At 51.5% G+C, this 136,673-nt stretch overlaps 2 long non-coding RNA genes and 4 other non-coding genes across 18 annotated transcripts; 2 read left to right on the top strand and 4 right to left on the bottom strand.

Annotated features, from left to right (window-relative positions):
* The first annotated feature begins 18,199 nt into the window (after window positions 1–18,199).
* Gm35007 lies at window positions 18,200–21,131 on the top strand. Its single transcript, XR_385497.4, has 2 exons — window positions 18,200–20,378; window positions 20,914–21,131. It is a non-coding gene; the product is annotated as a predicted gene, 35007 (long non-coding RNA).
* Window positions 21,132–59,995: 38,864 nt separating this feature from the next.
* On the bottom strand, window positions 59,996–60,054 carry Mir7218 (microRNA 7218). Its single transcript, NR_106077.1, has one exon. It is a non-coding gene; the product is annotated as a microRNA 7218 (primary transcript).
* A 2,297-nt stretch (window positions 60,055–62,351) lies between these two features.
* Window positions 62,352–62,413, bottom strand: Mir7217 (microRNA 7217). Its single transcript, NR_106076.1, has one exon. It is a non-coding gene; the product is annotated as a microRNA 7217 (primary transcript).
* Window positions 62,414–73,318: 10,905 nt separating this feature from the next.
* Gm10505 (predicted gene 10505) lies at window positions 73,319–92,955 on the bottom strand. Of its 13 annotated transcripts, none has more exons than NR_168743.1 (4): window positions 92,930–92,955; window positions 79,240–79,408; window positions 76,501–76,695; window positions 73,319–74,367 (listed from the first exon to the last, which is right to left on the bottom strand). It is a non-coding gene; the product is annotated as a predicted gene 10505 (long non-coding RNA). The 13 variants fall into 13 exon arrangements; NR_168740.1 differs by having other exon boundaries at window positions 76,595–76,695; NR_168744.1 differs by lacking the exon at window positions 76,501–76,695 and adding an exon at window positions 74,569–74,850.
* Mir7216 (microRNA 7216) lies at window positions 89,691–89,766 on the bottom strand. The gene has a single exon (NR_106075.1). It is a non-coding gene; the product is annotated as a microRNA 7216 (primary transcript).
* An 8,100-nt stretch (window positions 92,956–101,055) lies between the features above and the next one.
* Window positions 101,056–101,116, top strand: Mir7214 (microRNA 7214). The gene has a single exon (NR_106073.1). It is a non-coding gene; the product is annotated as a microRNA 7214 (primary transcript).
* Window positions 101,117–136,673: the final 35,557 nt, after the last annotated feature.

Here is a 136,673-nt window from a genome sequence, read left to right as displayed (position 1 = left end):
GGGAGAAGTGGCAGAAGTGTTGCCTCACCCCACTCTCATCTTTTCTGTCTGTATTTATTCAGACCCCGACCCATGGGGTGGTGCTGCGCACATTCACAGGGGGTCTTCTCAGTTAACCGTCTCCAGAAGTGCTGTCACAGATAAACTCAGAGATGGGTCTCCTAGGTAATTCCAAATTCCACCCAGTTGGATCAAGGTAAATTATCACGCTAGACAAATCTGAAAAGGAACCAAGAGACTCAGAAACAAATATGATAACGTTGAAACTGAAAGCCCAGCCAAAGAGTTAAACTGCATATTAGATACAGCCAAAGAGACAGCTGGTGGACTGGAAAATAGATCTGAAGAAGTCATTAGCTGTAACAGAGCATACGCAGAGAGCTAGAGGCTAGGGAGAAGCATGGGGTCAGAGAATGAGGAGTGCCAAGGAGACACCAAGAGAACCACGATGTTTAATGATGGAGAGTGACAAGGAATTTTTCAGTGATGATGATGATGACGACGACGACGATGATGATGATGATATGAACACTGAGGAGGCAGAGAGATTCTTACAGTAAATAAAAGAAACCCAGAGCAAAAATTATCACTGTGAACTACAGACTCCCAAGAAGATGATTGCCTCTCTCTCCCTCCTTCCTTCTCCTTCTCCCCCTCCTCCCCTCTCTCTCACAGTTCACATGTACACACATGCCCTACAGTGTGTATGTAGAGGTCAGAGGACAACTAGCGGAGTCGATTCTCTTCCTTCACTGTGAATCCCAGGGATTGAACTCAGATTGTTAGACTTAGCAGCAAACACCTCTTACCCATTGAGCCATCCCACAGGTCCCCAAGAAGAGTATCTTAAAAGCATGTAGTGGTGGGGTGGGGGAAGGGGACTGGCGGGGAGTCAGACAAACCAGGCAGCAGGTCACACCTCAAAGGCATATCAGGGGTTTAAGTTCATCCTTGGCTAATAGTTCTCAAGTCAGTGCACAGAGGACACAGTCCCCATGTGCAGAGAAGAAACTGCTGTGCCGCTCTGGGTACCAGAGTAGGCTTTGGAGGACAAAGGAAGCCTGAGTTCAAGTTCCAGGACCTTAGGTCTCTTGGAGCCTGTGCTGTCCAGGGACTCTGAAGGATGGTGGGGCTGCCTGCCTGATCCTCAAAGGCTCCTAGGAGAGGATAAGGGAGAAAGCTGTAGGGATTGGAAGGGAGTGGGGCATGGGGCAGGGGCAGGGGCAGGGGGTGGGGAGGTGGAGAAGGGAACAGAGAAACAGAAAACCCAAGGCAATCCTTTACTTCTGGGTATGGACAGCATCTCTTGTCCCCAACACACACACACACTCCCATGAGCACCCACACACATTCACACAAACACACACACAATCCCACACTCCCACGAGCACCCACACACATTTATATAGACACATACACACTCACACTTACACACTCCCAGGAGCACACACTCACATTCAGCTTCTCTCTCTTTCTCTCTCTTTCTGTGTGTGTGTCTCCTCTCTGTCTGTCTGTCTGTCTGTCTGTCTGTCTCTCACACACACACTCCCATAAGCACCCACACACATACACACACTCCTACACCCCTTGAGCACCCATACACATTCACATAGTCACACACACACTCACACACATACACACTCCTTAGTGACAATTTTGGAATTTTGGTTTCTTTCAGAACCACAGAAGTATTATAAGAATGTGCTTTCATTTTAACCCCAGGTGTGGGGTATGGGGCAGCTCCGGACTGTCCGAGGCAGATGACAGTGATTTGCCTCGTGCTCTAACAGAGGCGTGGTTTTGCCAGCTGCAGATAGTTTCTGTGATTGTGTGACGTTCAGAATTCTGGGAACTTTTCAGAGGGTAGATAAATGCTGGAGCCCCAAGAGGCAGGGTAGGTGGTGTTCAGGGTGTGTGTGTGTGAGGGAATGGAAGGTTGGTTGTGGTTTGTTAGTAGTCATGGTCAAAGAAGAAACAAGAGAAAATAAATTAGATTCCAGGCTCTCTCTCTCCCCCCATCCCTTCTCTCCTATCTAGTGATGGGGGGTGGGGTGTGAAACTGGGGGAGAAAGGTGGGAGAAAGAACCCACAAAAATAGCTAAGACCAGCCACACACACACACCGCACGGCCCTGTTCTCCATTTTTGCTATGAGTTTCTCACCAAACAAGCTCCATTAATCGTCTAATAACCGGATTAATTAAGGACGTTGAAAGTAAACAGCAAGAAGGTAATTTGCTCCTGATTACTGTGTAATTGCGGGAGGATGAGCTCATTTGCATATGCAAAGAAGGCTGCAGACAGAGACAATGGAGGGAAGGCTGTCATCTGACCTTACCCCTGTAGAGGCTAGGCTAGCCTCAGCCTCCCTGGACAGCTGCAGAGGCCGCCTTCTCCTCAAGGCCGACAGTCAGCTCCTCCAGAAGAAGGGGATCTCAAAATATAGACTGGAGTCTGGCCTTTGCCGCATCTGGTTGGCCCCGGGGCAACAGGTGCCCCAAACACGGGGTGATGCGTCACCAGGCCTGACTGCACTCCACGGACTAAACTCTTCTGCATCTCCACTTTGGAGCGGAGATGGGGGTTATTTCCCAAAGGTGTTCAGGCATTGCCAACTCCGGGACTCCTTCCAGAATTGTCCTGTCCCAGGAGCCCGCTTTCTTCTGGGTGGGAAATTTGCACATTTCTGTAGCAGAGCCATCCACAACTCCGCAGTGTGGCCTATTGACCCTCCTAGACCCTGCCCAAGGTGCACTCAGGCTTGCGGTGGGCGTGTTACCCAAGCTGGACGCCCTGGCCCACTGGGCCTTTTGACGGACGCCAAATTGTTTTCTGATGGCGGCGTCTGTCTTTTCTTGAACTCAATTTGCGTTTTCAAAGCAGCTAATAGACGCATTAAAAAATCCATTTTCGCTCGCGATTGAATCTGACTGAGCCGGATCAATCCGCAGATGCTCCCACCGCCCTTGCACGTAGCTATGGAGACTGCGATGCCGCTTGCCCAAGCCCACAGCAGACCCCACTGGGCATGGTTCAAATCTGGAAGGACCCCACTCCCTGCTCACAGAGTGCCTCTCGTCCACAGCGTGGCTTGGTTCATCTACAGTTCACGTGAATACTCTTCCAAGCGCCCATGAACCTCAAGGCTCCCAAGGTAGGTGTGTCGTTCGTTGTGTGGCTTAAGATCTATCTTCGACTCTATGCAGCTCCGTGCATGCTCAGCAGGTGCATATACTTGGCAATTGTATTGAGAGGGGCAGTAGGGTCAGGGTTCGAATCCTCAGGGCAACATCTTTGTGACTGTGCAACTATAACCAAAATGCTGACACCTCCTTGCAGGTGAGGTTGGGAGGCCCCGTTTGGATAGGCAGAGATCCATACTTGAGCCTTGGCTTCTCTGGGAGCTTTGCCTGAACCTCCTCCGTGCAAGCCAGTGGCTTCCCTACATCTCAGTATTGGGAGCCCCCTACTCTAAGTGCTGGGAGACAGGTTTGCCTGGTGTCTGCAGATTCCCAACGTGGGGGTTCCAGCAGCTGCTCCCTTGTGAGAAGAGAGGCCACTGCAGGACTCCAGACCCTGCTCTATACAACTTGTTACTGTGGTCCCAGGGTGAGCATCCTCAGCCACTGCAGCTGACAGATGTACCTGGGATCGTCAATCATGGGAGTGCCGGCCTGTGGCATAGAGTCGGAAAGAAGCTGGGGTGAGAGGGGCTGGACAATAGGGTGTTAAAGGGTCGGGGCTATCCTAGAAACAGGACATGAATACATGCTGAGGGATCTGTTGGTTTGTTGACAGGCTCTCAGGTATCCCAGGCTGGCCCTAAACTATTTCTGCATTAGCTAAGGATGATTTAGAACTTCTGATTTTTTTTTCTTTTTGGTGCCCACACCTCTGTGCGGGTTTCTGTGGTATGCAGGGGATAGAACCCAGGGCTCTGCTGACCCAGCCATCTTGCTGGCCTTTCTGTGGTTGTCTCGACTTCCTGTGGCCTTTTCCACATTCAGGTGAGTTTGATTGTGCAGCCTGGCCCTGGTCTCCATGCTAAGCAGTTTCCCACACAGCTCCTGATGTCAAACAGGCTGCCCTGTAGACACTGGGTCCTACTGCTGGAAACTCTCCAGACGTTTTATTCTTCTGGTTAAGTTTTTTTGTTTTTTTGGTTTTTTTTTTTTTTTTTTTTTTGGTTTTTCGAGGCAGGGTTTCTCTGTATAGCCCTGGCTGTCCTGGACCTCACTTTGTAGACCAGGCTAGCCTCGAACTCAGAAATCTGCCTGCCTCTGCCTCCCCAAGTGCTGGGATTAAAGGCGTGCGCCACCACCCCCGGCCCCTGGTTAAGTTTTTGTGGCATGGGTCTTATTACTTAGTCTTGGCTGCCCTGGAACTTGCAGCCATCCACCTGCTTCAGCTCCCAGAGTCCTGGGGTCACAGGAGTGCATCCCTCACCAGGCTACAGATCATTTTGGTGAGAACTGACGTCTTATCAATACTGACTCTTCCAGTCTGGGAGGACAGTAGAGCCCTCTCTCCTCTTTCCTTCCTTCTTTCCTTCCCTCTTTCCTGTTTGAGACTGAATCTCCCTCTGTTGCGTTGCCGAAGCCTGACTGATGGAAATTTAGATATGCACTACCATAACTAACATTTAAAACATTTAAATCCTTTTTATTTATTTTGTGGTTGTGGTGGGTGGGCCTGCTCAAGCAGTAACCCAGATGTGGGGGTCAGAGGGTAGCATGCAGGACCTGGCTCCTTCCTTCCACTGTGGGGGACATGGGGGTGGAAATCACAAACATTATCAGGCTGATCTTTACTGAGCCATGTCACTGTGCCCCGCCCTACCTCCAATCCTTTCTTTTCCTTTTGGATTTTTTTGGGGGGGGGGGACAGCATCTTGCCAAATAGCCCAAGCTAGTCTAGAGTTCATTATGCAGCCCTCACCTCAAACTCCCATGATTCTCTTGCCTGCCCCTCCTGAACCGGGGGATGACAGTGTGAGCCACCATACCTGCTGACTTTAAACTGTCCCTGCTATCACTCACCTGTCCTTTCTTCCAGTGGCCTGGTATTTTTCTCTACCCCTTTTTGCTTTCTGACCTTGGTCACTTGTGCGCTAAACCATGTTGGGTCAGATGCCAACAGGCCAAGACTGAGACTCTTGTCACCCTTCCCCCCCAATTTTCTCAGCTTGGGAGGGCCGGCCTGGGGTAGTGGAGCTGGGAGAGTCCAAGTGGTGTCCCCAATTAGGGCCACCTACTCAGGCTTCTTGGCTGAGCTAATTAAATCCTTGGCCACTTCGGCTCTGTCTCCCAATCTTGGCTTTGTGCTGACAGAGGCAGTTTCTTCTCAGTCATTCTTTAAGGGAGCAGGCCCTTTCCCAGGGAACATTTTAAATACAATTACAGGGGCGACAGTGATTCTAAAATACACTTTGCTAAGCACTTTCCCTTTTATTTAAAAACACTCAGATGGGGCTTGTCAGGGCCTAAGCACCTTGCAGATGTCATTTCATCTCGTTCAGGCACTAACCAGGTCGCCATGCCCACCGGGGGCCATGGCAGCACATGGTGGCAGGCTCTCAGGAATGATAGAGCTGGCTGGTGGGCCTTGAGCCAGCCTGGCTATACTGGGGGCTTCCCTGGAATTTGAACCCTCTGCAAGGCCCTCATTTGGCCAGCTTCGGGACAGAGCTGGAACATCCGCAGACGGGTGGGCAAGGCCCTCCCCTACCACGACTGAGGGCAACCCTAACCTCTGGTCCAAGCTCAGCCAAGTCTGGCATTGTTTGTTTTTTGAGTCCTCACTTTGGGGACTTGGTTATGGAATGCAATGATGTTCAGGCCTCCCGGTTACCTGCTAAGTAGAAAGGTGCCAGGCCTGGCATGGGATGTGTGCACGTGCATGAGAATGTGTGTGTGTGTGTGTGTGTGTGTGTGACTGCAATTGGGGGCCTTCAAGAGGAGGTCCCAGGTACAGCTCCTTGAACCTGATCCAACATAGTACTTTTTCTGTGGTGACGGGTGGGAGTTAGAGAGAGAGGTGGTGGGGGAAGAGGGGACCCCTCTGGCTCACTCTGTCTCTCCCTGCCAGCCTAAGACTTGCCATGTCCTCTTTGCTGGTCCCTTTAAGACAGCACACACTCCTGAGCTCCTGAACGTGCTCACCTGTCTGTTGCTCTGTCTCCCCCAGCAGTCTGTCTCCTTCACAGTCCATAAGGGGGGACTTTGACGTCACTGTGCCCTGAGCGCTGCGCCTTCCCACACAGCAGGTGGGTGTTGAGCGCTTGACTGATGGAGGAGTGTCTCCAGGCCTGTGTGCTGCTCTGTCTCCAAGGCTCTCATGGCCATCTCTGTTGTGGTTCTCAAGAGCCTGAGCCTCTAACCACTCTCCTGAGGGGCCCTCAACTCAGAAAACCCAGGATTCTTGCTTTTGAGGTAGAAAAGAATTCCAGGTTTCTCCAGTTCCAAGCAGAGTTGGAGGTTTCATTAAAAGGTAATAGACATGGGTGCACATCTTCCTTGCTTGCCTGCTCCTCCCACTTCTAGCTGCTACCCAGCCTCCAACGCTGGTTCCACCCCCAGTTTGCAGGATCCAGTTCATCTTTCAAGACATCACCAGGTCCCCAGCAGAGCCTCAGCCCCCTCTTCTGTGAAGAGTGTGTCACCGCAAGGGACACCCAGAAAGGTGGCCTGGGACGTCCTGAGGCAGGGACAGAGACTTCAGAGGGAACAAAGATGGGGATCAGTGCTCTGTGGCAGTTCTTCTTCATGGCCAACATGGCTGGATTTAGTCACTAGATAATTGGTGAGTGTACCTCAGAGGGGTGTGTCTGTGAGAGTGCTCCCGTAGGACGTGTGTGTCTGTGTGGGTGATCCCAAAGGAGCTGAGTGGAAACACCCATCCTGAAGGCAGGCAGAAGCATCCCTGAGACCACGGTAAAGGAGTGCTAACAGTTTGGAAGGTGTCAATTCAGAGACTGCTGGTCCATCTGTGGTGGGGCAGCTGAGCATGCTGGGAGCTTGTGAAGAGGAAGCTGCTCCCTCTGTGACTGGCAGGAAGCAGAGCAAAGGAGGAAGGACCATGGGTCCCAATCTCCTCCTCAAGGATGTCTGCCCTCTCTTAAGTTCTTCCATCGCTTCCCTGCCAGCAGTGCTGGGGTCTGGGAATCACACCAATCCAATCCTGTTTGTGGGCGGCTGAGTGCAGGGGACAGGAGGGCAGAGGAACACCATCCACTCAAAGATTGAGTTAGCTCCTCCACTGTGGCATCCTGGAGGCTACGATCAAGAGCTCGCTCAGTGGAGGGACAGAAGTACAGGAGGCATGTTGGTCACATGGCTCCTGGAAGACAAAGTTGGCCTGTGCACTTTTTTTTGTTGTTTGTTTTTGTTTTTCGAGACAGGGTTTCTCTGTGTATCTTTGGCTGCCCTGGAACTCACTGTGCACTGTTTTTAACACCTTGATGCCTGCCAATGTCATCAGCCAATGTCATCAGCCAAGGATATCAGCCAAGGACTTCAGAGGCTGGGAGGAGAATGGAGAGGAGACAGGAAGACAGTTCTTTGCCCCAAACCCACTTTACCATCGTAATTTCAAATGAGCAGGTTAGAGAAGCCATCCTCTGGCCCACGAGGCTTTCCCACTTGGGTTCACACCGAGCCCCCGACCTTACCACCAGCTTTGGTAGCCAGGGCTCTCAGTATTTGCTTCTGGTTCTCTGTGTGTTTGTTTTGAGATGTGTTTGTACAAAGTGAAATTCACAGAACTTGTGTGGAGTGTTTTGGGAGCTCTGAGGAATGGAGCATCTGGATAGTCTAGCCTCAATCAAAATGCAGATCATTACCCACACTCTAGAAATCTCTTCCATGCCACTTGTTAAGGAACTGTTGCTGTGCAGCTTGTGTGTTCATGCATGTGTGTATCCATGCATGTACACATAGGCCACGGGACACTTACAGGGGCAAGAGGACAACTTGTAGGAGGCAGCTCTCCCCTTTCACCGCATGGGTGCTGGGGATTGAACTCAGGGATGTCAGACTTGGCAGCAAGCGCCTTTACCCACTGAGCCATCTCATAGCTCTACATTGCCTTTGGTGTCAGCATCTCTCACTGAACCCGGAGCTTGCTCATTAGGCAAGACTTGGCTACGTCAAGCCTGAGGACGGGAGTTCAGTCCCACAGACTCACGTGGACAGAAGAGAGAACCCACTTCCACAGATTCTCCTCTAATTTCCACATTCTCACTGCAGCATGTGAGTCCCTGAGCATACGTGCGCACACACACACACACACACACACACACACACACACACACACACACAAAATAAAAAATTTAAAAGAATCAACAAAAAATATTATGTCTTGGTGGGGACTCGGGCTTGTTGCCACCATCCAGGGGCTGGTAGCATCATGGCATGAACTGCTGGCTAGCATAGTGTACTGGCTAGTTTTGTGTGTCAACTTGACACAGGCTGGAGTTATCACAAAGAAAGGAGCTTCAGTTGGAGAAATGCTTCCATGATGAGGTCCAGCTGTAAGGCATTTTCTCAATGAGTGATCAAGGCGGGAGGGCCCCTTGTAGGTGGTGCCATCTCTGGGCTGGTAGTCTTGGTTCTATAAGAGAGCAGGCTGAGCAAGCCAGGGGAAGCAAGCCAGTGAAGAACATCCCTCCATGGCCTCTGCATCAGCTCCTGCTTCCTGACCTGCTTGAGTTCCAGTCCTGACTTCCTTTGGTGATGAACAGCAATGTGGAAGAGTAAGCCAAATAAACCCTTTCCTCCCCAAATGCTTCTTGGTCATGATTTTTGTGCAGGAATAGAAACCCTGACTAAGACACATAGGGTCTGTGCCACATGGCAGGGACCCACATTAACAGTGACTGAAATATCCGTGGGAGCCAGGCCAGTCACACCACAAATTAGCCACTCGGTTCCCAGCTCCCCTGGAGGCTGTCCAATGAACGCAGTTTCTGAACATGATCCAGGACCTGGGTCTCACTTAAGGCTGGTCAGGGGCAGTGACAACCTCTGGTCATCACTGTGGCACTGAGCTGTGGACACTTAAGGGTTTTCTCTAGCCCAAAACAAGAGCTGTCCACATATAGTGGCTGCTAGTACAGGAGCTTGCGGGGTTGGCCCTGGCCCCCGACTTATGTTCATGCCCTGGCTCCAGGTTGTCATCTCTAGCCCTCGGTTCCCCTTCCTGGGGCCTGGGGATTTGGAGACAAGGTCTTATCTGGGTCTGCAGCAGGAGACACATGGTCTTTTACTCTCTAGGTGAAATCACAACTTGACACTCCATGTCTTAATCCTCTTAGGCTGGGCTCGCTTTGGGCCTTTGCCACCGTGACTCTGATCCCAGCTGTCACATTTCTAGTCTGGTCCTTGTTCCCCAGTCAAGTCACAAGAGTCTGAGCCTCTGCTCACATCCCGGGGTCCAGGGGTGTTTGGATTTGGGTTGGGCATCGGCCATTACCACACTGGCAGCAGTGTGGCAACCATTGTCGTGTGGAACTTCTGCCTCCTGGCACCTGCTGGGTGACAGCTGTCCTTACAGTTTGCTGCATCTGCTGATGCAGAAAACTAGCTCTCAGCTCAAGGGGAGTAAATACCAGTTTATTCTGGAAATGCAAGTGAACATGCCCAGGGGCACACGGTTATGCTACCTTAAAACCATGTTCCAGAGCCAGGAGAAATAGAACAGGATTAGGCTCTGGACCTGCAACATTCCAACTCTCTACAATCACACCTTTAGAATCTTAACACAGGTGTGAGCCCCACCCCGCCCCACTTTATAGACAAAGCATAATAGTCTTTTCAGAGGGTTTGCCTCTGCTACTACATAACTACAGGGTGTTTCTATGCCCTAGTTAGCCTATTTTAGCTCTTGAATAAAGACACAGAGACCTTATAGTTTTATGAATACGCTGATGGTACTACGCAGGGCTGGTTCTAAGCTGTTCTAACCCGCTAAGGCTGCCGATTTCTCAACCATGTGGTCCTTTATCTTCAGTACAAGCCTTGCCCTGGCTTGTTCTGCTCCATGTGTATCCTCATGGCTGCTCTCTCATCGCGGCCTTATGGCAAATCCTCCTGGTCCATCCATATGGTCCCTCCACACCTCTTCCTTCTCTCCTCCTGGTCCTCTATCTCTCTCCCCCTGGGAACCCTGGCTGGGATGTGAAGTCCATCCTTCCTATCTCCTCTTCTAGTCATGTGCTGAATCAGGTCTTTATTGACCAATGAGAGGTAACAGAAAATAATTTTTATATAACACGGAGACTGGAGATGCTTGGCCACGCCATCATCTGGACTGTAGAATGATGCTTAGGCACGGAAAACAGATCTCGGGGCACAGATTTCTGCATCTGAATACACAATGCACAAGATCACCCCCCAACGATGCAGAAACTGAGGCTCACAGTTGTTAGCCTGTCCTGAGACCACACAGCCCAGTTGAGGCCTGACTCCTTCAGTCCTCTGCAGCTCTGTCTCCCACAGCCCTTCAAAGATCTGGAGCTCAGTGGTCCAGCGAGCCATTGCATCAGCCTTCATGGGGGAACCCTGGAGTCCTTTCCCACAGTGCTATGACCTGTGTATTTACTGCATCCTGAGCTCTAGAGAAAGTGCTTGGGTCCTGGCCTTGCCCCAGGGCCCCCAGGTCCCTGAATAGCACCAATCAAGTTAGTTCAAGGAGGTGGTGGTGTGGCTGGCATGCGAGCGTGTGGAGTGGGCAGAGTCAAAGAGGTTGAGGTAGAGTCGGCAGCAGAGAGGGGGCCTGCAAGGCACGGGGTGCAGTAAGAAGACAAAACCCAGGGTGTCAGCAAGATTTGGCACCTGTTGGAATGCCTCCTGGCAGAAGGTCCCCAGTACCGGCGGCTGGCATTAGTCACATCTGTCCCCATTGTATACCTCAAGGCCTCCATGCTCTTTTGGGCACTGGTCCCACTCTCTTCAGGCCTCGGGAAGCTTCTGGCTCTGTGTCAGGAGTCTGGCTGGAGCCTCTTCTCATACCCTGGGCCCATAGGCTTCCCTGCCTGCTCTAGGGCATGGCAGCTGGTACCGGGTGGGAACCAGGGAGTTGGAAAGGAATCTGCTGTCCTCAGCTGCTGCCTAGGGGTGGGACCATAGCAAGTTCAGGGCAAATTCTGTGCTGTTTACCCATGGGGCTTCCCTCCCAAGTGTTGTTTTTTTGCAAAGATGGGAGGGGAAAGGAGCAGAGGCCTAGCGAGACCTCAGCTCATGGAGAGGAATCACCAGTGTTGACTGATTCTGTGGAGTCGCATCCCTGAGGCCATCGGCATGCATGGCGGGTGTGCAGGAGACTTGGTTACAACACGAGGGTGGGGCTCTCTAGCACAGCAAAGAGAAGCCATGCCACGACTTGCCACTCAGTGTCCAGCCCAGGTGAGGCCCTTTTGCAAGGCTCAAGGGCTGGTACCAGGAGAAAAAACGTGAGGGAAGGGGTGACTAGCCCCTCAGGGCCAGCTGAGCCCTGCTGCTAGGGTTACAGGCTACTCTTCAATGATCTGGGACTTCTGGGGTTCAAGACTCAGTGGACCCCGGCTCTGCCCCTACTGAGCTCTTAACCTTTTGAGATTCTGCCTCTCTGACCACAGTGCAAGTGTCTGTCTGTCTTTTCTATTGCTGTTGATACACACCACAACTAAGGCAGACTAAAGCAACGTATAGAAGAAAGAGTTTATTTGATGCTTCTGATGAGCTGACCCAAAACACAGACTTGATTAAATATCTTTCTCCTTTGATATCTGGGTCTTTTAAATTCTAAAAATCGCAAGGCCATGGGGAGGCCTTCACTGAGCAGGAGGGAGATGGATCTACCCTCCTTGTGGACACCACTTTCACAGGGTGAGGGATGCACTGGGGTCTGCAAACTGGCTCTGCATGTAAGGGCACCTGTGGCCAGGCTGGATAACCATAGCTCAAGCCCTGGAACCCATGTGGTGAAAGGAGAGAAACAACTTTAGCAAGCTGCCCTCTGACCTTTACACACAGGCTGCGGCATACGTGTGTGAGTACGTGTGCGCACGCGCGCGCGCGCGCACACACACACACACACACACACACACATACACACACACTGCACAGACAAAACAGAGTCACTCCATCTTGGGTGTTTGACACCTCTGTTCCTGACAGAAACGAATGAGTATGCTTCTTTGAGCAAAAAATACGCTAGGATTTTCTGCCAGTGATAAAGTTTGAGTTTTCAAGCCTTAATTTGAATTCAGGAAACAGCTGGGCCTTTTGGCTTCCCCACCCTTGAAAGCCTTTCTCACAAGTGGCTGGGCATGCACGGTTACCACAGGAAGCGATGGCGCACACGAGCTGCATGAGGACATTAATATTATGCAGTGTGGAGCCTGTGGCTGCAGTCGTAAGGTTTCAGGCTGTAAGCACCCTCCAGGATCTACCATATGTTAAGGTTTAGCGTTGAATGCCCCAGCCACCGATGGGCTCCCGATGCGGCGGGAGAGGTTAGAGTTTCTTAATTTCCTTCAACCAAAACAACATATTGTGGGAGACCTAGTGCAGAAGCAGATAAGAACCCAGCCATCTGCTCTTAAGCCAGACACTCGACCACCACAAAAACTGTAAAACTTGAAGCGATGTGGCACACACTGGTTGGTTACTTCCTGGAGGAAGCAGCTTGAGGGAGGAGGGTTTGCTAGTTTGGCTCACAGTAGGAGGGGACACAGTCTGCTGCGCTGGGAAGGCGTGGCGGCGGGAGTGTGAGGCGGCTCATGTCCACAGTTATGAAGAGGAGATGCTCACTGAAGTTCTGCTCATTCCTGTCTTATTCAGTCCAGGATCCCCGACACAGGATGACGTCACCCACGTTTAGGGTGAGCCTCCCCTCCTCGGACAAACCTTTTTTGGAAACACCCTCTAGATAAACCCAGAAGTGAGAGATGTTTCCAAGGTGACTCAAAATTCATGCATGGTGATCATGGAGGTTTAATTATCACTCTTCTTGCTTCTTGCCTTTACAATAGTTACCTTTCACAAAAACACATTACTTTGTTAATATGAACTTGGGTGATTATTTTTATCTTAAATGAGTTAATTCATTGGATATTTTAAACATTTATTTATTGATTTTATGGCTCTGTCTGCCCATATGTCTGGATACCATGTGCATTCAGTGCTTACAGAGGCCAGAAGAGGGCGCTGGACCCCTGGGACCTGAGCTACAGATGGTTGTGAGCCACTGTATGGGCTCTGGGAATCAAACCTGGGTCCTCTGAAAGGGCAACCAGTATTCTTAACTGCTGAGCCATCCTTGAATCAAATATTTAAGAGTTCTCTGTTTTAAGTATTTGACATAACAAATATTTCTGAAGCCATACCAATCAACACTGGGAGGTGTCAATACTTTTCAATTTTGAGGCAGGGTCTCACTATGTAGCTCTATTTGACATAGAACTTGTTATGTCAACCAGGCTGACATCCAACTCACTGAGATCCACCTGCCTCTGCCTCCCAAGTTCTTCAGTCAAAGGCATGTTCTACTATGCCCACTGCAGTAAGTTTTGTTTTGTTTTTGGACAAGATCTCAAACTTTGTTTTTATTAAAGACCTTGACTTTCTGACCCTGCTGTGATAGCACATATGTGACATCACTTCCCGTTTCATGGGGCGCTGAGGAAGGTGCTGGGCTTTGTGTATGTTATACAAGCACATTACCGACCAGTTACATCCCCAGCCCAGTTTTTAAGATCACAAAGGGCCCTGGCAGTCTGGAGTCTGAGAACTGGCAAGCTAGGTATGTAGAGTAGGAAGAACACAGGTGTATTGTAACATGGTAGAGGCAGATGAGGGTCTCTGGCCAATCAGAGGCCCTGAGGAGGTGTCCTGGTAACATGGAGAAACATGATTATGGTCCCTATCACTGGGACCCCTAACAGCAAGGAGATCCCTCTACCCAGGGAGACCCCCTCATACACAGGGAGACCCCCATACAGCATGGAGATTCCTATACAGCATGCAGAACCCCCTACAGCATGCAGACCTCCATATAACAGGGAGACTCCCAGGGACTCCAGGAGAGGCAGACCATGGGCACCTGTACAACAGATAGACAAAATCCTGTGTTCCAGAAGCCATATCCAATGTCCCATGTGTCAGGTCCATTATAGAATGGGTGGTGGGTAGGCAACATCTTTTGTAGAACTCTGCCCTGCGATCCCCTCCAGTGCTGACTTCTCTGACACTGGTTCGAGCCACCATGTTGGGGTTGGAAATGACATTCCATGGCCTGGTCCAGTCTCACCTTCCCTGCAAGCCCCAGCTCAACCCTAGCTTCATTTCCAAGCCAATGTCCCTGCAGTGTCTCAGCTGCCTGAGGTCCTCACACCACCCCGTGCCTCTGTTGTAGCTCTAGGTCTGCCTCAGTCTCCTGTTCTATTGAAGCCTCCTCCCCTCAGCCTCTCCTCATGCTGGGCCCCATCCGTCCAAGATTCACATTTATTGGATTCAAGTTTGTAGATAGTCCAGGCTCCGTGCTTTGCCTTGGCCTCTTAGCAACCAGATACGCTGATCCTCTAGTCTCCAAACCTCCAAAGGGGCCTGGGGCCCATCCCACCCACCTGCTCTGCCCTACTCCAAGTGGGCCAGTCTAACTCCATCCTGGGTTCTGCTGTCCCCACTCAGAGTCCCTTACCACTCAGGTCACTAGTGACTGACAGGTATCTGCCCAGCCTCCATTACCACGACCAAGGGCATAAGGTATCTTTGCTACACTTGCTTCCAAAGGGGCTGGGACAGGCTGGGGGTCAGGGGCCTGCTCTTCCAATAATCTTTACAATGGTCCTGACTCTCAAAGACCCCGCTCTCTTGAGAGCCACTTCAAGTACTCCTAGGAAACACCACGGGCTACCTCTACCCTCCAGAGGCCAGGAGGCCACAGCTTGGGTCTCACTATACACACATCAGGATACCTTGCTGCGGCCTGTTTTTGGCATCTGCACAGCCTGTGGGTCACCAATATGCTGCTCGAGGTGAAACACAGGGATACTACTAGGCCGTGTTTCTCCCTTGCCTCTGGGGTGCTGGCTGCGGATACATGCTCAGGGGAGGCAAAATTTTGTCTGAGATAGGCATCCCATCCCCTGCTTCTCTGGTGAGAAATGGCAGGGGCTGGGACAGAGGCTGTGGTTCTCAAACTCCTGTGTGCCCAGATGCTGTTGGGAACCATGGAGAGTTGAGAACAGGGACTCCCATCCTTCTGTGTGACCAGATGCCACTGGAGACTGCAAGGAGTTAGGAATGGGGCCCAAGGTCCTGTGATGAGCCTGGGGTTGGGGAACGAGGCTTAGCTCAGAGTGAGTTTCAAGAGTGTGGAAGGACTAGAAGAGGGATCCTCTATGGGAGACTTAGGCCCAGCTCTATATAGCCCCTTACCCCCATGGCCATCTATGATGAAGGAGACAGTTCTTGCTTGTCCGTACGACTTTTATTCATGGTAGATGAGGATGTATACAACTTACTCAGACTAGAGATTAACTACCTTTTGCAGGAAGGGAGGCTCACTGGCTAAACACTCAGGGACTATCTAGATACCTCATTAGCATGGAGAACTCTAGGTTCTATGCTATGTGACCGGTTGTCACAGTCACCTGCTCCAGGACAGGACCCTGGTCGGGAGCTAGTTGGAACTCCTGCCATTTATCGGTTACAAGTTTTAATGGGGTTCTGCACTTTGATACTACCTTACCAGTTCTTCTGTCTGTGGCATGGTCTACTGCCCCACCCAGCCCACCTTCATTGTAACGTGATGGTGCAAGGGATGTAGAGGATGTTGGTGGCTGTGTGACATCATCTGCCCGCACCCTAGTATGAGTAACATCACTCTCTCAGGGAGCAGCCCCAGCCCTCCTGCTGGGTAGCTTCTCACTGGTGATAGTTTGGAGTCCCCTGGACCAGAGCCTGAGTTGGGAAAGGATTTGTTCTTACTGAGGTGAACCCCAGGGGCAAGGGTGGGGCAGACTGAGCAGGAAGAGGGAAAAGCCAGCCAGTGCAGAGCTAAGCTAGCTGCCGTGGGCACGGTGGCTCCTTCTCCTGGGAGCCTGAGGAGACCACACCTCAGAACTGTCCACTGAAAGTAGGAAATTGGGGCCATGGCCTACCAGCTTTGTCCTCTACTGGCTGTGAGCAGCCAGGGCCTGGCCTGGCCGGGGACCCCCTGGCTGCCCAGCAAAGGGCTGATGGGACTGAAGTCCGGAGGTAGGAAGTGGAACACAGAGATGCATACTCACCTCTGACTCCTGCAGCTTCAGCTGCCAATAGCAGCCATTCAGGAGTGGTTGTATCTTTTGGGGGGAGAGGCCCTGCAGAGTCAAGGGGCTCCTCCAAGCTTGTATCTCTTCAGCATTCACCACAGCCCCTATGTAGCAACCACATACACATACACACCTTAATTTCTTTCAGAGGACTCTGAGGCCGTGCAGCCACAGCCAAGGCCCCACAGCTGTGCACGTCAGACCAGCATCGCCTGCCATTGCTCCCCTACCCCACCCCCACCCCCAACTCAGGGATTCAGATCTTGTCTTCTGCCTTAAGAGCGAGGCCTTTAGAGCCGGTTCTGGGTTGCGCTGTCCAGGCCCCTTCCCCTTTTGCAGCCAGCTCAGGACAGAATCCAGTAAATAACATGCTATCCATTGATCGGGAGGTCACTGGGGCCAGGGCCAATCGATGGCTGCAGACAGCTGGGCAGGCCTGTAATGAAGTCCCAGCTCCTCGGCGGGGGTGCGGGCCAGCCTGGACTTAATCCCCTTACCACCTCCGCTAGGCTTTGTGACAGGAGAGAAGGAGGGAAGATGGATGGACGAGGCTCCGAGGCGTGGGAGGGAGAGGAATGCAGAGTGGGGGAGCCCACTGGGTCCCACTGTGTCGGCCTGTGGGACTTTGGTCCATTTCTGCCTCCTCAGCAAGCTCTCTGAGGTGCCCAAGGACACAAGCGTCCCTTAGCTCTGTCCACAAAGGCACAGTGCATCCTCACTTCAGCTTCAATTCTGTGGGCATGAAACTTTCTAAAACCTGTGACAGGATAGAGCATGGGACAGGAACAGGGCACAGGGAGAGGGGACAGGGCTGGGGACAGGAACAGGGCACAGGGCTGGGGACAGGGTCTGAACATTGTTGAACTGCATCTGAGCATCTTTTTATGTGAATGAATGTTTTATCTGCATGCCATCTGTGCACTGCATGCATGTCTGGTACCCATGAAGCCAGAAGATGGCAGTAGGTGCCCTGGTACTAGAGCTACTGATGATTCTGACCTGCCATGTGGGTGCTGGGAACCAAATCTGGGTCCCCGTGCAAGAGCATCCATGTCTCTAACTGCTGAGCTAATTCTCCAGCCCCTTCTTTGAACTCTTCCGAATCAGCAGAGGGTAGCCTTGAACTCTTGATCCTCTATTGTTATTGATTATTCAATAACTCTATCTAATAGAGTTATTTATTGTTATCTATTTAATAACCCTATTAGCTGACCAGCCCCACCCCCCATAATTGAGACAGAGTCCTATCGGTTAATTTAATCTGCTTCAGCACAGGAGGACCTGGGCGATTACCTGAAACTATTTTTTCTGCACTAGACTGGCTGTTTCCCAGCTAGGCTCCCCAAATTACTCACCAATCATTGTCCTGTCTCTGCTGGATTTGCTCCATCATGCCATTTTCTGGTTCTCCATCTTTTCCCCTTGCCCCCTTTTCTGTACCTCCTCGTGGTCCCTACCTGAGAACCCCAACCCAGTAACTGAAGCTTTGCCTACCTCTATTTTCCCCACTAATTGGGACTACAGGTTTGCCCCTAGAGCTAAGGCCTGGCTTGTGGCTCTTGGGATCAAACCCAGGGCTTCATGCATGGTAGGAAGCCCTCTGGGCTCCACAGCTTGGCCCAGTCAGCCTTATCAAGCCATCCCACAGACAAGGTTAGATACCAAGAGAAGAAATGTCTGGGAGTCACCCAACAATGGACCAGGCTGGGTGGCCTCCTATGGTGGTGAGATTCCCATCACCCTAGGTATTCAAGCAGCGCCAAGGGGCTCGCTGTTGGATGGGAATGGAAGAGTTGCTGAGAAGGTGGGCTTCAAGTTGCAGGGCCACAGGCATTCCCTGTGTCTGTTGTAGTCTCCAGGGAGGCAGAAATAAGCCCCAGGAGATGTGACAGGACCCAGTCCTTGGGGTGGGAGGTGGGGGACCACGGAGTGAGATGTGGCTTCCCAGGACCCTTCTGGGTATAGCTCGGAGTTCACAGGCTTGGCCCCAAGTTTACTGTTAACACTCATGTGTGAGACAAGCACAGCCCGAGGACTGTACAGCACTCAGCACACTGGAAAACACTAGGAGGGGCAGCGGGAGGGTCCCAGGCTAAGATTATCTCATTGTGGCTGATTTTTCTTTGTTCTCTTTGCATTGCTGGGGATGAGCCAGGAGCCTCAGGGATACTAAGGCTGGCTCCCAGTCCCTCCCTGGGGGGACACTAGGCAGGTGCTCTACCTCTGAGCCGTGCTCCCAACCCTTCCTTGGTAGATTCTAGGCAGGCCCACTACTACTGATCCGCACCCCCAGCCCTCTTGCATCCGTATTTGGTTGAAAAGCATCGTAAGAAGGGATAGATAGAAGAAACGAGAAGCCTCCCCACCCCCCTTTAGTTTGCAAGTAGTTATCTATACCAGTGAGGACAGACTCAGCACAGATGTAGAGTACAAGAGTCTGAGGGAGGCTGCAGCGAACATGGGAGGGATCTGTCTCTGCTAATCCCGTTTTTTCTGTTTTATATTCCCCGAAGCAGCCCTGTTCCCATCTTATCTGATGTGTTCGTAATTGCTCTCTCCCATTATAAGGAGGACGTGGCACACGCATGAACATGCCAAGGGCATCTGTCCTCGAGGAGCGTGGCTCTGATTTGTGGTGCGCACTGCACAAGTCTCTCTTTGGATTTTATTATTTGCGAGGGAGCTCAAGTTGAGTGTGCCAGGCACCACCATGGTGGGTGATCCAAGTTGCCACCCCTAGGCTTCTTCTAAGTAAGTGGGGTGGAGGGGAGACAACAGGGGAAGATGGTGGGTTCACAGCGTTCTGTCTTCACACTCAGACCCAGCTTGTGGTTCATGGCTGGAGAGGCCCAACACTTCCAGTGGAGGAACAGGAGCCACAAGCTCTTGGCTACTCCTCCTCTGTGAGGGTAGGGGTGGGTGAGCAACAGCAGTGTTCATGGGGACAGCCAGTGGTCCATCAAGGCCAGCTATAGCCCCAGACCCAGGAGATCACGCATGCATCAGAATAAAGACAGAGGCCTTGAAGGGTTCATTTGGCCAATGGTGGGATTAAAGGGCAGATGGGCCAGTCTCCAGAATGGGACTGAAACCTTGTTGTGTGTCCTGACACAGTGGCCCAGAGGCTACCTCCCCTATTGCCAGGGTGTGGGTCAGCTGAGGCAATTTCTGGGTTGTGAAGGTATTCATTAGCTTGACACTGAAAGAACCTGTCAGCCTCTCCCCCCAACCCCCAGCTCCCTGTAAACTCAAGAGCCTTCCTCCATCAGGCCTGGGGTTGACCCTGCCTGGGCCAAAGGGTTAAGAATGCCAGCCGTCTCTTCTGTTACTCAGTCATCTCTCACAGTCCTTCTGCAAGCCTCTCCAGCTAGCCAGGTATGTCCTGCATTTACACTCGGTGATAAGATCTTCACTTGAACGTTCCTTCTGGTACAGCCACAGGTGTCCCTTCCTTGGCCAGTGACCCTCCTCCTCCGGGATTCTCTTCACTGCCCACAACCACACTGTCTGCCTCTTGTTTGTTTCTTCACATCCAGAAAAACAGCTCCAGGAAAAGGGCCTGGTCCTCTTTGCTGTGTCCGCTATTTCTACCTAGCGTCATACCTGCACATAGCAGGGCCCAGCAGACCTTAGTGGGATCTGGGGGTTCGTTTCGAAAGGCGTAGGCCTTTCTAGGGTGTTTGGCCGAGAAATGAGCTGTCAGAACCCAGTCCAAGAGTGGGTGGGGATGTGAGGGGAATTCTGAGTGTGTGTGAGGAAACAAGAGCTTTGTGACCTCAATTTCTTCAAAACCACAGAACTGTCTTTGGGATGAGTTTCTGTGCCCTCCCGGGGGTAGCGGATAGGAGTGAGTTTACCTCAGCTTATTCATCACAGCCAGCTATTATTTGCTTATATGCCTACAGAGAAACAGGATTTTGCCACGTGCTGTTTGCCCGCCCCGTGCACCTTAACGTCGTGAGTGGACACGTGGCTCACAGGAGCCCTAGCCCTCAGGGTACAGGTCATCTGACCTCTGGCTAAAGTTGGCTGCTCGTGAGACGGTCATCAACCTCATTCTTTTTAAGGCTCCACGCTCCCAGGTTCATACCGCCAACTAGAGCGGCAAGTGATGGGCACCCTTAGTTTTAAGTGCAGCCGCTGGGCTTGAACAGGAACACAGAGCGAGGGTGGGAGGAGAAGGAAGGAGGCAGAGGGGCTGAAGCATGGCGGTGGGATGTCTGAAGCACATGGAGACTCACCCTGGGTTTTTTGGGAAGCCAGACTGAAGGGCGTGGGGCTCAGAAGTGAGCACCAGAGGAGGGGAGAAGGCCAGCCTGGCTCTGCCCCTCTCTGCAGACAGTGGCTCCTTGTTGAACTGGGACTAATTATTTTGTCAGGAAGGGAAAAATCTATAAGTGATCTCTTCTGACTGCAAAAGGTTTTGGGGGTCCAGTAGCATATACCCACAATCCCAGCATTTGGAGACAGGAGAGTGGCTGGAAGTGGAAGGCTAGCTAGGGCTGCCCAAGACTCAAAACAGTACGGAGAAGCAACCTCAGAGTTGTACTCAGGTGTGCTTTTGTCTGATCTTCTGTTCCTGGGGCCTCATCTGAAGTCGGCATGTTGTACCCCCAGGTCTGCGGAGGCCGGGCTGGGGTAGGGAGGAGTTGCAGGTGAGAGGTACAGAGGCATCTGGGGACCTGGCATGATGGGGACAGCTCAGGCTGTTTCATTCTCTACATCTTCCATGGCTCAATGACAGTCGTCGCCCCTCAGTCTCTCCTCTCCCAGTTCCACCTGCCCCACCTCCCCACTGTAATCTTGTTTGGCAGCAATTAAATTTTAAAGTCCCATCATCGTGCATGCCGGCTTTTTCCCAGACAGCATTATTTAATACACTGGACTGAGACTCCGGGGCCCTGCTTGGGGCTGCAGACACACATTGGTAGGATATTAATAAACGCTACCGCCCTCCGGCTGCCTTTGCTGGGTTTCCCATGGGGTCCATGGTGGTGGCCCACAGTAAGGCTGAAAAAATCTGGGGACCTTGGCAGTGACCTGATGACCCCAGGTCTGCTGCTATGATTAAACGAATGAGAAGGGACGTTTTTGTAGCCTCTGTCCTCTGTCCAGCACAATGGGGTCAGGTGAGGGTCCCAGAGGTGAGCCGTAGGGGACCCTGGGGCTGAGGCTCAGTATGAATCATTCCCTCCTCTTCCCCACAAATTATATTGCTTGTGTGTAGGTACGCACGACCCCAGGGGCGACCAGGGTCCATGGTTGGGTGGGCTCCTGGGATTAGGTGTGGGGCATCAGCAAGAGTCCCCAGGGCCCACACACAGCCCTGGGTGAGGATGCTATCCCCCACACTCTAGAGCATGCCACTTAGCTTCTCAGCCCATTTCTGAAGCCTCCTAGGCCCGTTCCCCACACTCCTCCCTGGCAACCGCAAATCCGTTGCCAAAAGTCGTTCTCAGAATGCAACGGGAAGGAAACGGTGAAGTTGAAAACATCTTGAGATTGGCTCTCATCACTCAGGGTGCCTTTGAGAGTCGTGAAGGCCCAAGTGTCAGTGCTCCCTCTTCGAGGCTAAGCAGTATTCCACAGCGAGTGCTTCCTGCTGGTTTCCCCGAGTGTGGCCGATAGTGGGTAGAGCTGTTGTCGCCATCTCTGTCTGTAGTATTTTTTTTTCAAGGGCACAGAACACACACTCTCTTTTCTCCGGGGTGAACACATGTGGACAGGAGTTGCAGATGCATCCATTCCACTTTACAGGAAACCAGAGCTGGGCCTGGTGGCATATTCCTGTAGTACCAGCACCCAGGGAGCAGAGGCAGGTGGATCTCTGTGAGTTCCCAGTCAGCCTGGTCTATATAAGTTCCAGGCCAGCATGGGCTACAGTTAGACTCAACTAAAGAACTAACTAATTAACTATTAAAAGCAAATAAATAGGGAAAGAAAGAAAGGAGTGGAGCCCAGGAGACTATCCCCAGAGGGTCTGAGCAGTTTGCTTCCTACCAGTCATGTGTGAGCGGTTCACTTCTGAGCCAGCTTCAGCACTGGGAATTTACATTATTAAGAATGACATTATTTATCTACTTGTATGTGTGCCTCAGGGAGAGTGCGGGAGGTCAGAGGATAACCTGAGGGCGTTGGCTCTCTCATTCCACCACATAGCCCCAGGGATTGAACGCAGGTTGACAGCCTGGTGGCAGCAAGGGCCTCTACCAGCTGAGCCGCTTTTCCGGCCTGAGTTTTACAGTGTTACACCCACAGATGTCCCATGAGCCAGTCTGTGCACGGTGTGGGATACGGTCTGAGGTTAACCTTTCCTTACAACACCATTTTTCGGGAAGATGACCGTTTCTCCGTCAGCCCCTGCTGTACTTTGTTAAAGGACAATAGGCAGTGTGTGTTCAAGAGAGTCTATTTCTGGCCATCATTCTGCCCATGGACCTGATGTTTATCTCTTTGCTGGTCTGAGTCCTCTTTACCAGGGGGCTAATTCCATCGTAGAATTGGGTACTGTGAATCCTTCAAATTTAACTTGTTTTTGAGACAGGATGTCATTCTTCAGTTGACCTGGAACTCACAATGATCCTCCTGACTCCGAATTCTGGGTGCTAGATGGACAGGCCTGTGCTACCATGCTCGGGCAACCTCTCCTTTTAAAGAAGTGTTCTTGATGATCTTCTCCTGTCTTTCCTCCACACAGATTCTAGAATCGCTTTTCGTCTACACAGGGCCTGCTGGGACTTAGGCTGGTAATGGATTGAATCTGCACTCACCTGTGAGTCTCCCACACTTTGCCTGTGCTGTGCCTCTCTGTATGTTTGGGTCTTTCCAATCTAGGAGCATGTTCTGTGTCTATTTGAGTCTTTGATTTCTTACTCCAGCGGTTCATTTTATTTTATTGAAATTCGGTCTCTGTGGGTAGCTCTGGATAGCTTGGAACTTACTGTGTAAAGCAGGCTTTGAACTCACAGAGATCTGCCTGCCTCTGCCCCCTGAGTGCTGGAACTGAAGACACGCACCATGATCTGATATTGCTTTAGACATCGTCCTCTCTAGGCACATACCTGTCTGTAGCCAGGGGTGGATTTCTGTGTGCTGACCTGTGTTCTGTGACCGACTTTGCTAACCCCTTACAGCAGTGCAGGGCTCTTAGAGAAAGGTTGTACACACAGGACCTACATAATCGTGTAAGCAGACCGTTCTCCTGTGTTAGTGCCCAGGAAACCAGTCCCTGTTGTGCGTTGCGACAGGAAGGAGTGTGAACAGCCCCGCCCTAATGTTCTTACAGGGAAACATTCCGCCTGCTTTTCTTCCTGCACAAAGTGGCTACAGAAAACTTCTACCTGATCCGTTCAGAGTAAGTTATCAGCATAAACAGTTCCTTCATCTTCCAGACAGCATGGTTGTTCCTCCCACAGCTCCCTTCAAGGTGAGCTCAGCACAGGTGGGCCTGCATCCTCCCCCCCACGTAGGAAGCCTGGTTCTCCTCGGATGTCTGGGGACCAACCATCATCCAGGCTTCTGTCCTGGCCAGCCAGGCCTGTGTTCCTTACCCCCAGTGCTGTGCTGTCCCCACCACAGATTCTGACTCTTCAAGGGAAGTGTTTGCTCGTCAGCACTGCTCTGCAGTGTGGCTTTATTGTGCTGTTTTATTGAAGGCCATTTTAAATTGCAGTCATGGCCTTGGGCCACTTCTGACTGGTGACTGCCAGGGACTAGGCAGCTCCAATTCCCAGAGGTCCCAGTGGAAGAGCGACAGACTTTCCCTAGCATCTGCAAAGCAGCACGGGCTAGCGGGGTCTGTCTCTCTGTGTCCCACACCCCCACTCCATCTGCACCCCACCCTTGCTGACCCTGCTGGGTTACCTACCATTCCATTTACTTGGAACCCCTCCCTCTGGCACCAGATCTCCTCTCCTCGGGACTGACAGGCAGCGGTAGCTACTTCACCCCGTTCCTCCATGCAAGAGACTCTCCTGAGGACCAACCAGTCCCTTGCCGACACTGTCTCAAGCCTGCTTCAGCCTGTCTCCTTTCTCTGCCTAAGATTTACTTTTTATTTTATTTTAATTTTCTAGTATGTATGTATGTATGTATGTATGTATGTATGTATGTGAGTACTGGTGTCTTGCCTGCATGTGTATCTGTGCACCATGTGTACGCACTGCCCGCGGAGGCCAGAAGAGGGCGTTAGAACCCTAAGGACTGCAGTTATAGATGGTTGTGAGCATCCTTGTGGCTGCTGGGCACCTTGAGTTCTCTGGGAGAGCAGACAGTGCTCTTAACTGCTGAGTCATCTCTCCAGAAGTAGAGATGGCTATGCACACATGGTTTAACCATAAGGCTGAGGTCTAAAGAGGGGACATGATTTTGGTGTCCCCTAGGGTTCAACATATCCCTGGTACCCTGGAATCACAGTGTCACATGCCGAGACACCAAGAGACAGGCATGGAGGCTGTCTGGTTGGGGGCCCATTGGCGGGCTTGGGGAAGGGCCCTGGGGAGTTATTGCTCAAAGTCTAGCAGGACCCAGGTGTGAGGATGTGGAGGCAGAAGCTGCGGAGACCCACTAAGGATCTTGGCTCTTTCCAGGGACACAGTGGCGGGGGGATTAGCTGTGCAGGAAAGCCCTTGTAGATGCTATCAGCCACAGGGAGGTCTGGCTTGGAAAGCAGTTTATGCTTGGGGCAACAGGGGCCGGGACTTGTGACTTACGCCACAGGGAGCCCCTGAAGTGTTGCGCGCAGACATGATCTGATTTGTAATTGAGAAAGATCTCAGCAGCTGGTGTGCAGGAGGAGAGCCCAAAGGGAGCCTGAGACTAGCCAGAGCTGATGTCACCGTCAGCAGCAGCAGGCTGGGGGAGGGACAGGCGGGATAGAGATGGGGGAGGGAGGGGTGGCACTGTGAATGGATCACCAAGGGAGTATGAGGAGGAATGGGGGGATATTCTGCTAGCATGTGGGGTGGGGAGATGCTGCCTGAGCAGGCGAGGGGTCCGGGAGTTTGGGTCTGAGAAGCTTTGGGAGAGGAACGGGCTGGGTGATGTCACATAGGAGCACTGAAATTTCTCGATACACTTATTTGTTTATTGCAAGCACCACGGCATACATGTGTACAAGTGCAGCTCAGAGGACAACTTGGAGGACTTGGCTCTCTCCTATCATATGAATCCCAGGGATCAAACTCAAGTCATCAGGATTGGTTGCGAGCATGTTTCCCTGCTGGGCCGCCTTACTGACCCCTTCTAGAACCTTGTGAAGGGTTGCAAGGTGCCTGCAGCAGAGCTCAGCGCCACACATCAAATCACGAGGGAGGGGCTTTGGTTTCCCGATTCACAGTTGGCAGAGGAATCTAGGCCAGGAAGTTCAGGCCCTTTCTCAGACCTCTCAGCAGCCCGACCTATAGAGCTGAGATGCTCCCAGGACTTAGTGTCTCACCGTGGGTCCAGCTCCACTTCAGCCCCTGCCGCCAAGCAGCCTTGGGTAAGGCTGGATTAGGACAGAGTCATAAGGAGAGGGGGTATGTTAGAGTATGGGGAGGAGCAGGGGAGGGGTCTCAGTGGCTCTAGGATGGCAAGTAGAACCTGGCTAGTTCTACTGGATCCAGTGGGCCCGAGAGCTCTAGTCAGTGTCAGTAAGTGGGGTCGTGGTAAGTGTTCTATGCCAATCTGAGAATACAGGGTTTGACTTGTTACCTAAGTTCTTTTCTATTGAAAAGCATTAATTTCAGGGGGACTCTACAGAGACCCATGGGACTTCAGAGAGCACCCCTCCCTGCCCCTTGGGGGAGGGTTAGCTGGGTCTGTGCTATCCAGATTTGATTCAAGATGCCTGTGACCATTCACGGAAGGGTGGAGGCTCAGGGATTTCTCAGCGCTTGCTCTGGGGTTCCTAAACCATACCCTAACCTCTAATCTTAACTTTCAACCCTAACCCTAACCTCCAGCATTAGCTGTGACTTCTAGCCTTGCAGTGGTTTTAATTGTGAACCTAAGACAATCTAGAATCACCTGGCAGAGGTGGTTCTTCTCCCCGCCCCCCAGGAATTATCCAAATCACACGTCTGGGGGTGGTCGTGGTCTTGATTATGTTGTTAATTAAGGTGAGAGGATCCACCCAGTGTGGGCGGCGCCATTCCCTAGAGAAGGATATCTTGGACTATAGATACAGTGGAGACAACTAGCTGAACACAGGCTTGCTTGCATTTATTGCTCTCTGGACTGTGGGTGTATGCAATGTGGCTGGCTGCTTCAAGTTTCTGCCCCTCTGACCTCCCCACGATGACCGTGGAAGCAAATGTGCTCTTTTCTTCTTCAGCTGCTTTTTTCAGGTTATCCCAGTCACAGGAAGCAGAATGAAGATGCCTTGCCCAGAGCCAAAAACTCTAACCCTAATCCAAACCACACCTTACCCTCACAACTTACCCTGAATGCTAACTTGGACCCTAGATCCTAACTCTAAGACCACCACAGACCCTACTTTAAATCCAAATGCAGCCTGGAACCACTAACCCTGACTCAAAGTCAACCCCCGGCCCATGTTCACCTCCTAACCCTAAGCTAAGACCCTGGCCCTGACTGGCCCTCACCACTATCCCAGTCCTAACCCTAAGATTAACCACTACCCTTAAGCCCTAACTTAACCCCCAGCTCTAGTGTTAAACTCTAATACTAACTAGCCCCCAACCCTAGCAGATCCCTGGCACAAAATCATAACAATGGTGGCCCCTTGCACAGGGTCTCATATTGTCATTTGCTCTTCCTAGTGACCTTCTAAGGAAAGGCTGCTGTTCCCCATCCATTAATGACTCTCACTTCTCCTTCCTAGTGGCCTCATCTCCTGGCCTGCCTTGTGGCTGTGCGTGCATGTGTGTGTGCGTGTGTGTGTGCATGTGTGTGTGTGTGCATGTGTGTGTGCGTGTGTGCATGTGTGTAACCCCCTTGTCACCTATGGGAGCTGCGCAGGGGCATGGGGACCAGTTCAAGCAGGGTATTAAGCATGCAGGTGAGCTTCTTGCTCACCCCACCCCTCTACCAATGACACCAGTGGGACTCTGGTGGTGGAAGACAGTGAGAGCCATGAAGATAGTGGCAGGGTATTGGGAAACTCTGTTCCTAAGGTCGAAGTCTGACATTACCAGAAAGCCCTGAGGTTGGCGTAAAATGGTGGATTCCCTTTGTCAGCGGGGCTTCCTCTTCTCTACCTGGGGGGATCTTGGACCTCACACCCCCTTCCTGAGGAATGTCTCCTTGCCCTTAGGAAAATTACAGGTCCAACTCCCTTTCTCCTGATGATAAACCCATTCAGCAAGCACCTGACATTCCTGGATATGCCATCCCATGCTAATGAGGCATCCCAGTAACTTAGCCTTCAGCCAATGAGCTTTGCCCACCCGAGATAGTCCGCTCCCCTCCCCAAAGTTTCATATAAGCATTGTTCACCCTGAATACATTTGATCTGCCTTTCTGAAGCTGATCCCGGAGTGTCATCATTCACTTAGTACCCGAGGGGCTTCCAAACTCCCTGTCTGTCTTCCCTGCTCCATTTGCCCACAGGGAAAGCAGAGCAACAAGACAACAACATCCTGGACTGCTCTCGCTTGCATGTGTGCACAGTAGGGACACACACGCACAGTAGGCTGTGACTCTGGGCTGCGATAGGAGAGAAAACTGACACCAAGCTTGTGTCGTACTTTGAATGTCATACACATTTGCCACTCTCCTAGTGCACAGCAGGGAAACTGAGGCACCAGACGCGGAGTAATTGCCTAGGAGAGCACACTTTCTGTAAGTGTCCAGGGCACCTGAAGTGGCAGGGCTGCCCTGCCCTTTGCTTTCAGCAAGGTCTGATGGTGGTGAAATCTGGGAGCCAGGCTGTTGGGATCTGCAGACCCAGGCCAGGCTGAGCTGGTGGGGGATGGCATCTGAGGGGCAGGAGAAGGGAGGCTGGTGCCCAAGCAGTTGGGAGAAAGGCAGGAGGCAGACAGAGGGGTGAGAGCTGAGACAGCTGCTGTGTGGGGCAGGCCATATGGAGCTGACGGGTAGCTCTGGAGGGAGCTGTGCAAACTGGTTGCCTAGAGGCATGCTCTAGGTGACCTTGGTGGCCCAGGCCTTTTGGGGAAGGAGCTTGTGAGTCAGGTTAAGTGGCTTGCTAGAAGTCCCAGTCAGTGTCTTTCCTTTGTAGTAGACATCTCTTGAGGTGCATGCTCAGCCTGACCCACATCTGGAGCCTGGGGATCCCCAGGGGCAACCCATCCCCGCAGCTGGCTCACGCTGGCACCCCCTTGCCATTATTCCAGTACTTGCTTTCGGAGAGATCCTGCCAGCATGTTAAAGACCGTGCTCATTAATTAACCAGGCGCTTCATTGAGAGTCAACGGCATAATTGTTGTTCGCGGTGGATAAATACTAATTGAATATTAAGAGCATATTTGTGCAGAAGGAGCTGCATTGGGGGCGGGCCGTGCCCTCTGTCAGCCAGATGTTTGGCTGGTGGGGGAGTTGAGTCATGAGTGAGCAGCCTGGCATTTGGGCCATGCTGCTCAGCATCTGAGAAGAGAGGCGGGGGTGGGGGGGGCAGCCTTGGGGAAGATCGGCTGCCAGGCAGTGGAGGGACATCTCCTGGGACAGGCAGCTGATAAGCGTGTGATAAACTGACTTAGGCAAAGCAAGGCCTGCAGAATCCCTTGTCCCTTTGAAACCTTCATATGGCTGGTTTAATCCAGGCCGGTGCAGGAGGCAAGTGACCTCCTGTTTAACAGCATAGCACACTGGCTTCCCAGGGGCCATTGGGACTGCTTAGTCCCCAAGCCTGTCTCCACCTGTGCTCACCTCATCCTCTTGTGCCGGTGGCTCAGGCTTGGCTCCTAGACTCACGGTCAGCTCAGGAGGGGCAACCATTAGTTGGTCAGGAGTCTTGGAGCTTCCTATGGCTGTAGCTGGCACAGCCCCACCAGGCAGAAGGACAGTTAGCAATGCAGCCAGCATTCTTTGAGTTTAGACCAACCACCTGTGTACTGAGGGACTGTGGGTCTGAGGTTAGCCTAACCACCTGTGTACCAAAGGACTGTGGGTTTGAGGTTAGCCCACTGCCCCTGTGCTGAGGGACTATGGCAAGTTGCTTGCATTCTGTGTCTCACACAACAGGCTCAAGTATTGCTTCATAAGCAACATGGTGGGTGTACACATTGGGCTTTAATATAAACCAAAAAAAGAGGTTGGAATAAGTTTGGTCCCACTGGGCTCCTATGTCTGGATGCCTGGTTGCTAGTTAGTTGAACTTTTTGGGAAGGATTAGGAGGTGTGGCCTTGTTGGAGGAGACGTGTCACTCAGGGTGAGACTCGGGGCTTTAAAAGCTCACGCTCTGCCCATTTAGCTCTCTCTGCCTCGTTGTCTTAAGAAGGGAGCCCCAGCTACTGCTCCGGAGCCATGCCTGCCTGTTTGCTGCTAGGTCCCAATTCCCATGGTCATGAGCTAACCAACCCTCTGAAGCTGTAAGCCCCCCAGGAAGCTATTTCTTTCATAAACCGGTCGTGGTGTCTTATCACAGCAATTGAGAAGTAATAACTCCCCTCTCCTCCCCAGTGAAGGATGACTAAGTTCCAAGGACACAGTTTGATGGCAGGAGTGTAAGCTGTCGATACTCTTACCTGGAGATCTCCTACAGTCACTATCCTGACTGACTGTGGCCACTCTGTCTATGGTGTGGGTTTATAGAGCTCAGTGGTACCCATGCTTGTTCGTCCTCACCTTTCTATGTGACTGATGCTACCCACGGGCTAGAAGGCCTCTTCTAGGAAACGAGCTTACCTGGTGCGCACAGTGGTCTGTACCTATAGTCCCAGCTGGAGGCAGAGGCAGGAAAATGCCTGTTTTAAGCCAATTTGGGCAGCATAAGATCTGTTCTTGGGGAAAAAAAAAAAAAAACAATAACAAAACAAAACCAAGCAAACCACCCTGACAAGCAGACAAGAGGATTCTTGTCACAGCACTAAAAGCAGGGAGGGTCTGCTGAACTCGTGGAGAACTGTCTCCTGAAAGAAAATAAAACTTTAGACCTGTGATTCATGTAATTTATGTCAAATAGTCCAAAGAGCTGTTTGTGAACTTTGAAACCTGGGGCTGAGAACATAACAGAACAGGCCAGGACATGCCCGGGCAGGCCCGTTGTTAAGACATTCCTGAGGCTGCTTGGCCATAAAGAGAATGACATGTCCGGACTGGCCCAGCGCCTCCCTATCTCCCACCCTTCTGACCTAAGTTAAATGTTATCTGCATGTACAGTCTGCTGACGTTTAAATGGACTAATCATGTGAAACCTCGCCAATTCCTCCCCCAGCCCCAGACCCTTTTCTATAAAAACCCCTAGCTTCCAAGCCTCGTGGTCGAATCCACTGTCTCCTGCATGAGATACGTTTCAACCCAGAGCTCTGCCATTAAACAGTCGAATCCACTGTCTCCTGCGTGAGATAAGTTTCGACCCGAGCTCCACCATTAAACTACCTCGTGTATTTACATCACGACGGTCTGTTCGTGATTCTTGCGTGATTCTTGGCTGCACGCCGAATCGGGAGTTGAGTGGGGGTTTCCCCACTAGGGTCTTTTACTCCCTAGGGCTGGGGTTAGGGTTCAGTTGTTAGACTGTCTGGTACAAAGTTGGTCCAGAGCCTGAGAGTCAACACCCAGCACCACAAACACCTGTAATCCTAACACTCGAGAAGAGCAGCCTGGGGTATCAAAAGTTCAAGATCATAGCTGGCCACAGAGTGAGTCTGAGGCTAGCCTGGGCTACATGAAGCCAGCCTGGGCTACATGAAACCATGTCTCAAAAGGAAAACAAAAACAAAACTCTTGCCTTGCTCTTGGTTGCCACCATCTGGGCGCCCATGTGTGCCATTGGGATCCCTTTGGGCAAGAGAGGACGCTTCCATATGTCAGTGCTGAGGACCACAGAATGGAAGGAGATTTGTTACCCTGTTCTGTCCAGTCCTCCAGGCTTAGGAAGGGAACCATCTGCTTGGCCCCTGCATGCTCTGCCTTCTCTCCCTGGGTCCCACAGAACCTAAAGGGTGAGGGAGGTTCCTATGCAGCTGCCTAGCCCCTCACCCTGGGCAAGCAGGGGACTCATGGCTCAGAGTGGTGTTTGGACTGAGAGTGTTGCCTCAGTGCAGGGCCTCTGGCAAAATGCCAGCAGCACATCCTTGCTCTTGCTGTACAGCCCAGGGTCCATTTGGGGCCATCTCCCTAGGAGCTCCCACCACAGAGTCCCTAGGGAGATCACCAGCAGTTCTCTGTGCATGAAGGGTGGGGGTGTGTGAAGCATTCCAGGACCTTGTCTGACGAGGGAGGCTCAGCTCTGGTACTAGAGGCAGCTGTGTCCTCCACTTTCTGGTTGTGGTGGATACTAGGGTCTAAATCAGCTAGAGCAACACAGAAAACCTGAAGCCTGGCCCAGTGTGTTGTCCTTCCAGGACGCCCTGGAAGAGAGCCAGGAAGAGAGCTCCCCTCACCTACAGGCGGGGAGCAGGGAAGAACCCATGGGTCCTGTAGCTAGGACCACCCCAGGGGCTGTGCTCTGACTGAGTAGTCTGTGGGTGTTACAAAAATGAACCCCGTGTGTAGGTAATTTAGTGGGGCTCAAGCCCTGGTCACCAACATGCGCTGGAGAGGCCATACACAGCTGGCCAAGGTGTGGAGACCTCGGGCATGTCAAGGTGACCTCTTGTACCTTAGCCGCACAGCCTCAGGATGTCACCCGCCCCAGGGTGACAGACAGACTGTGTGCTAGAATGCAGGCAGCCTAGTCCACCTCCACTCTGAGCTGCCTCCGCTTCCCCTGCTGGGGCTCCTCCTGTGGCTCCTGCAGCCTATATTAGGAGTAAGGCAGATGGAAGCGTTGCGAAGCTGCACGACCCTCCCGCAAGCTCAGGCGCGGGGCACGTGCCACCCCCTCCCAGCACGCAGGAGCCTGGCCCACCACCCTTGCCGAGCTCCCTTCCAGGAACAGCCAGGCTCCAAGAACCAGCTGGGGGAATCCACAGATGAGGGGTAGTTAAGTGTAGGGTAGTGGAGGAAGGGGTGGGGTGAGCAAAGCCCCTGGGCTGTGGCAAAGACCTGGGAATGTTGGAGCAGGAAGGGGAGGGAGAGCAAGATGAGGAGGAGCAGGGAGGAGCCTGGAGCCTTAGCCCCACCCCCAAGCCGCAACAGTAGAGTTGATTCCACAGAGTTACCCTCTGCCACTGAATAAATTGGAAAAAGACAGTTGTCCATAGTAGCTGTGTGAAGAAAGCGACCCTTCCAACACATGATGTGGCCCCATACCAGGGCTTGTGGCTTTGGGGAGAGGACATGGCCTGCTGCCGCTCACTGTCATTCCGTGGAGGTGATGGCTCCTGGCCTGAGCCCTGTGGGGAGTGTGGGTGCTGAAGCTGGATTGCCTCAGGCCAGAGTGGGCACAGGTCTAGCTTAAATCAGCTGAGGGCTCCAACTTTGTCTGGGTCTTGCCCCCATCCCCCACTAGCTCCTGTCTCAGGGTCTCGCTGCCTTCTCTGGTCAGCTTTCTTTTCAAGGTCTTTGAGGGGGACTCTTCATGCTGTGGGTGCTCCAGCTGCCTCCCGGCTCGGTTCTGGGTGGTGCTCCCTGACTTGGGTGCTCAGAAGATGCCAGACTGAAGCACGATTTGCATTTTGATAAAGAAAGTTGGATTTCAGTCATTTGCATTTAAATCAGCTGCTGCTTCCTTCCACGCTTGTCAGCACCTTTGGGAGCAGGCTCCCAGGCCTTCCCAGGGGAGCTGGGTACAGCCTCCTCCTCCAGGGCAGGGGCAAGAAGACAGCAGCACCCACAACTTTGTCTCTCTACAGAGATGTCACCCAAGTATGCACACACACACTCATACCCACACACTCAGGCACTCAGGTGTGTCCCCACACTCACTGCACATGAGCACCCATGCACCTGTGCACAGTTGCGTGTTCACTAATGTGCACCGACTTGCAAACATATGTGGACCTGCCTGCATATTTATGTGGATATGCACACAGAGGCACAAGTATGCCTGTGGGGCCCCAACATGACAAGATCCAAAGTTCTTGATACAGATGACCAATCTCAGTGGCGACAGTAGCAATGGCCTCCGTGGGCCCGAGGCAGCTCTGGTCCTAGGTCCTCCCTTTGAGGCCAGTGGAAAAGATCAGGAAGGCTGATGTCCTTCCGAGGCAGCATGGCCCTTCTTGCTGTGTAGGCCCAGGTGTGAGCCCTATGGCCACTTGAGTGCCAGGCTGCTAGCTTTCTGCTTCCTTGGTAACAGGGTTTGCCAGCCTGACTTCCTGTATTTCCTGAACACTGAGTGCTCTTAATAAAGAGTGTGTCTCTAAAGAGGGTGTTGCCGAGGACCCCAGGATCTGGAGACATTTACGGCTGTGATGCTACCAGGAAGGAGCCCGGAACAGCGGTTAACGTGGGGCTGACATGGCTGTCCTCTTGATTTTCTCGGCTCAGCTCTGTCTTCTGTGGCAGCAGCCCAGTCTGCCCCCTTCCAGTAACTCTCCCTGTCCCATACACCCTTCTTCCCAGGGTGCTCTGGGGCAGCTTTGGCCATGTAGAGCAGGCCAGGCTGGACCCAGTCTTGGCACTGGTCCTCAGCCTCCCTTACTATTCCGTGGGTGTCTGGGCCTCTCACAGGTGGAGACTCACAGGTCAGAGTCACATTTGGCGTGAAGTGGAGGCTCACTGAGTGTCCCTGCAGAAGCCCCCAAATCCACACCTTGTGGTCCCAGCAGAACCTCAGAACCCATGTAAGTCTGGCCCAGCAGACACTGCCCAACAAGGCTGAGGCTAGCTAGCTTGGGACCTGAAAAGGAAGTTTGAGGCCTCTGCACAGTGAGAGGATTTAGTGCTGAGCCACCTAATCCCTGTACCTGGAGTTCCTTACCTGCAAGATGACAACATCAGCTGGGACCTGATGCTTGGGACACTACATGTGGGTGTCATCCCCTTGAGACCCCTCGCTGGGTGGACAACAGATGTATCTTTCCCTAGTTGTCAGGGATCTAGCAGAGCTGTGCTGGGTCTAACTCTCAGGTTCCTCTTGTGCTCTTTCTTGCCAGAGACCTGGGAAGGGATGGGCAGGGACAGCTGTGGAACCCCCAGCAGGACAGACCCAAGGTTGCTGGGGTTTTCAAAGCTGCTGCTCCATCTACTGACTCGCTATGCTGATGCCCAGGGAACCCCTCACACAGTCCTTTTTCGGCTCCACCATCACAGATATCTGAAGTGGAAACTTAAGGGTTCTTTGGAAAGTCAGTTGTGTGTGATGGTGTTTTGCTGGGGCAAACCATGAAGGAGTGTTGTCCTGAAGTGGACACAGGTGTGAAAGGCTCAGGCAGACTCGTGAAGGAATGTTTTCCTGACGTGGACGCAGGAGAGAGGATGTTCTACTAAAACAAACACATGAAAGGACACGTGATGAAGGATTCTTTGCTAGCAACACGCATGCATTGGTCTGCCTTACACTGCATAGTTGAGCTGCATTTGTCGGGACTCCATAAAGAGAAACGCACCAAAAATTTCTGGTGGTGTGCTGTAGATTCTTGCTGCTTGTGAGGGCTCAGGCTGATTGCCAGAGTGATGTCAGCTGAGACAGACACATGCACTGAGGCAGGACCCATAAAGGACACACGATATTTGGAGAGCATAAAAAGGACTTGACGGATAATGATGGAGGGTGAGCTTGGCTGTGTAAGGCTTGTTGGTCTCGCCGAGGGAGGCATTTTTCCTGGCGTTCCTCCAGGTTCCTCCTGCGGAGGCCTGGCTGTCTCTGTTAGGCCGTGCCACCACTGCTGATTCCTGCTTGCTGTTGCAACTCTACTGAACCGGACTGCTGGTGTATCCATGAAGTGTTTGCGAGTGAATCAAACTGCCACTGCGACCCATGAACTGAACTGCCGATTTCTAGACAACATAGACAGGAGTTGCTCCAAAGAACCTTTCTAAACAGATCCACTTCCCCTGTATCCTTTCTTTCCCACTACCTCTGGTGGGTGGTGGGCTACGAGGGAGGTCAAAGCGTTTAAGAACCATCATTAAAAATAGGCATTTGAAAAAAATAAAAGTCACAGACACCCTCTGTACTCACTTCCCAGGAGGCTCAGAAACATCTTTGGCAACCCATGACAACACTGCTCTCTTCCAGGGACAGTTCCACAGACAGCTGCTGCAAGACCAGGAGCTTGGCCTCAAACACAAGCCACAGTTGGAGGACCAAGTTTATGAACTGATTGAGGCACAAAGACCTTCTGAGCCTCCCTGCATCTGGCCCCTGCATTTGCTTAAATATCTCAGGGTTGTTAAAGTGTGTGCTGTAGAAGCAGAAGCCCTTGACTTTTGTCGCCTGCATCGACCCACATGCAGAACAAGGAGGCAGAGATTAGTGTGCCCTGGGCTTGCCTGTAATTGAATTCCAGGCTAGTGAGAAACACAACCTCAAAAGCAAACACACACCAAGATGATGTTGGTGCGTGCCTTTCTCTCCACTTGAGAGAGAGACACAGGCAGATCTCTGTGAATTCAAGGCCAGCTTATTCTACAGAGTGAGTTCTAACCTACAGAGGTGGCACAGAACCCTGGAGCAGAGACAAGGAGGCAGTCTCTGAGTTTGAGGTCAGCTTGGTCTACAGAGTGAGTTCCAGGACAGCTAGGGCTACACAGAGAAACCAGTGGGACAAAAATGGGGTCCCATGTCTGCTCAGGGCTAGGGCCGCTGGGTGAGGTGGACTCCAAGAGTTTGACTGTGCACATCCCATGGTACCGCAGCGCAGGTGTTGGCCTGTGGGAAGCTGGAGGACCCCACTCCAGGGGTGAGGAAGGCACAGTCTGGGGTCCTCGAGGAACTGCTGGAGATGGGCTCCAACTCTTAGGCACCAGATGCTGCTGGGTACCATGGAAGAGCCGGTTCTGGGGTCCCCAGGCCTGCATGGAGGCCAGGGACGACAGGTTCTCACTCTTGGACATCCCAGATGCTCCTGTATGTCTTGAAAGAGTTGAGAACAGTGGGGACCCTCGGGCAGACTCTGGCCCTGGCCGAAGGGAAAAGGGCAGGGAGGAGAGCGCTCTGGCAGGTTACTGCAGGGATGAGAGTCCTAAGCTGGTTCCGTGGGGGTTTGGTTTGGTGGCTTGGGTTGGTGGCAGCTGGCAGCTGTGGCTGAGAGCTCAGGAGGCCTCCTGGGCAGGAGGTTAGATGCCCGGCTCCTTAGGGGAAGAGCTGTTCCTTTGCTCCAGCTCAGTGGATCCTGATGAGAAGATGGTTTTAAGGCGTATATTGTAGAAAGGCAGAGAGAAGAAGAGTAGAGAAGCAGAGGCCGGCCATGGCCAAATGGAGAGGGGCAGAAGGGAAGGCAGAGAGGGAGGGAGCAAGAGTAAGAGCAAAAGAGTAAGAGGCAAGAGAGAGAGAAGGGGGCAAGCAGCCCCTTTTATAGTGGGCTGGGCCATCCTGGCTGTTGCCAGGTAACTGTGGGGAGGAGCATACCTGGCTGTTGCCAGGTAACTGTGAGGGTGGAGTCCAGACAGAATACCACGAGGTTGGGGCATTGCCTACTTGACTGAAGGTCGCACACCTCTCTGCAGGGAGGGGAGGTGGTGACAGGGGGTGGGGGTGGAGGGGCTGTGGGAGGCTGTAGCTGGGACAGGAGCCAGGGACCAGGAGGCGTGGCCAAATACCTGCCATCCCATGAAGGCAGAAGTCACCGACCACCAGGTCACTGTGCTCGACCGACCGGGAACCAGGCTGTCTGTGCACAGCTCACTGCCCCACAGAAACCCTGTTTGAAAACCAACCAGGGGCTGGTGAGATGGCTCAGTGGGTAAGAGCACCCGACTGCTCTTCCGAAGGTCAGGAGTTCAAGTCCCAGAAACCACATGGTGGCTCACAACCATCCCTGACTTCCTCTTCTGGAGTGTCTGAGGACAGCTACAGTGTACTTACATATAATAAATAAATAAATAAATCTTAAAAATAAAAAAAAGGAAAACCAGCCAACAACAACTAAATAAAAACAAAAACAATATAACCAACCAAAACAAAACACAAAAATACTATAGTGAGTCCCCCGCTAGCCAGGGCTACAATGAAAAGACCCTGTCTCAAACAAATAAACAGTAATCTGAGGAATGGCGTGTCTACACACACACACACACACACACACACACCCCACCCCTAGCTATATACACAGGCCCACCCCTAGCTATATACACAGGCCCATAAGATACAAAATCTTTTTTTTTTTTTTTTTTTTAAGATACAAAATCTTAAAGGGAAAAGTCTCAAGCAGCTGACGTCGCCACATCCCAGGTGAGTGTCCGAGCTGTCCTGGCTGGGTACTGCTAGTTTGCATGGTCTGGGGCTCCTACTCACCTCTCAGCTGACCTTCCTCCTCTGTGGGTCATGCTGCCTGGCCAGCTAGGCTCTCTCCAACACAGAACTCCACAGAGGAATTGAACTCTCCTTCCAGGAGAAGTCATGTCTGAGGAGAATTCCCTTCCAAAGCCCCAGATCCCTCAGGTACAGATCCCACATCGGAACTGTGCTTCTGGGCCACAGCCAACCCTTACCCAGTTTTGAGCAGTTCTTGAGCTGAGAATGGCTTCCACGTTTGTACACAGTTGACAGAAAGTTCCGCAGAGCATATTTGGGACATGTGAAACTGTGTGAGATCTGGATCTCAGAGCCATAAATAAAGTTTTATTGGCACACAGCTGTGCTCGTGTTATGCCAGGCGTCTGTAGCTGCTCCTATAGTTGCTCGGCGGCGTGGGACTGCAGGGGCTGCAGGCTGGGGTGGGCCAGGCTCAGACACTCTCTGTTCCCTCCCAGACTGAGATGGAGGTCTCCTACTTGAAGCACGGTGGTCTTTGGAGGCAAGCTTCTAGAGTCAAGGCTACCCTAAAAGGTCCACCATCAGCTTGCTGCCAATGGAAAGGTCTCCAGCCCTCCCTAGCATGGGGGTCTCTTTTCAGCACGCCTCTTGCTAAGATCACCTGAGGGTTTCATGAGATTGATCTTGGCAACATCTGACATGTGTGGGCGGGCCACAGTGGTGCTTTCTAGTCCCTGGAAGGTGCCCTCAATAGACACTGTTACTCCAGGCCTCTGCAGCACCCTTTGCTGGGGAAAGCGAGTCACAGGGACTGCAGTGGGTGGGGAGGGAAGCCCGGCAAGGAAACCGTGTCCCGGTGTCTGTCCTGTCTTAAGAGGCACAGTGGATGGTGAAGACCTCTGGGCTTCACATCGGTGGACACTCACCAGGCTGGGCTGCTCTCTGCCCAAGGGCAGAGATGATGTGACAAAGAGAGCTCGCCAGGTGTCTGGCGCAGCCTCACTGACATCAATAGGACAGGTACAGCCCTCCCCCTGTGGGTCGGCCCCTGGGGGACCCCCAGTTCTCATCCTTGATGTCTCTCTTGTGCCCACTCTTTCTGACCACCACCCTGCAGGCTGTCCTAGGAGCCAGCCAGTATGCCCTGTAGGAGATGACAGCCCCCGCCTTTTACCTCCCAGTGTGCCTTTATTAATTGTTTATATTGCAGTCTGTTAATTGGCAATAACCAGTGTGCTGAAGTGTCTTTTAATCACTCTCTCTCAGCCCCTAAGGCTGCGAGGGATTGGTGGATTCAATAAACTGAGAAGGAATTAGCATCCCCCCTACTCTTCTGTTATCACAGTTAGAGAAACTGCCAACACCTGTCAGCAAAGGCAGGGGTGGAGCCAGGCCCTTTCCAGGCTTCCTCTGCCCCTGCCCCCACCCCACTCCTGTCGGCCAGGAGCCTTTGTGACTCAAGGTAGACTCACCTGGGAAACAAACAGGAAATCCAGATGCATCCCTGTGCATGCAGGCTACAAATGCACACATCTACAAAAGAACTCTCAGGGGGACACACACCGTCAGATGCGCTCCCGTGTGTACACACTCAGTACACATAGGGACTCTGACTCTGTGCAGCTCTGGGGATATTATGCAGCCATTCTGGAGCACACACACTGTGGTCTGTCCGCTGTAGAGAAACTGCAGCCCTGGAAGGGACGGACCGCACAGGATTGCACTGTCACATCAGAACTACAGCAGAGATAGCCTCAGGTGACCGTGGAGAAGGCTACCCAGGGAGGAGCTGAGGATGTTGTGACCAGAGTTGGTTCCGGGCAGCTGGCTGCTTCTCCCCAGACTCCAGCTCTGCGGATGCACCAGACAGCTCAAGGTGGGGCTCCCACCTACCTCAGATTTGCATAATACAGGGTTTACAGTGTCACCGGCCAGTATAAAAGAAACGTTGAGATGAAGACAAGTTTAAAGCCCACTGGATTAACACAATGGAAGGCGTGAGTTAGGAGACCTGGGCATCTCCAGCCCAGCCTAGTCTCACCTCGGCCTCCAGATCTGCTCTTACTCTACCCAGATCCCATCCCCGCCCTGAACTACCCACTCCATCTGACTTTCCCCTAGCATGTGGGACCCACCCCAGCACAGCCAGAAGCCTCTCCCCTACTCTGGCCCTGCCCTCCCCAGCTCAGGCTGCTTCGGCTCCAGCTCTTGCCTTGCTGACCCCCAGCCTCTCGTGAGGTTTCCAGCCTCTACCCTTCCCTACGCCGCCTCCAAGCCTAGCTGCCAGGACTCCTCGGTCCTGCAGGTCTGGCAAAGCCTGTGCCTGTGGTCTGAAATCTTAGGACAGAGTGAGCTTGCGGTAAGGCCTGAGGGCCCAGTGTCCTGGGGTGGGCAAGGAGATGCAGTTCCCCATCAGAGCCCCCTACCCCCAGGGTGGGACATTCCAAAGAGAACGCCTACCCACTGCGGATTGATTGGACCAGGGCCTGCTCACCTCTCTTTCCTGAGGGGTCCCACGGGGAGGCCGATAGAAACACACGGATCTCCTCCTGTCATCAGGGGTCAGGCTGGTCTGCTGGAGACAGAGCTGCCTCCAAGAAGCTGCAGGAAGGCACGCTCACTAAAGCCTGAGTCCGTACCTATTTCTCACTCGGCAAGCCATTAATCCCTGAAAGTCCTGCCCCTAAATGAAACGCCATTAAGGGAAGAAATATTTTCATTAATTTTAATGAAAAAATTACTGAGAATTCAATCCTGGGCCATGACAGCCAATTTCTCAGACACAGGAAAAATGTTGCCACAGAACAAGGAAAACATGATTATGTTAGTAACCAACAGCTGCTGCCTGGAGTTCAGGGCCCTGGCCTTGGGACCGGCATGGAACTGAAGTCTCTATTCTCACAGAGGAAGAGCCACCAGCTCCAAGAGCATCGGTTTCCAGACAGGGCCTCTGGAGCTCATTAGGCCTTGTGCTCAAATAGAGTAACAGCCTAGAGCAATACTGTGGGGCAGGGAGCAGAGGGGATTTCATAGACCTGTGGCTTGCTGCTCTTGCAGAGGACCCTGGTTCTAGTCTCAGCACCACAGAGTGGCTCACAACTGTGTGTAACTCCAGTTCCAGTGGATCTGGTGCCCTCTTCTGGCCTTCACAGGCACTACATGTACAGTACAGAAAGCAGCCATGCACAAGATTCAAAGAAATCAATATTTTTTAGGAAGCACCTTCAACCTGCACCTGTCGGCAAGTTTGGTCTACTCAAGACTAGTGTGACTTAGAGCCACAGGGGTGTTGGGGGAGGGAAGAAGGGAGGGGAGCATCTATGAAGTGAAAACTTGAGGATTCTTTGGAAAGTCAGTTGTGTGTGATGGTGTTTTGCTGGGGCAAACATGTGAAGGAACATTTCGTTAAAGTGAACACAGGTGTGAAAGGCTAAAGCAGACTGGTGAAGGAACGTTCCTCTGAAACAGACACAAGAGAGAAGATATTCTGCTAAAGCAAGCATGCGAAAGGACACGTGATACAGGATTCTTTGCTAACAACACATTTGTATTGGTTGGCCTTACATTGCATAGTTGAGCTTCATTTGTCGGGACTCCATAGAGAGAAACACACCAAAAATCTTCTGGTGGTGTGCTGCAGTTTCTTGCTGCTTCTGCTAACTCGGGCTGATTGGATGCCCGTGCTGAGGCAGGACAGGTGGAGGACACGTCATGTTTGGAGGGTATAAATAGGACACCACAGAATGATGGAGACGGAGCTTAGGGCTTACTTGTAAAGCTGACAGTGGGTGTCATGTGACTAGCTGTGTCATGTGACCAGCTGACTGTGGATGTCATGTGAGCAGCTGCCTCATACTCCCGCCTTCATCAGTTCCCACCAAGATGGACCGTATCCCTTGGATCTGTGAGCCAGAGTGAACCCTTTCTCCTTTAAGTTGTATCTGTCAGGCAGAACAGCACAGCAACAAGACAAGGAACTCACTGACACTTAGGGCGGTGCTGTTAATAGACGACCCTCAGTTTCCGTGGCTTGGCTTGTGACCTTTTGCCTTCCTGATGCTGTCAAAGCCACATGGGTTCGATAGAGACACCCTTGAGTTTTGAATGTGGACATTTTTCATGTGAGCAATGGTAGTAGTGTCCTCTCCTGCTGTGCTGAGCAGCAGGAACAGGGCCAGCGGGAACACGGCGAGGCACAGAGCCTGTGACCCAGAAGAAAACAAGATGTCCAGGCAGGGTGTGTGGGGTTAACGTAGGTTGCAATCTGTGCTGGTCTCCTAAGGAGAACCCCGTGGTTAGTTGAGGAGCCTCTGCAGCAGGCAGAAACCTTTGCTGAATTAAAGCCAAGGGTCCAGGAGTTGGCTCGGGCTGCAGGAGGAGCCTCAGGCTAAGAGCCCCTACCTCCAGCCCAATAGTAAGCAAAATCACTCCTGGCACACTTTGTCACAGTCTCCATTTTCTAAACCAGCAAACAGACTCAGACCACAATGTCTGAAGCTTGCAGAACCAGAGCAATTGAGAGGCCGGACACTGCTGAAGGGGCAGCCCTACAGTGGCGGTGCCACCGTGACAAACTCTCTGATCCACACTAGCCAACCCGTGGGTCAGAATTGTCATAAAGACATTTCTGTGGTTTGGGGGGGTGACACTCTGTTTCCTGGTCCCTAGGGCTAGGAGGTCACTTGTAGTTTATAGCACTTGTAGTTTTAAGGGTCACCCCTGGCTTCTCGGCTCTCCCTAACAGGCCTATGGTGGAGGAGCCTGTGGCTTTTCTCTCCCCAGCAACAGTTTCTGTTTCCTCTGACTGCAAGAGTGACTTCTGGAAGGAGTTGAGGTTTATGGTCTAGTGCAGAGGAGGTCATATGGGGGGTTGTCCGAGTTCCTAGGTGACAGGCTGCCCTCCAGCACAGTCTTAGTCCTGTGCACTGGAGGGACAGAGATAGCACAGATAACTGTCCAGTTGCCCACTTCCCACGGGGGTAGTGACCCAGGTGAAGGCCGCAGGTGCAGAAGCTGGGGGAACAGATGTCACGTCCTGGGTCTGCCACTGCCTGGGCTGGGCTCCCCAGGTGACAGGCATGCAGGCTCGGCAGTACGCACCAAGCCAGAGCTGCTTTGTTGTTGCCTCAGTCAGGGTCACACTCTCACGGGCCACCATGTCTGGTGACAATCAATTCTTCCATGTGGTGCAGACTCCTTCCCCAGGCCCAGTGGCTCAGGGTTTCCCCGAGGCTGGCTGACACTTTGCAAAGCCACCGAGGTCTGAAACTATTCTGGCCTGGGCTTCCATTTCCTCTCCCCTCTCCTCTGGACTCTCTGTCCTCCACAGTGTCCAGGCCTGGTGGTGAGAGACGGGCTCACTCCCAGCCTCTACCACAGCCATCTTTCCCCTACAAATCTACTTTGCGGGGGTTATGCTAACACAGCTCACCTCTTTAAGAGGAACCAGTAACATGCGTGTGGCGGTCACTGCTGGCATCCACTAAGCGAGGCAGAACGGGGGATGGGGTAGGGGTGGTGGTGGCCTCTTAATCGACATGGCCTGGCAGACTCTTCAGCAGCCACCCCTAGCTCCGGCTAGTTTAGCTTTGTTTATGCCCCGTGCCAAGGACTTTCCAGTCCCTTTTTGCCAGTTAGCACAGATCATCATTTGGTTCTGGTTCTCTCTCTTTCTCTTTTTTTTTTCAAGACAGGGTTTCTCTGCATAGCCCTAGCTGTCCTGGAACTCACTCTGTAGACCAGGCTGGCCTCGAACTCAGAAATCCACCTGCCCCTGCCTCCCAAGTGCTGGGATTAAAGGCGTGCGCCACCACTGCCCGACTTGGTTCTGGTTTCATTAGTGAGTTCTGCAGAGTGTCAGAGCTTCTGCTAACTGCCTGAGAGAACACCCTGAACATGGAATCTCCTGTTACTACACTGTTATTGATAAACAGTCAAGGTCACAGCCATGGTCCTACCTGGCTGAGGCAGCATCCCATGCTCCTCCGTAAGTTGGCAGGTCTTAGGAAATATATATGTTTTATAAAATATACACACACACATATGTATATATAATTACATTAATACATTAAATATATATGTATATATAATTAAAATATATATTATAATATATGTTTGTTGATTGATTGATTGAGAAAGGGTCTCACTGTGTAGCCCTGGCTGTCCTGGACCTGGCTATGTCAACCAGGTTGGCTTTGGATTCACAGGCGTTTGCCTGCCTCTGCTTCTGTGGGCTGAGATTGAAGGTGTTTGCCACCACATACACCTAACCGTTCTGAGTATAATTCTTACCTCCCCCCACTCCACATCAGCACTTTTGCATGTGGACCACAATGAACTGAGTTCGGATCCTGAATATTCTAGAAGAAACGATGAGAGTTAGTTAGGAGGAAACCAAGGCCCGAGGAACCTGAGGATTCGGGGGACTTGGGTTCCTCGGTGAGGGTGGGAGTGTTGGGGGAGGTGGGGGCGCTCCATCTTTCCAGACAGCGTTGTTGCAAAAGGATATTAGCATTTCCTGGCCTGCTCATTCCCTTTCACAAAAGGGACCTGGCAAAGCTGCAAGTCCAGCCAACACGGTAATTCAGTAACTTCAAAACCCATCTCTAAGTTCCGTCGTGAGTAGTTTCAATTCCATGGCTATATGCAATAAAAGATTTGCTCAGCATGCCCATGTAATGGCCCTAAATTTCATTCTGTGCCTCGAGGTGAACATTTTGATTTGAGCTCATCACTTTCTTGCTTTAAATTACACAGTGTCCAATGGGAAAAGACTCCTCGCCCTTTATAAACTGCCCCGTGGCGACTGCTACTCACCCACACTTTTGACTGTCACCTAGTCCCAAGTGACTGGAGGGTGTAACATGATTATCTCACGACTGCATATCATTGGCAACCGCTTCCTTGCCCAGTGATATAAACCCGAGCCCGTCACTTCTGTCACATGCAGGTCCTGCATCCCTCGGGGTTTTGTGTGAATCCTGCCCCAGTACCAGGTTCCACATCAGGATTATTTGATTACAAGCACCAAAAAAAAAAAATGGCTGAGAAGGACAACCACGAACAGGGGCAGGCTGGTGGGCTGGGGAAGGGGGACACGGCATAGAAGGACAAGCTAGGCTATGAGGATTCAGAAATTAGCTTCTCCTGGCCTGTGGCCGAGCCACGTGGGGTGGCAATGTGGACTGCCTCTTCTAGGACAGGGTCACACGAGACACCTCAGTTTTTACCACCAAGAAACTCTATTTCCACCAGAGATGCCGATTCTCCAGAGCTGCCCTAGCGTCCCCTTGGCTGGCCACACCTCAGAGCCAGGGGAGCTGTGGGCCACAGCAAACAGTGATAAGCAAACAAAACTGAAGTATAAGTTCCAGGGACCGTCATCTGTCCCCGCTCAGTTGGGATCCCCCACTCCCATCCCCGGCTCTCTTCCCGGAGGGCTTTGGCTTCCTGCCAGCCTTGACATGGCTGTCCCCTCCTCTGAGTAGGTTCCACTAGTCTGTGGTGGTGTTCTAACAGGGCCATAGCACTGGTCTCAAAGCATTCTGATTGTTTCCTTTCTCTCTCTGCCGTTGGGTTGTGACAGTGACGATGGAGATTCTGTTTCCTTGTTCACAGCTGTAACCCCACGTGGCAGTTGGTGGAACACACTTGACCCTGATAGCCATTAGTTGCGTGAACAAAGGATGAAGCCCTGCCTGGCCCTGGCCCTAACCTGATGTAGTATTGGGATTGCCCCCTGCCCCCCCCCCCCCCGCTTCAGTCTTGCTCACTCAGCACAGGGTAGCTGTGTTTGAAGTGGTCAGGTGGTGAGGAATAGCTTAAGCAAAGGAATGTTACCGGTATCTGCAGAGCCCACAGGCGGCAGGGAGCCAGTCAGTAGCCAGAGAAAACATTGGGATCTTCATGGATGCTGGGCTCACCTTCCTGGGAGCCAACTGGCCCCCAGTGCCTTCATCTTCCTACTCTCTGGGTCTCTGCTGTCTGCAGACTCATGTCTCAGTGCCTGGGGTCTGAGCTGGGTCCCTCAGATGGCAGGCTCAGCTGGAACCTCTTGAGGGGCTGTTTCACACTCTCACCATGCGAGGACAGGCAAGGATGCAGGAATGTATAAGGCGGTGGGCGTTCTGTGTAATGTCATCCCCAAATTGGGGCCTGTCTCAACTCAGTACCTTGGGTAGTCAGAGGGACTGGGCCTTCGTGAGCCCCTCCTATTGGTTTATGATGTGAACATCCCTAGAAAGAGGCCTGTGTGAAAGGGCTAACCTCAGCTGAGGTAGCTCTCCAATGAGCTGACAATTGGAACATTTGAACATTTTGGGGTCAGAGTATTTTCAGCAGCGGGATGGGTTATGTCCCTCATTCCTCCTACGGATTCGGGCAGCCTGTCTCCATGTCCTGTGTATCTCATTCTAGCAGAATCTGATTGCCCTGGATGTTGGTCAGGGGTCCACTCATGTGCCCACGTGCTGGGCTTAGGCAGCTGCCATGTTATTGGGACAAGTGGCCGGCCTTTTAGCGAGGGATGGAGAGACAGAAGAGAGTGAGTGCCCTAGTATGGATGTGATGCCTTCTCTGCTTCTGGGAGTGTAAAATGGCACACGCTTCAGGAGACTCTCCGACACAGCAGCCACCACATTCAGCCAAAGGTGCTGGAGGTGCACTCACACCATGTTTGGAGCAGCACTACTGGGTCCCTGAGCTTGGAAGCAAGATTGTCTGTGGGGCAATGGGCTATGCACAGATGGCCTGGTCTCCAATTGAGTTGAGGTTGTGAACCCCAGTAGGACCCAGTGGTGATAATTTTTACCTACATGGGATGGAAGACGTTCCCTCATGTCTCCTGGACCCCTGGCTCCTGTGGAAGTTATTGTCCCCACAGCCCCCCACAGGAGAGGCTCGTGGCTTTCAGTCACTTACACAATGTCCCAAGCATTTGACCTCCTAGACTCCTCCCAGTTACCTAGCAAGAGCAAGATAACAAGTCCACTATAAGAGGGGCTGCTTGGCCCCACTCACTCTCTCCCTCTTACTCTCTCCCTCTCTCTCTTACTCTCTAAGCTTTTATCTCTCTCTAAGCCTTCACCTTTTTTACTCTCTCTCTTTCTTTCCCTTCCCCCTTCTCTCCTCTTGGCCATGGCTCTCTTCTCTCTCTTCTCTCTTTCCCCCTGCCTTTCTACAATAAAGCTCTAAAACCATAAATTGTCTCTGTTCATCAAGGCCCGCTGTGCTTGGACGATGGGATAGGCTTTCTTCTAGTGAGCCACGCCTAACTCCCTTCAGAGGCCTTCCTACACTCCAGCCACAGACTGGACTAAGGACTCTCGCCTGCATGAGAACCTCTCTCCCTCTGCCCTCTTCCTGTATCTCTGGGGTGAGAGTGCTGCCCTGGGGCCCCCATTCTGTGTTCACCTCCTCTGCCATATCCATCGAGGGATGCTAGAAACTGAGAACCTGGTACCAGGGGCTGCCCCTTGTCTACCCCCACCATGTGGGGGTCTGTGGCTTCACACAGCCAAGTGCCCACCCGGGGCCCCGTGGAAAGCGTCCATCAGTCTTTCTGCGTCCGCCTGCCCAGAGCACAGGAACTCTGACCAGACTTGGGCTGTCTCCCTCCCCACCTTCCCCTATACCCACAGCCCTGCAATTGTCCTGTGAGGAGCTGGATAAAATAGCTGTGGTATGTCCAGACAATGGAATATTACTCTGTGCTGAAAAAGAGCTGTCAAGGGGTTCCAGTTTGCATATAAGGTGTCCCCCATGGACTAGTGTGTTTGAACATGGCCCCTAGTTAGTGGTGCTGTTTAGGTTGTGGAACCTGAAGGAAGTAGGTCCCAGGGGAGGCAGACTGTGAGGCTCATAGCCCAGCCCCACTTCTGGTCCTCACTCATGGAGATGTGGCCAAGTTCCTACTACCATGACCTCCCTGCCATGATGAAATGCATTCCTTGAGACTCTGTAAGGCAGATGCTGTCTCTCTGATTTGCTCTGGGTTTTTTGTTTGTTTGTGTGTTTGTTTGGTTTGTTTGTTTGGTTTGGTTTTTCGAGATAGGCTTTTTCTGTGTAGCCTTGGCTGTCCTGGAATTCACTCTGTAGACCAGGCTAGCTTCGAACTCAGAAATCCGCCTGCCTCTGCCTCCCAGGTGCTGGGATTAAAGACTTGTGCCACCACTGCATGGCCTCATAGCAATAAGAAAAGTATCTGATACACAAGGCATGGCAGGACACTGGGCGCTGAGAGGGCTCAGTGCTGTGGGATCCTTGAAAAGTCCAAAGCATGAAGACAATAAAGAGACTGGCGGTTGGGCAGGCATTGGGATTAAATGGGGGAAAGCAAGCATCGAGCTGGGGATTCCAGGTCAGCAGGTGCTTAAGTGTCTCAGTGATTCAGCTGTCCCGCATCGTTAGAAGGGACCCCACCAAGGAGAGACCAAGAGCAAGCAAGGGCTTTGTGTGGTGACAACAAATATGTGTAGTGCCCTAACATAAGGCCACGGCTTTGATAGTGGGCGATGGAGTGGGGTATGGGGGAGATATGTGTGAATCGGACCATACTTTCAATTTTGGCTTTTTACTGTTCTGTTATTGTGAAGAGAGATCATTACTAAGGCAAATTTTAAAAGCATTGACTTGGGAGTTTCTTTACAGTTTCAGAGAATGAGTCCATGGCCATCATGGCAGGAAGCATGGCAGCAGGCAGGCAGGCATGGCGTTGGAGGAGTGTCTGAGAGCTCACATCCTGATCTGCAAGTTGGAAGCAGAGAAAGACTGGGTATCCTGTGAGCTTTGGAAACCTCACGGCTGTTCCTCTCCCAACAAGACCACACCCCTGTGGGGCTGTGGGTGTAGGGGAAGAGGGGGGAAGGAGAGAGCCCACGTCTGGCCAGAGTTCTGGTGCTCTGGGTGGGTGGACTCGGGAGGACTGCAAGATGCTTTCCACGTGACCCCGGGTGGGCATCTGGCTGTGTGAAGCCACTGACCCCACACGGCGGAGGGTGGACAAGGGGCAGCCTCTGGTACCAGATTCTCAGTCTCCAGCATCCCACACTGGATACGGTGGAGATGCTGAGAACAGAATAGGGGTCCTGGGGCAGCAGCCCTGGGGCGACACTAGGCCCCAGAGATAAGGGAAGAGGGCAGGGGAAGAGGGGCGCTGGGTGGTTCTCACGCAGGCGAGAGTCCTTAGTCCAATCTGTGGCTGGAGTGTAGGAAGGCCTTCTGACAGGAGGTTAGGCGCTGCTCGCTAGAAGAAAGCCTATCCCATCGTCCAAGCACAGTGGGCCTTGATGAACAGAGACAGTCTATGGTTTTAGAGCTTTGTTGTAGAAAGCCAGGGGGAAAGAGAGAAGGTAGAAAGAGACAGCCATGGCCATGTAGAGGAGAGGGGAAGAGAAAAGAGCTAGAGAATAAGGTGAAAACTTAAGAGAGAGGTAAAAGCTTAGAGAGAGAGGTGGGGCCAAGCAGCCACTCTTATAGTGGACTTATCTTGCTGTTGCTAAGTAACTGTGGAGAGGAGTCTAGCCTAAAGGTCAGAAGCTTGGGACATTGTGTAAGTGACTGAAAGCCTCTCCTGTGGGGGCTGTTGAAGCAGTAACTTCGACAGGAGCCAGGGGTCCAGGAGACATGAGGGAACTCCTTCCATTCCATGTAGGTGGGAATTACCACCACTGGGTCCTACCGGGGCTTAAGACCTCAGCTCAACTAGAGACCAGGCTGTCTGTGCATAGCCCATCCCCCCCCCCCAATCCTTTCCAAACAGTTCCACTAACTGGGGACCCAGCATCCAAACATGTGCTTATGGAGGCCATTCTCATTCAAATCACAGCATTATATACACCTTAGACTATTCTTTTTTGCTGTGTATGTCTGTGAACATGTGCACAGACATGTGGATACATGTGGATTTGAGAACGTGTATGCTTGTATATGTACATACATATGTACACGTGTGAGTGTGTGTGCATATAGAGGCCAGACAGTGTGTCTCCCTCAATTGCTTCTTAACACTGACCCTGAATCTCATAGATTTCAGCTACATTGCTGAGCCAGCAAGCTCCAGGGACTCGGCTCTCCCCGAGAGCCCCTCACACAGCAGCTGCACCTCCTCCGGCCCAGCACTGCGATGACAAGCACATGCCACTATGCTCAGCCCTTTTAGAAAAGATTTTCATTTATTTTTTTAAAGTTTTATTTATGTGAGTACACTGTAGCTGTACAGATGGTTGTGAGCCTTCGTGTGGTTGTCGGGAATTGAATTTTTTAGAACTGCTCGCTCTGGTCAACCCTGCTTTCTCTGGTCAGCCCTGCTCGCTCCATCTCAAAGATTTATTTATTATACATTAAGTACACTGTAGCTGACTTCAGACCCACCAGAAGAGGGTGTCAGGTCTCATTATGAGTGGTTGTGAGCCACCATGTGGTTGCTGGGATTTGAACTCAGGACCTTTGGAAGAACAGTCTGCTCTTACCCGCTGAGCCATCTCACCAGCTTGATGATTTTTAAACCATGTGTATGGTGCTTGAGTCTCTGCTCCATGTACACAAGTACTCGTGAATGCTAAAAGAGAGTGTCATATCCCCTGGAGCTGGATACAGATGTGGCCAACCGATGTTTTAGGAATCAAACTCTGGTCCTCTCAAAGAGCAGGAAACACCCTCCAGCCACCGAGCCCTCTCCCACACAGGCTTGGCTTTTTAATGTGCTAGAGATCCAGGCTCAGATCCTCCCGTTTGTAAAGCAAGTGCTTTGCCCAGTTACCTGGCCCCTAAAACTACTGAAAATATTAAGTCTTTTGTTTTGAAATGGGGTCTGGCTGTGTAGTTCAGGCTCACTTTGAACTCTTAGTGCTGGGATCACAGATGTGTACCATCCACTGTCAGTTTAAAAATCTTTAAAAAAAAAAGTGTGTGTAGGAGCGGGGTGTGTGAAACCTTCACAAAGTGATAGCTGTCTTAGGGTTTTACTGCTGTGAACAGACACCATGACCAAGGCAAGTCTTATAAAGGACAACATTTAATTGGGGCTGGCTTACAGGTTCAGGGGTTCAGTCCATTATCATCAAGGTGGGTACATGGCAGCATCCAGGTAGGTAGGCATGGTGCAGGAGGAGCTGAGAGTTCTACATCTTCATCTGAAGGCTGCAAGGGAGAAGACTGGCTCCCACATGTTTAGGAGGAGGGTCTCATTGCCCAACCCCACAGTGACACACCCACTCCAACAAAGCCACATGTAAGTAAAAGGTGATTTTGCACTTGCATTTGGGAGTGACAAATCTCAGACTTTTCCCTACCCATCTGTGGCCGGCAGCAGTGTGGGGACAGGTCCAGGGTGTGACAATGGCCTAGGTGGCTCCTCCATCTCGGATACCACTGATTTACCGCCTATCCCCTAGGGCAGGTCCCCTGATCCCAGCACCTCGGTGCCTAAGCTGGAGAGTCCAGGCCTGAGTCAGAGGACATCCTGCCAACACACAACACACGACACCCGCCCTGCTGCCCTGTGTCGGCCATGTTGGTGTCACCATAGGCAGTGGCAGAGTCAGGCCACTAGCTTTACTCTGAAGGATTTAGGTCAGGCTGGGACCCAGGTAGGCTCAGAGCAAACATACCCCGACTCTCACCCCCACCCCCACCCCAACATTCTTGGCCCACTTGTGACGGACATGCATCAAAGCTTGCAGCGAGGAGAGATGCTTTCCCTACACACACACACACACACACACACACACACACACACATACACACACACACACACACACACACACAGTCCCATACCCCTCCCCCGCCACACACACACATCTGCAGTCTCATGTCTGGGCTCACCCCTAGCTCATAACTACAGTGGCTTGGGACTCAGTATGCCCAGACTCAGGTTCCCCGTCAGTAGCTTGGGTATCAGTATGTGTCTTGAAAGCCCACTGGTGAGGAAAGGGAGCCCTCTGAGCCTTGATCTCCATGTTGTTTCCTTCTTTCACAGCTTCTGCACCTCAGGGTGAGTGGCTGCTCTTTGGGAAGAGAGCTTGGCTGTGCTCTGGTTTCTCAGACATTGTTATCTGCGGAGCTGCTAAGCACTCAGCCCCTGCTCCCTGTGTCTGTGTATAAGCCACTCATTCCATCTCTGCCTGGGTTTCTTCTACTCTAAACCTGGCTAAGGCAGTTGACTCAGCTTGAGTGGATGGCCCATAGAGGGCGCCTTCCCCGGGGTGGGGGGGAGCAGGGACAGGTGGGTGACAGGGCTGGCGCCGGGGAGCTGCATACGGAGTGCTTGGGGACACCCACAGACACTGGTGTCCAGCAAGGGTCTCCTCCCTGCAGGCTGGCACTCCCTAGGGGACTCTGTGTTGTTAGGGCAGTGAAGCATCAGGCCTGACAGTTAAGAGTGGGCAGATTCCCGTCGCAGGCACAGCCCAAAGGGGCAGGCCGCAGCCCCAGGAGAAACTTCCTCAAGTGGCAGAGAATGGAGGGAGCAGGTCAGAGGCCAAGTAAGGCTGAGAGAGAGGCCTGTGGCCTGGCTTCCCCTGCCTCTGTCACACCTGCCCCTGGCCTGGTGCTGGCTCCTCTCAGTTGCCACTGCTGACATCACAGAGACCAGCTGGTACTGCCTTGTTAATAAAGGCACATTGCTGCTCGGCTGGTCCCCAGCACTCCTGATGTGACCATTAGTATTGCAGGGAGGATGAAGTCCCACCCACCTCTGACAGATCTAATAGAACCCCCTCCTCTGGGTGTCACCCCCAGGCTCCCCACCCCCTCAGCCCATACATCATTTGCTATGGGACTAGACACATCCTCACTGAGGCCAGTCAAGGGACCCACAGGCTGGCAGGTAGACATTAGGCTCAGGAACAGCCCTGGCTCCAGTTGGTTGAGGGACCTGCATGAAGACCTGAGAGCAGTCGTTTATTAGTTGCCCATACAGAGGCAAGTGATGACATAAGTTGTTGCTAGGTGGCTGGGAGGAGCCTAGTGTGACCACCCTAAGCTAACAAACACCTGGGCCTTCTCACCCAGCTTCTTTTGGCCCTCCCGTCTGTCAGTACAGGTCTCAGAACCTCTTGCCACAGGGAGTTAGTTGGCTCCCATTTCATAGTCACAGAGGTTAAGACATTTACCCAGCATTCTTGAGGCTAAGAGTTCATAGGCAAGTTAGCCCCACTTTAGGCTGCTGCCTGGCATTTGTGTCCCATGGAGTCCTTGTCCCTCACATTCACCTCTCATCCCTATGGCCATGCTATCGCCAGGCTTGCGCTTCGGGTCCTCACGGGTTCCTCAGTGCAGATCTTACCAGCCTTCTCCTGAGTCCTCCAGCAACCACTTTGTGGGACCTCAGGTGTGAGTTCACTCCTGCTGTGGTGGTGGCTGTGGCAGAGGAGGCTGCTGCTGTTGGTGCTGTTGCCGCCACAGCTGCCAGTGCATCCCAGACTTCTTCCTGTTCTCTGCCTGGCTGACCACTTCCTATCTGTGAGGTCTCAGCTTGAGCGCCACTTTGCCTGAGAATGTAAAATGGAAGAGGGCTTTAGAAAACTGTGTGGCTGGATTTTCATTGTTTTTTTGTTTGTTTGTTTGTTTGTTTGTAAGAGGGTCTTACATAGTAGCCCAGGCTGACCCTTGAACTCCCGATTCTCCTGCCTTCCTTCCCCAAGTGCTGGGAGTACAGGTGTGTGTCACACTGCCTGCTTGTGTGGTCACTTTAAAAATCGTTACCTACAGTATATGATGAGCATTTCACTCCTAGGCATCTATCCCAGAGAGATGAGGATGCATGCCCTCCCCCCACCACCCCCACTGCACATGCTCACTGGACACACATCCATCCAACACTGGGGCACTTACCTCTGTGCTGTTCCACCTGGCATCGAAAGGAAGCCGTGTAGACGTAAGCTTTCCGTTCTTGTGGGCGTCCACCAAGGGGTGGGTGGGGTTCCTCAGCCTGTGACTGTTCTGGAACTTCCAGACCCCTCCCCTAGAGGTCTTGTCAAATTCCACCCAAGGAGGGAGGTTCAGATCCTTCTACTTCACCAGTCCTTCTAGAAGGTTCGAGATTGCCCATCCCAGTGTAAGGTGGCATCTCACTGAGGCTTTGATTTCACTCCCTTGGAGGCTAATGATGTTTCATGGTGGACCAGATCTGACTGCCATTTAGACGCTGAAGACATTTCTGCTTAAATCATTTATCTCTTGTCTTTTTTGAGTCCTCAGAGTCCTTGATATCAGACAGAGTCCACTGCTAAGAGGTGCAATTTGCAGAGAGCGTCACCTTTTCTGCACATTGTCTTCTTGTTCTTGAATCTTTGAAGCACAAGTTTTTTTTAATTCCCACACCGTTGGCTTTGTCTCTTTTCTTGGGCACCAGTGCCGTCATGTGCCCTCACAACTGAGATTCCATCACCAGATCTGAGGCCGCCAGCCAGCTTCCTGCCATGACAACAAATACCCCAGTAGCCGACTTGTAAGTCGGGTGTGATGGTACAATTCTGTAATCCCAGCACTCAGGAAGGAGAGGCAGGAGAGTAAGAAGTTCAAGGCTTGTTTTACTGAATAAGAACAGATCAATTTTTTTTTTTTTATTTTGACATCTATAGAGGCTGCAACCTTCAGCTAGGTGGCTGTGTTGTTTTTAGACCTCTGTTGAGGTGGACCACTCATCATGGGTGGGAGTATGCTGAGGTGAGAAACCATTCCCTCCTGGCCCAGAAGTACAAAGGCTTTGAGATTTGATCCTCACACTGCCCTGGAGGGAACACCCCCAATGACTCAAAGGAGCCCTCCAGGCTCCTCTCTCTTAACAACACTGAGACTAGAGGCAAGCTGGGAACAAGCATTTTAACACATTGACCTTTGAGGGACCTTCAGGAGGAACAAGAGCAGACATCATGGTGACTATACTTTTCTAATTTTGGCTCTTACATATGTCTTTAATTTTTTTCTTCCTCCCTTTAATCAGTACTGAGGATTGAACCTGGGGCCTTACTTGGGTTTAACAAGTGCTCTACAACCAAGCTGTATCCCTGCCTGACTTAAGAGCTAATTTTTGCATATGATGTGACTGGTTATCAACTGTGTCAGATTTTTGCGTTTCCAGGAAGTGACACAGGTTCCGCTGTCCTAGCTTCCTGCAGGACCTGGGCAGCTAGGCTACCGGCAAGTAGTGGCGAGGAGAGCCTGGGCTATCTATCTAATCGCCGTGCAAGGCTTGGCACTGTTCTCTCCCGGGCTGAGCCTCTGTTTTATAGTGACAGTTTTGGCATTTTGTATTGTAAGAATGTTTTTGTTTTGGTCCCAGGTGAGGGATAGGGCTAGTTTCAGGCTGTCCACAGCAGCTGACTTGGATTTGCCTCGTGCTCTAGCAGGGGCGTGATTTTGCCAGCTACAGATAAATTGTGTGACGTTTGGAATTCTGGAGACTTTTTGGAGGGTATATAAATGCTATGGCCCCGAGAGGCAGAGTGAGTTGTTGTTGGTTTGTTGGTTGGTTGTTGTTGGCTGTTGGTGGTTGGGGTTTGTAAGTAGTTGTGCACAAAGAAGAACCAACAAGAAGAAGAAATCAGCTATCTGGATGGTGAAGCTTAAACTTGCCCCAAGGAGCTCCAGTCTACCCTCCTAATCCTCAAAAGAAATCTTCCAGTAGATAACTCTTTCCTTTCAAGCCTTTTTCCTCCCCTATATACTGTTAGGGGGTTGAAAGGGTGGAAAAAGGAAGAACCCACAAAGTAGCAAACACCGCTACAAGTTTCCGCACTCATGATAAGACTCACAGCAAGTTGGGCAGGATGGCCCCCACAACTCCACATAGTTCTTTATCTATGTTCAGCTCTCATCGTGGGAAACATGTCAATAAATGTCCACATTTCACGCCACCTCCCACCCCCACCCCCCCACCCCCACCCCACAATCATCCTCCATGAATAAAGCTATATAGCTATGACTCACTCTGCCGCAAGTTCCTGACTCCGCCGTTTAGCTCAACAGTCCCAGACACTTGGATTTCATCCCCTGGCAAAAATCTCCACAAGATATTTTCGGGACCAACATAGGGTTGCCAATGTTTTATTTTGTCAAATAGGACATTCAAAATAGCAAGCCTGGCCACCTGTTGTAAGTACTGAGTGATATAAAAAAAGAGTATAAGGAAGGACAAGGGCGGCCCACGCGTGCTGTGCTGCTCTCATTCTCGGATGAGGGGGAGCAGACAACTTTTCTTACTATGCTCAGAAATGGCTGCTACATCTTGTGGCTGTATCTCTGATAAAATGCAAATTTCATCAAGAGCAACCCCAGTGGTCGGCACAGGAGTGGGGGCGGGGCGGGGGCAGGCAGGAGCAGCTCAGGGAAGGGCTTGCAAGATTGCTCAGAGCACCAGGTCTCTGGTAGTCTGCCTCACCTGGCGGGACCTGTGCCCAGGTGGTAGCATCTTGGCAGCAGCCCCCACCCCATACACCCATACACACACACACACACAGACCTGTGTGTTTCCCCAAACAGGAAGTGCTGGGAATCTAGCTGCCTCACTTTGCACCTGAGTCCTCTCCACACCCGCCACCTTCTATTCGGGGCCATGCCACTTTACACTTGTGCCTCATGACTGTGGGAAATGCTGAGTCTACCTCAAATGTGTTCCCTCTCAAGGCTGTGAAGAATACTGGGTCCACCTTAAATGTGTGCCCTCAAGTCTGAGGAATACTGTGCTCCCCAAGTCTGTTTGGGTCCCGAGGCACTTGGCATTGGTGGGTCATTCTGTCTGGACCGTCCAGAGCTGCATTTCAGGAGAGATGCCCGCCCCACTGCCCTTCACCACCCATTCATTCTCCCAGAGTCTGGCTGTGCATGGTGCAACTGTACCTTTAAGAAGTTCTTTTGTGCTTCTGGGGGGAAACCAATCAGAAAGCAGAGGGAGAAATGTGACAGCTACCTGTGCCAATAAAGTAAGAGTCTGTTGGAACCTTCCAAGGACCAGCACCTCCTGGGGCAGGCCTATTTAAAGAGACAGTGCTGTGTGGTTGGGCCACTGCAGTGGGTGTGCCTTCAGAATCCTTAAACTGACCAGTGCCCTTAGATTGCTGCTAGTCTAGCTACAACCAGGGGATCTGCTCAAAAAGATGAGTGATTTAGCTGACTAATTGGGCTTTTGTTTGTGTTTTAAATCATGCTCTTTTGCTAAACTAATGGGCCCTCTATTTATAGATGACTCCAACACAAAGTGACTACTAATTACTACAATTAATATCACGTTAAGGGCTTGCCAGCCAACTTCACAGAAACTTGTGTCGCCTACTCATTTTCAATTAAGGCCCACTGACGGGGAATACTGGTTATTAAGATGGACCCTGGGGTGTAATTACTGCTCATAAGGTCATTAAAGCTGTTCTCCTGCAGGGCTGGCCCATGATGCCCAGGGCTTGGGAGCTGGTACCCATGTTCTACCTGGAGGCCACAGAGGCTCAGAGCCCCAGGCTGCCCACAGATAGTAAACCTGGCCCTGAGCTGCTGGAGGAGGAGCAGATAAAGTCAGGATGCTCAGGCAGGGGGGCTATGGCAGCTGAGGGGGCTGAGGGAGATAGTCCTTTCTTCAAAACAGCTATTGTGGCAAAGACGGGGGAGTTGACAGGACTACAGCCTCCTTTGGGCAACAGCAGCAGCATCTGCAGCCTCCTCTGAGAGGCAGTCACAGTAGGGACTGTTTGGTGAGAATCTGAGAGGAGACAGCTGTAGGGTACACAAGACAGCATCCCACAAGACATAGGGGGCCTTGACCCTCTGCTCCTGGCCTCTTTTCCTCAGAGCACCTTCTCAGAGGGCCATTGTCCCACCTCCTCCTGCTACTCAAGGGGCATTGGGTTCTGAAGAGCTAGAAAGCAGGGTGGGGTATGTATATATATAGACACACACACAGAGAGAGAGAGAGAGAGAGAGAGAGAGAGAGAGAGAGAGAGAGAGAGAGAGAGAGAGAGAGAGAGAGAGGTTTGGCAGTCTATGAGTGAAAGCTCCTAGAATCAAGTTCAGCCCATGAGGGGGCAGCTGGGGGCAAGGGGGTATTGTGGGTGTCTGTGGAAACTGAGGTCATAGCTGTGGGAGAGAAACATCTGCACCAGCCCGGTGCAAGCAAAAGACTGATCCACTATTCCCTAACGGAGAAAAGACGAAATTCTCAACTGTCCAAGTCAAACAAGCTATGTTTGGGGTGGACCCTGGTCTGGCCAGCCAGCTGTCTCACTCTGATTCAGCCCACTGACCCAAGGGACCCCACTGGCCTCTTGAAGTCCCTTTTATAGGAGAGATAAGGTGTTTACAGGGTAGGGAGAGTTGCCTGTTATACATCGTTAGAAAGATACCAGGAAAGTGAAGGAACAGGGTAATTACATCCAGTGAACAGGGATCCAGTGAACAGGGTCCCAAGTTTAGTGTAGGTAGAAAATTATGTTTTGTACTGATGTAAATCAGAGCTAAGAAACGGAACTTGGGAATTACAAACAGAAACTTCGACTTGCAAGAACCTAACATAGGACAAATAGGAACTTAGTCTTTAACTACAAACAGAAATCTTAACCTGCAAAGTATATTGTTCCTGTTTGGGTCTCAGAAACTCTTGTTAGGGGCCACACAGTCACTGGGTCTATCAGAGGCAGGAAGAAGGGGCATTGTGTGAGGCTGGCAGCCAGACAGCAAGTCATGTAGAAATACTTTTGAAGTTCCTCAGAGTTCTCGAAAGTTCTGACAGTCCCCCTACACACACATACACACACACACTTGTCATTTTGTTTCCTTTCCTTTTGACCTAGGACAAAGTATCTCTTGTTCTTTGTTCTGCACTTGCAAATTAGTTTGTTCAGTGAACTCCCTGAGCAGTCACACTTTGCAACCAAGACTCAGAGAAAGCAGGGTTAAGAGAAGAGAGGAGTGGGGAAGGCTTGGGAGATGCCGCACCACTGGCCTGCTGCTTTTAGTGACCTCACCCTGATCTGCCTGCTTCCTGCTCTCATCCCTGCTCCCAGGAAAGCTGGGGGGGGGGGCCACCCCCCCCACGCCCCGCCCCACCCTGTACTAACAAGCACTCCCAAAGCCTTTTGCTTTCACCCTTACCTCCATTGCCTGGATCAATGACACTCTTGCCCTCTCTAAAGAGCCGCTAGAGGCTTTGACTTACACTGGCCTCCCATGGAACATCAGCACGGAAAACAGAAGGGAGAGAACAGGGGTCGCATCTCTGTGTCAGGATCAAATTTGCCTGTAATCCCCCGCCCCCTACACACCTAGGAAACAGATAGAAAGAAGCATTGGCTTCCCTTGTGATGTGAGACTATCCAGCGCTGGTGCTGGGATGTCACTGACACCTGGTCCCCTTCACGATTCTCACTGTGCAGCTTCGTCCTCCTAGTACAAGATGGCAGCCATCACTCTAGTTTGCCTCCAGCTGGGGTCGACAGGGTGGAGGAACCTGAGGGCTAGCCACTTGCCACAGCCCAGGTAGGCATAGATAGGCTCCCTGCTGGCAGCCCACACACACATACACACTGCACTGGCCCTGTAGGCTTGGCTGTAGTCCCCTTTTACCTGACAAGGCACTGCCATAGACTCAGAGTGTCTTCCTTTGCTTCCAGGGCCAGCAGTGGTACCAAGAAGGCAGTGTAATTAGCAGGGTACCCTGGCAGGCCTTGGCCGGGGCAGCCAGGGAGCTGGGGGTCGGGGGGGAGTTTGCCTTGTTGCTACCACCGGGGGGAGGGCACTGTCCAGAGAAGCATGAAAAACTCCAGCATTAGCAGCGAGGTCCTATCTTTGTAGGAGGTACGCTGACTAACCCCAGGCTTCTTCCCTCTGGTCAGGAGTCAGAGGTCAGGGGTCAGAGGTTGGGGTGGGACTGGAATAGGAAGTGCATTATCCAACTGGTAGAACATGCACGCATTTGGTTCTCCACGCAGACTGCTGGCCTGGCCGGCCTTTCTGCTTCTGGGCTTTCTTTTCCTTTCCTTCAGGAGATATACCGAAAACATGATGGGGGGCGGGGGGTGTTATTCTAGTGTCAAGATCTGAGAGCTGTGGAAGACAGGGCACTCACAGAGTCTATTCCCTACCAGCAGGGCCCCTCTGAGAAACTGGGATCTTGGCCGGACCACACTGAGGACAACTAGAGGGAGTCTTCTCCCTGGGACTGTTCTGTGGGTGGGTAGGGAACAGATGGGAACAGGCACAGGGAGTCATGGAGCCTCAGTGGAGAAGAGGAGGGCCAAGCAGTAAGGCATGTCAGATCCACAGAATGAAGCACAGGTGTCCGCTAAGGGTGGGTGTTTGCAGAAAGGTTGGGACCAGGGTTGCACCAGGAGCTTGGCCCTGGGCAGGCACCCCAGGCTAGAATGACAGGTTAGAGGTCATCTATGTCCCCTCTACACTAAACCCTGCAGGCGCTGCTCACTTTTTATTGAGCACTTACTATGTAGCAGGCATTAGGCTCAGGATCTAAAATGTTATATCCATTTCTAACTGCCACCCTTCCCCCACCCCCCACCCCCCAAAGATCCCACAAGATGCATGCTGCTTTGGTCTAACTATGGACAGTGTCCTCAAAAGTCCAAGTATTAAAGGCTAGGAGCTCAGGAGAGCAAGACTGGACTGTGCGGTCAGACCTTTGAGAGTTGGGCCTGTGAGAACAGCTGCACATGGGGGCCGGAGGTGGGGCGTCCTCAGAGAGCAAGGCAGGCCTGGGTAGGACTCTCTGCTTTCTGGCTAGAGATGAACTGCTCACTGTCCCGTGAGCCCCCCCCCCACTCCCGCACCCCCAAACTGTGTGCCCTTCTGAGAGGCCCAAACCAACAAGGCTGCCCAGTCTTGAACTTCAACTTCCAGATCCATGAGCCAAAACAAACCTCTCTGCTTCCGGAGCAGGCTCCAGCTCCGGGCTTTGTGTGACCACAGTACAGAGGGCGCTCACTTCATAGTGCAGTGGAGAAGCTGGAGGCATGGGGGTGCGGTGGGGGGTATCTGTCTCAGGCCTTGGCTGCCAGCAGTGGGGATGCCAGTCACCCACTACTGTCACCTGCTCATGTGGCTTGCCCAGGGTTCAGAAACCCGATAGAGCTCATATGGGAAGTGCCACAGAAGGCAAATGGGGAGGGCCCTGGGAAGTTGGGGAGCTGAACAGCTCCAGAGGGGGCATTCTAGCTCTTAGAGCCAGGAGCAGCCACCCACCCAAGATTAGGATCGTCCTAGACTCCCCCGTCTCCTCTCCTCCTATGAGATAGCCTCTCTACCTTCAAGACTAGCATCTGTGCCTCAGTGCACCAGGATAGTGAGCCCGGGGGTGGGAGGTGGGGGGCATTAGGACTATAGATGACTATATCCTCTGGCACCCAACCACGGTCCTGTTTCTCCTCCCTATAGACACCATACTGGGCCTATCTCCCTGCTTTGGCTCAGCTGGAGCAGCAGGGGACACCAGAGTCACACACTACTTCTGTACCCAGCTACTGACAAGGTTGTCTCTGAACAAATTGTATATCCCATGGCGGCTTATCCCCCTTGAACAGGTAATGGGTAGGGCATAAACTGTTGGTAGCCACCAGTGGAAAGAGGGTACACAGTAGGCACTAAATAAATGCTTTTTATTCTTTCTCAGCAACACAAGTGCCTTGTGGGAATTCCTGACTGCTGATTAGAAGCTCAGTGACTATATCTCATTTAATGTCTGTTCAAGCAGACACAAACATTTTGCATCTCCGTTTCCTCTTGGGATACTAATATACATTAAAGACAAGGTATTGGTACCCACCACGGAACAGGCCAAGCATCTGGGCTTTAGGGACCCGGAGGAGTAGTGAGGCACGTGGCCACCTGCCACGACAGTACCTAGCAGACACCACCAAGCAAATGTCACCTTGGCCAGCCTACCCTGGGTCCCCTCTTTCTCTCTGGATCAGGCTCCTAGTTTTTCCTCCTCTGGGCCTTGGGCTACTGGGACTGCCTTCTCTTTCACCTTCTCAGCCACATCACCATATTCATCTAATCAATAGTGTCCGGCCAAGTCTCTGCTACCCACTGAGCCGCCTTGATGGGCCCCGCTCCTGGGCTGCTAGCTAGTGCTATGAAGTCCTAGTGGGAACCATAGCATACCAAGAGTACCAGAAGACAAGAGTTAGTCAGTCACTGGGGAGCCTCCCAGTCTTCAGAACCCCTATATTTCACAGAGAAGAGACCAGCTACCAGACCTGTCTCTGTCCCCGCTCCCTCCCATCCTCTACCTACCTCTGCCACATATGCCCCACACACCAGCAGTGTGTACCCCCGAGTCTCTGCCTTCTGCTTGGGAGACTGAGCCCTCTCAGGGCCTGGCTGAGCCAGAGGCTGGCTAGAGGTCTAAATCCATCTAACTCCTGCCTCTAACACACCCCTGGATAACCAGGCAGGTAGGCCGAAGCTTGCGTCCTGTCCCCTCTGCCTGACTGCTTCTCTCACACTCACATGGCTGCCCCTCTTCCTCCTGGTCCAGTTCAGAGTGGAGGAGGCCTGCCCAAGCTCCAAGGCAGCAGCTGCCTCCTTCTCACCCTCCTCGCCCTCCTCCTCCCTGCCACATTATCCTTCCACCCCCCCGCCCCTTTCTGTGCCATGCCCAAGCTCTTGGATGTCATATTAATTAGCTGTGCATTAATTCTGTTCCTTGCTCTCTCTCTGCTGGACATCGGCACAGGAGCAGGTGCTCTGCTCTCTTCTTGCTTGTGGGTTCTCAGGGCCGTAGGCGTGCCCTTCTGTCTCACAAGATACAAGTTCCGAGAGTGATCCTGTGCACGAGTGACTGGCTACCCTGACTTTACAGGCGAGGAAACTAAGCTGGCCCCTGCCTGCCCCCCTCCCCACAACACACACCTAGGCCTTCTGTTTCTGCCCAGTACACTATGGGACAGTGCTCTGGCCTCCTGTCTGTCCCCAGTTCCAGGAAGCATTGCCCACTCTAGGCTACAGCTTATTGAGCAAGCTGTTGGGCCTGCCTTCTCTTGGGCCCCATGGACCTCACGGAGCCCATCCATGGACCCAGGGAGATGCCTCCTTCCACACCCCCACTGGTCCACACTCACCAAAATAAAAATATTTGCATTATTTTACAAGAAGGGGATTTCTTAAGTGGACTCTGGCAGAGCAAGCTCACTATCGACAGGCCCCCCAGCACAGCAGCCACTCTGAAACAGCTCAGAGCTCTATGCTCGCTACCCCCAACTGTGTCTGGGAGGCCCCTTGTTTTGGCTTAAGTAGCCAAAAAGAAAGAACCCTGGGCCAAGCCAGAAGCTGCCAGACTTGCCCAGTTTCCCCATCGCATGTGGGAACTGTCAGCTTCTGCCAGAGTGGACTGTTATGGAAGTACTCAACAAGCCTGCCGCAGAGGGAGACTGCCTTGACCTGTGAGTTAGTTGGGGAAATTGTACCTGCCTCTTCCCCTAGCAACCCTTGAAACCTCAGATCTGTGTAGGGAGCCGCCCTCACATTCGCTGTTGCAAGATGGCGCTGACATCCTGTGTTCTAAGTGGTAAACAAATAATCTGCGCATGTGCCAAGGGTAGTTTTCCACTACATGTGCTCTGCCTTCCCTGTGACGACAACTCGGCCGATGGGCTGCAGCCAATCAGGGAGCGACACGTCCTAGGCAGAGGATAATTCTCCTTAAAAGGGACGATAACTAGTGTCGCAACAATAAAATTTGAGCCTTGATCAGAAAAAAAAAAAAAAAAAAAGGGACGGGGTTTTGCCATTCTCTCTCTTGCTCTGGCTCTTGCTTCTTGCTCCTGAAGATGTAAGCAATAAAGCTCTTGCGCTCTTGCCCTCGCTCTTGCTCTCTTGCTCTCTGGCTCCTGAAGATGTAAGCAATAAAGCTTTTGCCGCAGAAGATTCTGGTTTGCTGCGTCTTTCCTGGCCGGTCGCGAGAACGCGTGTAAGAGTTGGTGCTGAGACCCGGGACGAGAAGACCTGGGACGAGAAAACCCGGGACAAGAAAACCCGGGACGGTTACCATCACCGGAGCATGGAAGATCCCTCATTCCGGAACCAGAACTGCGGGTCATGGTAATGAAGTGTTCCCGTAAAACAGACTGTTGAGAAGGATCCAGCCTGGATTCAGAACTCCTCAGCTGGGGAACGGTGGTAATGAAGTGTTCCCGCAAAACAGACTGTTGAGAAGGATTCAACTGCGTGAATTCAGAACTCTTCAGCTGGGGAACAGGGTACCCGTAAGTATAGCTTTACAAGGTAAGTCTGGTCTTGAACTTTCTAACGAAATTCAAGACAGTCTATCAGAAGTAAAGTGGGAAATAGCTTTACAAGGTACGTCTGGCCTTGAACTTTCTAACGAAATTCAAGACAGTCTATCAGAAGTAAAGTGGGAAATAGCTTTACAAGGTATGTTTGGCCTTAAACTTTCTCTAGTGTTAGAAGCCCTTTTGTTCCTTTTCACATGTTATCAAGCGGTTAAGGCAGGGCTGAAAATTCTGGATGAAATTCAGGGCAATCTATCAGAAGTAAAGCGGGGAGAGAGAGTAGGAGCAAAGAGGAAATATGGTTCACAAAATAAGTATACAGGCCTTTCCACGGGTCTTGAACCCGAGGAAAAGTTTAGGTCAGGTAAGAATACCTGGGGAGAGATTAGAAGGAAGGAAAAGAAAAAAGAAAAGAAAAAAGATCAATTAGCGGAGGTCTCTAGGAGAAGGAGCCTATACTCATCACTAGATGAGCTCAAGGAGCCAGTTCTTAGTAGTTCTGAATCAGATGAAAAGGCTATTAGGGCCTGGAAGGCGCTCTCCCGCGCAGGTGAAGCCACTGGACAACTAACAAAGATCGTCCAGGGACCTCAGGAGTCCTTCTCAGATTTTGTGGCCAGAATGACAGAGGCAGCAGAGCGTATTTTTGGAGATTCAGAGCAAGCCGCACCTCTGGTAGAACAGCTCATTTATGAGCAAGCCACGCAGGAATGCAGAGTGGCCATAGCCCCAAGAAAGAACAAAGGCTTACAAGACTGGCTCAGGGTTTGTCGGGAGCTTGGGGGACCTCTCACCAATGCAGGCTTAGCGGCCGCCATCCTCCAATCCCAAAAACGCTCCATGGGCAGAAATGATCGGAGGACATGTTTTAACTGCGGGAAGCCTGGGCATCTTAAGAAAGATTGCAGAGCTCCAGATAAACAGGGGGGGACTCTCACTCTTTGTTCTAAGTGTGGCAAGGGTTATCATAGAGCCGACCAGTGTCGCTCTGTGAGGGATATAAAGGGTCAGAGAGGCTACCCAGGAAGACCCACAAGGGTGGACCTGCGTGCCGCCTCCGACTTCCTACTAATGCCTCAAATGAGTATTCAGCCGGTGCAGGTGGAGCCTATACCATCCTTGCCCCTGGAACCATGGGCCTTATTCTCGGCCGGGGTTCACTCACCTTGCAGGGCTTAGTAGGCCACCCTGGAGTTATGGATTGTCAACATTCCCCTGAAATACAGGTCCCACATGTGCTCAAGCCCTAAGGGCGTTTTTTCTATTAGCAAAGGAGATAGGATAGCTCAGCTGCTGCTCCTCCCTGATAATACCAGGGAGAAATCTGCAGGACCTGAGATAAAGAAAATGGGCTCCTCGGGAAATGATTCTGCCTATTTGGTTGTATTTTTGAATGATAGACCTAAGCTCCGCCTTAAGATCAACGGAAAAGAGTTTGAAGGCATCCTTGATACCGGAGCAGATAAAAGTATAATCTCTACACATTGGTGGCCCAAAGCATGGCCCACCACAGAGTCATCTCATTCATTACAGGGCCTAGGATATCAATCATGTCCCACTATAAGCTCCGTTGCCTTGACGTGGGAATCCTCTGAAGGGCAGCAAGGGAAATTCATACCTTATGTGCTCCCACTCCCGGTTAACCTCTGGGGAAGGGATATTATGCACCATTTGGGCCTTATTTTGTCCAATGAGAATGCCCCATCGAGAGGGTATTCAGCTAAAGCAAAAAATATCATGGCAAAGATGGGTTATAAAGAAGGAAAAGGGTTAGGACGTCAAGAGCAAGGAAGGACAGAGCCCATATCACCTAATATCTAATGATTGGGCAGTTTTAGTTACCTCCTTTTCAGGACAAATAGATAACCATTATCCAAAACATCCAATTTTACAGTTTGCACAAAATCAATCTGTTGTGTTTCCACAAATAACAGTAAGAAACCCACTTAAAAATGGGATTGTGGTATATACTGATGGATCAAAAACTGGTATAGGTGCCTATGTGGCTAATGGTAAAGTAGTATCCAAACAATATAATGAAAATTCACCTCAAGTGGTAGAATGTTTAGTGGTTTTAGAAGTTTTAAAAACCTTTTTAGAACCCCTTAATATTGTGTCAGATTCCTGTTATGTGGTTAATGCAATAAATCTTTTAGAAGTGTCTGGGGTGATTGGCAGCTAATTTGTTAAAAAGTCTTTCTCAGTATATGTTACAGAATTGGACGGCTGAATTTGAACAGACCCTTCGGGAATTGAGAATTGCCATTATTCAGGTCAACTCCACGCGCTTGGACCTGTCCCTGATCAAAGGATTACCCAATTGGATCTCCTCAGCATTTTCCTTCTTTAAAGAATGGGTGGGATTGATATTATTTGGAGATACACTTTGCTGTGGATTAGTGTTGCTTCTCTGGTTGGTCTGTAAGCTTAAGGCCCAAACTAGGAGAGACAAGGTGGTTATTGCCCAGGCGCTTGCAGCACTAGAACATGGTGCTTCCCCTGATATATGGTTATCTATGCTTAAGCAATAGGTCGCTGGCCATTCAGCTCTTGCACCCCACGAGGCTAGTCTCATTGCACGGGATAGAGTGAGTGTGCTTCAGCAGCCCGAGAGAGTTGCACGGCTAAGCACTGCAGTAGAAGGGCTCTGCGGCACATATGAGCCTATTCTAGGGAGACATGTCATCTTTCAAGAAGGTTGAGTGTTCAAGTGTCCTTCTCCCCAGGTAAAACGACACGGGACCAGACCAGGACCCCTCTGGGTGATGAGCCTGGGAGGAGGTTATGTGTATGGCTCCTTTACCTGCACACTGGGGATTTGACCTCTATCTCCACTCTCATTAATATGGGTGGCCTATTGCTCTTATTAAAAGAAAAGGGGGATCTGTAGGGAGCCGCCCTCACATTCGCTGTTGCAAGATGGCGCTGACATCCTGTGTTCTAAGTGGTAAACAAATAATCTGCGCATGTGCCAAGGGTAGTTTTCCACTACATGTGCTCTGCCTTCCCTGTGACGACAACTCGGCCGATGGGCTGCAGCCAATCAGGGAGCGACACGTCCTAGGCAGAGGATAATTCTCCTTAAAAGGGACGGGGTTTCGCCATTCTCTCTCTTGCTCTGGCTCTTGCTTCTTGCTCCTGAAGATGTAAGCAATAAAGCTCTTGCGCTCTTGCCCTCGCTCTTGCTCTCTTGCTCTCTGGCTCCTGAAGATGTAAGCAATAAAGCTTTGCCGCAAAAGATTCCAGTTTGCTGCGTCTTTCCTGGCTGGTCGCGAGAACGCGTGTAAGAGATCTGGAAACTGCCCTCAGCACCTTGCCAAGGCAAGCAGGAGGAGGACAAGTCACGGGGTCAATAGTGACAGCAGAGGGAGCAAGACCGGGAGGGAGTCCTCGGAGGGGGGGGGTGGGAATGAAGGTGGCCCAAAGGAAAGCAAGTCTTATCTTTCCCTTGTCTTGTCACCCACTGTCCTCGTTGTCAAGGACATTCTCATCTCTGGCCATGGTCTCTGCACATGTAGCATCCCAGGGAGGCAGCTGGGTCTTCATGGCGAACAGCCAACTTCCGGTCTACCCTCTCCTCAGGCTCCACTGCCTCTGCAGTCCCTGTGGCCTCTTCTGCCTGCCTTCTTCTAGCCTCTCCCTCCACGTGAGAGAGCTCTGCTTCGCAGTCTATCTTTTATGTCTCTTTGAAGGCTTCCTCGTCTGCACCCTTTTCTGAGCTCAGGCCTAGTTTTCCCATGCTGGCTGGTCTTGCTTTTGTCAACTTGACTGGAACGAGAGATGCCCAGGACCTGTACAACAAACAAACATGCCTCGAGTGCGCCCGTGGGGGCATTTTCAGAGAGAATCGACAAGTGAGACGGACGGACAGCACTAAACTGAAAGACCCATCCTGAATGTGAGGAGCACCATTGTCCAAGGGACTGCAGCCCGGATGGAAAAAAAGTTGGAAGAAAGGAAGCCAGCCTGTGCACGCAGCTCTGTGCCAGCACCTGTCATGGCTGCCACCAATCACCTGCCCACGGACTCTAGCAGCCCCAGGCCTCGGTGTTGAAAACACAACTGAGCTGTCCAGCTTCTTGGACTGTGAGGCTGCTGGGCTCTATGTCCCTCCCTCATACGCTGGGCAGTGGCTGCACTTCCACAGCTCTCAGCCGTGGGGAGCGCTGCTCTCATGTGTGTGTTGACTCTGTCCTTCTAGAAGGTGGCCTTTGTCACAACTCTAGTCTCTTCCTGGTACTTTGCTTTCTACCCACCCGGTGTCCCAGTCTTGCCGCAGCCGGCCCAGAAGCCACTGTGTGTCCTGCTCTGACCCACTTCCTCTCCAGCCATAGCTTCTGGTTCACCCCCAGCTCAGCCCTGCGGCACAACTTCTGTGTGTAGCCACTGGCACCCTGACTCTTCTCTGGCTTGATCTAGTGGGTCTTTGAGGTCTGGATTCGGCTGCGTGGTCCCCAGGAGTCATCTGCCTGGCTCTCCTCCTCCTCCTCGACATTTCCCCCTCCATGTCCTTCCCAACACCTGGGCTGCCCTGCTTAATAATCTTTAAATAAATGTGGATACTCTGTGGTGACAGATGATATACCCTGCTGACTGCCACACCCCAAGGTGTTGCCTGAACACCTATGTGTTACACTGGCTGTACCTCAGAAAGGCAGATAAGAGTTCAGACCCAGCCCTCAATATGTAGGGAGGGCCTGAGCAGGAGGGAACTGCTGGCCAGGGACTCGAGACCTTGTGAGATGGGTTCTGGCTGGGTATCAGGCTCCCCCCTACCCCCCAGCCACCTGCAATGGCTGCATATGGACCTGGCCTGGCATCAGCTCTGACCAATGAGACGGAAGCAGAAGGTTCTAGGTCTACAAGAGCCCTGCCTTTCAACCAGGCCTGTGTCCCCTTCCTCTGCAAGCTGCCTAGACACACATTGTGACACTGTGAGCATGAGCTGACATGCTAAGAATGGCAGAAAGATATTCGAGGGCTTGAGGGGCAGTGCCCGGCCTCAGCAGACTCTCCACATAGCAGGAGAACAGGCTGCTAGACCTGACTCACTGCTTACGGCCTGGAGAAGACCTCTGTCCTCCCTCCTAGGACATCCTGGCTGCTCACTGGGAACTGAAATAACCTGCTGGGCCAAAGCCTGGTAAAACCTTCGAGGCTCCACCTTTTCTGTCAGTTGGCAATTGCTCAAGCCTCTCCATGATTGAAGAAGGTTCTCTCTCATGTGCTGCCTGGCTTCCTGTGTACTTCAGAGACTCCCCCTCCCGTAATGAGGGAGTCCCTTGATCACACCTCCAAAGGGTCATCTAGGACCTCAGGGTTGGAGGAACACCAAGGGCAGCCCAGCCCACCACCTTACTCCTTGAAGGCAGAGTCCTGTCTGGCTGATCTTATACCATTTTGCAGGACAGAAATTTTTCAGGACAAGGCATGGCACAAGGTGTTGGCTCCAGCAGTTTGTTCCTGTTGCTCAGAACAAATATCTCTGGCAAATTAAAGACCAGGAACTCTAGAGGCGAGGCTGCTTTGGTGTCTCCTGACATCCAGGGCAGCCGCTAGGGCAGCCAGGGTCCTAACATTTAACCAGCACAGAGGCTGGGCAGAGACAATGACATATCTTTCTTTGATCTACAGCTTAAAAAAATGTGGCCCTAAGCCTGATTTGGATCAAAGTTTAGCCCCACATAGGAAGAAGAGCCTCTCCTCCTAGAGCTCGTTATCATGTGGGGTTTAGGGGTGGACCCTTCCTTTTGTCCTGACCTGCATGCTTACTGCCTCTCTTGAGCAGGTTGAGTCTCCTCTGGTCTTTGCCTGGCCTCCACCCTGGAGTGATACTCCATACCAGGCACCTTATGAACGAGCTCCTTCTGTGTCCTGTTCTCTAGCATACGGGAACAAGGACGGTTCCAGCTTTGCAAACACTGTGAGTAACTTGGGAGGAACCGAGAAAGGAGCAAAGATTTATTTTGGCTCAAGTTTCAAAGGTTTCAGCCCATGGTGGCTTGGCCCTGTCCCCCACAGACTTGTGCTGCTTCAAATCATCATGGCAAGGGAGTGCAAGGTGGTACACAGTTCTGTGGAAGCCAAGAAGCCAAGAGGGCTTGCAACTGTTTTCCCAAAACCCACCAAACTATGAGTCCATCCATGAACTGATCCACAGAGAGAACAGAGCTCTCGGGGACCAGGTGCCTCACCTCTGAACACTTGGGTCCTTGGGACAGAACTTCCAACACATGTGACATTGAGGGACATTTAAGATCCAAACCATGACTGTTAGGGAAACCAAGCCTTCCTTACCCTGATCATGCAGGTGGCCACGCCCAGGTGGCTGTGAGGAGCTGTAGGCTTCACACTGACCTAGTGGCTTCTCCCTGACCCAGAGCTGCACTCAGACTCGGGGCGGGGCCTTTTCCATCGTCTGCTCCTCCTCTCCCTTCCCCACCAGAGCCTCAGCCAGGGCCTTGTTCTCAACACACTTCTGATGGGGAAGGAGGACTCAACTTTCCTTCAGAACCAAAGCCAGGTGTGCCCCATCGCAGGATGTAGCTAGCACCTTTGCAGGCTCTGAGTTTTCTCCCTGGCCACCTTCACTATCTCCAGAGTGACACCTCTCACATCTCCCCATCTGGGTTCAATTCCTGGACCTCCTCTCAGGTGACCATTCTGATGTGGAAACTGACCAGTTGCTGATTCTCCCAGTTCCAGCCCCAAACAGCCTGCTGCCCCCTGCTCTTGTACAATCTCTCTTCACAAGGAGATTAGGTGAGGAGACTGCAAGTCCTCTGTAGAGACCAAGAAGTCTGGCCATCCAAGCTGAGTTCAAAGCCACGCTATGATCACCAGGAACCTGCCAGCCACTTTCCCCCATCAGGCTTCCAAGTTCTTCAGCCAGGAGCAGCTCAGCAAGCCTATCCCACTTCCCAAAGCGGGCAGGCTCTTGCCTTCTCTGTTGCCCCCCACTGTGCTAATAGGGAGTCTTTCTACACTGCCAGGGTCCCAAGCACCGCCAGGTAACTTTAGCCTTGGTGACAATTTTGAGCCACATTTCTGTCCCACCACATCCCTGACTTTCACTTAATCGAGCTCCCAAAGCATATAGATCCCCAGAAACTAGAACAGTAGTGATGCTGCCCATTGGAAAACCCACGTCCCAATTCCTTACAAAACTGCTATTACTGGCTTGGGACAGAGCATCAGGCAGGGTCAACCTCTAGGGTGCGTGTCTCTCCTTCCCTCTCCTCTAGCCAAGGCTTATGTGAGCCCCTCGCTAAGTCTTCTCTAACCTGTGGAGGTCCTGGGCCTCACAGTGGCTGACATATGAAGCCACCAAGTTCTTTGCCTCAGGCATCTGTCCATCTTGGACAGCTGGCTTCTCTGCCTCCTGCCCCGGACCTCACCCAGCCCCACAACTTCCTACAGCTTGTGAGCCCACATACAATATTCAGGACAAACTAGATCTCAGGTGTCCTGAGGTCAAGAAAATCCAGAGAAGTGGGGAGCTGTCAAGCTTGTGAAGAACCCAGCCAGGGCCATCTCCCCAGCCATGGGCATCTCTGCTCAAGGACGTGCATTCGCAATCAAAGTCTCGGAGGTCCTCAGATCCTCATGTCATTCCTTATGGTCCTCTTCTCTGTTCTCAGCACAGAAACGTTTTAAGATTGGTAGCGATTTCATATTTATTTAGCAGGGGGTGGGGAAAACAAGCCACAACTGTCAGCAGCCATGGCTGGAGGGCAGGGGGAGGACTTGGAAGGCAGGGCAGGTAGTTGCGACTGGGAAGGGAAGAGGGAGCTGGCCTGAGAACTCTAGGCCCAGGCCCCCAGGAGGTGCAGGGCAGATGGGACCCAAGGCCTGGAATCCTAATTAGATCCCTGTTACATAGCAGGGGACAGGAATGTGAATGAAGGGAACAGCTTGTGCCAAAGCCATGGGCCACGCCCCAGTTGCTCTGGGGAGGCAGCAGTATGGCGGCTGCAGACACAAGTCCACACCTGACAGGCAAAACTGGGGTGTCCAAAGCTGTGGCACCCTGTGTTCTGAGCACACAGGTCAAGGCACAGAGGCTACCGAGGCTCCAGTTTGGGTGCTCTTTGGATATGCCACAGGATGTGTGGCTGATCTTTCTGCTCAAGAGTAGGCAGACCCAGACATCCAAGTCTGGGTGACAGGTAGTCCTTTCGCTCCTTTGTAGAATTGTGCCTAGCAGATACATTCTGGCCTAAATGTTCCTGGGCCTGAATGAGATCTTTCCCAAATTCAAGGTATTTTTCCCTTTAAAAAAGATCCACACCCCCTAACAAGTGTGCAGGGAGGACTAGTGAATGTATTGCCCACCAATCTGTAGAAAACCACCTTTGGAATAAAGGTGTTTATCCCTTTGTCTTTGCGTTTGCGTTCCCTTCCATTGTCCTACACACACACACACACACACACCCTTCCCTGCACCACCCCCTACCACCCCGTATCACGGCTGGCCCCTCTTGTCCTATATCCCCTGAACTCTGCGGAACCCTGAGGGCTGGAGGGAGGACCTTGGGGGTGGCTCGGGTGCCTCTGACCTCCCCTATCCTGGCTGGGTGGAGCTTCTGAGATGGTGGTGACAGTAGAGTTACTTTGAGCTAGAACTGGTCACTGCATGCTGGAAAGAGATGAGGGGCCACTGTCCATCCCAAACACCCTGAAGCCAGGGCAGGGGCAGAGCAGGATAGCTGGACTCATTCCTGCACCTGACACAAAGCTCTATCTTTGGGTGCCCTGCTACCCAGTGCGGGACTAGCCTCCTGTGTGTTTACTGTGCAGAGCATGCCATGCCAGCGGGCAGCCTGGAGACCACGCTTCCTCTTCTTCCACCTCTGGAGCCCTTTCTCCACTTGTTGTCACTTAGCCTAGGGAAAGGGTGAATAAACCCATTTTGGGGTAACCTTCTCTACCTTCAAGGCTCATGCCCAAATGAAACAGGAGAAGCAATCCCAACTCATAATCTTGCAGCTAGCCATTTGTCAGGGAGCAAGCAGGGCCAGCCTTGGCCTAGAACATTCTCTACTAGGGCTCAGCACTCCACCCCCACCCCCGCCCCAAGCCAGCAACAATGCCAGCGAGGATACGAATCAAGGAGGTTTGATCCAGGCCTGTCCCTCCTGTGCCCCACCTGCCCAAGTGCTCCATCCGGTGTCATCCACCCATTCATCCATTCAACAAATACTCATTGAGCTCCTGTCTACGCAGCTCCTGCCCTAAAAATCAGCCTGTGAGGATCTTTTGTGTGTGAGAGTGGGTGGGTGGAGACAGACAACTAGAGAGGTGGGGGGTAAGTCCAGATAATGATAAGTGCTATGAAGAAACCAAGGAGACCGGGATGGCAGGGCAGCAGGGGGGTGTGGGGGGGTGGGGGTGGCAAGCAGTCACCATGGGAGGCTAGCAGAGCCACGCTGACAGCACGAGGGACAGATTTTTTTATTCCGGAGATTGGTTTGTAGCTCTCAGGGTTGGAGGAACATAAGATCTCACAAGAAGACAGGGAGGTCACAAGAGCCCCAAAGGAACAGGAGCAGGTGTGGTTGGTCATGCAGACCCCTCTGACAGCCTTTACAGAGAGTCTGTCATCTTCTTGGTCTCTGATGGGAGCCTCTCCTCGTTCCCCATTACTGTGAGCCTAGGCCCGGATTAAGCAGAGCTCAACTAAATGGGAATGCACATGACCCCCGGGTCCCAGCAGAGTCCTCCCCACTCGCCACTGCACTCTTCCCTAAGGTGCAGTAATAGTCCTCCTTCAGCTGCCTGCTGTCCCAGCTGCCTTGCCCTGGAGTTGAGCCCTCCTGGAGTGTGGCCGTGGACCCTGGGAAGAGCCTGGGAGGAATCTCTTTCCTTTTCTACCAAGAGCCGATTTAACTACTTTGGTAGCCACCATATGTTGGGGCTAAGCTGATGAGGGGAGGGGAAGGGTGGGCTTCTGGGTCTCTACAGTCCCCTAATGCAAAGTAATTAAAAAGTTCCACAGCCCAGCCTCTCTGCCGCCTCAGGGATTCTTTAGGGCCTGCTTCTCCTGTCTGTACACGTCCACTGCAGCTCTCCCATGCTTGGTCTCCTTTGCCCTGTTTCTGACCCCACCTCTGGGTGTCTTGAGCCTTCTCACATCCTATGGTCTCCTGAGGGTCCTAAGCACCAGGCTTCACCTTCCTTTCCCTCAGAGAACTCATGTCTTCCAGTCCCTGTGAACTTCCTGTCACTACTGTCCCCATTAGACACCAAGCTCAAGCAGCACGATTACTGCTGAGCCATCCATCTCCTGCGTCTGGCTGGCAGGTAGTGTTTGGACCAGAGCATCCCCGATGATCACTGAATTTCTTTGTGTATTTCACAGGAGGTGGGGAGCAAGGAGGTTGAGAGCCAAGCCTTGTCATCAAGGCTTGGGTGTATCATCTTGCTAGAAACAGAAGGTTGCCTGAGGAGCTCTTCAAGAGATCAGAACAGTTGGTGCCCTAAATGGGGTACAAAAAATTGGTACGTTAATATGGGCTCCGGAAGTGCCAGGAAGCCGAGGATTATAGGTGGGGACTGTGAACAGTAAAGGGGACAACTGGGAAGTGGCAAATACCAAGAGAATTAAGTTCCAAATAACCAACCACAGCACTCATGAACCAATGCCACAGGGCTTCCCAGGGTTCAGGGCAAATGAGGACCTTTTGTATTCCACTGTGGTTTCCCAGAAAGTGTCTAGAGAGAGGCTGTGGAGGCCTGTTTGGTCTGAGTCTCTCTGGTGAGGCCACACCAGTTGAGGACTGGGCACATCTGGAGAGTCTACTGGGATGGAGAGGCACTCGGGGAGATGCCCTCTCAGCGAGGAATGGGAGCAGTGCATGTCCAGAGGCTGCCCAGGCATGTCCAGAGGCTTCTCCTGGCACAGGTAAGTGATTGGGCAGGAGCTGAAGCATAGCAGGAGACGAGTCCCAGCAGGCCCCATGCTGCACAGAAGAAAAAGTGGAGGTAGATGGAGGTCTCCATCAGGTTGCCTAGTATGAGCTACAATGGTCCAAATGGATGGCTTTCATCTCCCGGCCGCATCTCCCTGCTACCAAGACCCAATACATTCCTCCTCCTCCTGCTCTTCCTCCTCCTCTTCCTCTTTCTCCTCCGTGGCACCCTGTGGAGTTGCACAGCCCCATCATGCCTCCCTCTCCCTTCAGAGATGCTCGGATGCTTCACTCTGTACATTCTCTTCAGCTCTCAGCTCCATTCTAGCTGTTCCAACCTCCAGATCCATTCACACATGGCAAAGCCCTGCCGGCGGGCATTGACCATCTTCTCACAGCCTGCACCCCCCTTCTCCCCTCCTCCTCCCTGGTTGCTTTCAGTTTCCCCCTCCCCTTGATGCCAGCAAACGCCTTTCTCAGCACAGGCATTTCTACTCTTACACTGTCCTGTGCATCCCAATCCCCAGCACCCACCAAAGACATGAGAGAGACTTGGCCTCTGGAGCCACTGGGCAAGCTGCATGAATTCTCAGTCGCTGGGGGTGGGGGACTCCAGTGAGGCAGGATATTCTCCCCACTAATACCGGAAGAGAGGCCACTCAGCATCAAACTGTAGGTCTGACTAGGGCCAGCCAGCAGTCAGTTAAGAGGAGGGACCCTGGGCTAACAATGGATGTAAGCCACCGACCCTGACAACAGTCAGGCTTAGAAGTGGCAGGAAAACAGACAAAAAGCATGCAAGGTTTAAGACAGCATGGAGGGTCTAATACCTCCTCAGGGCTGTCCGCTGCTGCTGGTGGTGGTGGTGGTGCTGCTGTTGCTGAATGAGTGTGACCAGACCGGAAATTCTACAGGAAGGAAGAACCGCAGAGAGCCCCGCCCCCTCCCCCCCCCCCCCCGCCCCCAGGCAGCCACCCAGAGATAAGCAAACCCTTATAAACAGGACCACAAAGTCACTCTTTCCAATAGCAGGCTCTTCCTTACTTTACCCATTGTCCTCACAAGCCCCCCAGGCCTTTCGAGAGCTTTTTCTCCAGTTGTGCTTTTCTGGATAATGAGCTCAACGCAGTGTCCACACTATTGCCATTAAATCCCCAAGAGGGAGGAGACACCCTCCCCTTGCCCTCTTACACCCTTCCTCAGCAGGGGAAGTGGAGGCACAGCTGTTAGTTAAGGTAGATGATTGATCTACGGTGGGTCTATCCTTGGGCGGCACTTTGGGTGTTAACTCCAACAGATACCAGGTATTGATTAACGGTAATAAATCTGGCAGGAGAGGAAAGACCCCCCCCCCAAAAAAATTCTTCTCAGGTCCCTGCTGTCAGGCAAGGGGGACCATGATGAAATGGGGCTGCTAATGACAGGAAATATCAAAAGACACTGTTTAAAGAACTAAACCCATAGGAAGCCTCACAGAGTATTTAAAAGTGGGTGTACTGGCTGGTTTTATGTGTCAACTTGACACAAGCTAGAGTCATCAGAGAGGAAGGAGCCCCAGTTGAGAAAATGCCTCCATGAGATCTGGCTGTAAGACATTTTCTCAATTACTGACCCATGGAGGAAGACCCAACCCATTGTGGGCGTTGCCAACCCTGGGCTGGTAGTCCTAGGTTCTGTGAGAAAGCAGGCTGAGCAAGTCACCTTGAAGAGCAAGCCAGTCAACAATGCCCCTCCATGGCCTCTGCATCAGCTCCTGCCTCCAGGTTCCTGCCCTGGGTGGAGCTCCAGTCCTGACCTCTTTTGGTGATGAACAGCAGTATGGAAGTGTAAGCTGAATAAACCCTTTCCTCCTCAACTTGCTTCTTGGTCATGGCGTTTCATCTCAGCAACAGAAACCTAATTAAGACAATGGGGGGCGGGGAGCAAAATATCCCACAGATCACACAGACTAGGCCCATGATGGGGCTTATCAGGCAGCTAAACGAAAAGTCATGGTGGCCACCATGAATATAGAGCTTGCTGGGAAAGAGGGGTGTGTGTGTGTGTGTGTGTGTGTGTGTGTGTGTGTGTGTGTGTGTGCGCGCGCGCGCGCGCGTACTTCACACGCATCACTAGCATCAAGAAAATGTCTCCATATGAGGGCTCCCAAAGGGTCCCAGGGCTGGACTAGAGTCTAGTCACATTTCAAACATACGTACGTTATAACCAAATGGCCAACGTCTGACAGTCTGGTATCTCATGACACAGAGCTAGGGCAGAAGGTCATGCTGTCTTAACTCTTAACCCCCAAGTGGCACCTCCTCTTCAGCTCTGAGGAGCAGAGGACGCCTAGACCAGGCACGCTGCATCTGCCCTTTGTGCCAGATTGACCTGACTTGGTTGCAGCTAAGTAATTGGGAACAGATGGTTCTAGAATTACCCCAAACTATTGACTGTTGTCAAACCTTCAAAACCACAAGGAGGTTTGATTAATACTCCTGGCAGGGTGACTGAGAACCAAGGCGCTACTGGGTACCTTGGGGATTATTGGAAAGGGGCATCCTCCATTGAGATGTATCCCAGGGAATAGGATGTGCCCTGTTCCAGAGCTGCCCACCATGTGTAGGGCTGAAGCTAGGAGCCAATACTAGGCCTGAAAGAGGACTCAGGAAGACCTGTGGTTGGACATTTGTGTGTGAAGGCAGTGGCCAAGGGCAAGCAAGGGACAGGAAGCTTTGCTAGCTAGAGCATGGAACACTATTTGTTGGAGGTGACATCAGAAGCAACTGAAGCATTGCTTTAAAAATCAACTTTAATGGAAGTAAACAAAGGAACAGGATGCTCGGGTCCCATGTGTCCAGGCCAAAAGCATTCTAGACAGACTGTTGGCATCTAGACATGCAAACACAACTCTGCCATTTCCACTTCAGGACCCCTGAGGTCCTTCCCAGGAATCTCTACCTGTCCCAAGGGTGGTCACTCTCGTCAACTTATCCCTCCTGCCTCCCCACCACCACCACCACAACCACCACTTGACTGTGCCTCCATTTTGGACTTGACATAATGGTTGCCAACACTCTGTCTTGTAGCCCTTTTATGTCTGACTTCTTTTGCTCAATGGTTATACAACACTTGAACTGTCCACCTTGGGCTTCCATTCTACAAACATTCCTCAAATCATTCATCTGCCGTGTTGCTAATGGGCTTTCAGGATTATCTGTGCCGTCCCCCTCCCCTCCCCTCCCCAGCCCTTGGTATTACAAAACATCATTGTTGAATGAGTGTGGAGCTCTGATACCTCATCTTCACTTCCTTCCTGAACTCCATATGCCCCCCCCCCTTCCTTCTACTCATTCCCACACTACGCCCCATTTTGGGATGTTATCTCTTGTCAGTTTCTCTGCCCAGAAACAACACCTCCCCAACACCCAAGCTCTTTGCCTCTCAGGAAGGCTGCTGCTTTCCTGAGCAGGTCCTGGAAACATTGGAGACCCTTGCTTCCCTGCCAGTGCTGGCCTGAGAACCAAGGTGCTACTGGGTACCTTGGGGGCTACTTTTCCTTGGCTGGAATGGGGACGCCTTTGCCCTTGACTCGCCTTCTCTAGATTTCTTGCAACCACAAGGGAAGACTCAAGAAAAAAAACAACAAAAAACAAAAAACTCCACCCTCTGTGCCTGGTCCTCTGAGGGAAGTGGAGGCCTAAAGTTTGATGGCTTTGGTCTTCCTCCCTCCTCCCTCCACAGCTGGGTCCTTACTGCTCCCTCATTCACATGTCCTCAGGCCCTCTCTCTCTAAAGCACTGCCCCCAAGGCCAGCCAACCCCTTCACTACAGCAGCAGCCCAGCCTATTGGGGTGGTAGGATCTGCTCAGGCTTCTCCCCTGGGCCCCCCTCCCTACTCCTTTCTTCTCTCCCTTTGTTGACTATCCAGAGCCCAGAGCCAGTTAATACCAGATGGGAGGAGAAAGACCACTGACCCAGATCATCATCACCAAATCAATTAAAGGAAGCAATTAAAACAAGCTTTTTGCGTGTACATTTACTGCCTTCTTCTAAGGCTGGGTTAGAGAGATTAGCACTGGACGCAGGAAGACAAGACTTTTATAACTCAAGGGGCTTCCAAATCAAGGGGGATTTGGCAGGCAAAGTAGGCAGGGTTACAGGAGCAGAACACAGGCAATTAACACTTTGTCTCTCCTGAAACAAAGGCCTGGTTGCAAGATGGGCAAAGCAAGGCAGTCATAGGTGGTCACATAACCTTTCAGAACAAAGGTAGGGTTGCAAGATGGTTATAAACAACTTTTTGAAACAAAGACATGATTGCCATTTCTGGAGCAGGCTCTGCAGAAACGTTTGTAGTTAAGGTTACAAGTGGGGGCCTAGCCTGATTGTAGTGGCTATTCCTGGTTGTCAACTTGACTATATCTGGAATGAACTACAATCCAGAATTGGAAGGCTCACCTGTGATCCTAATCTGGAGGCTGGGAGATACAAGTTTCTGACCTGGATCTTGGCATGGAGATCTTGAGGTATAGTGGCTATGAATTCCAGAAGATTAAGATAAGGAGATCTCTGAGTTCAAGGTCATCTGGGATTAAAGGTATGGTTGCACACACCTTCTTCTGGAGACCTACATTGGACATTGGAAGAAGGAAGATTTACTCTCTCTCCTTCACCTGCTTGCCGTGTGGGACTGAGCAACTGCTAGATCTTGGACTTCCATTTACAGCTGCTGCTGACCATTGTTGGGAGTTGGACTACAGACTGTGAGTCATCCACAAATCCTTACTATATAGAGATGACCCACAAGGTCTGTGACTCTAGAGAACCCTGACTAATACATCGATCCTTGAGAAACAAATTTAATCATAAGCAGGAATGAACATAGTTTGTCTTTGCTATAAGATGGCCTTAACCCTAAGATGGAGGCAGGCTGGTTCTTCAAGCCCACCCCTCAACTGACAACTCATTCCTGAGTCCTGGGCCCATCTCCTTTTGGGTCTCTTCTGGATGTAACACTTCCCCCAAGCCCAAGCCAATTCTATGTACCTCATCATTTCAGACTTCCTATGTGGCCACTGTCTCCAGACACCCTGGACCAACTTTGGCATCTCAGATGTCTTTTAAGGAAGGACATCTTTATAATAAGTTCATATTTAGAAAACAAATGAAGTGTTTGCTCTTCCAAAGCCAGCCACACTGAGGAACTCAGCCACCTCTCTGCAGGGAAGAGACAGAGGGACCTGACTAGTACTGTGGCACTGGAGAGGAGGGGCCCCATGCTCCCCAAAAAGTGAAGCAAAATTCCCAGAGAGCCAAGATCTTTTAGCAGGAAAATCTGCATTTAAGAAGCCCAGAAACCACAGCAGAGACAAGGGCTGTGTTAGTACCAAGGGCCTGGCAAGCAATGGGGGAGGGGGAGTCTCTTCCTGGGCAGTCTGACACAGCAGGACCAACCATTGCGCTCCACTGCCACAGGCTAATCACGCTTCAGTAAGAAACAGAAGACCTGCGAGCAGAACAGAGTGCGGCCCCATTCTGAAACCCAAAGAGGATAGCCGAGTCCCCATAGGGGCAACCAGGCCTGCGTTCTAGGACTCAACCAAGCAGGTCAGAGGAGGCAGAGAACCCAGGCAGGTGAGCTTACTGGGGACAGACCCTGGAGAAGAATGTGAGACGGAGCAGAAAGGAGACCGCTGGTCGGCTCCATCTGGTACACAAAAGACTTTTTCAGTTTTGTGGGCAACACTTCAAGGAACAACAGGAAGCAAGCCAGGCATGAGAGGCAGGGCCTTTTCGGAGTTCCTGTCCCACCCCTCACTTCTCCTCCTCCAGTATTTGTCCACAATGTTTGTTGTTTCAGGCCTCAATACAGAAAGCCATCATGCCTGTTCCAGTGTAGGGAACATTTGTGATTGGTGTCCGGGGAAGGATGAAGTCAGCTTGCCTTTACCTCCTGTGATCTGGAGCCAGCCTTGTCCTCGCTACCTCCAACCCTGCCTTCCCAGGCAGGAATGGGGTAGAGAAGAAACAAGCAGGTCACTCAAGACCAGGTTTTGAGGAAGAAATCTGTGACAGAAAGATGTGGGAAAGACGGGTCACCAAAAGGTCACTTGGAAGCAGTGCTGACTGTAGAGTTCACACAGCGGAGGACTGTCACCAGACGGTGGCCTGAGGAGCCGTGATGGGGCTGCCTATTTCCCACCGTTTACTTAACTGAGGAATTGGTAGACCAGAGAGAGATATACTCAGTGTGCTCCCCACCCCCAGCCCTCCCATTACAGTGGGAGGGGTACAGAAGGGACAGCCTAGGGAGTAGGCAGAGCCTGGCACCCAGTGTGGCCTATGATAGGGAGAGAGGGGCCTGTGTAAACCCTGAGCACATGGGGCCAAGAAAGGTGGAGAGGCTATCAAAGAAATCACGTCTTCTGACGTTGCCACCGTGAAATAGTCTTGCTCTCCTATCCCGAGCAAGGTCCCATCTTTGATTCTCATAATCCCGAGAAACTTGGGGGCTGCAGTGGCAGCAGGGCTAGGTAGGTGTGTCTTTATACAGAAGAGTTGGCTGAACTGACGCAGGCAGCACATCTGCCTGCTCTTGGGAGCCAGAGTCCGAGCTCCAGGGGCTGCGGTATTTATGTCCCTGGGTCCTAGGACTCTGAAGAAAGCCGGGATGCTCTCTCTGTGGTGAGAGCATCTGGGCTTGGCTCCCAGGTGCGTGCTGGTGAGAGTGACGAAGGACCCTGTCAGGGAAGATGGCGCTCAGTCCAGTTGGCTCAGCCCTGTACCAAGCCTTGGGCTTTATTACAGCCTCCACACTGCCACTACGCAGTAAGAGGCCCAGGGGCCGAAGCACTTGCATTTCAGACTACTATGGACACTCAGTGCTCGCTCTGTGAGGAGCTCCTCCTCACAGGCAGGGGAAAGGAGGGTCCAGAAGAAACCTGAGCGTTTCCAAGCAGCCTGAGCCTGACAGGGCGGGCTCCGCAGAAAACCAGTGCGCTGAAGAGCTGAGGCCTGGGGATGGCCTTCACCGAGGCCAAGCGAGACCTGGGAGAGTTCCAGGTAGGAAGTGGCCAGCCCGGGGCCTCAGAACACTTCCTCAGGGAGCCCCCATGGAGGTTAAAGGTAGGTGTTCTACCCCCCTGACCCGGAAGCAGATCATGTCAGGACTTCTTTTCCACAGTGCTCCCCCCCAACTCTCCCCTCTCCGTGTGCACATTCCAACTTCCTGACCCTGGCTACTGTACAGAGAGTGAGGAGAAAGACAAATCCCCTTTCCCCAGACTGTCTTTCCCCCTTACCTTCCCCCCACTTTCTTCAGCTGGCTTTGTGGTTTGTTTTTTCTGGAAGAGGCATCAGGGGCTGAAGAGAGGGCGACCCTTGGCTACCTGCTGGTGGGCTGCTGAGGTCACTCACCAGTCCCTTCCTGAGCCTCCCAAAGACTCTTGAGGGCAAAAGGAAAAAGACATCCAGTAAGGATTCCAGCCCACACCACTCTGCAAACATCCCCCCGCCCCCATCATTCCAGAAAGACCATTCCAGATTCAGACACCGCCCCCCACCCCCCATGGGAGCAGAGCATTGGAGGCTCAAGGAAGCAGACCTTACAAAAGGCTGCCTTGGAGCAGCGTCTGGAAATCAAAAGAGTATAATTTGGTTGTTACTGTCATGGCAATGAGCAGTTGGTGAGTGTGGCAAGGCTATCTTGGTGTGGGGACAGAGCACAAGGTGACCACTGTTAAAAGTAGAACCCACGTGGAAAAGAGCCAGGGTTGCTCTTGTTCCTAGAGGGCTGTGGGGTTTACCTGGTGTCACTGAGTTGTCACTACAATCCTTACTGTACCAGGCCCCTGATGCCACCACAGCTCCCAGGGGCCCCACCACACCCCCTGTCCAAGGCTTTCCGGAAGTCACCAGAAGGACCTTGACTGGTTAACAGAATCCTTGAAATATCAGGAAACCAGATAAAGCAGGGCCCCTCTTCCTTGGCATCCTATTTCTCCCGTGTGTATCCATCCGGCTTGCAGCCCAGCCTCCAGCTTCTTCCAGAGATGCCCTCTGATCTTCTCTGTCTCTTCCTGGCCTGCCCCTCCGGCCTCCCCTTGCCCAGTCAGCCGTCTCCCTGCCACTCTCTGGATTTTCTTGCTTCTCTCCACTTTCAAACAGCAGGTGAGTGCAGAACCCCAGAGCCGTTCATGCCATTCTGGGACGGACGAGGGGCCACAGGGTGTCTGAGGCTGGCAGATATTCCCTTCTCATCCTCCATGTGAGGCAACAGGCTGTGTCCTTCTGTGAGAACCAAGGTGTTTGGAAGGCAGGCTGGGTTGCGAGAAGGAAGCTGCCCTGTTCTTCCTATCACCTCGCACTTCCTTCAAAACCTGGCTCATCTTCACACTGGTCCTCCTACGCCTGTCCCCAGAGAGAGAAGCTATTCTTTGTCCTGTCCCTCCCAGACTCCCTAGACCTCAGGCAAGGCCCCTCCACCAGAAAGCGCAAAACCTCTCAGGCTACACAGACATTCAAGGCTCCCCCGCCCTCAGACCCATCATCCCCCCTTGCTCTAGGACACTCTTCTTCCCACCCCCATCCATCAGCATTGCCGGTGGACTCCCATAGGCACCACTGTGAGAAGGCATCCGATGCCTGGCACATCGTAGGTGCTCAATAAATATTTGTGGAATGAATGGCCAGAGAGTCTGAGCTTCAGAGTCACCAGTGGGTTTATTTATTTCTATCCTAACAGCACTGTACCCAGGCACAACCCGCAGGGAACTTGACTCTTTACCCAACTCCTGCAGCCCCACTCCTCACAGAGCCCAGGCATCTGCCCTGGAAGCTCTCCCAAGAGTTGCACATTTAGATGGCAACCATGGTCACCCCTAGGTTCTCCGCCCTGCAGGCACCACCTCAGCACACCTGCTGCTTGGCCAGCCTACAGCCTTGAGACAGGCTGACTTCCACATTCCCAATCTTGCCCTTGAGCTTAGCTGAGAGATGCAGTATTTCTCAGCTGACCCCTCTGAGGGTCTCAGCTGGTGTCTGTCATGGTCAGCTGACAGACTGGTGGCTCCTTTTCACATCTCACCAGTCACCAGTCACATGAAACCCCTAACTCCTTAATTCTTTCTCTTTCAGTTGCCCACAGCCGGCTACCTGGTCGTGGATAAGCATGCAGGCCACCCTGAGAATGCCTTCCACCCCTCTCCCAGAATGCCTTATTCCTCATCCCCCCCCTTTTTTTTACAGATAGTTTTTCTGTCCTCAGCTTGGTGGTGTCATGGCCCTCCAGTCAGGCAGCCCTTTACTCTGTCCACTTCCATGTTACCTGTCTTCAAGCCTTCCCCCATTTAGCCTGCCTTCCACTAAGTCCAACCCGGCCTCTTCCTTCATCACCTCAGGAAACTACTACACAGACTTCGCAGCCTGAGGAAGGGCTACTCGCTGGTCCTGCCCACCCCACCTGCGGGGCCTAGCTGCACGTCTGTGTCTGAGCCCCCGGAGCTCGCTTCTCTGCTGCTCTCCAGCCAACGACTACTTTCCTTTTTATCACTGAGGCAGGTGGCGGCAGCATGTGTTTACTCCATTACGGGGACTCCTGCGCATGCGCATGTTCTTTCTCTTATGCACAAGTCCTGGGGCTGGTGAGGCGCGGCTCTGTCGCCCATTTCAATCCTACTTGTTGCAAACCTCATAGGTTGGTGCCTGCTGTATCACTCCATGAACACTGCATCACACTTCACCGTAGAGATGCGCTCCACACCCAGCCCAGACCCTCTTCCTTAAGCGCCATCTCGCAAGGCTACCATGAACCGCCCTTGCCAGTGGAGCCACACAGTCAGAGCATTGTTTCTGCTGAAGAGAGTCGCTGACCTGGAATGGCTCCTCAGATGAAAAATCTTGGTCCTGTTGAGTATCCCACCAAAACAAACCAACCAAACAGAACAATACAAGACTCACTCCGGGTCCGGGCAACCCCAACACTGCAGGTGTGTAAATGTGCCTCTGTGTGTGGGGGCCTGATAATGGGTCCTTCGTGGTTATCTTCAAACTCTGCTTCCCTACCACTGCTGCTGTCTCATCTTGTCCTCAGGTCTCCACCCCCTGAACCTTCTCCTGCCCCACTCTGAAGGTGGTTTCCTAAATCCGGCCTGCTCTGAACGCAGTTTCCCCAAGAGCTCAGGGTCCCCTCTGAGTCTCCACCTTCTCTTTGCAGCTCAGCCTTGCTCAGGCTGAGCAGAGATGAAGAGGATAGCTACACAACTTAAGGCAAAGCACCCAGTGAAGGAGGGTCGCACAGGCTGAGGGTGCAGAGGACAAGGGCCCTTTCATTCATGCATTCTACAAATATTTATTGAGTGCCTATTAAGTGCCACCAAGGCCGGTGAGCCCAGCCAGGTCGAATCAGCCTTAGGAGAGGCTAATCAGATGGTCCCGTCCCCATTTGTGCCTGACTTCAGGCTGGGCTGATCTTCACAACCCAGTGCCTTCAGGCACCAGGTGATGATTTACACTAGAGATAGACAATCTTGAAGACAGGGTCATCACAATCCCTTCTCTAGATTAAGGCTCCTCGCTCCTGCCTGACCACCCTTGAAGAACCATCCCCGTGACTAAGGAAGATGTCACATCAACTCTAAGGAGATCTCCCCTTTTGTGGACTTTCCTCAACTATGCATGAAGCTCAGAGATGTATTGAACCTTTTCAAAATGCTGACTGTGGGGCTATGATTCTAGTCACAGGAAAACCAGCACTATGGGTGCCCAAGAGGGCCAGCTGAGCTATCAACACAAAAATCTTGTTCTGGACTCTTGTAGTTATGGACTATGTGGTTTGAAGACCACAACAGAATCTCCTGCACCAGATCAATAGAATTAACATGTAACACTCGACAGTTAAACCAGGAAATCAACAGTCTCCAACTGACCTGGGCCAAGCATGACAGAAGGAGATTCCGTCATGCAGCTTAGTGGCTCCCCCTCCACAGTTTGGACTGCAGAATGCTGTTGGTGCTTTTGACTGCAGAGGCTGACAGCAATGTTGGACCGACTGGAAAAACTTTCATTAATGAGTCACCTCAGGTCTGTAGCCATGTGTGTGCTGAAATAGCCTTTAACAAACACAGGAGCTGACTCAGAAGACAATGCTGTCAGAAGCAGGTGCTCATGCCTGGAGTTAAGAGCAGCGCGGATCTCAGAGCACTCAGGCTTGAGACTCTCTAGGTGACCACACCTGAAAATGTTTCCAGGCTTCACAAAGTTGCAAACATAAGAAAGCAAAAACTGGACAGGACTTTAGGGATTACAGAATAGGGACACTGAGGATATGCCTTGGGCAACCACTGCTAAGAGGAAAGGTCTGTCAGGGCAAGATGCTGTTGGACTCAAGGAAGTATTTGGCACCACTGATCCAGGACAGAGGACCGTCAAGCTGTTTGGATGTACCATCCCTGGAGGCAAGCCTTCTTCAAACTCAGATGAGTTTATTAAAAATAAACAAAAACAAAAACCAGTGCTTCCTGCATGTCCCCTGACCCCAGCTGCCTGGCCTGGAGGGTCAGAGAACATATTTCCCAGGGAATGTCATTAGAACAGAGTGGAACAGGTCTGAATGATGGCCAGGTTGTGATGAAGCCATTGGGGACTACACAGACACTGGAGCCCGGAGAGAATAAGAGACGTGCAACACTGAGAATAAAAGGATAGGCCTGAGGGTGGCGAGCAGCCAGTGTGGGCACGTGGGCTTTAGGCAGTTCCTGCTCTTTTCTTTTGCTTGCCTAACTGTGGGGAAAAATAAAAACATAATAAAAGACATTAAAAGAAATAAAAGACACTTGTCATCTGTCTGCTTGCTCCCCAAAAGTCTCTGAGCTCCCAGGTCCTTAGGTTTATCGTACACTGTCAGGGGGACAGGGGACATGGCATCTTCAGCCTCTTCCCTCTGTCACCTCAGCTAAGTCCCTACAGACCCTTTGCAGATGTGGGGTCTCACTTGGCCAGACCTCAAAAATCTTCCTACAAGTCATTGGTGAGAGAAAGTTTCTGGGTTCAGCAAAGGTGGATGCCCAGGAAGATACCACCTAACTTGGAAGCTTTGGCTCTGTTTTGCTAAATCTATCACTTGATTCCTGAGAATCGGAGTCCGGCCTCCAGGACCTGTGCCAGGCAGTGCTTGCCTGCCCACTGTGGACTTCGTTTACTTGCTGGTCATTTCTGCTTCTGAAGTCTAGGCATTTCTCAGGAGAGCCTGAGACATGCAGATTTTTCGTCAAAATGGTGTTGCCAAAAATGCTCAGAAAATATCACCACCAGACACGAGCCTTGGCTTCTGGACCCTTGACCCTTCGTCTGTGTAACTTAAGTTTCTCCAGGGGCTGGTTTGTCTGTTGGCTGTCCCAACTGGCTACCCCAAGAGCTTCCATGGGCATAACCAATGTGCTGAGGCAGGCAACACCAGCTTTGGAGCCCCACATGATAGACATCTTTGGCTACCTACCTCACTGAGCCCAGAGAAGCCACCTTAAGAACTCTCTCAACCCTAGGAAGGTGGCTAAGGAGATGCAACACTGTAATCCCTCTACAGTTGAGATTGGTCATTTGCTGGCACCCAGCTGCCCCATTTAGACCCCTCTAACGGGAACCTTTCTACTGACCCCCATAGAAGTTCCAGGGCCCTGAGCACCTCCCCTGAGCACCCCAACCCCTTGTTTGCAGCCCCAAGGGCCTGTAGTATGAAGATTTGAAGGTTTTCCAAGAGTGGAGTCTCTAGCTTCCACCCTCAGGCCTTTAGCAAGCTCCTGTGGCTGGCACTTATGGTCCCTGTTTCCATCCACTGATTACCAACCACTAAGCCGTGGACCCCAACTCATCGAGCCAGGGCCAGGTCCCTGCCGTTAATCTTGGGGGAAAAAAAGAGAGAGGGGTCACCTAGAAGGAAGGAAGTTCCTGTCTGGGGTGGCACTTCCTTGTTGGGAATTGTTGGCTCTGAATGTGTGAAGAACCCAGCAGCTATCACACCTCTCAACTGAGGTGGTGGTGGTGGTGGTGGTGGTGGTGGTGGTGGTAGTGTTTCCATGTGGTTCTGTGCTCCATTTCAAAGCCCTCTGGTTCAGAGGCAAAAAAGATTGCTTGCTGCAGTAACAGTGAGAGATTCTCAGAAGAAGGTCCTTGGGAGATCAAAACTTTGAGGAATTAATAAATGCCTATAAATTATAAATGCCTATAGTTAATCCATGGAAGGAGTGATGTGAGCGAGTGCATCTGGCTGAAGCAGGCTCCCACCCAAGCACACCAGATGCCTTGTCCCTCCCCTGCCCCTCCCCCACAACCATCCAGCCAGGAAATTTTGTCTCAGCTCAGCTTGGGATTTTTGCGGCTGAAGTCCCCAGCTCATGCGCCAGCTGCTTTGGGCAGCACCTGCGTTTGTCTCTTGGCCTGAAGATACCAGCACCTGCTGAGGGCAGGTGGAAAGGGCTGGGCCTGCCCCGGGACTTCTCTATTCCGCTTCCAGTTAGCTGATAGGGTAAGTAACTATCCCCTGACATCTTCTCCTGGCCCAACTGGTCAGATTGAGATGAAAGGTATTGATCTAGAGGAGGTAGACGGCCACTCTAGGGGAACAGGCTGTGGCAGACCCTCCTGGGGAAGCAAAGCCACTCTCTCTGTCCAGGAATGTACATGAAAGCCTCCATGCTGGGAGCCCCATTCCTTCTAAAGTTGGAAGCAAGGTCGATCTGCAAAAGAAGCCACACGCCAAAGGGAATTGCTGAGGAAGCAAGGGGCTTGGAAACCCCCAAAAATGAAGGGGGAGGGGAGAGGGGTTTTGGCGTGAAGAAAAATGATCATCTCCTAAGAGGTGGTCTAACACAGTCCAGCTTCTGATACCTTCTTTTCAAGGTGTGTGTGTGTCCTCTGCAAGGGCCCCAGGATAGCGGGCTCACTGGCTTCCAGACTGCCTAGTGGGGATAAGAGTAGGTAGGGTCCAGGGTCCAGGCTGTGACAAGGGACAGAACAAGGGAAGCAACATCTCTCCTCGCGCCCGGGCCTGGGGCACAGTGATACCCATGCATATTCTCAGCGGCTGTCTCCTCTCCCGAACCTCTGAATATTTACTACACAACTTATGTCCTGGCAACAGGCAGAGTTCAAGGATCGCTGGAATGAAGTCCTCTTGCTTATCAACTCATATAATCAGCTTTACTTTGTTGATTTCCCTGCCACGGGGAACCTCTTTCTTCCAAGCCTGTATTGTAGGTGCTTCCGGCTCACTGAAAGCTTGCCGCAGTCTGCAATTTAGTTCCACCTGACCCTGCCAAGGTGCCTTCTGCTGCTGTTATTCCAATGGATCTGGAAAAGTCTAATTGGAATTAGACTTCCTGTCCAAACAGGGTGTGTTCCCCCCACACAGTGAGATGTGGCCACCTTTGCTTAGATTGTGCTATTGAAATAGTCCTGGACACAAAAAGACTTCCTTGACACCCTAAATTGAAGAAAAGGCTCAGGGCACTCGGTCCTGCCTCCAATTCTCCCCAGAGCTTTTCTGGACCGGGGCTGGAGAGCAGCAGCGGCTTGGGAACAAGCTACCAGCATAGTCCCAAGTCTTAAGCACATGCTGTGCTGGGTGCCAGGCAGCTTAGGACAAGCCGCATGTATTCTCCACAAGTACCCACAAGGCCAGAGGAAAGGCAAGCTCTGCCTTCAAGGCCCTCTTCTTCCTGGACCCCTGCTAGCCCCGCCCTCCCCTGCCACTCCCACCCTCCCAATCACCTGGCCTCTGGAGTTGCCCATGGCAAAGGAAGGACAAGCTAAACTCTGTTTCCAAGTTCATAGGGAGGCCCGTTGCTACCATAGCCAATTTTCTAGCTCAGAAGCCACTATGTACCTCGCAGTATGGTCCAGCACAAATGACTTGGGCCGGAAAAGACCAAATTCCAAAGAAGCCAAATTGCTTTCGCAGGTGGCTTGTCTGGGTCCTCTGCCAGCTCTCCAACCTCAGTCCCACCATAGCCATGCTCCTGCCCCCACTACCTCCCCTGGGGGCTGAGTCTCTGGGGGCTGCTCAGTTAAGATCCTCTCCTTGGAGTCCCATCTTGTTTCCAACCAGGGTTTGTTCTTGCCTAGACCTCTGGTGATATCTTTTGCCCCCTCAGCCTCCTGGTTGTGGGTCTAAATCTGAGGCAGGTCTGCCACTGGACTCACTAGCTGGTGACAAAGGCCTGTGTGGGATTAGGGTCAACCTAACAGGAATGCGGGTGGCCCGAGTTCATAAAACCCACACAAACAGTCCTACATCTGGAGGAGGGGACTCTCTCAAGGTCTGTTTTACCCAACATACAAGTAAGGAACCATCAAACTACTTTTTCCTTCCCCCTCCCCCACCCCCAGCCCAAAACATTGTGGTTCGGGCCCCTACCTCTAGCAACAGTTCTAACAGACTGTAGCTGCCACCCCAGATACCAGAGTGTCTACCAGTGTCTCCTGAAGCTCTAGCCAGTCACTGTTTGCCAAGCTCCTAAGTCCTTCACCCAGATGTTGACAGTGCCCACTGTCTAGAAATCTCAGAGACCCACTCCTATCTCTTGTCTGATATTCTGTTGAGAGGGCTCTTTTGTTTCTTTAGAGTAGACAAAGCCAGGAGCTATTATTCAAGTGCATCTGGTGCTGCTGTGTGCTTGGTCCACGGGAAGCCTTCGGTCTGGACTCACTAGCTGGTGACAGAGGCTGGCTGTGCACGTGTGAGATGAGGTCAGCCCAGCAGGAGCGGCCTCTTCAGGGAAGTTGAGTCTGCCACAAAGTGGGCAGCTTTCCTTGTGTATACAACCTTTGTGTCAGCTGCTGTGACCAGTCTACATTAGAGCCCTACAACCTCACATGAGGGACAGTGATGGCTCTTACATCCTAGCAACATATCGTCCAAGGACCCTGCTGGCCTAATTCTGAGGTTTTGTTGGAACCAAGTTTTCTGCCACAGCCAATGAAACAAGCTCAAATGAAGACTATCATTGTCCATCCTGGGACAATGGCGTCAGGGTAGGGGCAGGGTACACATGGACATTTCTAGAGCACAAAAATCGCAGGAAGTCCCAGCAGAGAGGCATAGTCATCGTTTCCCAGGATTCCATGCATTGCTGGGCCCCCTTTAATACAGTCACCCACCCTCAAAAGTAGGTCCCCTTTTGGTCCAGTCTCTTGGGGCTTCCATGGTTCTTCTAGAACATTAGTCCTTTTATTTAGGCCGATCAGGCAAGAATAGTAAGACTCCATGCAGTAATTTGGGGGGAGCAAGAAGCTGTACAGTGCCTACCCAGATGTCCCTCATGGTTCGTGAGGAAGTGAACCTCTTTGGCTCTTTTTTTTTTTTTTTCCTCTAGAAAGTATTTATTCTTCTAAAATGGAATGCAAAGAGGATGGGACCTGCCCAGGCTGCGTTCCCCAGAGGTCAAAATTCAAAATGGCCCCAGGTTCTTGGCTGCACACCACCTCACCCTTGGCTCTGCAGCCGCCCCTGGTGGCCGACTGCTGTTGTGGATCTTACACCTGTACCTCTGGTTTCAGATCCAGTATGTAAGTCACAATTACAACGATCATTTTGTTAGTTCAGTATCCGAGTGGGGGAGGGGGAAGTGAACTGCCCTAGAGAAGTCGGCCCCTCAAGGATAATAAATAGGTGACTATTAGGGGAAGCTTGCACAGAGTCACATCTATCACCTGAGTGCACCTTAATTTCATCCTCAGCCTAAGGCCTGCCTGGTAAACCCTTCTCAGAACACCCAAGAGAGGAAAGAGCCTGCTAAGTGATCCAAGACCCTCTCCCCTTGGCTCTTTCTTCCCTGGAAGGGGACATTGGGGAGATTGGCACCGAATCTTGTTACCCTCTGTGTTCTAGGCAAAGAGAATCCTGGAATGAAAGGTCTCCCCTTCTAGATGAAAAACGGTGGAATGCTTTATACCCAAACTTTTGGAACTCAAAGAGTCCCAAAGATTTTCCTCTCATCTGTGAAATACATTTCTGAGTATCTTAACAGTCAGAAAAAAAGCCCCAAATCTTCCCCCTACTTCACTGGCAAACCCATCACGTATTCCCTAAATATAGTGGGTAACCACCTCACTGAGAATTCTCCATTCTAATTATCCAAAGATTCTCCAGTCCTACTTGAGAGCCCTGGTTGGCATGTACGCCATCATCTCTGTGGCATGTGTGTTGTTGGTCGACCTGAGTCCCTTGATTTTTTTTCCCCCTGTCTCCCTGTCTCTAGCCAGACCTGTGTGGCTGAGGAAGTCACTAACTTCTGCTGGCTAAGAGACAGATTGACCTCAGTCTATTCTAAGTATTCTCTCTTCTCCCTTAGGCACCTTGTTCCAACACCTCATGCCAGCATTTCTTCAAGAGACTCACAGGTGTCAAAGGTGTGCCCGAATAAGCCCAGAGGCGCACCATTCCCAGAGTATCTCAAAGTATGTACACCTTTGGGCAAAGAGAGCGAATGCTTGTCGGAGACCCAGACCATACATCCTTGGGTGAGCGGCCTCCACCCTGACATGCTCCATCTATCTGCTCCATCTATCGTGATGGCCCTGCATTGTCTGTCTTGCACTTAGTTTCGATGTCTGCAAGTTTTTATCTTTTCCTGGATCTTACTTTGCCGCTGGCCCCCACTATGATCAGAGGCTCGGGATAGCGGGATAGCGGGATGATAGCGGGATAGCGGGATGATAGCGGGATAGCGGCAGGTTTGAGGAAAAGGCATTTTCAATCTCTGTCTCTGGTCTAAGCGGGAAGCGGCCGACAGACAAGTGCCCTCCGATCCCCACTTTCTTCTGCGCCCCCCCAACAGTCTCTACAGGGGGACTAGCGCCAGTTTCCACTATCAGGGACGGAAACCTTAAACGGCCGTGTGAAGGGACGCAGGGGAGAGCGCGGAGACAGATCTCCACTGCACAGAGATGTGAAAGCTCCCCAGTCTTCAACCACCTGGCTTAGACCAACTGCGAAGAACGCCAAGAAAAACCAGTTGTGGGTGTGGCCACATGTATCACCGCCCCTTATAACCACCAACCGCTGCGCGCCGTGGGACTGGAGGTGTGGTCAAACCTGCTGTGCCACGCCCCTCACTGCCTCCCAGTTGGGGGAGTATGGCCAAGCCGCCCATACCGTGCCTGTTGCTGCCGACAAACTCCGCTTGGAGATCGGAGGTGGGGGGTTGGGGAGTGTCAATCAACCTCCATCCAGCTCTAGCCACGCCCATAACTGTCTCCAACCGTCTTAGGCTAGAGAGCCTGGGGGTGGGGCCAACCAAGCCCAGCGCCCTGCCCCTTTTTCATACAGCTCCACCAGTCTTGAGATCACTCTGCTGTGAAGTCCCAAGGAGACTACGTGCAGACCTCCGCTACCCCGGATTCCCAGGCTAGGAGGAACAAGGACCAACTTAAGAGAGTTTCCCGAGACATCCCTGATTTCAAATATCCTGTCCCGTTGTCAGACAGAGCAGCCCCTCTGAACTTTGAATGCCCTTAATGCTCTTTGGCCTGGATTAAACTGCACGGAAATTATTGAGGCTCCGGTGGAAGTTTCAGCTAAATCGGATGTCTTGATCCACCGGATTGTCCCCGAGGCAAAAAAAAAAACCCCTCTTTATTTGGAGGTTACCTTCTAAAGCCTTGAACTGGAATTGACAATTACCCGGCCTATGGCATTGAGTGAGGAGAGAGATGGGAACAGGCTGGTTCCAGGAGCGGCTGTCATTTCAACCAATTAGACTGAAAGCCCTGGCCAGAAGTTTTTAGTACTTTTAGGCTCTATTTCCATCTACCTTCAGGGCAGAAGACCTTGTCCTCTCTATCAGCAGCCTCTGGACACAAGAAATGGATGGGCTGCGGGCGCTCATCTCTTCCCTCCTATGATCTGCTTTTCTCCTGCCCACTCTGCTCTTCCCACCCAACAAGCTCCCAGTGACCTGCTGGAAGTGCTATCATTCAGTCTGTTACCCATCTCTGCCTCCCTTCCTGATCCCCAAAGTGTCCCTTTTAAATGAAGAACATGAGGTAAATAGGCAGGTTTAGAGGCAAGAGATTTAGCTTTGAAATGATCATATATGATAGTGTTAAGAGTCCATCCCTGGGCTGGTGAGATGGCTCAGTGGGTAAGAGCACCCGACTGCTCTTCCGAAGGTCCGAAGTTCAAATCCCAGCAACCACATGGTGGCTCACAACCACCCATAATGAGATCTGACGCCCTCTTCTGTAGCTGTCTGAAGACAGCTACAGTGTACTTACATATAATAAATAAATAAATAAATAAATAAATCTTTAAAAAAAAAAAAAAAAGAGTCCATCCCTGCAGAAAGTTTTTGGTCATATTTGTGTTAGAAGTCAAAGCTTGGTTCCTGGCCACCCTCATAACTAAGCTAGGTTCATCCACCTGTCCTCAATGGGTCAGATAAATCACACACACACACAACAAAACAAACAAAAAACAGAAAATGAAGATTTATTCAATGTGGCCAGGCCACACTGGGAAGTGGAACAGGGGGTCCTGTAACCTTTTAAGTCCATCTTTGGGGTCCTGACATGAGGTTTGGGTTTAAATAGAGGGTGAGAAGTGTGCATAGCTAAGCAGTCCTTGTCAGGGTGTGGCATCCTGATAACCCTGCAATGCAGCAGGTCTTGCAGCTTGCTGGTTAGCCGAACTTCCTGCATGGAAGAGACGGGAGGTAGGGTGGAGGGGAACAGGCTTGTGTTTTTGGTCATCTTGCTTCCCTGGGCCTTAAAAGGACTGAACTTCAACAATTCTTCCAGAAGGAAATGAGAAGCTAGGAGAGGCCAGATCCCATGGGGGGTGGGTTAAGAGTCTGTATCTTATTTGTGATTTTCCTATTTTGGTCAACTTCTTGGTCTCTCTATAGTCCAAACTCTGAAACAGTTTGGAAGTAGGTAGCAGAAAGACCACACAGACAGTGACTGGTTTTAGAAAAGCCCAGATCTATAGCTGTTCTTTGCTATTTTGTGGGTTCTTCTTTTTCCCACCCTTTATTGCCCCCTCCCCCTGGTTTTACCTCCTAACACTAGATAAGAAACAAAGATAGAGGGGAAAGGAGAGGAGGAGAGAGATGCAAAGAAATCCCCGAATCTAATTTCTTTTGTTTCTGCTTTGACCACGGCTACAAACAAACCACAACCAACCTCCCTAAGCAACCAACAACCACCTCAACCAACAACCACATCACACACACACTCACACACACACACACACACACACACACACACACACACACACACACACGTCTCTCAGGGGTGGCCCTAAGCATTTATGCAGTGCCCTCTGAAAAGTCCCGCAGAATTCTAAAGAAACTATCTGCAACTGTTGAAACCATACTTCTGCTAAGAGCACGGGGCAAACCAAGGTTAGCTACTGTAGACAGACAGGAAGCAGCTCCATACCCCAACACCTAGGATTAAAAACGAAAGTGCATTCTCATAATATTTGTGTTTTTTAAGGAAACCAAAGTCCTAGAGTTCTAAAAAAAAAAAAAAAGTTGGTACTATACAGATCCCTTCCAAAAAGAGGGTGAAGTCTTGGGGGGGGGGGGGGTCCTGCAATACATGGAAACAGCCAGTTAGCCGGACTAGAGAGCAGGTCAAAGACCAGAAGGGTTGTGCCCCCCTTGTCAGTGCATTCAGAACGGTCTTGCAGTAGTAGGAACGCCTCAGGACCAGAGGGGCCTGGCAGTTGCTGTAAAGTCAGGGAGGGAATGGGGGAATTGACCAAGAGCCCAATGGAGCACAGACTGACCACATGCCTCTGACCCTTCCGTGAGTTTGGGGACATCGTGATCTCTCCAGCCAACCTGCATTTGACTCAGGAGCTGCACCTGTCTTTTCCCCCAAGAGTGTTCAGGTACATGACACTAAACAGCGCATTTACAAGCGCATCCTTGCAACTCTCTTGGTTCAGTCTTCAGGTCACAGTAGAGGAATTCTCCCAGAACCTCTATAATAAGCAAGGGTCTCGTGCGTGCCATGGAGTCCTCCTTCCAGAACTGTTAGGGAATGGGACTTTGCTGACCTAGTAAACTACTGAGATATATTCCAGATTAACTTTGCCATACAAGGGGTGTGTGTCATAGAGAGAGAAGAGGGAGAGAGGGAGAGGGAGAGGGAGAGAGAGAGGGAGAGGGAGAGGGAGAGGGAGAGGGAGAGGGAGAGGGAGAGGGAGAGGGAGAGGGAGAGGGAGAGGGAGAGGGAGAGAGGGAGAGGGAGAGAGGGAGAGGGAGAGGGAGAGGGAGAGGGAGAGGGAGAGGGAGAGGGAGAGGGAGAGGGAGAGGGAGAGGGAGAGGGAGAGGGAGAGGGAGAGGGAGAGGGAGAGGGAGAGGGAGAACACTAAATCAAGGCTGGTTGCTAAAAGCTGGAGCAACCCAGAGGACTGAACTGCAATTTTACTAGAAGCTTCAGCTAGGGATGGAAGGAGGCTTTGTGGGTAAGGAGAGTCCAGCCACCTCCTGCCAGAGTTGCACTGCCTCGCTGTCTCTGGAGGTAGACCTTCACCTCTCTCCCCATCTCCATCCCAATGAATTGTCCATAACAAGCACATCTAGGGTCCTCTGCAGTCCCCGGTCTCATCTGAAGCCCCCCCTCCCCCAGCTGATTTCACATTGACTATTCAAATTGCTCTCCTAGAGATGGCCTTGCCCCAGGATGGGCCACTAAGGCATTGCTGACACATTTAAGAAACTTACTGTTGGGGCTTGGGTGGGCATGGGGGAGGGACCTGTACTTGAATCTTGATAAATTGTAAAATGTCTCCCTACATTTTCCCAGCCCATAGCTGCCCCTCAGTCCCCTGTGACCTCTGTCACAAAAGCCCTGGAAAGAAATGAAAATGAAATGTGCCACCACATCTTGGTGGCCCCCCTGAGTTGAGCATGCCAAGGTAGTAATGGCTCACACACTCCAGAGCACCAGGTGAAGGACTGTCACCGGCCCCATCACTCGCCACGGGAATTGGCTCTCTTCCTTTGTAGGCTTTTGGGGTTTTCTGTTGGTAGTGGTGGTGGGGGTTTTTTTGGGGGGGGAATTGGATATTTTCTTTATTTACATTTCAAATGTTTTCCCCTTTAGTTTTTTTGGTTTTTTGGGGTTTTTTTGTTGTTGTTGTTGTTTTTTTTTTTTAAACATTAAACCCTGAGAGTGGCATCTAAATGTTTAGTGGTAAGACTGAGAGTAGATTCTACTCTGTTCTCTGTAGCTGGGGATGTTCGCTGAGGTACTGCGAAGCCAGGGATCCCCCCACCTCCCAACTTGTCCCCTCTTTCCTTACCTGAGTGTGAGTTGACTGGCTGTCTTAGACACTCTTGAAGGTGTTAGGATAGTATATGGCAGTGGGGGTCAGGTGGGTAATGATCCCAGGCAGACAACATAAATGGTTTATTCGAACCAGAGTTACTGTCACTCAAGTTGGACAGGAACATGGGGCTGCTGGGCTCCCCTTGAAGTCATTAGTTCTCCCCTGGGGACCAAGGACGCAGCCACTGCTATTTCTTTGCTGGTTGACTGCTAGTGGGTCTGGACTGCTAGGAGCCGAGCCTCGGCAGAGAGCTTCTCTGGCCTTGGCTGTATGCTCTGGGGCTGAGGTGCTCAGGGCAGGCCACCTGCCCTCAGCTCCCGTCCTCATAGAGCTTGAGAGCTGATAAAGTGAGAACCACACCCCAGACAGTGTCTCAGAGAGTGGCTGCCATTCCCAGCTTCTGTTCTTGGAGCTTGTGAACTTGGCAAAGTAGGAGGACAGACTGGATACCTCGTGAGGAGAGGGGCCTGGAGTCTTGCAGTCCAGTGAGGCCAAGTGCTTGGAGCTTGTGAACTTGGCAAAGTAGGAGGACAGACTGGATACCTCGTGAGGAGAGGGGCCTGGAGTCTTGCAGTCCAGTGAGGCCAAGTGCGGATGAACATTAAGCTTGCTTTCAGGTGGCTTAGCTTGGAGGGTGGGCCTCTGGAAAAGCCTTTCAGCAGCCAGAAAATAAGGCCAAGTCAGACAAGGGGAACCATGAGCATGGATTGTTAGTAGCTGGTCTGGGCCATGAGTCTTTCTCCCCATGTGGACAAGGCCAGTGGCAATGTGGAGCAGCTCCAGACAGAGCTGTCTGCCACCTTTTCTCCCAGCCTCCTCTCACCAACCAAGATCCTTCAGTTTATTCGTGCACTGCTGCAAGTGCGCTGACTTCCATTGGCACGATGATCTCTGCGGCCGGCTGAGGACTCTTTCTGTGAAGGGTGCACTCTGCTCTTTAAGTGGACCAGGAGCAGAGGGAGCCAGGGCCACAGCCTCAGGTCTGCATGCAGTACGGAGAGAGGGATGCTGGTGTCAGGAAGCCTTGGAATAACAGTACCTCTAGGGACCAAATTGGTCAGAGCAGGTTTATGGACCACAGGGCTTATGGCCTTCCATGGCTGCCACCAGGGGTTGTGACCCCCTGTGGGATCCTGGAGTACCCTCTGACTGGAGTACCCACTGGCTGGAGTATTACCCTCCCCTATCCTTGACCGGACCTAAGCCAAGGTGAATCCACATAGGTGGCCATTTTGCTTTGCTCTCCTATCTATGTTTAAGAGGCACGTCACCTGACGATGGGCTGGCCAACAGCCATTGCCCTTCTGGCTGCCTCTCACTCTGTATACCTGCTTACATGGCCTCTCCTCAACACCTTGCAGTCTCTCCTCTCAGGGGCCTCTTGTGATGAGGAAGGGGTCATCTCTCATAATGCTGTTAAGGTACTCCATTAATTGTACTTGATACTGTCTGGTAGCCTGGCCCATTAACAAAAACCACCTGGCAAGACTTTTGCTGATTGCTAAAGGTCTTGATGGAGCATGACTAGGGCGGGGCCTCAGGCCTAGTCTCAGCTCTCAGTGGGTGGCTCAAGGTAGCCACCCTTGGTTTCCCCCAAGGCTGGATTCCTGGGCATTCAGAGAGTCTTATCTTGGCCCTGACTTTCTAAGGGAAATTTTGTAGTTCGTAAAGTACACTGGGGACCTGTCTGTCACATTTCAGGTCGACCTCACAGAGAATCTTCCAGTCAGAACAAGTCGTGGAGGGCTGGCTTACTTAATGCAGCAGCCCTCTTCATTGACCTGAACCCTGAAAAGTAACCGCCTAGGTCAGCAAGAAGAGTGAGCACACACAGTCTGTCACTAGCTTGGGAGGGCAGAGAAGTGCTGACCAAAGCAGAGCCCAGAAAGCATTCACTGGGACCCCACCCTACTGCTGCTGCTGCTGCTGCTGACTGCACACACCCTTGACTGAGCACTAGATCCATCCACGCAGGTTTCTGACCTCTCTTTGCCTCCTGGAGCCTCCATGCCTCTTCCCAGAGAACCAGCTAAACTCAGTTCTTCACGCTGGCACCCAAGAGGCACATCTACTTGCATACTCCATCTGCACCCTTTCTCCGTGTGAAAGAATCCTCAGGGTAACTGGACAGAGAGACACCCCCCCACACACACACACACCCCTCGGCCTCTTCTCTCAAATGAACACCTGCTGATGGAGAGTGAAAACCCACTGTGCCACAGGTCTGGGCAGCTGGGATGGAAGTCATCAGCCTTCCTCTTTGTCCCAGCACCATGTCTGGAAGCTTCCTTCCCTGTCTGGGTTCTAAGCCCATCCTCCGGTAGTGAGGTCACTCTTAGTTGGATGGTATGCTCTAGAGACTGCAAAAAGGCCAGGAGCTGCAGGAAAGCATTCGTGGGTGCCGATGATAGCTGAGCTCTGAGTAGGTAGTACCAGGGTGGGCGGGTCATGGGCTTTGAGTCCTGGTGCCCAGGGAGGTACCTTGAACTTGAGAGTAACTCGAGGCAGAGAGGCAAAGTGGGGACTTTGCCAGTGACCACTTTGTGATCTCTTGTAGGAGACAGACTATTTGTTGAGGGAGTGGTTGGCTTTGAGAGGGATGCCAAGCAAGTCTTCGCGAGAGGCTTTGGCATAGATGCAGGGGGTCTGCCATGCTGTGGGGGAGGAGCATGGGGCTAGCAAACTTTTAAATGCTGAGGTAGCTGCACTGCTCCCTCAGCTCCTGCTTGCTTCCTGGGATGCCCTGATAACTCCCAAAGCATCAGAATTCTTGCAACTCAGCCAGTAGTGGCTGGGTGGGAGTTGCAGGGAGGTGCTCAGAACTTAAGAGTGAAACACCACTCCAGATGTGGTGGTGACAGCCAGGATGTGGCCCTGTAGGGGATGGAAGGAGCAGATGGCCAGAGAGACTGGAGCCTTGGCTGAGGAGGCAGAAGTGACAGACACCCACAGAAAGCCAGTGGCATGTCTTCCTTCCTCCCTCAGCGCTTGCAGCCCGTCCCCAGTCTGGAAGAAACTGCACTTGGCCTGTATCGCCTATACACAGAAGGCAGTCTTCAGCTTTCTCTAGCAGTCCCAGATTGCCACTAACTGACCCTCTCGCCAACATTTCATAAGGCCTTCCTAGTGATACCAGCGTATATATGAAAATAGTATGTTTGTATGGATCGGGGCGGGGAGGGGGGCGGGGAGTGGGGGACAGGTCGGGGCAGCGGCTATTCCTCTTGAGGAAAAGCCCTGGACTGAAGAAGAAAAGGGAATACTGGCTCTGACCCAAGGTTGCCTAAGCTGTGAATGACTGTGCTGGGGGAGGGGCCGTTCCAGGCCACTGGCGTGCAGAAACTGAAGTTGGCCTTAAGCCCAGCGGGCATGCCTCCTTCAGGTCCATTACCCTCTCTTCCCTGGACAGAAGTAGGATGGGGATAGAGTGTATGATGACGGAGGCTTTATCTGTGGTCGAGAAGGACTTAAGAGAGTCTCACCCTGGCCCTCGGAGGCCCATGGCTTGCTTGGCTCTTTTTCTGTTCTCCTTAGCTTCCCTGGCTGCATGTTTGCTGAGCATTTTCTCTACTGGGTGAAAGTCCAGACGGAGGGAGGGAGACAATCTCGTGCGTGCGCATGCACATGCGTGCCACTACGATTTGGTATCTTAAGAAGTGACGGAGGGCATCTCAGAACTATCTAGCCGCCTTTCCGCCCACAGGAGAACGCATTCTCATTTACCCTCGGGGCTTTGGGGAGGGGGTGTCTCTTCTTCCCGCCTTTTCCAGGTCAACCCCATTCCTTTTGCACTGCACCAGGCCAGAGCCTCTCGTGAAGCCTTGTTTGGCCTCCCCAGCCAGAGCCCCAAGGGAGAAGAGCTCCCTAGACACCCAAGCCTCAGTTCAGATGAGCCACACTCCACTCTTTCCCGTTGAGCTTTTGAAGTTAGCACATTCTGTTTTCTGGGTTGGAATGAGAATGTGTCTCCCCACCCTCAGTCCTGACCCCTTGAGCGCACTAAAATGATTACGAAGGCTTTTCTCTGGAAGAAACTTGAGTCTGGGAGCTCAGAGAAGACCTCTACAGGAAAGCTGGCCTCTGCCTGGGCAACTGGGCAACTGTGCATCTTGTCGCCACAGGCCTGGGTGGACAGCCGGCCCTCTTGTTTCAATCCTCCTTACCTACTTGGCCACTTCAACCCCCACTGTTAGTGGCCTTGTGCCCTAAGTTATTTCCAGATCAGCCTCTGAGGCAGAGACTCTGTCGGCCCATGCTATTTCTTCACCCCAGGCCTCCCTTGGCTGGCTTACTGAAGATATATAAATGTGGCGGCCCTCAGGTCAGCTGGGACCAGAAAAGACAAGAGTATAGCACTCCACTCTCAGCCAGGCTGACTGGTTTTAGAAGAAGTCATCAGAAGCATGGTGAAGTAGTAACTGGTTTGTCTTACTAGACAATCATGAATGGATTTAACAGGCAGGGAGGCACTGTCCTAGCTAGACCCTGGGGACCATATGTCATGAAGATTGGACAGAGCCAAACTGACCCTCTGGCACCTAGTGGACTCTTCTAAGAAACAGAAGTGTGTCTGCAGAACAGAGGAGCCTGAGTGGGGACCAGGCAGAGTCCAGGGACTCAGCAGGGGTCGCAGTCCTAGGAGATGGATCACAGGGAGGAGGCCTGACACGCCTAGCTGCCCCCTCCGAGGAAGGTGAGGCTGCAGGTGCTGGCCCTGGTGTTGCTGGGCATGCCCACAACTCTGTCTGTCTGTGTTTCTGGGATTGGACCTTTAAAGGAAGGGAAGCCGTGATCTGATTCTGCAATTCTTCTGCCCTTGCACCGTCCTTGTCCCTGCCCATGCCCCCATGCCCACGCCTCTCCCCACGCAGGATGCATCCAGCCACAGCTTGTGCTGCTTGCTGGCCCAGGGAGGAGAGGGCACTTGAGCCTCAGGAGCCCCGGGGGACCTTGCCTACCAGCCCGGAAGCCCATAGCCAGCCCATCAGCTCTCTGGGTGGCCGGAAAGGTTGGCTTGACATATAGCCTCAAAAGTAAACTCCTTACGGTCACCATATGCTGCTGACAACTGGATCTTGGACTTCTGAGTGGGGTTTCCTAAAAGAGAATAACATGAACCCCTGAACAGAGGCACTCAAAGACTCTGGGTGGGCGGGTTTCCTCCTCCATGAGGTGGGTGGCTTATGTACAGAAGTGCTTCAGAGTGTGTCCAAACACTTTTTTTTTTTAATTCCCAAGCCCTGGGCTTGGTACCAGCCTTGCTATTTTCTTTTTTCTGTCCTTAAAGTCCAATCCTCTGCACCTTTTTGTTCTCACCCCTCCATCTGGGCCTCTCCCACCCCACACAGGCTGATCCCCTGCACTTGCTGGCCTGGCCCTCAGTGGCCACCTTTGGCAGCCTGCAAGATGGATCTCGGAAAGGGCAGAGAGGAGGAAAGAGGGGCCAGGCCAGGCATGTATAGACCAGGTCTTCCTAAAAGCCTGCCTGGGCCACCCCGTGGGGGTGAACCCAGGGCTACTGTCCCCTGAGTAGATTGTGGGGTTGGGGGAGAGGCCTGCCCCCCCCCCAGCAATCTGCTCGCAGCCACAAAATAGTGAAAACAAGCACAAAAACAGAGGCATAGGGTGGGGGTGGGGTGTCAAATTTGGGGACAGTCTCTGGGAATTGTTACCAAACTTTTGAAACACAAAAACCAAAGGAATAAAAGCAGTTGATAATTAAGTACATAATTGTGCACACCACTTGTTAATTAAGCTTTTTCTCCTAAAACCTGACAGAATCTGCTTACAAGGTGATAGCTGAGGGGAGGTGACATATGGCAGGCCATCTGTGACGTGAAAGCGTTGCAATGAGAGCTTCTGCACCCACGGGGGGGGGGGGTGGCATGTTGTGAGGAGCAGGTGCTGTACAGAGGTTTCTGGAGTGGAGCAATTTGTCTTCATTCTCTGCAGAGTTGGTAGTACCCGGTGAAGACAAAATCATTGGAAAGAAGCGAGTGACTCCCCTCTCCTCCAAACTGTGTGCCTGCCCTGCCGGAGGCAGTGGGGCGTGGCACTCCATGGTCCATGTTCTGTGTGTCTCTGCTTGCTGTGGCACATGTCTCTGGTGCTCAGCTTTGAATTCTGGCAGGAAAAAAAAATAAAGCAGGACAGAAACTGGAGACTGCTCTTCAGAGAAGGAGAGCAAAAGGGAACAAGAGCCTGTCCTCACTCCCAATCAGCCCCGTGCTGACCTTCCCCATTAGCACATGGCTCTCGAGTTCTCTCTCTCTCTCTCTCTCTCTCTCTCTCTCTCTCTCACACACACACACACACAGACCATCTCCCCTTGAGGACCCCTCTTCACTGTAAAATGGAGATATATTACCTACCTTGGCTACAGACTGGGTGAATAGATGATCTGCTAAGATGCCAGAAAACACTTATGGAACAGATAGGAAGCTTTGAAGATATATGGAGTTATTTAGAAGCACTTGGACTCTATATGTGACTTTGAGATTCTATGTTCACTGAGCTCTTGGCCTGTAGCTAGAGCTACACAGCAGGCCAAGCCTAGAGCCATGGGCTCCAGGGGCCCTGGGGAGGATAGGCTGATCACTTCAAAGAGGTATTCCACCTGATAGCTGATACCCACTTTCTCCTCCTGGGAAACAGGAGGGACCATTTTGCTAAACAATATCCACATACAGATACAGAAATGGTCAGCTGCCGCTGCCCATCTAGAGCAGCTTTTGGTCTCTTCTCTGTGGCCTCTTAGTTGAGTCACATAGTACAAAGCATGGTGGTCTGTGCATAGGGAAGCCCTCCCTGCCCCCTTGTGCTGTTCCCACAGGACTCAGCCCAGTCACGGGGTTTGGGGACCTCAGTGAAAAGACCAAACGGCTGTTAACAAATATGGTTTCTCTCTTGCTTTAAGCCCTGTCTTTGAGTCTTAGATGAGTGGAAAGGTGCTGTGTGCATTCTATGACATCTGTCCCAGAGTTGGCTGAGCCACATAAGGGACAAACGGAATATCAGCAGCCATAGCGGTACTCGCGGGGCTAGCCTCACACTGCCCATCTAGTTCCTTCAAAGAGGTATTCCTGCCCCCCCCAGCCTTTTTCTTTCACAGGAGTGTCCCATTTCTATGGGGGCGTTACCCATGGCTTCCCATACATACATCCTCTTCTGCCAGGTCTGTAGCACTCCAGATATTTCCTCATTACACTTTTTTCTTTGCAGGAAGCCCAGGAAGCTCCTGACTCATGAGGAGGGTACAGTGTGACCCTCCCTAGCAAGCAGGGGCCAGTCTCGATAGCCAGTCCTACTGAGTGTACACAGACAGTATCTGAGTATCTTCTAGGGCCTTCTCCACTAAGCATCTGGGATTTCTTACCTAACCTTTAAAGGAAGGAGTAGGTGGTTCTGGAGTCCCAGGTCCCAAGCAGGGATGTGTCACACAGGCATACAGATTGGTGCCACATCCTCAGTCAAGTCACCGCAGGATGGAAAGGGAGTGCTCCTGCCCTGTCACCTCCCACACGAACTGGTTTTCAAAAAGAACTAGGGGGTCTGACATCCCCGACTAACTCCTGCTTTACAGAGAGGGAGAACCAGGCCTCCACGCAGGAGGGATGCACTGGAAGTTAGAACAAGAGGTCTCTGGTCTTGGAGCCACACCCTCCTTTACACACTCAGAATCCTAACTCAGGCTACCTGGTTCTATGAATTCCAATCACATGAACGAGGTGCCTCCAGCAGGGTTGGTTGGTTTTAAGAGATGATTTTGGAAGAGAGAAAAGCCAACGTCTGCTGCTTGGGACAGGCTATTTCCCAGGATGGTGCCGAGGTGTCCCCTGGAGCTCATAAGTGACATGTGTCTAGGACATGTTAAACTGCCAAGACTGACATCTCCTTTTGGACATGCTTTTCTTGGGAGAAAGGGGGTCAGATTAGGACTTAGTTGGGGGTTCGGGGATGGAAAATGGAGGCCAGAGAAGAGTTCAGACCCACCCCAGGTGGGTGCTCATGATGTAACCCCAGAGAGGAACCAAGCAGAGACTCTCCAGGGTGCCTGGTCGCATGGTACTAGGTAGGATTTGCCAGCACAGCTCCGTCTCAGGGCTGCCCCATGGCGGTGCTGAGGTTGAATCAGCACAGATCTTGGGCCAGAGAAGGCAGGATCTGTAAAGCAGACCTCTGATGAGGGGCATGGCCTAGAGTGGGGATGGAGAGAGAGCCCTGTTCAGGCTTTCAAGTGAGGGCAGTGGCTGCAGAGGCAAAGGAGAAAGATGTAGGAGTGAGTGGCCAGCTGGCATTCCTGAGAGGTGTCCTCAGGCAAGGGAGCCTCAGTGGACTGATTCTTCTCTAGTAGCTGGCTGCTAGTCAGCCCTCCTCTGCAGAGGAGGGAATGGCTCAGTGAAGGCCAGAAATGGCAGACAAAGGCACAGGATCTACACCAGCCTACAGAGCGAGCACCTTCCCTCATCTTGAGGGGCCTACAGCCTAACATGGCCAACCTATAGCTGCCTGGCACCAGGCATCTCTGGGAAGCTCCAGGAGCCAGAAGAATCTCACAGAGACAACTGGTGCTCACACCACACCTACCCCCAACAAGTGGGATGGGGGTTCACTTACACATGGCTGTGATCCAGGCACCTCTTCCCATAGACAGTTGATGCTGGCAAGACCAAGACCTAAGGACTACTGTCTCTCTGGAGTATACAGGTCAGGTCCCTACTCCCTATCCCCAGCTCCTCATTGGGCACTTCCCTGCAGTTCCTCCGAGCTAGGCCTAGGCCAGAGAGAAGCGCTGACCCTGGAAGCATCCTTTGTATGGGGGTGGGGGGGATGGTGGGTGAGGGGGGGATATAGGGGAGGGGCCAAGCACCTTGTCCTGGAAACCAGGCAGCCCTTCCAACTATTCCAACCCCCATTCTATCTTGGCTTCTTTCTCAAGTCAGCTTAGATAGAAAACCATTCTTGCAATCTGACCATCTCAGCCTGACCCCATCCCCAATCTACTGTCTCTAGGTACAACCTCGATCCCTCCACACTGTTTCTTTGCTGTGGCCTCCTCAGTTTCCTCCTCTTCACATATATCCTGCAATCCAGTCACACCTTCATGCTGGAAACCTCCAGGTGTGTGGGAGCTTGGGGAAGGGCAAGGTTCAGGGCCGCTCTGACTTAGTACTGGGGCCATGGATAAAGCCATTGGTTGGTGCAACTGTTGAGAGGAAACTTCTCAGGGAGAGCTGGGCCACTGCAAACATTGTCTAGTGTAGCATACGTGTTTGCCTGGACATTGCAGGCGTGACCTATAGGGGCAGAGCTCATCTCCAGAGGCCTTGCTCAGGAACGATGTGCATCATTAGCTCACAGTGGCCCCATGGCAGCTCAACTAAAGGAACTTGTCTTCTTGTTAGAAGGAATGAAATTGGAAAGAAGGGCCCTCAAAGTCCCCAGCCTTCCTTTTCCTGCATAAAGGGACAAGAATTGGATGCCTTTATTTGCTCCCATAAAATGAAGTGTGGGGTGGGGGTTGATGGGTCTGCCCCCTTTTGCTTTCTCGTTGTTTTGTATCCAGCCCTAACTCTTTGGGCATCTTCAGAGACCCTTCCCAGAGAGGGACCTGGGAAAGTTACCTCACCACCCTCCTTCCCCAGTGGTCACCCCTCCCACCAGGTCTCTCAAAGAAGGAATAATTGAGCCACAAGACTTCTCACACCCATGATCCATTGACTCCCAACCCTTACAGAGTGTCAGACCCATCATATTGGACTAGGTCAGGTTCTTCATTCATTCATCCATCCATCCATCCATCCATCCATCCACCCACCCACCCACCCATCCATCCATTCATGGTTTACCCCATAATGGAAACTGTTAAGTTCCCAGAACTGAGTAGAACACTGGGGAGAAAGATGGCTTGGTGTTTTCCAGGGAACCCCAAATAAAACCTCACTTCTAGGAAGCAAAATTGTTGCCCTAAAACCTTAATGGGAATGAGTTCCAAGACCTGCCTGTGCATCAACCGTAAGTCTACAAGTTCTCATTTCTGCCTGCAGTGCCTCTTCCATGCCAGCACATAGAAAGAAGCTTGCTACAGGCTCAGGGTCTGAGCAAGGGTAGGGTCAGCAGCAGCCAAGGCAAAGGAGAGCCCAGTGGTTCCACAGGGCCTGGGCTCTGGAGCTGGGTCATAAGTTGTAATCTTCCCAAGAGGCCAGCTTTTAAACCAGTGATGCTCTCACACTGAGAGAGAGACACAAGTGCCACGGGGGACCCAAGATGTCTCCTGCCAGCTTTATTATCTCCCTGCTAGGACAGAAATGAAATTGCAGTGTTTGGCCACATTTACTGAAGGTAACACTCTTTACTAAAGATAACACTCACCTCACAGGAGCCCAGAGACGTATAGCAGCCAGACACAGAGCCTATCGTGGCCTGTTGGCTCTTTCCATGATCCTCAGCATCATTGGAAGGTTGCTCTGCTGGGTACCTGGTTCTGCTCCATATCTAGCAGAGACACCGAAACACGGATACTCAATTTCCCATACGTCTTTGCGAGTTTTCTGATCGGGGGGAGTGAGGTCAGAGCACTCTTCTTGTGTGAACTTCGGGGTGAGGCCTTTTGTGGAGGTCCCAGAGCGTTGTCCCCCCGAAGCGGCTCTATGACAGTTTGAAGGATAGCTGCTTCTTCTGTCTGGTGTTATTTCGCCGATTTTGTTTTTACTCAAATCTGTGGTAGTTACTCACTGCAAACTGCACCAAGCTAAGCTTGGTGTCCGACCCACGGCACGGGCCTGTGATCACAGTGGATGTTTTAAAAAGTGAGTGGCACACAGAAGACAAGCTGCCTCGGAGTCACCAAGGTGCTTGCCCACTGCTGAAGTGGTTGTAGCTGGGAGAGATGAGTGCGGTGAATGCACGTTCACACTCGTGCGTGCCCTGCTTGTGTGTGTGCATAGGAGGGGCCGGGTGTATGTGAGGGTAGGGTGTGAGGTTTCCAGACGGGCATGTAGGCAACCACTAAGGAAGCTGGGAGTGTGTGGATACTCTTCTGGGGGAAATCCACATTATATTTAGCCTAACCAGTTGGGCAGAAAAACTAAGCATGATTTGGGGTGGGGGGGTCACATACATGGCCCTCGGTGCTAAAGTGTCACATCCCCAGCCCTAGGCTCTGAGCTGACAGTGACACAGGACAAGAAAATGAGCACTTGGCAACAATTAATTGCTAAGATGTGAAGAAAAATTGTTTTGAATATTAAAATTATAGATGTAATGCTATTAGAAACATGATTCAGGGTTTATGAAAACGTTATTTATATTGATTTATTCCAGAGCCATCAAGACTCCTTGAAAATAATTACAGTTGACATTTCCATCGGTGAGACCAAACGCTGGTCTCACACAGTGAAAATGGCATGCTTGCGATAGGCTGTGCTCTAGAAAGCATCCGACAAAGAATCTGCTTCCACAGACCCCGGGGCAGCCTCTGGATGATGTATAAGTGTCCTCTCTACCAGGTGCTCTCTAACATCAGCAACTGTCTCAGATCTGACGGGGCCAGCAAGGACTGGCACCTTGTGACTGGAGCTGGGACGCAGTTCAATCAGGCTGTGGGCAGGGAAGGGGGGCGGGGTGGGGTGGGGCTCAAGACATAGAGGTAAGGTGAGTTTGCCTGCTAGGGTAGAGACTTGAGGAACTGGGCTGTGGGAGGTGGGAAGGGTGGGGGAGAGAAGGAAGTGAAGAGACCTCACTGGTGCTTTGAGAAAGAAAGCGCTTTTCTTGAGCTGGCCTGGCACGGATTGTTTGTGCTGGCTTTGGCTTTGCAAGAGCTGTAGTGTCCTCCCAGGGGCCAGATCACAGCTCTTCTCCTCCTGTCTTCTGGCCTGGCTAGTCTCAAGCATACAGAACAAGTGGCTCCTCAGGGTCACCCTGCCACAATTGTGGGGTCAGGGGGTGCCCCCTGGAGGGTCCTTTGCACTCAGCAGGCTCAGCAGGATGATGGTGGGTAGTGAAATCAATTTCATGGGCTGCAGCCAGCACAGGAGGAGGAGTTAGGCGAGTGAGTCTGTCACAGAGACCTCATCCCAACACATGGCACACGAGCCATGCCCTTTTGTTTGCTGGCTGTGGGTCCCGTGTGACTTTTATATATATATATATATATATAATTTTAATGCTGATGGATGCTCACTATTAAACACAGAGTACAAGACAATTTTCAACCCAGTGTAGCCCCGAGAAACCAAAAGGTTGAACCACCCTGCTCTGGCTTTTGTCTGGGTTCTTGGATTCCCATCCCTTTCTGAGGTGCTGGGACTGAGGGAGTGTGTATTATACAACCTTCATGGTTACATTTGTTTCTGTGACAAAATACCCGACAAGAAGCAACACAACTTTTTGGGTTTTTTTTTTGTTTGTTTGTTTGTTTGTTTGTTTGTTTTTGGCTTACAGTTTATAGTGTGTGGTGGGTAGGGGAGGCAGGGCAGCCCCATGAGGCAGCTGTCACTCAGGACTCACAGTCAGGAAGCAGAGAGATGAATGCCAATGTTCAGCTTACTTTCTCCTTTTTATACAGCCTGGGACTGAAGCCTGTTGGATGGCGCCACCAGACTCAGGGTGGGCCTTCCCACCTCAGCTAAACCTTTCTGGGAACTCTCTCAAAAGAACACCCAGGTGTGTTTCCATGGTGATTTTAAGCTCAGTCAAATAAACAATGATTTACCATCACAATTTTTACTCGTGTTGAGTTGTATTTTGATTCCAGATGTGTTCCCAAATGCTGGAGCAAATGGGTCAGGCAGGAGGAGCCCTGAGAGCAGGCTGGCTGTCACCCACAGCCACATCCTTACAGCCACATCTGCAGTCTTGCACATGTGCCCGTCCCTCGGCATGTTTTCCTTTGCCTTGCACAATCCTACAGGAGAAGTTAGTTGCCAAATTAATCCATACACACACAGTCTTATGCTCTTGAAGCACCTGTGCCAGAATTTCTCTGTCAGGAAGCTTCTGCAGATAGGAAGAAGAGCTGGCACCCCACTCGTGTCAGGTGTGTGCAGTGCAGTCCCAGGCTTCTATGAATAATGGTGGTCTTTCTTGGGGATGAGACTCTTGGACAACAAGTTTCAAAATGGTCCCAAAGGAGCCCACCACAGGCAGAGGCATGCTCCCACCTTCAGAGAGCTCAGATCCCATCTCACCCACCTCAAGCTTTCTTACCTCCTAGCACTTCAAACCTATTCTTCCACATCACCGAGAGCCCTGTCAGACCCAGGTGGGATCGAGGTCTTGGGCAGCTGTCTGTGCCCAGCCTCCAACCAGGACCAGGGCAGGCAGTTGTGACAGGAGCAGTGAGGAGGTACGTTATCCTTGCACAAGTAGCCTGAAGGGCTTTCTCCCTGGGAATCTGGACCCTCCCAACTCCGAGAAGAGTCCAGGGAGCCCCAGAGAGTAACCCGAGGGCACCCGTGACAAGCACTTATTTTATTCTTCAGCTTCCCCTCGCCTGTTTTCTCTTCCCCAAGATCCCCTGCTTCCTTTTGGAGGTTCCTGGGGGTCTAGGCAGACACCTACACTCCTAGGATAGAACATGGGACCTAACTGGAACACTTGCTACCCAGGGCAGTGGTTGACTCTAGAATAGTCATGTGACCTGTTGAATTAGGGTGTGTCCTTGGGCAAGGCCTCCTCTTAATTATGATTGTATGGGTTCAATTAAGAGTTTGAGCATCTTACTTAGAGCTAATTAATGCACTGAAGAAAATGTCTCTCCTCCTTCTGCCAACCAATAACTGCCTATAGATTCTTAAGGAATGGTGGGGCCACAGGACGAAACCTTGGAAGCACACGGTCCCTAGAGCTTCAGATGATATCTTTGCAACTGCGGTATTACCTGCACGACATCCACACCAGGAAGCATGGGGAGAAAGCCTTTAGCAGTGTGGGGTAATGGGCTATGCACAGATAGTCTGATCTCCAGTCGAGCTGAGGTTGTGAACCCCGGTGAAACCCAGTGGTGTTAATTCCCACCTACATGGGACAGAAGGTGTTCCCTCATGTCTCCTGGACCCCTGACTCCTGTCGAAGTTACTGTCCCCACGGCCCCCACAGGAGAAGCTTGTGGCTTTCGGTCTTGTACACAATGTCCCAAGCTTCTGACCTTCAGGCTAGACTCTTCCCAGTTACCTAGCAACAGCAAGATAAGCAGCCCACTATAAGAGGGACTGCTTGGCCCCTCCTCGCTCTCTTAAGCTTTTACTTTCCTTACTCTCTCTCCCTCTTACTCTCTTCCTCCTACTCTAGCCTTTCTTCTCTCTCTTTCCCACTTCTCTCCTCTTGGCCATGGCTGGTCTCTGTCTCTGACTCTCTCTTTACCTTTTCTCTTTCCCCCTGCCTTTCTACAATAAAGCTCTGAAACAGACTGTTCATCAAGGCCCACTGTGCTTGGACGATGGGATAGGTTTTCTCCTAAGGAGCCATGCCTAATCTCCCATCAGAAGGCTTTCCTGTGCTCCAGCCACAGACTGGACTAAGGACTCTCGCCTGCGTGGGAACCCTCTCCCCCTGCCCTCTCTTTCTGTATCTCCGGGGCCTGGTGCTGTTCTGGGACCCCTATTCTGTTCTCATCTCCTCTGCTGTATCCAGCGTGGGATGCTGGAGACTAAAAACCTGGTACAGGGGCTGCCCCTTGTCCACCCACCCCCACCCCCAGCCGAGTGGGGTCAGTGGCTTCACACAACCAGATGCCCACCTGGGGCCGAGTGGAAAGCGTCCGGCAGTCCTCCTGAGTCCGCCTGCCCAGAGCACAGAAACTCTGGCCGGATGTGGGCTCTCTCCCTCCCCCCTCTTCCCCTACACCCACAGCCCCACAAGCAGGGCCATCCACAGCCCTGGGAAGGAAGGTTTGCCCCACTCTGAGTTGCCTGGCTCTGAAGCCTTGCTCTTGTTTCCCCAGGCCAGGAGTCAGACATAAATCACTGTATGTCTCCCATTTGTTCCCAAGGATGGAAGTGGGGACAAGATGCTTGCCCATGCAGGATTAACATCTGTCCTACTCTTGCCCTACACAGGACGGCTCTGTCTTGCTCAGCACCTTTGGGCAGGTGGAAAGTCCAAGGTGAAAGACTGCCTGGGTCTTCCCAATTTGGGCAGGAGTACCTGGCACCTGGAGGCATGTGAGCCTCCCAAGGGAGCCCCACAGAAGCATGGGTGAGCCTTATGATGCAGGTCACCATGACCTTGAACTCCCAAGTCTCTTCCCCTCGGGAAAGGATTTGCTGACTGGGCTGACATCTTTGTGTGTAGTCTTAGAAAAAGATTTTTGAAAGGGGCTCTGGGTGTGACTTAGGGTCATTAAGAAATATCTAATAAGCCCTGTGTGGGAAAAAGTACCAATAGGGTCCGCTCTTCAGTGTGAGTAGTGAGCCAGCCACTAAGGCTCAGCTTTGATGCAACGGGTGGTTTCCTGCCATGGCAATGAATGCTCCGAAGCCAACAGCCAGGGAAGCTTCTAGACACGGAGTGGGAGAGGCCGCAGGTCTCTCGGCACTCGATCTACAGCAAGGCATCAGGAATCACTCCTGGAAGTTCTCATACAAGAGTGCTTTACCAGTTCTTTTGACAGTTCTACCCTCTGCTTAAACGGCTCAGGCAGGCTCCACCTGATGAGTCTTGAGTGGCACAGGGTCCCTAAAGCAGGTCACGGGCCTGCCTGACTGCTGGGTGCCCTAGCTTCACACCGGAGCTAACAGCTTCAGCAGCACAATGCCCGTGCCTTCTGGGAGAGCTGGGCTTCTACAGCTTGGCTTGGGTTTCCAGAAAGTTTCTGAAGCCTGGCTAAGCAGCTGAGGGCATCTGTATCCAGGGACTGCACAGCAACCCGGCTCTGTGAGGCAAGGATCACAAGTCACAACTGCTGATGCAGAACCCCATGGCATCTCCCTGGGCAAGAAAAGGACTCACAAAGGGTCACAGGCAGCTGACACAGCACTGGAAAATTAAAATACAAACCAGACTGGCTGGGCTTCCCACCACTCCCAGCTCCGAAGCTGTCCAGTGAGCATTTGATACCATTGCAGAGCGTCCTGGGATCTGATTGGCAGGAGACCCATCAATTTGGACTCTAAGGATTCTGGGAAATGTAGTTGGCTTCCCAGCCCACCCAGTACAGAAAGGGAAGTGGAGTGGGGGAGGGCAAGATTGAGGTCCCACCATGAGAAGCAGGATCACAGGGTCCCTCGCCCTCTGTGGACTGGCTGGCAGGGTGGTCATGTGACAAGCACATGAGAAATGGGAGAGTATAAGAGCAGAGAGTAGGTGACCCATATGGGATAAGTATGATGGTCGGCAGCGGTAAACCTGAAGGGCCTCCTTCATCAGAGATCTGAATGAGCATGGCCTCTATGAGCAAGAGGGTCTTTGCACTGGTCCGGGGAAAGGGGAACGTGGGGGAGTTGTACCATAGCAGGGAAATTATACCAAATGTCTTTGACCAGGGACAGTTTCTGGCAGGTTTCAGAGACGAGGTCTGTCTGTCTAGAGTGGTTTTGCGTTTATCTGATGCCCTAGAGGCGTCAACCTGTTCATCAGCTCAGCACCAGGGTGGGTGAACCTACAAGCTCAGGTGCTCTTCCACACCTGGTCCAAGGGGCCTAAGCAGAGAAGGAACTTCTAAGGGACATGCGGAGAGCCCAGAAGTCCCCGTGAGCCCTGGGGACAGTGTGTACAAAAAGGACACTTTGGAACAGGGCCACGATGGCCCCACCCCATTCTCCCAGCTGCAGCCAACCTGAGGAGTGAGGTGCCTCACGCCAATAGTGGCTCCCGTGGGTCCCCGCCTTGATGGAATGTGAATCGTAAGCCTCTGCCTGGCCACAGGGGCTCTGACAAAGCTGTAGTGGGGTGAGGCAGCAATTAGCGCATGGGGGGATTGCTAACTTCCTTAAGTATGAGTTACCAAGAGAATGACAGACTTAACATCAAACTTGTTATTCAAGTCACGACTATGAGGGAGAAAAACCAAAAGCTTTGGTACCTGGGGTGGAGGGTGGGGCCTGCGGCAGCTCTTGCCCACCCCCCACCCCACCCCAACCTCCACCTTCTCAGACACTCCTCCGAGCCCGGGCTGCAGTATGTCCACCACCTTCTCTGTCTGCCTCTTTCTGCTCCTTAGTGCCAACATGCTGGCTGGCACCTCATGGGTGTTGGCTAAATGTTTTCGGATTAAGCCGAGCCATCTGCACGGTTAATCTGCCTGTCTCCTATCACCAGGACTTGGCATTTGCTGGTTGGCAGGGTCTGGCTTTTTCTTTTTATTTCTTTTTTTCCTTCTAAATGTATTGACATTAAGATTGAAGTGTATTTACATGGGTTTGAATAATCCCAGCCTCAGGTACAGAGAAGAATGGACTGCGGGTCTCAATATCTTCATTAGCAGTTGCACCAAACATCTCCTTTGCCTGGTCCATGTGAGCTCCACATCTCTCTCCCTCTCCTCCCTCTGTGAAGATCACTAGAGAAATTAATCCCCTATTTCTCTACCTAGAGTGTTGACAGGGATGAGACACGCAAGCCCTTGGTCTTCTGTGTCTTCATATTTGTGCCTTTACGGAGCTTTAGGAAGTTGCCAGGCACTAATTCCTCTGTCCCCAAGCTTCCGCCGTAGCCATTCCATAATTCAGCTGCCTCTGCCTGACCTCTGGGAACATGGCAGTGTGAGGTAACCCATTCTCGGTGAGGGCCTGAACGGCGATATGTAGAGGCTATCTCAGTGTGTGTGGCAAGCCCAGTAAAGGCATGACCAGTTGGGCCCACCATTGGCTCAGGATCCAGCGCCAGGCGTCCGGGTGTCCAAAACTCCCACCTGGAGCCCATGGTGGTACAACCCGTGGACAGCACATTAGAAGCAGAGATAGGGTCGAGGTTGGCTGGGAAGGTTGGACCCCCGGCTTCACTGTGGCATATGATAACTGAACCATCTTGTTAGTTGCTGAAGAGAGTTTTGCTGTGGTCATTGAGTAACATGATACAGGACACCAAGAGTATCCATCTCCACAAGGTTTCAATGCCTGGTGTTGTTCGTTAAAGTGCTGTTTGATGCCCAAAAGCAGGTCTCCCAGTTGACTCATGCCATTGTCCCTGTCTGCTGACATAAGAGGCATGAGTACATCTCATAAGCAAGTGTGCAATTGAGGGCTGACCACAGGTAGTAAAGTAGTCCACTACCTCCTCTTGTCATGGATGTGATTAGGATGTTGGGTGATTTAAAACAGCTAAGCAAGAAACAAGTGCCGGGTGCTGGGGGGACCAGACTATGGGCTATGGCCTGATTTTCGAGATTTCTGATTTCTAGTGTTTGACGGATCTTCTTTCTGGCCTCTGTCCCAGAAATGCCATAGGGGCCCCAGAAATGCCGTGGGGGCCCTGAAATGCTGTGGGGATCCCAGAAATGCCATGGGGGGCCAGGAGGACCTGCTTTACCAGCTTCTGTTAGGCTGGAGATAGTCTGGTGTTGAGGGACAAGAAGAGGAATAATGGCGCAAGGCCAATATCAGCTGCCATATGTGTGTGCAGGGGAGTAGTTGAGGTAGCCTCCTCTATAACTCAGCCCTAGGTGAGACACCAAGCTCCCTGTCTTGCTATCTCCTTCCATAGTGAGAAGTGATGCACAACAGAACTTACTTGAGCAACACTTCAGTCAAGAAAAGTCTGCCGGGCAGGGCCTGGCCCAGGAAACCGTGGGGCAGTGCTGCCCACCCCTGCTACGAACCCCTGCTAAGACCTTTAAGCCTCGCACCTGTCTGGAAGGCAAGTTCAATGGCATTTCTCAATGGCTCAAAGGAAAGTCATGTCCCGGCTGTCACAGTCAACAAGTGGCAGAAGTAGGATTTGAACCGAGGAGACTCTTGCCCCAGAGCCCAGATGAAAGGACCCAGGCTCGGGCTGAGCTGGTCTTCTGCACTTAGACACATGATATTTTCTGCCCAGCACCCCAGGAGGGGAGGGGGGTTGATGACCGCCATAGACTAAGACAGGCAGTGAGAATGGACATGGCTGAATGACAAGGCCCTGGGCCTCCCCCACAGAGAAGGCTTCTTGAAGGTGACAGAACTGAACCAAAAGCTAAGGGAGGCTCGCTTGATGGACTCTAGGAAAAGTAAACTCTCACCTGCTCACCTGTCTTTTCCTGGTAGCTGATCATCACCCCCGTCAAGATACAGAACACTTCCATTGCCCCCCAAAGGTTCCCTCCTGAAAGGTTTCCAGCCAGTAGTACCCCCCCACCCCACCCCACCCCCACAGAGACACACATCCCACTCCAAATAGCCACCACAGGCTGACTTTTAAAAGACGAGTGAGAACTAACAAGGAGAAGGAGATGTCGAAAGCAAGGGGAGGGGCGTGTGGCACGCATGGCTGAAGGGCGTGGCCTGCCTGTTCCTATGAATGGAGCCGAGCAGTAACAATTGAGGTCAGCCATGACATCAGAGAGATTGTATAAGAAAAGAGCCTGCAGCCTTGGGAGAAGCTGCGACTTCACGCCAAAGGATCAGGAACCCAAGCTGCCAAGAAGCCCCCTGAGAGGTGTCACTGACTGGAAGTCACAGTGGCGGGCGGGTGTAGAACAGAAATCCAGGCTGAGAGGCTGACGCAAGCAGAGGCAATCATGGCCAGCTCAAGCACCCCCACTTGGCCCCTTCAGACTCCTGCCCACATGTGCGGGCCCCCACTGATTTTTTTGTTTGTTTGTTTTTTAAGCAAAACAAGAAGTCTAGATTCCTAAGGGATCATCTTTGGATTTTAAACATTGAAAAATAGACTTAAATCGCTCTGAAATAGAGGTTCCTGCAAAGTACCAGGTGGAGGATCCTGGGGCAGGTGGGTGTGTTGGGGCAGGTTTCTCCCAGAAAATGCACTCTCTGAGTACTGAGTTTCCCTCAAACACGCACAAACACACTGGGTAGTCGCTGCCCCTGTGGAGACACGGATGTGCCTAGCGGCTGTGAGGGCAGCTGCCTGAGGCCTGTGGAGGTGGCTGAGCAAGGAACAAGGAGCTAGGGAGAGGAAAGGCTAGTCAGCTGGGCCTCGAGGATGGACTCTTTCTGGTGCCCGCAAGGCCCTGTGTCCTCTCTAAGTCCTGGTTACAGGACTATGTGTGTGACATGTGACCTTCCAGAATGTGTGGGAGATGCTCTGGTAGACAGACCATTCTCCTAAGGGGCCAGGACAGTCCTCCCCGCTGCCCCTTGATATCCTCTACCTTGCCGCACAGCACCCAGGGCACACTGGAAGGCTCTGGATGTTAGGCCTACCCAGGTGAACACCCTCAAGGCCAGTCCCACACAATGACCGGAACAGCCACTCCGGGGACAGTTAGGAATAGGCCTCCTCAATGAAAGTCTCCCCTGAGGTAAGTGTCGTACATTTAGCACCCGTGATGCCTCTGTGCTCCTGGGGCAGGGTGGGAGGGAGTGCCACATATAATAGGACTTGTCCAAAAGGCAAAAGTCAAGGGTGAGGAATCAGTGTGGCCGAGGCTAGAGATGGCGTCCCAAGGAGGAGGATTGAAGACCCGGGTTGGTCTCGGGTGTGAGGAAGTGGTGTGAGGGAGCTGACTAAGCAGTAAGTAGAAGAGAGCATCCAGAGCAGAGAACAAAGCATGAAGGAGACACAGAGTGGCAGAGATTGGGACCCACCATCACACTGGGGACCATGACTAAGATGAGAGCCACGGTGGGGGTCAGAGAAGAGGGTGCGGTCCCGAGGCCTTGTATCAAGGCGATGAGGGAAGGAGTTGTGAAGTCGCTTAACGGCTGCAGCCCTTCAGGAGGCTGTGGACCAGGCCCATGAGGGCTGGCAATGACATGGACAAGGGGTGGTGGGTAGCGCAGCATGGCCTGCCCTTGGAGGTGGGAGGGCTTAACTGATAGGTAGCCTGTGGGCAGGCGGCATATGCTGCACAAAGACCCGGAAAGAAGGCTGCAGGTGCCCGTGTAGGCCCGTGCAAATCCTCTGGTGATACACTGGGTTCCGCACATTAACCCTTTGTCCCTGTGTCACCTACTGTTCTTCCCGACCTTTGGTCTCACTGAAGCGCTTTGGGGACCTGGTAGTGAAAGTGCCCGGAGCAGGGCGGGGCGGCACATTACCTTCCAGCCTAGTTTAGTTTCTCTCTGCTTTTCACCCTGCAATCAAATTCCAGGTCTCATTCACCAAGCCTGAACTCTGTTGCTCTCCCCCTGGCCCTTTCTGCTCTCCAAGCATTTCAACTTCTAGTCGCAAACTGTCTCCGTGCAGAGTCAACTTCTGCCATCTTTTCCAGCAGAAGAGAATTGAGTGAACCTTCTGAGTTTTCAGCTTTCCCTCCAAACTTTTTCAAAATCATATATATGAAAACTACAAAGCAAAACCAGAACCCCCACCCCACCCCCGGGAGCACAGTAGGAAACCACCCAGAGCAGGAGCTGCCATTTTGCCAATCTCCTTAAGCAACATTCCTATTCCCTCACAATCTCCTAACCACATTAGAAGCAGAGTTACCCAATATGCCTAAGCCATGTTGGGCGCCACCTGTAGGCGTAAGTTTTTGGCAACCTAGTTTTAATTAGGGTTCAAACCTCTCCTCTAGCCCACCACCCAGCAGAGGTTGTGGAAGAGTAAAGTTTTTAGGATATGGGGGAAGTGGACCTGTTCAGCAATAGTTCTTTGGGGGCGAGCCTGATCTTCTTTGGCAACAGGGCTGTGTGGAGAGATGGAGACGTGCTGGGTTGCTTGTGCGAGGAGAGGCAGAGAAGGGCAGGAGTGGAGACGGACAGACAGGCTAGCAGGACAGATTGGATGAAAGTAGGTTTCACTGCAGTGGGGATCGCCTCTGGGTGCTCGACCATTTAATCCTTGCAAGAACATGAGAGGGGGTGCACTCCTCCCACAGAGAGAACACTGGGGCAGCTTACTTAGTCCATCCCTTTGCCCAGTGTCCTGCACTCTGCACCCCCCCCCCCAACACACACACACAGGTCTAAAACCCTTGGTAGCCAGGACTTGGGGAGCAAAGTCAGAACGCAGAAGCCATGGGGAAGCTCAGGGTTCCTACATTGGCTTCTCAGAGCTTGGGCTCAATGACGACAGGGATTGAGGAGGGAGAGGTGGCTGTGTGACGTGGCCAGGCTGCCAGGGCCACCTGAGACCCTCTGAGCTCCAAAATAGCAAAGCATACAAGGACACCAGGACACCCTGATGGGAGATTCCCTAAAGAGTCCTAAAGGTAACACAGAAGCCAGATGGTTCTAGCTGTAAAGGAGAGAAAAGCCAGACACAGTGGACAATGAATGCATAGAGCTGGTTTGCGTGGGCTCGTAAGGGCCGACTGTAGGCACCTCGTTCTGGCTTCAGATAGGAGCTTGCACAGATCCAACACTCGGGGACTGTTTCTATACCAGGACCAACAGACACGTGCAGCAGGGCTCTCTTCTCCCCTGAGAGCCTCTTGTTGAACCCCTTCCCCAGAGTGTATGTGATATTTATTGGCCGCCAGCCACCCCGGAATGACCAGGGAAGGGCTGACTGGGACGTCTCAAATGTTCCTGTCAGTGCCAGCAGGGATGAAGGAAGGCTGTTCCTCACACCTCCAAGTTACCACCTGTATCCTGAGAAGGTCCCATAATCTCTTAGGGACCTACACTCGGGCAAAACTGGATCCTCGGTCTCAGAAAAGAGATTGGGGATGAGCCAGTATGAATTATCATTAAGATGGGAAAGGCTCTCAGGAAGAGAATCCTGCTTGCAAGCACAAGTGTGGGCTTCTCCTGAGCTGTACCTCAGCGTCACCACCTTGGACAGGTAAAGCAGTTTGGTCAATCTTGAAGTTGCATTTCAAAAAATTTCTAAGAAACTTTCCCCCTCAATGATAAGATTATTATTAGAAGGGGGCAGGGCGCTGGGACGGATGGTGGGAGGGCAGGAAGTTTATTAGCAGAGAATCGACACCTTGGACAGATAGCCACACAGAGAGGCTCTGAGGCAGCGACAAACCCATGAAGCAAATTTCAGGGAGTGGGGGCCTTATAGTTCTGAGGAAGACGCTCCGAGTCTCCAGCCAGCTGCAGGGAAGGTGTGTGAGCACCAAGCTCCTTTGATGCTTCTAAGCCTGCAAACTCATTTCCCCGGGTGAGAGGCCGGGCATCTGCAGGTCCGTTGGCTCTTAGAAGGGTGCCCTGAGAGTGTCTGTGGAGCTGGGGAGGGAACAGCAGCCTAGCCTGGGCTCAGGAGGATTGCAGTGCGGCTGGCTCCAGAGGCCCCTTGGGTGAGATTCCAATCAGAAGGAAGCTGGGGCCCTTCAAAGCGGTTGGGACACAGTCTCAACTTCTTAGAAATCAAGTTTCTATGCAAATGGCAGGTTTCTAGCTGGGAAGAAGAAAAGTGTGCCTGTTGGGTTTTGAGTAAGATTAGCTGCTTTTTGACATTCTCTCTTGAAAAATCTGTTGGGGCTGGGGAGAAGACCCTAGGGGGTAAAAGTGCTCATCCTGTAAGCTCTAAGGCCTGAGTTCAAATCCTGTACAAGCAAAGCTCTTGGGAGGTAGAGATGGGCAGCTCTCTGCAACTTGGTGGTCAGTCTAACTGAATCGGTGAACCCAAAGTCACCATGAGACCCATTGTGGAAGGGGCGCAGCATAGTGGTACATGTACGCCTTTAATCCCAGCACTCACGCAGAAAAGGCAGGAGGGTCCGTGTGAGCTGAAGGCCAGACCTGTCTACAAATCGAGTTCCAGGACAGCCAGGGTTACATAGAAAGACTGACCTTGTCTCTTTGTCTGGAGAGGGGGTGGCGGGGGAGAGGAGAGGGAGAGACTAAGGCAGAGAGCTTGAGGAAGACAAGCTCTGGCTTCCCCACACCTGCATACACAGTGCACACATGTGAACACAGATTTTAAAAGTACACATTTTTCTGGGCATGATGGTGTACACCTTTAATCCCAGCACCCATCAGATGGGAAGGAATCTGGAAGAGATGGTGTCATCACTGGGATATCAAAACTTCACATGCAAAAATCTTACACCATACTTCTTCATCAGATATAATTGTCTCGGAGGCTTACTGCTGAGTTAGCTCACCCTTCGTAGTTCTTTCTGCACTCTGGCTGGCTGTCTCAACTCAACTACTCTGGTTTAAACTCCTAAGTTGACTGATTCAAAATGGCTTCACTCAGCTTCTCACTGAATTGCTTTGCTTGGCTTCAAACTCGCTCTGGCAATTTGTTCTAATCTTCTGGCTCTTTCTTATTCTCTGGCTTCACCTGCTTCTGCTGACCTGCACTGACTCCCAACTAACTGCCTGACTCTCTCTCTCCCTCCCTGCACTGTTCTTAAGTAGCTTTTCTCCTGAAAGTTGGGCATGTCCTATCTGACTCATTCTGTCAAATCTTTCTCTGATTCGTCACTTTGTCTGCCCCTCAATTAGACATCATTGTTTGGGATTAAAGGTGTGTACTAAAGGATTCCTCTGAAGTAGGATACAAATGAAGAAAATACATTGCAGGTGATGGGTCTGCTTGAGGTTTTACAAGCACATCCGTCTAGTCTCCGCTTGACACGTGGAACTGGGGACTGGGTCCAGTCTGCTCAGCTCAGCCTCACCCCAGGCTCCAGGCTTCTTGCAGCAATGTGGGCTGCATGCATGCAGCAGCCCCTTTGTCGGTGCCTGGAGTCTGGAGCACAGCCAAAGCTCTTGCTGAAGGTCCAGCCCCAGTTCTACACTGCTCAGGGTGCTGCCTTGGGGACAATTGGCTTATGAGGGCTCTGCCCTGTCAACAGAGCTATCTATAAACAATGGCTTCATGGGCCATTGGAAGGTGGTAGACACCTCTGTTGGAACCCACTTGAAGGAGCTGGGTCGTTTGCCTTGTGCCCTTAACGGTATATTTTGTCCCCAATCCCTTCTTCCTTTTGGGGTAGGGGGGTCTCACTATGTGGCCCAAATTATCCTTAAACTTAATGGTCCTCCTGTATCTGCCTCTTAAACGCTGGGATTATAGGCATATACAACTCGTGGCAGTGATGGCAGCTCCTCAGATGGTCCCTCTCTCTCTCCCCCTTCTCCCCTTCCCTCCAGTTACCACTTGGCTACCTGGTGCTACTTCCTCCTCCCCCTCTCCCCACACCCCACAGCTCTCCTCCCACCCCACTGTAACCATCCGCTTTGCCACAGATCTGTAGCAATGAAACCAAAGGGACAGTGGACTAAACTACTGATAGACAGAATAAACCTTTTCTCCTCTTTGTTCCCTGGGCATTTTGTCACAACGGCAGAAAGCTAACACACCATCAGCTCCCTCCATAGGCTCTGGGGCCCCAAGGGCTCCATGCCACTGACCTGGTCAGCACTGGGCCATGAGTCATTGGAAGAGGTCCATAGCCCACCCCCCTGCAGGTCAGAGCCCTGGAACAGCCTGAGCCCAGGCCCCAGCACGGTCCCTGAAATCTCAGTTCCTTGAGCACTGGAAGTCACTGAACAGGTAGATAAGAGACCAGGAGGAAAGGAACCTTGAGCTTACGCAGGGGTGAGGGCATGGGGTTAGAGGTTAGGCAGGTGGGCTGGATGTCACTTCCCTCCTGCACGCTCCTTCCCAGGCCGCCCTGACTTCTGGGCATTGGTCCTGATGGAAGGATATTCTGGGGGTGGCAACAACACAGGCTCGGCTTCGGGGTACACCACATCTCTAATGTTCTTCTCCCTACCCTCCATGTGGAGTGGATCGCCTCCAGGGTTCTTCCTGCCTGTTTCTGAGGGAGGCCTGTGCCCCAAAGCTGAGCTGAGCCCTTCCACTTGGCCTCTAACCAGCTGGACTGCACAGGCCTCTTTGAGCCCTTCATGGCTTCACACAGTAGAGTCACAGTCCTGGCTCTGCTGACCTTCGAGCCTGATGTTCAGGTGAAATGTTAGCTAGGGAAGGACTATGCCCAGGAGGCCCTGCAGATGGGCACTGGACCCTTGAATGATCCGAGTCTCTTTCATTCATTTGCTTGAGACAGGGTCTCATGTAGCTCAGGTTGACCTAGAACACATGACCTAGCTGAGGATGACCCTGAATTTCTGAACTCCCTGCTTTTACCTTCCAGTACTGGGGTCACAGGTGTTTGTCACCACAGTGGGTTTCTACGTTGAGGGAGCAAAGGCCTGGCTTCATATGTTCCTGGCAAGCACCCTACCAACTGAGCCACATCCCCAGATTTGAGAGGTCAGACGATCTCACAGTTATAGCCAGGGTCTACTGTGTGCCTGAGCCCATGTGTACCATAAAGCAGGACAGGTACTGACCAGGGAGTCATAGATCCACCCAGGTGGCATCTGGCCTTGAATTTGGTGGCCTCAGAGTCTTCCCACCTAGAGGCTTCTTCATTCTCTCTGGACAGACAGACAGAACAGCTGATATCATTTGGAGCATACATCTGGTAGGGGCCAGCCTGGCCACCAGTCAGTGCCCCATACTAGCCTAGAGAGGCCAGGGTAGAAAGAGCCCCAGGTGCTGCCTCCAGGCACAGAACTGGCAGATTGGCTCAGGCCCTGAAGCATCTGCACCCTCCCCCACCTCCCCCTGCCTGGCCCTCCTCTGCACCATTCCCGTGCCCCTCAGACCTCAGAGAATATTTAACCACCTGTTAAATGATTTGTCCCATCTAGGCCCCTGCACTCAGGGCATCTCATGGGCCTCCTCGAGAATTAACTAGAGCCATAAATCAAAGCGATGCGTGAGAATTTTCAGCTGCCTCAGACAGCAGGCAGCCGCATGCCCAGATGGGAAAATGGCCTTTAGAAGGGAAAGGCATACACTGGCCTGGTCCAGAGCTGCCCAGACTAACCTAGAAGGAGAAAGAGGGAGATGGGTGGGCCAAGGACGCTAGACTTTCAGAGCACTGTTGGAAGTATGGGAGAGGGGGAACGCCAGTGTTCTTTTAGCTTCTGTCTGAGGCAGGCAGCATCCTAGCTCTTCTACAGCTGGCAAAGAGCTAGGCCACCTGTGGTCTCATCTCACTACAGAGCAGACTCGGGAACACTGGTGCATTCGTGGCAAAATGCAGTCCTGAGCTCTGGGCATCAGGAGACAGGATAGGGAGGGCCCTGATTACTGGTAGGCCGGGACTGGACGTATATGTCTGAACCCCGTAATCAGACCACGACTTGGGCTGGGCACTGTGACAAGAGGACACAAGTGAGGCTACGTTCAGATTCTGTGTGGCACAGGGGTCCAGGGGGAGCAGGTGAAGTGGCCAGCAGGCCTCACAGCCAGCCAGAAGCTGGCCCCCGAGTGCCCCTGCCTGGTCACCCAGACCTAAGGAGACAGCCCAGCTGCTCTGGCTGCTGGCTCTTTTCGTGGTCCTTCCAGCTTGGCTTCAGTAATCCCTCCTGGCTGCTGAGAGGCCGACTGCCTAGCCACAGTGCTGGGCCCGCCTTATAGCCTCTCGGAACCTGTCCTGGGTTCTGCTTTAGGCTGAGGTCAGGAAAGCACGTCCAGAGAGGGGCATGAGTCAGGGACCCAGGCAGACACATGTAGCTCATCTCCTACAAGCAAGGTGGTTTGTCATTGCTTATAAGTAAAAAGTTAATGTGGGAGGTGCAGCTCCAGCCACTGCTGCCGCCGACCCAAGGCTGAGTGAGAAATGGACTTTTCTATCTGGCCTGTCGAGGGTAAGTCCCCCACCTTGAAAACGTGAATGGAAGGGGGCTGGAGAGATGGCTCAGTGGTTAAGAGCACTGGCTGCTCTTCCAGAGGTCCTGAGTTCAATTCCCAGCAACCACATGGTGGCTCACAACCATCTGTAATGAGATCCGATACCCTCTTCTGGTGTGTCTGAAGACAGCGACAATATACCTACATACATGAAATCTTTAAAAAAGAAAAGTGAACTTGAATCTGTTCCTAAGGTGGTTTTGTATGTATGCCTGTTTGGGATTTTTTGTTGTTTGTTTGCTGAGATAGGGTTTCCCTGTGTAGCCCTGAGTGTCTTGGAACTCAAACTGTAGACCAGGCTGGCCTTGAACTCATATATCTACCTGCTTCTGCCTCCCGAGTGCCAGGATTAGAGGTAAAGCTTTTAATCTCCCACAACTCATTAGAACTTTTGTTCCCACAAAAGCCCTGCTGTATTCCTGGAAGTTGATACCCAGAGTGGCTGGCCTCACCCCCTTCATTTCTTTCCTGTGCTTTCCAAATAAATTAACCAGTCAAGAGTTGACAATAAGGCTGAGCCCATGAGGAACAGCCTGGCCTCCTTGCATTAGGGATAAAAGAGGCCCCCTGGCTGTGTGCTGCTGGCTTGCCCAGCTTGGGTCATGGGACAGCCCTTATGAAATCGCCTTGATGAGTTCCTGTTAATCCCAAAATGAGAGGAGAAAGACCACCAACCCAAATCATCATGGCCGAAGCAATTAATTAAAGCAAGCAATTAATTAAAGCAGGCTTTTAAAAATTCATGTGCACGGGCTGCGGTCCCTGTAAGGCAGGCTTTGAGAGGTCAGCACTAGGTGTGAGGAAGACAAGCCTTTTATAGTTTACAAGTAGGGGATTTTGAAGTGGGGGATTTGGTGGGCAAAATGGGTGGGGTTACAGGTGTAGAACAGAAGCCTGACAAGTTAGTCCCTCCTGAGACACAGACAAGGTGGGCCCAGCAAGGGAGTCTTGACATTAGGGGTCACAGAAACTTTCAGAACAAAGGTACGGTTGCAAGATGGTTACAAACAACTTTTAGAAACAAAGACACGATTGCCATTCCTGGAGCAGGCACTGCAGAAAGGTTTGTAGTTAAGGTTACAGGTGGGGCCTAGCCCAGACCTTGAGAAACAGATTTAATCATAAGCAGGAATGAGCCTAGTTTGTCTTTACTATAAGATGGCTGTCACCCCAAGATGGAGGCAGGACGGCTCGTCATTGCTCTCACTCTGCTGTTCTGGTATTTTGCTCATGGAACACGGAGGCTGCTCTTTCCCAGCTGCCGATGCTGTGGGGCCTGATGGGGCCTGAGTTAGAGCGCGATGACTCCTGTTCCCAGGGCAGGAGACCTGGCAGGGGCCCAAGGAGTGTCCTATGGGTGCGTAAGGGGCACAGGCAAGCAGGATGCAGGGCCGTCAGGGACCCCAGGACATGTGAAGTGGACCCCGCCAGGGGCAGATAAATGGCCAGATGGCAGAGGAAGGAAGGCGCTGGCAGCGGCCTCCACTGGGAAAACTAATTAAGCTCTCAATTAGCACAGTCCTGCCCCTGTCGGCTCTGAAGGGCACTCAGGGTCCTGGCTGCTCTGCCCAAGCCAGGAGTTAATAAGTTATGTAATGTACTCAGCAGGGAACCAACCAGAAACACCTGCTTGTAGTCTACCGGCCTGCCACCCACTGACACCTGGGCCACCGGGATGAGACAGCACGGGCAGCCACCTACCTGCCCCTGGAGAGTCCCTGCATCTTTTACTACTCACAGAATGGAAAAGACTGAGGGCCCCCGCATGTCAGGGCAAGGGGCCTAAAGAGTCACTGACTGGTTGCGGGACAGTGGGCACCAGGGGTATAAAGGGGAGTGGGGAAAAATCCGAGTCCCGCCAGAATTCTGGTGCTCTGGGAGGGCAGACATGGAAGGACTGACTGCCACATGCTTTCCACGAGGCCCCGGGTGGGTGTCCGGCTGTGTGAAGCCACGAACTCCAGCTTGGCAGGTGGTGGACAAGGGGCAGTCTAGGTACCAGTTTCTCAGTCGTGGGCATCTCATGCTGGACACCGTGGAAGAACTGAGAACAAAATGGGGGCCCCCCGGGGGCAGCTCAGTCAGGCTAAAGAGAGGAGAGGGCAGGAGAAGAGGGACGCTGGGTGGTTTCCACGTGAGCGAGAGTCCTTGGTCCGGTCTGTGGCTAGAGCACAGGAAGACCTTCTGGCGGGAGGTTAGATGCGGCTCGTTAGGGGAAAGCCTATCCCATCGTTCAAGCACAGCAGGCCTTGAACAGAGGCAGTCTATGGTTCTAGAGCTTTATTGTAGAAAGCAGGGGGAATAGAGAAGGTAGAAAGAGAGGGGCAGGCCATGGCCACATGTGGGGGGGGGGGAGAGAGAGAGAAGGAGGGATAGAGAGGAGAGGAAGAGCTTAGGGAGAGCAAGGAGGGGCCAAGCAGCTCTTTTTATAGTGGGCTGGACTATCAGGTAATTGTGGGGAGGAGCATACCTGGCTATTGCTCTCTCTCTCTCTCTCTCTCTCTCTCTCTCTCTCTCTCTCTCTCTCCTCCCCTTCTGCTCACCCTGCCACCCCTTTCTTTGTCTCTCCCTCACAATAAACCTCTTTCACGTGGCACCGCCTTGGCTTAGCGTGTCTTTTGGTGTTATCGGCTATCTTAATACATCATTTTGGTGCAGAAACCGGGATAGCAGGACCACCAACAGCCGCTAGATCCCAGAGGATTCCAGCAGATGCCAGCGGATCCAAGCGAATGCAGTGGTGAGCGTCTTCTCCTTTCCACCCCTAACTGCAGCGTTAGTCATGACCATGCCAGTACTCGCACCGAGGTCCCCACAGCAGTCCCCACCCCACCGGGAGGCACATTACATGCCATCGAGTCTCTGCTGCTGAGAGGAATGGCTGGGCCCACACAAAGGCCAGTGGGGCTGAGCATAATTGGGGGTGGAGCGTCACTGCCCACCATTTTCACCATGTGACCTGCCGCCGCGTGTAGTCTCCCCTCCCCCAGCCTGAAACCTGCTTGCTCGGGGTGAAGCTTCCTGCTCATTCGTTCTGCCACGCCCACTGCTGGAACCTGAGGAGCCACACACGTGCACCTTTCTACTGGACCCGAGATTATTCGGCGGGAATCGGGTCCCCTCCCCCTTCCTTCATAACTAGTGTCGCAACAATAAAATTTGAGCCTTGATCAGAGTAACTATCTTGGCTACATTCCTTTCTCTCGCCACCTAGCCCCTCTTCTCTTCCAGGTTTCCAAAATGCCTTTCCAGGCTAGAACCCAGGTTGTGGTCTGCTGGCCGGCCACAACAATTGGCGCCCAACGTGGGGCTGAGAAACGGCAAAGGATTTTTGGAAGAGACGCTGCTGGTTCGGAGCTCCATAAAATAAAGGATAAAGGAAATTCATACCGGAAAAGGTATGGGCTAAGCTGAGACAGCGTTAAACCCGGGCGCTGGTTCACTTAGGTTCAGCAGTGAGGAGCTGGGTAATAGGCGGTAGGCCGTAGCTCTCCGAAGCTACATGAGGTGTGAGAAAAGAAAGGGTTTATTAAAAGGAATAGGCGGATTGCCCCAGTTAATAAAAAATGCATCATAAGGGAGGAAAATGTCCCAAAAAGCAGAGAGAAATATCTCTCTGGGCCTTATAGCAGGAGTACTCTGTTACCTTTTGTGTCTTGTCTAATGTCCGGTGCACCAATCTGTTCTCGTGTTCAATTCATGTATGTTCGTGTCCAGTCTGTATGAATAAATGTTCTATGTTTTATGTTGGATAATAAAGATGGTATAAAAAACTTTATCTGCAAAGCCGAGAGCTGCCACGTGTTTCAGCCAGGAATCAGACACATGGCGGGAGGGCCCCTGCTGAAAAAACTGTTCGTTTTAGAAAATAAGGGCGAGTGCACAGCCTCTAAGTATGCACTCATAACTGTGCATACTAGTTTGTGATTGTACAAATTCAGTATGGGCATCGCTTGGTGCAGAGGCACTGCAGGGTAAGGTCCAGCTTGACCATTTCTGAGTTTCCTGTGAGATAAACCCGGTTTAAAAGAGGTTGGTACCAAATTTTGGCTAAAAATAAAAATATTTTTCGGCTCTGCCTCACCTCCCCAAAAGGTACCGAGAGCCACAGGTGTGGGTCTTATCAGTACCCACGAGAGGAATCGGGTCATGTCCACCCAAGCCAAGGTTAAAAGCCCACTCATCTACGGATGAGAAAATCATTTGATCACCTCAGTTAAGCGTTGCCTTATTTAACTTAATTAATAGGGGAGAGAGAGATTGGAGACGTACTATTGAAAGGGCAAGCCCTTCACTGCCTCCCACCCAAATAAAAAAGCCAATTGGCCTTGTACTACAAGAGCTGGTCGAACTCCTTCTCCCTGTTTCCCACCTATCATCCAAAAATGCGGAGGAATATCAACTTAGTGTTATAGTGTATTTCACATTTGTTCAGTCAAACTTAGCCAGAGTTCCAACGCCCTACTTAAAATTCAACTAGAAAGTTACCTAGAAAGTACTAATTAGCATTATAAAGTCAGAGCCTACAGCTCCAGGCTTTTCAGTTAGTTGTTTACTAAGATAAGAAAGGACAGTCTTAGCCTTATACAGTTTACCATAAGAAAAGTTAAGGAATCCCATGAAAGCAAGTTTTTTCTTTAGCCCTAGATTCCAGGCAGAACTATTGAGCATAGATAATTTTTCCCCCTCAGGCCAGCTTTTTCTTTTTTTAAAATTTTGTTAATAAAAGGGAGGAGATGTAGTCTCCCCTTCCCCAGCCTGAAACCTGCTTGCTCGGGGTGGAGCTTCCTGCTCATTCGTTCTGCCACGCCCACTGCTGGAACCTGAGGAGCCACACACGTGCACCTTTCTACTGGACCTGAGATTATTCGGCGGGAATCGGGTCCCCTCCCCCTTCCTTCATAACTAGTGTCGCAACAATAAAATTTGAGCCTTGATCAGAGTAACTATCTTGGCTACATTCCTTTCTCTCGCCACCTAGCCCCTCTTCTCTTCCAGGTTTCCAAAATGCCTTTCCAGGCTAGAACCCAGGTTGTGGTCTGCTGGCCGGCCACAACAGCCGCGGGACGTACGAACTTCACACTACGTAAATTGTGCCATTCTAGTACATCTTACAGGCCGGACTTCCACACTCTCATTTACTGTTTCACTAAAATTCTCTCTCTCACACACACTGGCATATTAATTGGTAGGGCTGGTCAGCTGAAGAAGCCTCCGGTTCCCAGAACAGAGCCTGGCCAGTTCTGTCTGGGGACTAAAGGATTGGCGTTGTATTAGTCAGGGTTCTCTAGAGTCACAGAACTTATGGATAGTCTCTAGATAGTAAAGGAATTTATTGATGACTTACAGTTGGCAGCCCAATTCCCAAAAATTGTTCAGTTGCAGCTGTGAATGGAAGTCCAAGGATCTAGCAGTTATTCAGTCTCACGCAGCAAGCAGGCGAAGGAGCAAGAGCAAGAGCTAGACTCCCTTCTTCCAATGTCCTTATATTGTCTCCAGCAGAAGGTGGAGCCCAGATTAAAGGTGTGTTCCACCACACCTTTAATCCCAGATGAAAGGCGTAGCCCAGATTAAAGGTGTGTTCCTTAAACTCAGAGATTCAATCTTCTGGAATCCATAGCCACTATGGCTCAAGATCTTCAAACCAAGATCCAGATAAGGATCTCCAAGCCTCCAGATAAGGGTCACTGGTGAGCCTTCCAATTCCGGATTGTAGTTCATTCCAAATATTGTCAAGTTGACAACCAGGAATAGCCACTACAATCCACCCCTTGTCAACTTGACACAAATAATATCTCATGTTCACATGAAACAATAACAAGGTTGTAAATACGCCTAACATGATATAACTATCCCTCGTACAATCGCAAACGCATTAGTAAATTTACAATGGGCATTCATATTACTTTATAATCCTCGTTTCTGCAACTGGTTACGTGGCCTTAATTGGTATTTATAACTACCTTCCTCTACTACCCATTCTGTATTTCCTTCTCCTTCAGCCAGCACCTCAGCAGGTCTTGACTCTTTTCCTGGAGGATTGACCCATACCTTCATTCCTGATGGGTCTGCGTTCTTTGTCATCCTGCTTGGATTAGGTGTTGTAGTTTCCCATTGACTTTAATCACAGGACATTGTAGTACTAAGAGACGCCCTAAGGGATCTCCTACACTCCAGACATAATCTTGCTTACCACCATTGTGAAGAGGTAATCCAATTTCCCCATGGTAATCTGGATCTATCACCCCTCCTAACACTGTTATTCCTTTTTTAGCCTGTTGGTTTAAGGGCATTAGAAGCCCAAAATGACCAGGGGGAAGTCTGAGCTTCCAGTTCAATGGAATGTTTGTTGTAGCTCCTGATAGAAGCACTCCCCTCTCTGGAGCCAAAACTTCTAGGCCAGCAGAACCTAGAGTTATGGGGACAGGAAGCAAAAATTTTCCTAGAGGGTCACTAGGAGTGATAGTAAGTGGAACTATTCCGTTTTCCACCCCTTGATTCCTGGACCCATGAATCCTGGCTATGGGTGAAACTGTACCATATATCGAGCGCTGATTCAAAGCATATACTGCCTTCTGAAGAACTCTACCCCAGCCTTCCAAGCTGTTACCACCTAATTGGCGCTGTAACTGCGTCTTCAAAAGGCCATTCCATCTTTCTATCAGACCAGCTGCTTCAGGATGATGGGGAATGTGGTAAGACCAGTGAATTCCATGATCGTGGGCCCACTGTCGTACTTCTCTGGCTGTGAAATGAGTTCCTTGGTCAGAAGCAATACTGTGTGGAATACCATGACGATAGATAAGGCATTCTGTCAATCCGCGAATGGTGGTTTTAGCAGAGGCATTACGTGCAGGAAAGGCAAATCCATAACCAGAATAAGTATCTACTCCAGTAAGAACAAAACGCTGTCCTTTCCACGAAGGAAGTGGTCCAATGTAGTCAACCTGCCACCAGGTTGCTGGCTGGTCACCTCGAGGAATGGTGCCATATCTGGGGCTCAGTGTTGGTTTCTGCTGTTGGCAGATCTGGCAATCAGCAGCAGCTGTAGCCAGGTCAGCCTTGGTGAGTGGAAGCCCGTGTTGCTGAGCCCAAGCATAACCTCCATCTCGACCACCATGGCCACTTTGTTCATGTGCCCATTGAGCAATGACAGGGATGGCTGGGGAGAGAGACTGACTGTCCACAGAACGGGTCATCTTATCCACTTGATTATTGAACTCCTCCTCTGCTGAAGTCACCTTTTGGTGAGCATTTACATGGGACACAAATATCTTCACATCCTTTGCCCATTTGGAGAGATCTATCCACATACTTCTTCCCCAGATGTCTTTCTCACCAATTTTCCAATTGTGATCTTTCCAAGTCCCTGACCATCCAGCCAATCCATTGGCTACAGCCCATGAGTCAGTGAATAATCGTACATCTGGCCATTTCTTCTTGCAAACAAACTGTAATACCATGTGTACTGCCCGAAGTTCTGCCCACTGTGAAGATTTCCCTTCACCTGTGTCTTTCAAGGTTGTCCCAGAAAGGGGTTGTAATGCTGCAGCTGTCCACTTCTGGGTGGTGCCTGCATAACGTGCAGAGCCATCAGTAAACCAGGCTCTAGTCTTCTCCTCTTCGGTCAGTTGATCATAGGGAACACCCCATGAGGCTATAGGCGCATGCTTGGCAGCAGATGGCATTGTAACAGGAGTAGAAACCATAGGCATTTGAGCAACTTCTTCATGTAACTTGCTTGTGCCTTCAGGACCTGCTCTGGCCCGATCACGTATATACCACTTCCATTTGATAATAGACTGCTGCTGTGCGCGTCCCACTTTATGACTTGCAGGGTCTGATAGTACCCAGCTCATGATGGGTAGTTCAGGTCGCATAGTAACTTGGTGTCCTATTGTCAAACGTTCAGTTTCCACTAAGGCCCAATAGCAGGCCAAGAGCTGTTTTTCAAAGGGAGAATAGTTGTCTGCAGATGATGGTAGAGCTTTGCTCCAAAATCCCAAAGGTCTTTTCTGTGATTCACCTACAGGGGCCTGCCAGAGGCTCCAAACAGCATCTCTATCAGCCACAGACACCTCAAGTACCATCGGGTCTGCTGGGTCATATGGTCCAAGTGGTAGAGCAGCCTGCACAGCAGCCTGGACCTGTTGAAGGGCCTTCTCCTGTTCCAGGCCCCACACAAAGCTAGCAGCTTTCCGAGTCACTTGGTAAATAGGCCTAAGTAACACACCCAAGTGAGGGATGTGTTGTCTCCAGAATCCAAATAGACCCACTAAACGTTGTGCTTCTTTCTTGGTTGTAGGAGGGGCCAAGTGCAATAACTTATCTTTCACCTTAGAAGGAATATCTCTGCATGCCCCACACCATTGGACTCCTAAGAATTTCACTGAGGTAGATGGTCCTTGAATTTTGGTTGAATTTATTTCCCATCCTCTGGTACGCATATGTGTTACCAATGAGTCCAAAGTGGTTGCTACTTCCTGCTCACTTGGTCCAATCAGCATAATGTCATCAATATAGTGCACCAATGTGATATTTTGTGGAAGATCCAAACGATCAAGATCCCTTCTAACTAAATTATGACACAGGGCAGGAGAGTTAATATATCCTTGAGGCAAAACTGTGAAGGTATACTGTTGGCCTTGCCAACTGAAAGCAAATTGCTTCTGGTGGTCCTTATGGACAGGTACTGAGAAGAAGGCATTTGCCAGATCAATAGCCACATACCAGGTGCCAGGAGATGTGTTAATTTGCTCAAGTAACGAAACTACATCTGGTACAGCAGCTGCAATTGGAGTTACTACCTGATTTAGTTTTCGATAATCAACTGTCATTCTCCATGATCCATCTGTTTTCTGCACTGGCCAGATAGGAGAGTTAAACGGAGATGTGGTGGGAACCACCACCCCTGCATCTTTCAAGTCCTTGATAGTGGCAGTAATTTCTGCAATGCCTCCAGGAATACGATACTGTTTTTGATTCACTATTTTCTTTGGCAGAGGCAACTCTAAAGGCTTCCATTTGGCCTTTCCAACCATAATAGCCCTCACTCTACAGTTCAGGGAACCAATATGAGAATTCTGCCAATTTCTGAGTATATCTATCCCAATTATACATTCTGGAACTGGGGAAATCACCACAGGATGTGTCCGGGGACCTACTGGACCTACTGTGAGTCGGACATCAGTCAAAACTCCATTAATCACCTGCCCTCCATAAGCCCCTACTTTAACTGGAGGGCCACAATGTTTCTTGGGATCCCCTGGGATCAGTGTCAACTCAGAACCAGTATCCAGCAGACCCCGAAAAGTCTGATTATTTCCTTTTCCCCAGTGTACAGTTACCCTTGTAAAAGGCCGTAGGTCCCTCTGGGGAAGAACTGGAGAAAGGGTAACAGCAAAACCTTTGGGTGTCTTATCAAGATCCTTCCTCAGCGGAACCTGACCACCCCTTCATTCAAGGGGTTCTGGATCTGCAAACTGTCTCAAGTCTGGAAATTGATTCACTGGCCGAGATTGCTGTTTACCACGATCTAATGTAGCCTTTCTTTCATTTGGCTGTTTACCACGATCTAATGTAGCCTTTCTTTCATTTGTTTGAGAATTTTTCTGCTTATACAGATCAAACAAATATGCAGTAGGCTTCCTATGTATTTCATTCCTGGAAACACCATGATTGGTTAGCCAGTACCAAAGGTCCAACCGAGTCATGCCATTATAAATTTCACCTCTCCTGTGCTGACCATTACTGGGTATGTTATTATAAACATTCTTTTGTCTACGCTGTCCATTATAATAACTAGAATCACCTTGTCTCCGGCAATTCAATGCTGCCACCTGGCCCTTGTTACCTCGGAATCCAACTAAACCCAGTGAATTTAATTCATCTAATTGAGCAGAAGCATCTCCAATGCTAAGATCTGGCACAAGGAAAAGGGAAAGAACAAAACCCTTCAAATGTGCCGGTGCCCCTCTCACCAATTTGCGTCTTATAGAGCTGGTGAAAGGCATATCTTCTGGACCTTCCCATTGTGGACAATTATGCTTTACACAATATATCCACTCTAGCATTGCAATTTCCCTAAGTCTTAAAATCCCTTCATCAACACTAAGCCACGGAATATCAGGCATCTCCAAATCATTTCCAGTAGGCCATCTTTTGATAAACACCTCAGCCAACCATTCAAACAAACTTTTGACACCTTTTTTAACTATGCGAGCTTCCGTATTAAACCTAGAATCTCTACTCAGAGGACCCATGTCAATAAACTCAGCCTGCTCTAGTTTTATGTTCCTTCCACCCTTATCCCACACCCTTAAAATCCATTCCCACACATATTCACCAGGTTTCTGCTTGAATGAATTAGCAAACTCATTAAGCTCCTTAGTAGTGTAGCGAATTTCCTCATGGACTACACTTTCTACCTCCCCTCTAGGAGCCTGTTTTGCTTTGAGTCTGGTTACAGGTCTAGAAGAAACTATTGGTGGGCCTCGAGAAACATCAGTAGTGAAAGACATTGCTGGTTTATCAGACTCTGCAAAATTAATTTCCTCATGTGGCGAAGGCATTATTTCAAGGGGTGGGGCTGAGGGTACTACTTCCTCAGGTGGGGCAAACCCTTGAGAATCTGAAGATTCAAAATTCTCAGCTTCAACATGGTCTTCCCACACATCCCCGTCCCATGTTGTAGGATCCCATTCTTTGCCAATTAGAGCCCTTACTTTAACTGTCGACACACTCTGAGGCTGAGACTTGAATTTTCGCTGTAGTTCAGCCAACCTTACAATGAGAGTTTCTGTTTGATTTTCTGCAACTTGAGCTCTATTGCTACAAGAGAGAAGATTCTCCTCAAGGACACACTTAGCAACTTTTAGATCGTTTACTTGTGTCTGGAGCCTTTCGATTTTATCACACAACTCCTTCCTTTCATTCATCATTCTTTCCACAGATACTAAGAGCAGCCAGCCAGTAAAATCATTTTCCGATTTTTTCCCCATCTTGTAGAAAGCTTTGTGCACTGAATCACCTAATTCATTAAGAAAATCAAGGTCATTAGCTTCTTTAAGTTCAGAATATAGTTTCAACCATGGGTCTTCAAAATTCTCTGAGCTCCCAGGAGGGAGAGAATCTGGAGAGGTTTCAATAGTTGAAAGTGCTGGTGGATCAACAAGCCAATTCCAGTATTTTAAAAGATTCATCCTTGTACTTCTGTTACTCTAGAACCACTCCTGGTACCAACTTCTGTATTAGTCAGGGTTCTCTAGAGTCACAGAACTTATGGATAGTCTCTAGATAGTAAAGGAATTTATTGATGACTTACAGTTGGCAGCCCAATTCCCAAAAATTGTTCAGTCGCAGCTGTGAATGGAAGTCCAAGGATCTAGCAGTTATTCAGTCTCACGCAGCAAGCAGGCGAAGGAGCAAGAGCAAGAGCTAGACTCCCTTCTTCCAATGTCCTTATATTGTCTCCAGCAGAAGGTGGAGCCCAGATTAAAGGTGTGTTCCACCACACCTTTAATCCCAGATGAAAGGCGTAGCCCAGATTAAAGGTGTGTTCCTTAAACTCAGAGATTCAATCTTCTGGAATCCATAGCCACTATGGCTCAAGATCTTCAAACCAAGATCCAGATAAGGATCTCCAAGCCTCCAGATAAGGGTCACTGGTGAGCCTTCCAATTCCGGATTGTAGTTCATTCCAAATATTGTCAAGTTGACAACCAGGAATAGCCACTACAGGCGTTTTACAGCCATGCCTCCAGCTGACATAGGAGTTAAGACAATCACTTGGGTGTCCCCACTCTCGAAAGGAAAGCTGCTGTCTCCCATGGGCTCCCACAGCCGG

Source organism: Mus musculus, chromosome 17 (assembly GCF_000001635.26).
Source record: "Mus musculus strain C57BL/6J chromosome 17, GRCm38.p6 C57BL/6J".
Taxonomy (NCBI): domain Eukaryota; kingdom Metazoa; phylum Chordata; class Mammalia; order Rodentia; family Muridae; genus Mus; species Mus musculus.
This window is presented reverse-complemented; position numbering and strand designations above follow the sequence as displayed.